The sequence below is a fragment of the Enhydra lutris genome, unplaced genomic scaffold (assembly GCF_002288905.1).
Source record: "Enhydra lutris kenyoni isolate GAN:26980312 unplaced genomic scaffold, ASM228890v2 scaffoldscaffold59, whole genome shotgun sequence".
Taxonomy (NCBI): domain Eukaryota; kingdom Metazoa; phylum Chordata; class Mammalia; order Carnivora; family Mustelidae; genus Enhydra; species Enhydra lutris.
Genome location: NW_019154143.1, coordinates 12,342,901 through 12,484,342, shown reverse-complemented (window position 1 = coordinate 12,484,342; position 141,442 = coordinate 12,342,901). Strand labels below are relative to the sequence as shown.

Genomic DNA, 141,442 nt, shown 5'->3' with positions numbered 1-141,442 from the left:
CAATGTCCATAATAGGCAAACTATGGAAAGAGCCCAGATGTCCGTCAACAGAAGACTGGATAAAGAAGATGTGGTCCATATAGACACACAATGGAATATTACTCAGCCATCAGAAAGGATGACTACTTACCATTTATGTTGATGTGGATGGAACTGGAGGGGATTATGCTGAGAGAAATAAGTCAATCAAAAAAAGACAATTATCATATGGTTTCGTATGTGGAACGTAAGAATGATAAGGATCATAGGGGAAGGGAGGGAAAACTAAATGGCAAGTATTCAGTATCTGATTAGAGAGGGAGAAAAACCATAACTCTAGGAAATGAACTGAGGGTTGTTGGAGAGGAGATGGGTAGGGGGGATGGAGTAATTGGGTGATGGGCATTAAAGAGGGCACACGATGTAATGAGCACTCAGTGTTATACACAACTGATGAATTATTGAACTGTACAAACCAATGATATGTTGGCTAATTGAATTTAAATTTTAAAAAAAGTAGAAATGGCTATTGCCACTTTGCATATGAGAAGAGTCAAGCTGAACAACAGAGAGGGGGTAAGGTATCTGAGGTCTGAGCATGGCCAGCAGCCTTCTTCCTTCTAAGCCCCTGTACCTGCCGTCCAGCCCAGTCCAGGGACTGACATGTGCATGCCTAGATTCTTTATCTGAGGGCATACTGCACACAGAGTCCAGAGTGGGCAAGCCCCAACTGATAAGTCTGGCATGCGTACAGAGGGAAAACCAAGGTGAGCCCTAGGTACCCAGGGTCCAGTCAGAGGGGTAACAGGCCATAACCAAGGAGCAGAGTTGTGGGCCTGGAGCCACAAGTCAGGAAAAAGTGAGAGTAAAGAACAGGCCTCTCCAGGTGGAAGAATCAGGATGGACTAAAAAGAGGCTGGAGTTCCGGTGGTCCACACCTACCCAGGCTTGTCACAGATTCTGGGCAACAGGGACTCCACATAACACAGACCCTGCCAGAAAAGAAGCAGCCCCTTCCTGAGAGCGGAGGCCCACACCTGCCTGCGTACAGTAGGTGGGGCTCTAAGACGTTATGTAAATGACCTGAGGCTGGTTTTTAATGCCCTGGGGAGATTCCCTCTTTACAGTTCCCTAAGAAGAAGAAAAGAGCAGTGTGAGATGCCTCAATAACCAGCCACCCCCGCTACCCCCCTTCCTAAGCCTGTGTCTGGCAGAGCAGGCCTTCCAGAAGTGGGACAGCTGAGCTGAGTCCACCCTGGTTTCTGATGAGCAGCGAACCACTGATTATTGCCCCTGATGGCTGCTGTGGCCTATTTGTAGGGGTCTCTGGGGAAAAAGATCCACAACCTTCTTCACAAACTCATTTCAACTCCTGAAGTTACCTGAGTCTGAGACTTCTCATCTGCCCCCCATCCTACACCCCCACTTCAGGAGAGGGTCGCCATCCCCTGGAGTCCTTCTTTGGGTCGGCAAGCCATTTTTCCTCTGCAATCCTGCTTTTCCTTTTGCCCAGGTTGCCCAGATCCCCCTTCTTTCCCCCCCATATGGAGACCTCTCACTGAAGAGCAAGGCATTGGAGCAAGTGCTGGCCCGAGGCAGACTCCTGGATGTGGGAGTTGGGGGGAGCAGCTCTGCCACTGAGGAGCTGGGTCAGCTTAGTCTGTGGCTTGCCCACTCTGACCCCCAAGTCCCTAATCTGTATGAGATAGATAAGAACAGCACCCACCACTGGGGCTCTCAGGATTAAAGAAAATCAAGCATATCGTAGCTAGCATGAGGTGTCTGTGACTATCACTGTGTAAGCCTCCGTCCCCCTCTACACGCTACAATGATCTCTTCCTTCTGCCTCCCCATGCTAGAATGATCTAGAAGCTGCACGATAGTCGGAGGCTGTGTATGGGGGGGGCTCCACTCAGGTCCCCAGTTTGTACGGTTCTAACCTAGGTCTGGTTGCACTGAAGCTTATAATAACTGTGGTTACTTATCACACCCTATATGTTAATTTCATTATCTCAAACACGTATGATGTATGGCATGTGCTGAAGCCAACACTCATGGTGACCGACAACACCAAGCAAAGGAACAATTCGGGAAGTGAGAATGGAATAGCAGGTGTGGATCCTATCCTGGGGGGCTTCCTGGTTATTTGGCAGAGACACCCAGGGACTCGAACACCCTCCCACTGCCCTGCAACCGGTCAGCCGGAATGCAAGCAGGTTCTCCAGGGACGTCTTTCCTCTCTGGCGCTCGGAGCTGTCCATGGGGTCTATGGACTCTGCCCCCTGTAGATCTACCTGAAAGGTTCCTTCACCAAGAGCAAGAGTTGGGGTGACGAGGGATGGCAGGGGAAGGAACTGATTTCAGTGGGCACTGTCTCTGTTCTAGTTCTGACGTTGTGTGTACACTCCAGACGTTTCATTTAATCCGGGAACACACACAGAGGGCTGTGGTGGATACTGTCCTGTGCTGCCCTCGTCTCCCTTTTGAGACTGAAGGACTTAGCTGCCAGCTGTCAGACCTCTCCAGAACTGCGCTTGGGTGAAAAGAGTCAACTCACCCAAGGTCAAAGCCCACATCTAGTGAGTGGTCAATCTGGGGCTTTAAGGGGGTGGTCAACCTGGGACAACTCTGCAGGGCTATCCCAACTCCAGAGCTCTGCAGGTAATACATCCCAGTTTGGCTTCTGCCTCTGCCCAAACCTGCTTCCTTCCCTTCCTCCACAGGCACTGAGCCCAGAAGCATACCACAATAACCTTTCCACACACTCATCTCTATATGAAGAAATAGAGGCTCAGAGAGGCTAAGTAACTTTCCCCAGGTCACACAGCCTTTAAGTGACAGGAGCGGCCTCAGACCCAACTTAGTATGACCATAAAACGCTACTATTTTCAATACATAAGAAGAACCCCGTCCCTCATCAGTCCTTGAACTCTAAAGCTCCCAGAAAAAAGCAGAATGTCCACTTCAGGCCATGAGAAGCCCAAATGAGATCAGGTCTTCAGGTTTAAAACAGACCATAACTCTTACTCTTTTCCCCCACTGAGAAGTTGTCCCTGACCATCTGTGTAGGAGGTCTCATGTAACTGGCAAGTGCACAAGCGATGGCTCCAAGTGCTGGTACAACCTACCCCGCCCCCGGCCACTTACTCTCTGTGTGACATTGACAAGTTACTCACCACCTTTGGCCCTCGGTTTTCTCAACTATACATTTGAAATAAGAGCCCTGCCCCCAAGATTGTTTTCAAGGCTTAAATAATATGATCAATATATTTACACTATTTGGAACACACAAAATTTTCCAGTTCCGTTGGAACCCAGAACCTTAAAAATGGGATGATAAAAAGGGATTTTTCCCAGAACCCCAGGGCTAATTCAACCTCTTCACAGTTTGTGCAGCCCATCTCAAGACTCCAGGGGTTCAGAAGGGACAGTGATGCTCTCAGGGGACCTCCAGCTGGCGTTCGCCTTCCTTCCTGGGGCAGCGTGGGACGCTGGGACAAGCAGGGGCTTGGGTGTCAGGACACCTGGACGGCAGTCCTGGTTTTCTCAAAACTGAGCTTTATCAATGTGACATGCCCCTTCCACCACAGGGTCCGATCTTCTCTTTTTGGAAGTTAAGATATTGGGCCGAATGCTCCATAGTACAGCTTCCAGCCCAGCCTCATAGACTCTATGATATCTAGTGCTTTCTAGAAGGAGAGCTCTTCCCGCTCCACCCCACCCTCATGACTACCAGCCTGTCTCCCCTACCCTTCCACCCTGCGGGGGGCGGGGGATGATGTCCTCGAGGCCCAAGTCGGGAGCCAGGAATGGCAGGAAAGGGAGGGAGAAGCCTGCCACTAAACCGAGGGTCACAGGCAAGCCATGGGCAACCATGAGCCAGTGCCGGTGGCTCTCTTTGACTGGGTATATGAATGCTACTCCCCTAATGCCAAACCTCTACCCAGCGGTCAGAGCACACACCCATGCTGGCTGGTGAATCACTGACCTCAAACCTCACAACACACCCGATTGTTTTGCCACAGAACATCTCAGGAGCTGCACCTTGATCTTACAATAAGTCAAAGCAAACACAAAGGAAAGAAAACGTACCAGGAAAGAGTTGTGTGAATGCACACCAAAACCCAATAGACCATAGTTGTTCAGAAAGTCAGTTTACAAAGTTAATGACCAGTACATTTCACTCAGGGTATGTGGGGCAACAGGAATGTGGAGCAGCTGTCCTCTTCCTCCTACTTCAGGGGGTGGGGGGCAGCGGGGTATGGCACAGCCTTCTTCTTTTTTTTTTTTAAGATTTTATTTATTTATTTGACAGAGAGAGATCACAAGTAGGCAGAGAGGCAGGCAGAGAGCAGAGAGCCCAATGCGGGCCTCAATCCCAGGACCCCGAGATCATGACCTGAGACGAAGGCACAGCCTTCTTGCAAAACCCCTCCCCGAGAGACATACACTTTCCAGGAAAAAAGGGTGGGCAACTTGCTGGGATGGACAATTTTTCTCTTAAGAGCTCATCACCAGCACGTCCCCTTGACACTGCTTTTCAAAAAATGAAAACCAGTTTTCAGGAAAAAATGCAGAATATTGACAATGTTAACAAAAACTAGAAGGGCTCTAATTTCATTCGTCATTCATTCATGTACTCATTCCCTCAAAAGTGCCTGGTCTAAGTACCCACTACATGCAATTTCCTTGGCTGTCAACCAAAACTGTATGAATGCCTATGTGATTTTGAATGGCTCATGTAGGAAATTAAGTAGAAAAGTGATAATGAGTAACTTTTTATAATCAATTTCTAAAGAGTGGTTTGTTGCTTTACCTTGGTGTGGGTATTGTAACAAGGGGACCATCGGGGATTTTGTGTTAGCTGCCCTGTCCCTGTCCACCAGCAAAGGTGGTATTTATAGATGATTCTCCGCAGTTTCCAGAGGACAGAGGTCCTGTAAGGCAATCAAAGGCATTATCTAGTGTTGGAACTCAGCTTCTAGTCTAGAGAAGGTCAAGAGTTCATCAAATTCGGCAACCCCATTGATAGCAGTACTGGGTTAAGACATATTCTGAGGGGCGCCTGGGTGGCTCAGTGGGTTAAGCCGCTGCCTTCGGCTCAGGTCATGATCTCAGAGTCCTGGGATCGAGCCCCATATCGGGCTTTCTGCTCAGCAGGGAGCCTGCTTCCTCCTCTCTCTCTGCCTGCCTCTCTGCCTGCTTGTGATCTCTCTCTGTCAAATAAATAAATAAAATCTTTAAAAAAAAAAAAAAAAAAAGACATATTCTGAGGTCAGCGTGGACCAGTGGGAAAGACTGCCTTGGGATCCCAGAGAGAGAGGGGTATTTGATACCCTGGCTTTGCCATTTTGAAGGCTGTATCCCAGCATCCTTTGGGTCTACTGATCAGAAGCATTCTCCCGCTGTTCGTGGGCTCCTAAGATTGCATTCATGCTAAGGTCTGGGCTCTTTTTCCAGAGTGCAGGTCTAAGCTGGAGAGATGAACCACACAATCTGAGCAGAGAGCCAAAGCTCGGGAGCCCACACCGTCTGCCACTTCCCTCCCGCTTGAGTGGAGCAAGCCAAGGGAGTGAGCACCTCCCTCCCAGCAGAGAGCAAGGGTCAGGCATGGCGTGAGATGGACCAACCCCATGGAGCCATTCCTCAGGGACTCGAGAAGCCAGTCCCTTCCATTTGGCCAGGAGCCGATTGCAGAAGTTACAGCTTCTTATCAGTTGTCCCTAAAGACAGCTGCGTTCCTCACCTCCCATCTGTATAATTAACCAGCAGTTGTTCCTGCTTTGTGGAACATGGACCAGGCAACCCCTGTGAGGTCCTGTGGGGACGTTCCAAGTCTGATTGGCAGACAGTTGGCAGGCAAGCCGGCTTCTGCAATGCTTGACCGAGGGGACCGAGGACAGCCAAGTGTTCCTTTCCCATCTCAAATCGTCCTTATCATCCACCTCTGCCCCTCTCCCTCCAGACCCTCCCAGTATAACCCTGGCTGGCCCTACTGGACCCTGACCCCGCCATTCATTTGAGGCCCTCCAGCATGGCCCCTGATTTCTCCTCCTAGACCAGAAAGCTGAATGAAATCTTAAAACCACTGAATTCTAGTGCATCTAAGCTGGAAGAAATCATAAATCTTTTGATGACAATCTCACTCTCATGCAGAAGGAGAAACTTGCCCACAGGATGCCCAAGGACACACAGCTGGCCGGGGCAGGGCTGAACCCACTCCCAGAGCTGGTCACGGCCGAATTCCACTCACATTTTCTCCTCCCCAAAACCCTACAAGACATCCAATCCATAGCCATCTGGAGCCTCCTGATATTCCTAGACAAGCCTCACTGTGTTATTTTAACCCTCATTTCTACACATGCATACCAACCTTTTATTTAAATTCCAGGTCTATTTTTTTTCAGATAGCTAAAGCTCCCTCAGAGACAACTTGGGAGAACCCCAGTGCCTCCCTCTTTCCTAAACCCACACTGCCATCTGTGCTCTTGCCTGTAAACATTCAATTCTGGGTGGGTATATGTACTGGGAGGCAAACGGCTACCACCCTCTGGGAAGAAATATGTCTCAGCCAGGTAGTCACAGGGGAATTGCAGTTGAGGCTGCCCCTCAGACACAAAGATGGTCAATCACCAGGATGATTGTCTTCCCGGGATAGGCTTTCTGGGAGCGGACGAGGAAGCTTAGAAGCCAGACATCTCTGTCCCTACCCATTCTCAGCTATCTACATTCAGGGCCTGAAAATCCCTTCCTCTTCAGATGACACAGTCTGTCTTGGGGGATTCATGTTAGAACCTAGCTCTTCCAAAGGGTGAACTGAATCCTACCTCTCTCCAAATTCCACAGCACTAATGACATCGGTGTTATAGCCTGGCTAATGTTTAAACATGGCCCCCAGGCCCCCCAGACCAAACACTTCCAGGTCCCAGTGCTTACAGGACCTAATCCTCAGGCCACCCCAGGAACACACCTCATTTGTACTGGGGGAGGTAGGGGGGGGGGGCACAGGGTGCTCAGAAGGGACCTGGATAGAGTAGAACCCAACTGTCACCACTCATGTCCCAGCAGTGATGACGTTCCTAGCAGCCTGGGCATAGGATCTCTTCCCAATCTCTTAAGAATTGGGGACCCCTCCATCAGGGTATCTCCTTCCTGCCCTCAGTCAGGATGTCCTGCCTTGACTTCCCACAGCCCCAGCAACACTAACTCCAGGATCTTTCTCAAATCCCTCCTCACCTGCCAGGTCTACTCTGGGAGCCTCCATGATGGCTTCCTGTAAACATTCTCTGTGAAATACCGGGGATTGGTAAGGCTCTCCCAGCTGAGTTGAATAATTCTGGTATTCAATTGCCTTCTTGGTTAACTTAATCATAGCTTCTGCTTTCCTCTTCCACCTCAAGGGCATGATCAGGCCTGGTCCAGTGCTATTATTACTTAACAAACATTTGCTCATTAAGTGGGATTGATGCACCATGAGGAAGAGAATGGACTGGGAAAGGTCGGAGTTGCTGGGAATGGGTCGATCATTCAGAAGAAGCAAACAGCAAAGGAAGTCTTTCCCAGGAGAGTGACACAAGTGGGCCCAGGGCAGGTGGGAGAGGACAAGGGGACAGAGAAGAGAAGGGGCAAGTCATCACGCTCAGGCCTCTTGTCTGGGATTCAGGGTTTGGGCTGAGCTAAAAACGAGAAAGATTGGAGGCCATAGGGAATGACAGTCACGAGGCCAGGAGCTTCAAAACTGGGGTTTGCAGCTCACTCACATGCATTTTCTGAGCCTCAGTTCCCCATCTGCAAAACGGGGGACTTAGAGCCAGAGTCTCAAAGTGTGGGTGGAGCGTTAGCAATGCAGAGTCCCAGGCCCAACCCTGGGACTGAGTCAGCCTTTAGCCAGTCCCCGGGTGATGCCATGTGTGCAGAAGTATAAGAAGGCCTCCACAGTTCTCACACGCTGCTGAGCCACAAAATCACCTGGGAAGCCTTTAAAATCTTGAGTCTGCGAGGAACCTTTCTGGGATAACAGGTTATTCTGTATCTCAACTGGGGCGGTGGTTAGAAAGATGTGCATACTGGTCCAAATACAGGAACTGTCCCCTTCCAGTGGGTGCCTTTTAGTATATTCAAATTATATCCCAATAAAGTTGATTAAAAAGAAAACTATCCCTTGCTCTAATCCATGTTTGCTTACTGTAAAGCCATAGTAAAGAACACTGCATTCCAGAATGTCTTCCAACATAGAGAATTTCTCCCCTTAGAAAAAGATTGTACTCTGTCGTAAACATGAGATGACGTGTTCTCTGAGGATACAAATCAGTGTTTCTGTATCTGTATGGTAATCCTCTCCCACCTGTCATGCACACAACCCCCCATAATCCCCTCTAATTAGGTCAGAATCCCTGGGTAGTTTGTACACCTGTCCAGGTAAGGGTAGTGGGCAGCTGAGCCGACCAGCACTTGAGCGCCTTCTGCAAGTATCAGCAATCAATACTCATGGCTTCACCAGGACCCCTGCCACCCCACCCCCACCCCAGTGCCCAGCCCTGCACTGAGGGCCGAAGGGGGAGAGACAGAGGAACAGCATGTGACACATTATATCCCCAAGTAATTTACAATCTGGTTTGGAACACAAGATGGGGGATCACATGAAAAGAAGTACAATTGTAACTGAGGCAGGGCTACTCCCACAGCAGGGGTGGGGGGTAGGGGTGTCCAAACCCTTCCAAACCACCTCCACCCCACCCCCGCAAGAGTAGCAAGGGCAAGGCTACTGTCAGAGGTCACACATACTCACCTCTGAGCTGACTTTCCAGGTCCCTCCTCTTGGCTCCCATCCCACCACTGCTTTCGCGAATGAATGAGCAGAGACTCAGAGAGGTCAAACCTCTTCCCAAAGATCACACAGCTAGCACAGGAGGAGGGAAACCTTGAACCCACAGCCGCATGGGCTCCAGAGCACACACTCTCTACAGCGTACCCCATGCTCCCCATCAGGCCGCGGGCTGTCATCTTTGCTCCCTGATGTATTTGCCAGAACTAATCCATTGCTAAACCATGTGATGTTCTGACTCTGGACTTGGGAGTGGAAAAGAGAACCAGAGCAGGGATTGTGTGTATTGGCTGGGAGGGGTGTCTCTGGATGACAAGTACCCAGCATGCAATCACAGGAAACGCTGCGGATTGGAGCCTACAGGTGCCTGGTGTCTCCTCAGAGAAAGGAACCTCCATGCGCAAGGGGAATAATTCAACTCCAGGAGGCGTGGGCATGGCGAACCCCACTGCCCCTCCTCCTTTGCCAGGGTAACGTAGGATGTCAGACAACACTGTGGCCGCCTCATTATTGGGCTGCTCGGCCATTGTCCCCAGGACAATGGTTTCCGGCCCTGGCTTTGTGTGGGGCTGCCAGCCGAAGTTATTAACCACAGGAGCTGCCTTTGAGGGACATCCAAGGGAGGGGTGAAAGGTCACCCGGGGCAGCAAGGGGAGCGGAAGTGGGAGGGAGAGGCAGCACAAAAGAGAGGGATGAGCCCCTGTCCCCCTCCCCCTCCTCCTGAAGGAACCCCAAACAGAGCTGGGCCCAGAGGGAGGCATTGGGGGTGGGGGTTCAGGAGGAAGTTCCCGCTGTTGTTGCAGAGCAGAGAGGAGCCTGGGATGGCTGACTGTCCTTAGGGGCCTCAGAGGTATGAGCGTAGACATAGGGACACAGGCTGCATGTGGAAAGGACTGAATTGGGGACCGGCAGCAGAAGGGAGTGATATAGGCTGGCGTGGGGCTTCTCCACTCACTCGAAAAATAGTGCTACCCAAGATCTCTGATGGCCATGCCACCTGCCCATCCCCCAACCCTCAGGGAAGTCACCTAGGTGGAGAATGTGCTGCTCCGTCCCCAGCCCTGCGCGGCTCCGCCAGTGGGTCTGGGCGGTAGAGGTGAGGACACCGTGGCTTAGGGCTGGTGGCCGTGGAATTAGGCCACAGATAGAGCTGGAAAGATTTTCTTGGTCATCTGATGACAACCTACTTTTAATCGGAGGGGGAAACTGACACACGGACGGGAGAGGACTCTGGGTGGGGTACAGAGCCAGCGATGGGCAGAGCTGGAACGTGGTGTGTTATCTACGCCCTGCCCTGGGAGAAATGGTTTTTGGCATTTAGCTGAGGCTTCCATCCTCACCCCAGGTTTCCATGGGTTCTCGTGGTGGTCCCCCCTTCCTGGATGATGCCCAAAGGCATGAGAACCCCTAAGAGGCCAGGCCTCAGGGAAGACAGCCTTGTCCTGCCTCTCAAATGAGAAAAAAGCAGAAAACACTCTCCTAGAGCTGCTACAGGCCATAGCAGGCCCATCTCCTGCTCTGCTGGCCCAGCAGAACGTGATGCCCGGACCAGAATCTGCCACCCAGAATAGGACCAGAGGGCCTGGAGCTTCAGGTCATGAGGCTCAAGGAAGCCTGTGGCTTCTCCAAGGTCACAAGGGTCAGAGCCAGAGTGCTGGTCTCCTTCATGACAGCCTCTCCTCCAGCCAGTGCCCAGGGATGGGGCAGGGGGCCATTAGCTGAATAAGAGAGTATCTTCAGTTATCTATAACTGGGTCTGGAAAGGAAAGTATAAATTATGCCACTCAACTTTTATATTTAAGGTGATACATTTTTTCAAACTAGAAATGATGTTTTAGTTCCATGGTAGGGATGGTTGCTTAGAAAAGAGAAGAAGGAAAACTCTATACAGACAAGGAGCATGTTTGGACAGTGTGAGGATTCCACGCAGGGCTGGGAGAGAACGGACAGCAGCCACCTGTTGGGAATGACAGGGGCCGGGGGGGTGTCCCTGGGGGGCCTGCACCCATCCCCATTCCCCACTTCCTCATCCCAGATCTTGTCTCTGTTCCTCTGAAACAGGCTCATCTCCCTCTCCCTGTCTCTGTGCATCTGCCATCACCCCTTCCAGGCCTCCCCCCACCCCCACCAGGGACAGCTTCACCTTCCTCCTCCCCAGCTCCAGCTCTCAGTACACCCCACCCTGATTCCAGACTTTTCCGTGGTGTTCTCCCTCCTCTCGACTCCCTGTCTACCAGGCCACCCAGGCCTGGCAGCTTGCCACCCCACTCCTTTCTCCCACCCACCTCTCCCCAAGGAAGCCCAGCCCAGCCCAGTTCTCCTTACCCTGGGCCCCCTGCCAGAATGCATTTCTGAATACCCTTTGCTTATCCTGTCACCTCTCCTACCCTGCTCTGGGCACCCTCCCTAATGGCCAGCACAGCTCACCTGAGGGTCATAAACAGCCAGGGGAAGGCCTTCATCTTTACAAACCCACAGTGAGCAGACCAGTCCGAGGTAATCGCGGAGTCTCCCTCTCTCCCTCTCTCCTATTCACACAGGCTCATCCGTACACACAATATTCACACGCACATACATCTTACACATCCACACTCGCCCACATGTAGACATTCACAACAGCGGCACCACAACCCCACAGATGTTGTCTATGTTCCTCTGGTCATTCTGGCCATCCTCCTTGTCTCTCTAAAGCCAAGGGCACTAACCCACTGCTCGCTGCCCTAACCTCCCTGTTCTGAAACTTCAAAACACCACCAATTCTGACCCAAAGCACTCAGCTCCCCAAACTGCAGCAGGTTCATTCGTCCTCCACGGGGCCCCTGCTTTTGCCCAACCAACTCCCCAGCCCAAAGTCCCTGGGCACCAATGTTGTTGGGCCAAGTGCAGGTGGGGACAGAGTTCACTCCCACTACAGACCCAGTCCTACTTTGCCCCTCTCCTCACTCGCATCCAAGAAGCCGGAACTTTCCAGAGTTTGGCAACAGCTTAAAATCTGAACCAACAACAACAAGAGGAGGCGGGGGTGCGGGGAGGAGGGGAATGGAAAGCAAATGAAATGTTAAAAAAAAAATTAAGCAATACTTGCATTCTCATTAGTAGGAACATGTGAGATGAAGCACGTTATGTTATTAGGCATTCTCTCGATTCAGTAAACACAAGCTGAATAAATTTATAAATATCAGCATTAAGTGAGATTTAACGGGGAGCTGTTTATCTTCCGCCTGTCAGGCAGGAGGCCACGATTGCCATGTATCACTCGCCAGCCGTGCAGTTCCCACTCGCTTGCCCAGGTGAGCTGGTCGGGGTGGAGGGGCTGGCACGGAGGGAGATCTCAGCTCGAGATGGGCTGCAGAGGGTGGGGGTTGGGGAGACAGTGCTCAGGGAGGCCCTCCTTGGGTCCTCCAGCAGCCAGCACGTAGCTGGGTGACTCGAGGACACTCTGCAGCTTCACTGAACTAAGACTCCTTGATATCAGAGGAGCTAGTGCCCAGCAGGTGTCTGGCATAGAGCAGACTCACTGCTTACTTTATCTCCAGCACAGAGCTAGAGGAAATGGGCCTGATCAGCAGATGGGCACTGCTCTCTGGGATGGGGAAACAGATAGCGGGCTAAGGGGAATGACAAGGCAGCCACTGGGCAGACATGGGCTCAGGGAGTCTTGTGTTTATCTTGCCTCTGCTGTGACTACAGTCCTTCTGGGACTTTGTGTGGCTGACTCCTCACTAAACCTCCATTTCCTTCTGTTGTCTGACCCCAGAGCCTGTGTGACCATTGCCCAGTGAGCCCGTTTGCAGTGGTATCAAGTGTCAGAGAACAGGACACCTAGGCTGAGAAGACTTTGTGTGACATGGGAGACCTGAATGTTAGGGAAATGGGGCTCCCCAGCCCTCCGCAATGTCTGCGGCCTGCCTCCCCCTTGCCTAGACATGACCTGCAGCCTGGAGCCCCTTCATGGGCTCTGTAAACAAACAGCCCAGATTCCAAAGGCCTTCCCAAACCATGCAGTGTCTTCTGGAGCCATCAGCAACCTGGACCTAGCCTGGACCTAGCCTGGACCTCAGGCCATGTCCGGGCTCCCACCACATCCTCACTCCCTACCGCCCCAATGCACACACACTTATGAGTAAAATAAGTTAAATTAAATGTCAGCATAAGATAAAACCTGCATTCCTGTTCTGCCCTATAATGTATAAACTACTACATTAAGACAAGGCACAGTAACAGGCTCTCTCTAATGAGGTATTAAATACATGACTGATACCAGTCCTCGGCTAACCAGCAAGGCTTCCTTTATCGAAAGAGGCTATAAGGTCCCAACAGGTGAAGAATAGAACGTGCACTTGGACTACCTCTGAACACTCCTTCTCTTCTCTCCTCCCTCTGCTGAGCCTTCCAGACCCAAGGATCCACCCACATCAGGACAATATCCCTAAGTTATCCCAAGATGCTCTGCTGCCAGGCAGCATTCCACGGTACTGCGGGTGGATGTCGCTGGGTGAAAACGTGCCAGGGGACTGCCCTCCCACCAACACACTGCAAGCAGGTGGGCTGGGAGAAGACCCCTCGGCCTGCCACTGCCTTATGGAGAGAGTAAATCATGCAGATGGCCTGCAAGGGGACCACACAGGGGGCCCTGGGGAAGTCCCTCAATGTGTCAGGGATAAGCACCAGGCAAGTTCCATTATTCAACCACATTTATGAGAAGCTAGCTATGTGTAAGACTCCCCACCAGCAGCTCTGAAAAAAGGGAGAATTCATGTGAAAGTCATACATTCCAAAACCAACAGCATATGAGTGAGAAGGCGCCCCTGGGCCTGGCTACGTCTGAAACCAGGCCCAGAAGTATCCATATTCCCAAGCCAGCTGCTCCATATACTTGTGCTATTGTTGCCAAGAGCGTCTTAGCCTACAGAATCAGGTACACACAAGACCTCCCCCGGCCTCCACAGCCTGTGTCTAAATCCGGGTCCACAGTAGTGGCAATAAGGCACATCTCACTGGACAGTTCCCGCCCACTTAGGCGGGAGCCTGTCCACATTCAAAATGTCACGGTCTTCCTTGATGTCTCAGAACAATTTCACAAAGACGGACATGGATACCTGAAAACAAAGAATGGGAGGGTGTGGCGGTGTTATGAGCAAAAGGGAAGCCAAGAAGAGAAACAAGTTGTTTCTTTGATCGGGGTGTGTGTGTGTATATGTGTGTGTGTGTGTGTGTGTGTGTGTGTGTGTGTGTGTGTAAAGACAATCTGTTGTGCTTGGGATATATTACCTTTGAGGCCCTTCCATGATTTCCAAGCAGCAATGCTTGCCCTAAGCTCAGGAGACAGTTGGACGAGAGAGATATATTTGTTATCTACTTAGAAGAGAGCACTGAAGCGTGAAGGTTGGGAGTAGGCCAGAGGAGAGAGTGTGTTGAAAGAAGAGAATATGACCAGGGCCCCAACATCAAAATGCATCATGAACAGGAGATGGGGTGAGAAGGAAAAACCAGGGAAGAAGGCGCATGCAAAACAATATGGAAGACAGAAGGAGCCCCAGATGTGCACAACGACCCAGAAGTCAGGTGAGCTGAGGGCTTCAGGGAGGAGGGAAAAGGTAACCGGACAAAAAACCACAAGCCTGTCACAAGGATTGGGACTGAGAAAAGCCATTGAATGTGACACTGGTGACCTTTACCGGAAGGTTTACAAGTAACAAAGTATGGAGAGGAACCCAGTTGTAGAAGCCAAGGAATGTGTTGGTAGTAAGGACCTTCCAGCCGTGTTATGGGTTCAATTGTGTCCCCCCCCACCCCGCACCCAAGAGATAATGAAATCCTGATCCTGGCATCTGTGAATGTGTCCTTATTAAAGAAATAGGGTATTTGTGAAAGTAATTAGGTTGAGGTCGTTAGGACAGGCCTTTATTCCCATATGACTGATGTCCTTACAAGAGAGAGGAGAACACCCTGTGAAGACAAAGAAACACACAGGGCCCCAAGCCCCTGCAGATAAAGGCAGATGTTGGAGTGACTTTGCCACAAGCCAAGGATCGCCTGGAGCTATAGGAACCTGGAAGAGGCAAAGCAGAATCCTCCTCTCCAGGCTTCAGAGGAAGCATAGCCCTGCCAGCACTTTGATTTCAGGCTTCTAGCTTCCAGGACCATTAGAAAGCACCTTTCTATTGCCTTAAGCCCACCCAATTTGTGCTACATTGTTATAGCAGCCCTAGAAAACTAATAAAGGCAGTAAGTACAACTTCATAAGAAATCTGTTCGTGAAGAGATGCAATTAAGCACTTTTAGTAAAGGGAATGTTTATCTTTCATGGAAATACTTGAATACATTTGGAGACTAAGAGAAAGGAATCCATAAAGAGGAAGAAGTAGGAAACTCAAAACAACAGAAAAATGTATATGTTGATTGTATCTCAAAAAAGAAATTGAAGAATGGTTAATGAAGCACAGAGGAGGCAGAAAGAGATTTGAAATGAGAACCCAAGTGAGAGAACTGTCCTGAGAAGGAAGGGGGGCACTGTCTTCTAACGCCAACTATCTCAGCCTCGATCCTATAGAAAGCAGAGCCTGAGGCAAGGATTGAAGATGTGATCCTTTACCTGGCGGAAAGGTGCAAGGCCAGGACAGTGTGGATTAAGAGATGAAAGTAAGGCAGGAGAAGGGGTGAAGCACTGTGCTGAAATGCATGACTGTGTTGCTGGAAACTTGACAACAAACTGGGAAGACACACAGCAGCTCACTCACAAACACATTCACTTAGCATGCTGGTTGCAAGGGTTGCAAGAACTAAACCATACCTTCAGTAGAGTATCCACTGAAAGGAGATGGGAGAATTTATGTGACCATCCTCCTCCAGTGTTTCATTTCCCACCAATCAAGACTTACCCAATAGCAAGCAAATGCCCCTGAACATCTGGATTGTCAACATTCAATCTTCATCCACCAATATGACAAATCTCACAGTGTATTGTAAACAAGTCTTGAAGTAGGAGGATGGAATGTGCTCCAAACAAGAGAAAGGAGGCAGTTGAAGGAATCCAAGAAAGTACACCAAGTTTGTGTCTAATACACCAGAGAAAAGGGGAGAATGGATGAGTGGAGAGATAGAGACACCTTTTAAATAGAGCAGAAAGAAGTTGAGGAAATTGATGTGGAACGGTTATCGATGCTAAAAGAGATAGAGCCAAAGGATCCTGTAAGAAAGAAAGAGATGAAGGGGTGCCTGGGTGGCTCAGTTGGTTAAGGTCGTGATCTCAGGGCCCTGGGATCGAGCCCCAAGTTGGGCTTCACGCTCAGCATGGAGTCTGCTTGAGATTCTCTCCCTCTCCCTCTGCCCCTCCCTCCTCTCTCTTTCTCAAATAAATCAATAAGACTTAAAAAGGAAGGAAGGAAGGAAGGAAGGAAGGAAGGAAGGAAAAAAAGAAGGAAGGGAAGGAGGGAGGGAGGGAGGGAGGAAGGAAGAAAGGAAGAAAGAAAAAGAAAGGAAGGAAGGAAAGATGGAAGGAAGAGAGAGTGGAAGGAAAGAAGGAAGGAAGCGAGGGAGAGAAAGAAAGAGATGGGGAATGGGGGGTGAGATCCCACATTTCTAAAGAGCTAGGAAAAATCAAAGTTAAGTACAATAAACCATCTTGAAATTTGTATTATGGACTCCTAGAATTTCAGAGGGGACTTAGCAACAAAGTCCCGGCAAAGATTAGTGGTAACTAAGTAACTCTCATAAATTTACAACACTTGCTGATGGAGGAGTCCTATCTCAATAATTAATATTTTGGTGTGTGTGTATGTGTGTGTGTTTAGGAACAGTTTTAATCATGATAATTAAACCCTGTTACCTCCTCAGTTACCCACACTCATGGGAAATCATGTGAGTCCAAGGTTGTAATCCAGACACTTCCCCACCTGGTGGCCCCTACCTGATTTACAGGCAGCCTACTCAATGGAAAGAAACCACCAAGGACACTGGCTGGGAATCCCAAAAGGACATGTGAAGTGCTCAGACCTTCACAGATCCAGACCAGCTTCTCATGGACTTGTTTTTCCCTTTGCCTTAGTCCTCAGGGATTTGTCCTGCTTGCTGCCCATCTCCCTCCCCCAGCCTGTTCTGTATCCCACCCCACTCCCCAGAAGGAAATAGGAGCTAAAAGTGAAACAAAACTTGTGAATTTGACCAGTGCTGGTCCCGCCAACCTCTAACCCTTTGCAGACTTCAAAGATGGCAAATGGAAAGAACACCCGTGTACATGCACATGCAGATATGAAATGCAGGGAGAGAGACTCCATGCCTGAGGAGGCCTTCTCTCTCTTTCTCTTTGACTCCGAAAAGTAAGTCTCACCAACCTCAACCACTGTCCACCGCCTCCACCATTTTTCCTGACTTGTCTCTAGAAAAGGCCACGTGACCCCTTTCTCGGCCGGAATGCCTAGCCAAAACAGAATAAAGAATCTACTGGACTCAAAGGAGCATCCCAGATGTCTCCATGCTAGCTGCTGGGAGCATCACCTCTGAGGATTTGATCACAGCTGCTCCTAAAATGCCAAGAATGAATTCATGTGTTAAATCACCAAATCCACATATTAGGGCTAGAGGCAGGTTTAAAGCCCAAAGAAGTCAATTTACAAGAAAGAAGAAGGAGGACTATGGAGGGGGGAAGAGGAGGAGAAGTAGGGAAGGGGAGGAGGAGGAGGGAAGGGGAAGGAGAAGGAGGACAGTAGGACAGAGGAGGGAAGAAGGGGGAGGGGAAAAAGGAGGGGAAAAGGAGGGAGAAGAAATTCTACTTGCTTTGGCAGTGGAAATATTCTCTCTAACTGATCCAAATTAGTTGCCTTTACTTGCAACTAAAGAGTTTAATGGATACATCACCCAGGAAAACCGCAGGTTGGCCCTGCTGATGTTATTAGGTCTTCACTAGGTGGAGACAAGCCTCCCTCCTATAGGAAGAACATTCCTTGAGCTTCTAGACCTGCCCAGACCTTTCCTTTCACCTCCTCAGTGAAGAACTGTCTACGTTCTACCAAGCCAGCACCCAGTCACACAGAACTCACACTCAGGCCAAGCCTAATTGTACAGTCACCATTAAAATCAATGACACTTTCTTAAACCTTTTAGGAAATGTCTCTCTTTTTCATGTGGCCAAGGCACTATGAGAAAAGGAGGGCTTCCAGGCACATTGGCAAGCATACACCCCACCCCACATCCTCTCTCACAAAGATCCAATCTGAAAATAGACTCCATCCTCATTTAATACTTAATACTTCCTCTTTTTAAAAAATAATTTTTATTTATTTATTTATTTGACAGAGAGAGAGAGCACAAGCAGGGGGAGCACCAGGCAGAGGGAGAGGGAGAAGCAGGCTCCCCACCAAGCAAGGAACCCAATGTGGGGCTCAATCCCAGCACCCTGGGATCATGACCCAAGCCAAAGGCAGATGCCCAACTGACTGAGACATCCAGGTGCCCCAATACTTACTACTTCCAATATTTGTTGAGAACCTACATGTACCCAAAGTCATGCAAGGCAATGAGGACACGGAGGGAGCAAGGCAGTCTCGGGATCTGGCCCATGGAGGTCTTTTTTCCAGCCCTCACCTCCCCTCCCTTAATGCTTCAGAGCACAAGCCTCACTGCTCAGACCCTTGTCTTCCTTCCCTCCTCATCTCCAGTCCTCCCACAGCTCTTTCAAGTTGTGGGGCCATCCCCTGAGGCTCATGCTTTCTGCTTTCCAGGTGACAGCAAGCTTATCAAATGACCCAGTGCTTGCTGGCGTCTGTTGGGCCTTACAATTCATACTTCACACTCTTCTCATCACAAATGTTTGTGTTTTAACACATGTTTGCGGTCGCAGTGTCCAAATTAGAGGAGAGACCTCCTGGAGGCCATTTCAATGAAGGTGTTCTTTCAAGTGTCCTGTTCAAGAAGATTCCACTTTCCCGGGAGAGCCTGGAGAGGTGAGGGTCCTTTCCAGGCCCCACTTGCTTTCTAGATGGCTTTTCCCAACCGCTCTAGTCTCTGGTCATATCCTGGCCCCAATACTCAGGAGTTAGGCAACCGTGGATATGGCTCACCCACGAGGCAGATCAACACCAACATCAGCCGTGGCTCACCAGGATGATATGACGTAATGCTTTTGAAAGGTGTTCTGGAGGTATTCACTGCTGCCGTTGCTCACGGCAGTCTTCCCACCTCCCCCAATCTGCCTGAGCACCCACGGCAAAGGAGAAGGGAGAGCCCACCGCTCTTTGGGGTGGAGGGCTGAGAAATGCTAATGGAAGACTTCTGTATCATGTGCTCCCCCAGCTAGTAGGGAAGGGGAATGCCCTCCTGAAAATGCCTTAAAAACACACCTCTAGGGGCCCCTGGGTGGCTCAGTGGGTTAAAGCCTCTGCCTTCGGCTCGGGTCATGGTCCCAGGGTCCTGGGATCGAGCCCCGCGTCGGGCTCTCTGCTCCGCGGGGAGCCTGCTTCCTCCTCTCTCTCTCTCTCTCTGCCTGCCTCTCTGCCTACTTGTGATCTCTGTCTGTCAAATAAATAAATAAAATCTTAAAAAAAAAAAAACACACCTCTAAAGTAAGTCTTGAGCTCACCCTGCCCTCTCCTGGACCTGGAGTACTGTCAGCTGACTGTCTTCTGGGCTGGGCTGGGCTGGGCTGGCTCCAGGAGGCAAAGGGCTCCTTCAGACTCCCAGTTCCAGAGGCTTCCCATGGTCAAGTGAGAGGGAATGCTGCCTACCTTTTCCTGAAGTATTGTAGGAGGGGTCGATGGCACAACAGCCTGGTGTCTATACCCCAGACGACTACGGGGTGGTGGGGAAACAAGCCAGTGAATGAGGGGCTCTAACCACCCCCCACACTGGTCCATGTCTCTTGCCTCCTCTGTCTTGAACACGGAAGGCTGTGTCGGATCCTGAACCCATTCATCCATTCCTTCGTGGTTGTCTGGTCTGTATCAGGCACTCTGCCTGGAGAGAGTCACAGTAACTCCAGGACCCCATGGTGTCTGCCAAGTCCAATGAAAAAGGGAAATGGGATTCCTAAAAAGGAAGATTTATACTAGTTCACAGAATGGGAGAAGGGAGGTCTTCAGAATCAGTGTGAGAAAAGGAGTAAAAACAGAAGCAAAGACAGAGCCGCACTCACTGCACTTCCTCTTATCTCTAAGAATTGCCTGCTACGCAAAAAGGGCTGACTGCTTTTACCTCCCTGGTCTTGAGACATCGGGGGTGCTGGTGATGGAGTGACTCCAGTGAATGGGGCGCTGAACAGACTGGAGAACGTTCTACAGAAAATTCCAAGTCTGCTGAGGAAACCAGAACCATGAGGTAGAGCCCACTATGGGCTCAGAAGCAAAGACCTTGACCTAGAGTTTCCCAGGTCCACAAGCACCTGGAGGGGAAGAAGTCTGGTCACTCCAGGGTGGACGCCTCCTTTCCTTCTGAGTGGGAAAAGATGGGCCCAGGAGGAGGGCTGGCCTGGGCTTAAAACATCTATATCACCTTGGTGAATTTGCCTGATTTTTCTAAGCATCAGAATCCCCTCCTCCTCTTCCTCCTTTCCGCCCTCCCCCTTCTCCTAAAATGTAAGGTGCTGGCAGTAACCAGCAGTTCACTTCCTGCTTTCCTCTGAGCTCCAGTGCCCCTTGAGGTGAAGCCTTCCTACAGTTCCTAACCACCTTCTGCCTTGATATCACCGTTCTTTGCTTAATCTCCAATACAATTTTCTGATCCGCTCTTGGCTCCTTGGGGCGTGAATCATGACTTGCCCTGCAAGTACCCCACGAACCAGTGTCTGGCAAACACAGGTGATTGGAAAACACCCGCCTTCCACACGGATTCAGAGGCGTACAGAGCAGCTCCGAAGGCTGCGGAGACGCAGAGGACCCCGCCCAGGCTGCGAGGACCGAAGGGGACGCGGGCTGTAAGCACGAAGAGGCGGGAGGCCGGGCCATGTCCCGGGCCGGCTCCGGGAAGCCTCGGGCGTCTCCTCTCCCGCCTGCGTCCAGCCAGGCGAGCCAGAGCCGCTGGAAAGCCAGCAGCTCCCCACCCCGCGGCGTGCGGAGTCCCCGGGGGCCGCGGCGGGGACGGGGCGCTCGGCTCAGCCGGCTGTCCCGGGACGCGGCGCGAGGACGCTTCGTTAACCTCCTGGCTCGCTCTGATACCGAGGCTGCATAAAGGGAGGGATCCCATGCAAATGAGGGCCGGTGTCGCGGAAGGCTAAAGACTTTTAATTAAAGGAAGGCACCTAGAGACCCAGCCTGTGGGAGGAGGGAACTAAATAGAGCAAGTCGACCGCCGTGGGGCAGGGAGGGAGTCGGCCTACGAGGGCTCGGCCTCGTCCGGGCCCCCGCCCACCTCCCCGCGCAGAGGAGGGCGCCTGGAGAAGAGGGGCCTTTCCGTCCTTTGGAATAGCTCTGACATTGCGCCGCTGGCCCAGCTCCCTGGGACCAACTCTCAGACCCCAGAATCAAAATTGTCTCGAGGAAATAAATGGCCCCAAAGGACCAGGCAAGTGGGAAATAGAGTTGTACTCCCAGAACTGCCAGCCTCAGGACCTCTCTGTTGCGTAGCCGGAAATTCCAGGTAGCCCTGAGGCCAAGGATAACATCTGGGGGAGCCTTTCAGAGCGCGTGCTATTTTATTATCATCATCACCCCCTAAAAGCTTCAAAGCGCTTAACAAGCCTTGTGTCATGTGCTTTACTTCTCTCATCTCAGTTAATCTTCAACAACCCTCAAAACGCAGGTGTTCTAATTAGCCCCATCTCACAGGGGAGGTAATTGAGGCCAAGTCACTTGTTAAGGCCCTCCACTGATTGGTAAAGCAGAGACTCCAAGCCTATCCAACTCCAAAATTCAAGGTCTCGGGACCCTTTTCTTTTGGAATAAGAGCTCCCAGAATGGCGGACATGGCATACTGGCAGCACCTTGGACAGCGTCTACCACCTTCTTGGTGCTTGCAAAGTAGGTGCTCAATAATTGTAATGCTCTTTCCAGGCTAAAGATTTCCTATATTAAGACCATGCACGTGCTCCCAGACCTAGTTCTTTTTCTACCTCTGGTTTTATAAATGCTGGTGACAAACCGATTCTGATTCATATGATTCATCTTATGTGAGCAAAGTCTGACCCTAGGTTATCTGATCAACCCTGAGAAATGACAACACAGCTAGGGTAATAACTTGAGGATAACCATGACCAGTTTGATGATTACCACTTGCTGTTAAATGAATCGTAAAACTAAAAGTAAGATTTATATGGGAAGGCAAAGAAAACTTGAGTAGTCAAAATAATTTTGTATAAAGAAAAAAGTTGTAGGATTCCCATTACTTGATTTTAAGAATTACTATGAAGCTACAGTAATGAAGACAGTATAGTATTGGTAGATGGAGAGATACATAGAATAGTGGGTCTTGAGAAATAAAAAATGGAGTCATACAAGTATGTCCAGCGGATTTTTGACAAAAGGGCAAAAGTAGTTCAGTGGGGCAAAAGGGAGTCTATTCTTCAAATGATGTGGGAGAATGGACACGCATATGCCAAAAAAATTACCTCTAATAATTGTAATGCTCCTCCTCCCTTGCCCAGACCTTCCTTCATATTTGTGGGGGGGCGGTGAGGAAAGGGGAGTGTTCCTCTGGAGAATGACTCTGGAGAGATAAAATTTGGAATGCAAAAATCACCTGCTGGGCCTCAAGAGCTAGGGTTATGGCCAAGGGCCCCTCAGGCGCCTGGACCCCAGCTCATAGAACAATATCTTCCCACAAAGTAACATGGCAAAGGGTGAGTCCTGTTTATTGTCTTTCCCTCTTTCTTCATAGAAAGGTGTGCTGATAACTGGAGCAAAGCAGAACTGGCACCTCTGAACCCATAGGGAGTACCTCGGACCCATGGTCGTCCTGGTTTACCTCAAGCTCCCTGACTCCAATTCACCTCTTATCCCTTCTCAGACTTTTGGCTAAGATCAAATGCAAATTCACCTCTGTTTTACTCTCTACACACTGGGTGCTCAAGAATCTTGCAGTGTAGTAAGGAAATTCCTTATTCTCCTGTCTGTTAAAAATCAAGGTTTTTGTGTCAACCCAGCTGAAAGCTACCACATCGTGTCATCTCCATTAGGGTCACCTGTAAGGAAAAAAGTAAATGACCCACGCTTGGTGGGACTCTCCTATATTTACTGAATGGCCTGTGGAGTGACACCTACCTGTAAGCTTTGACTGAGTGCGCAGAAGGTGCTAAGCCCTGTCCAACTCCTCACTACTCCAGCGATAGTAACAAACACATTCTTGTGGTACAGGCCAAAATTTTACAGACCTCATTTTGCTTAAGATCATCTACAATCATATATGACAAGCATTATCATCCCCATTTTATAAGTGAGGAACCTAAGTCTCAGGGAGGTTAAGTATCTTGCCTAAGACCATGCAGCTTAAAAGCAGAGAAACTGGGATGTACTCTCTGACAGCTTGGTCTGGCTCTCCAGAAACTTTCCCCACCATATTTTTTAGTCTGGCAGGTTCACCCACAGTTCAATAGCGCCAAATCCTTGTCTTGTGGAGTGCTCAGGTTCTGCGAAAGAAGATCTCCTTCTAAGAGAGGACTTCATGGGACTCCCTGGACCCAGTCATGACAGGAGGAAAACCTTTGGGGATTTCTAAAATATCAAAGTTAGTGATCAGCAGTCTTCACCACCCAAAGCAAATGTTGGGAGACAATGGTTAAAGTCAAAGTGTCGCCAAGAGTCAAACAGTAGTGATGTTGCCAGTGTCTGCCATTCTTCATGGGGTCTAAAACCCAAATGGGCTTACTGCATGCTTCTCACTTAAATACTTCTTCCTGGCTCTCGGACCAGACCAGAGCAAATGGGTCTCCCAGAAGAGACCCTCCTTCCCTAAGACCTTTGAGACAACACCCTCCCCAGTTTGGAGCCCCTGTAAATCAGGGCCCCAGAAAGGCCTGGCAGGGATGGAATGGGGTGTGTCTTGGCAAGGGGACCTGCATGTTTAGCACAATGACCTGATTGTGTGGCTTGTTCCAACTCAGCAGCGCTCTGGTCACATGTCCCGTGGGCAGCAGGTGCTGTGACCTTTGCCCAGAGATTTGGAGCCCTTGGTGTCAGGGCTGAATGCCAAAGAGGAGGAGGTTGGCCTGGCTGTCCCCCTCCTGCCCTTGGAACCTAGGAGAGACAGCTCCCTATACACCTCTCATTGGCCATGGCCAGGACCTGAGCCCAACTTCCACCTAGATTTTCCTCCAAGCATCCTCAGATGCCTGGAACAAAGAAGGATTTGGGCAGGGGCACCTGGGTGGCTCAGTGGATTAAGCCGCTGCCTTCGGCTCAGGTCATGATCTCAGGGTCCTGGGATCGAGTCCCACATCGGGCTCTATGCTCAGCAGGGTGCCTGCTTCCCTCTCTCTCTCTCTCTCTGCCTGCCTCTCCGTCTACTTGTGATCTCTCTCTGTCAAATAAATAAATAAAATCTTTAAAAAAAAATAAAAAAATAAAAAAAAGAAGGATTTGGGCAGACAGGCTTCTCAGGTAAAAAGTGAAGGGCTACGAAGTTTCTGCTTCTACCACCAGCTGCCAGGAACCAATGAGGGGCATTCATAGCTGAGACTTTGGCCCAGTGTTTGTCTTGTTAACTGCTGTGTGTCCAGTGCCTAGCACCACTCGGTTACAATAAAGTCATTGTTATCCTTGCTGTTACCATTCATTTCATCAAACCCTCATGCAAGCCCAAATGTTTACTGAGCTCCTCCTATGCACCAAGCACTCTTCTAGGCATGGAGAACACAAAAGTGAGTGAGACCGACAAGCACTCCCTGCCCTCATGCCACTTATCTGTTACTGATGGGGAGAGGGGGAAGGTGACGAACAAATAAATACATGATCAATATAATATGTCAGTGGCAGAGAGAAATAAAGCAGAGGAACAGGGAGAAAGAGTCAGGGAGAAAGTTGCAATAAGGGGGACTGGAGAGGGGTTCCAAGAGAAGGTGGTTGGGGCCAGGACTTGGAGATGAGGCAAGCATCAGACTCAGCGAGTGAGAACAAGCCTAGCATGTCTGAGGAAGGTCAAGAGGCCAGTGCAGCTGGAGCAGAATAAAAGAGGAGAAGCAAGGAGACGTATGAGGAAAGTGATGGGGTGGCGTGCACTGATGGAGGAGGACTTGGGAGCTTTGTCATTTTTTTCTGAGTGATCAAAGGAGCCGCTGAGTATGCATTGGAACATATTAGAATCTCACGCCAGCATATATACATAATATAGTATATAGACATATATACTATTATTATGTATAGTGACAAATTATAAATATATTTGATATATATTACATGTAGTATTCTCCATTATTATATAGCTGATATACATAATAATACATAGTAATAGACATACGAATGGACAAATATATTAAATGAAATCATGGATACGACAGCATTTATTCACTATAGTGTATCAGGCTACAGTATTATTACTACCAAAGGGTTTTCAAGATGCTTGAACACACAGTGGCTCCCAAGAGCCAACCCAATGAGATTAAAAGCACTTTGTATTGAAAACAAGAGAACTGGGGTGTAGGGACAGTGAGTGTTTTTCGCTCAGGACACAACTCTAGGAAATGCTTCCCTGTGCTATTACTTGGGAGCTGGTACATGTTCCAGCTTCTACATTCTTCTTTACAGAGATGGAGACGTGAAGGCCCAAGAAGCTGTGTGACCTTCCTGAGGTCCTGCTGCTTCAGTCCGAAGCCTGGCACCCACACCTTGTATACCTTTCCACCCCCTCCTTCATCCCATATCATTCAGCCGCAGGGGGGCTACTGGTATCCAAGTCCGGATGGGGTTTGAAATCCAAAACCCTGGGCAACTTGAGGCACATGCCCCCTCCCTATCTCATCTGTCAGCCAGTCTATAACAGTCTGAGTCCTGGACCCACATCTCCATCCTCTCTTGTCTGATCTGTCATCAGACAGAGATTTCCCTTGGCCATTAGGAGGTTCTGAGGTGAGAAGAGCTAGATCTGCCTACAGCAGTTACAATTTTGGGGGACCCAAGATCGGAGCTCTCCAGAGGACGTAGGAAGATAAGCCAGGACTAGCACTTATATTCAGTCTGGTCTTTGTAGGGCTACAACCTGTCACCACCAGACCAAGGATGAAATTGAAAGTCAAGAGCTGACTATGACAGTATTTCCACCACCCCATTTCCAGCATTGCTTCTCTCCAGTCCCAATGTTCCCATCACCGCTCCCCAAGGGGAATCATGGGAACACAGTCTCTTCCAGCCTGCCCCCTGTCGCCTCCAACCCACTGTGAGGAAGAATTTTCTAAAGTTGCAGTGAGAAAGAACTTTCTAAAACATTTAGAATATAATTTAGAATATATTTAATATTCTAAATATATATTAAATAGAATATATTTAATATTCTAAATATGCAATTTAAATACATTTAAATATATTTAAACATTTAGAATATATTTAGAATAATCTAAATTCCTTAACATGCCTACAGGACATTAGTGAGCTAACCCTGCGCAAATTCTCAGTCACATCTCTCAGCCCATACCACACATGCACACACACACACTGTAATTGTATTTTATTTCCCACTACAGTGAGTTCTGTTCCCTAAATGTGCCTGGCACCCCCTGGCCTCTGGACCTTCATATTGTGGATTTCTTTCTGCCCATACAAGAATATTCGACCTCCATTTCCTCCCATTCCTCTATTTGCCTGGTTGAGTGCACCTCTTTCTTCAAATGTCTGCTTAGAGGTCCCTTCTGAACAGCTAAGGCTCTGTGAGGTGCCCTGCTCTGTGCTCCCCACACCTCCCACTCTCCACTCCAGCCCCATCACGGCACCTAGCACACCTCCCTGCAAGAGCCTGCCTCTTTGTTCCGTAAAGATATGATTCTTGTTTGGGTCACTACTGTGTTCCCAGGTCCTAGCAGAGTGCCCAGCACTTAGTAGAGGCTCAATAAACATCTGTGCAACTAAATTCATGGAAAGGAAGGGAAGGAGAGAAGGAAGGAAAGAGAAAGGCTCTCCTGGTGAGGTAACCCTCACATTACACTCATCATCATAACTGCTTCAAATTCATCATTTCTTAACAGTTTACAAACCACTTTCACAGAACCTTACTGACAGGATGTGAATATGATATGCATTTTTTTTTTTTTACTAAGTATGAGGAACCTGAGAATCAGAGTAAGTAAGTGACTTTCCCAAGATCACATAGCTCAGGGCAAGGCTGTTTCACAAACCCAGTCGTCTCTGATTCTGAGCTCACAACTCGTCAGGCTCTGGAATGGAGAGACTGAGTCTCAAGCATGAGGGGCCAGCTCCCTCTTAATTCCTGAAGGAAAGACCATAATAGTGAATTCAGTCACCCAGTCTGATTTGTGAAGGTGGCCTTGGGATCCCGGAGGTTGCAGTGAACCCTCTCTTCATTCCCTAATTAGTTCTGAGCAGTCAGGAATGTTCTCAGGGAGAAGAGCATTTCCCGGTCAGGACGCCCACCCTGACTTCTGTACACCTTTGTCCCTGCCAGGAGGATGACAATGACCCTGGATTAGGAAACCTCACAAGTACCTCTCTTCTTACTCTGCCTACCTGCTTACCTTCCATCTTTAGAGGAATGTTCAAGAGCAATGAAGAGAGAAGCCAAACCAGACTGCTAGGAAGCCAATTAGTCCTGCCTATTTTAAAGGTGCCCAGACTATGCCCCCACGATTCCATTTCTCATCTCCCATCTTGCTGGGAAAATATTCACACACATGCACAAAGAGTTTATTGCAAACCAATTTTGATAAGAAAAAAGGTGGAAGGCAAAAATACATGGAAAGGGGGACAATTAGATTGCTGTCAATCCATATTGTGGACTATGATTGAGAAGTTCAAAGGTAGAGCTATGTACTGACATGTAGAAATGTTCAAGACATGGCTAAGTGAATAAAAGCAACTTGCGGAGCAAAATTCACAGACAGTCGGCTACTCTGTCTGCTGAAACACATGCTCCTAAAACAAAGGTCATAATTTCTACCATAACAGACATAAGGAACGAATAGCGAAGTTCTAGAAGGACAAACATCAAATAGATAACAGGGTTACCGCTGGCTAAGGACTGGAGGATGGGAGCCATTTGTCATTACTGTTTGAATTGTTTTTGATATATTATGCATGGAAGGAAGGAAGGAAGAAAGGAAGGAAGGAAGGAAGGAAGGAAGGAAGGAAACTAGCTAAGACTCTAGCTTTTCAAGAAAGTGGCAGTTAGGTCAGACATCACCCACCATGAAGCTCAGCCTGGAGAGGCAGAGCTCTGGAAGCTACATGCCAGCCCTCCCAGGAATGGTGTCTTCTTCTATTCCAGACTCCACTCTCTGGATCCCCAGGAACACTTTCTGGGAGGAGAGTTCTCAGGCTGAAGAACTTGGCAGGATCCTCAGGCAATGGAGCGGGTTCTGATCCATGAGTGTGGTCCTGGACACTCAGAAGATAGGGGCCAGGATGCTGGGTGAGTGAACATCTGCAGATGGCCGGAAAAAGGAAAGAGCTCACGTATGCCACAGGAGGACCAACTGTCCTAGGACCCAGAATGTTCCATCCTCCTTCTCTGCACTCCCCTCCTTCGATGACCTCCTTTGGTGTTGAGTATCGTGTCTTCTGGTGTTGAGTATCGTGGCAGTGATACCATTCTCAGAAACAGTGGCCTCTATCATCTTCACTGTGGCCAACATTCACAGAGCACCCACTGTGCTCCAAGCACTTTATCTGACTTAATCACTGCAATATAATAAAAGAGAAGGACCATTAATAGTTCCGCTTCTCAGATTCGGAAACTTGGGCTCAGAGAAATTTGATTGGGTGACTGGCACCCATCACACAGCCCCTACAGGAGTGTGCCAAGGTTCAGCTTCGGCTGCCAGACTCCCAGCCCTGCCGTCATGACTCCTACACCATCTGCACTGTGGAGGGCAGCATCAGGATCCAAGTAGGAAAAGATCCCTTCCCTGACTCTGGGCTCTCTGTGTTGGAGTGAGCCCCGGGGGAAGTGATTCTACTTGAAAGACTGAAGTCTCTCCCAGCAGACAAGATTGAAGTCTATAACTGACAGGGAATGGGGAGGAAATAAACAGAAATCAGCAAGACCACAGCACATAATATGTGAGGTTCAAAGGAGAAGAGCTTAAGACAAATAAAAGGAAATGTTACCTTATATGAAGATGATATGCCTAAAAAAGAAAAAAAAAGAAATTTAAAACAGTTTTGAAACTTGCATAGGTTTAAGGTCTGCGGATCTAACGTAAAACATTGAGACTGCCACTGTTAACACTTACTTAGAGAACGCATTGTTAACATTTGCTAAGGGAATAGAATGTAAATGTTCTCACCAAAAGAGATAGGGAAAGAGAGAGAGAGAGAGAGGAACATGAGGGGTGATGGATGTGTTCATTAACTAGATAGTAGGGACCCTTGCACAATATATACATACATTCACCATGATGTTCACCTGAAATGTCCTACAATTTTATTTGTGAATTATACCTCAAGAAAGCTGGAAAAAAAAGAAAGAAAAATGTATAGGTGGATGATTCCCTCGTTCTTGCCACAAATGAGTTCTGTGTCTGTGTTTTGCCAAATGTGTGAGAATTCCTTGAGGGAGAGGTGGAATGCATTGTGACCCCAACCTTTGCTTTGTTTTTTATTCTCCCATTTACCTGGCCTCTCTGAGGGCCAAGGAAGCCTCTGTCTCATCACTGGGGGCCAAGCCCATCGGCCATAGGGGGCCCCTGAATCTGACAAACGAAACTCATTTTCCAGTTTGTTTTCAAGTTTGGTCCAACAGCCTTCTGGAAGCTACATAGCTGTCCACGCCCTTGAAACATCCCATGGGGTGGCGGAGAGAATGCGGGCTCAGGTTTTCAATTCCAATGAGCCTCGGTTCAGATCCTGACTCTGCTGCACAACAATGGGGTGACCCAGAGCAACCTGTATGCCCCAGCTGCCTCAAAACTCAGCTTCACTGGGTGTGTGTAAGGCACTTAATAGCCCCTAGCATTTAATGATACCTTGTAAATAATAGTAGTGGTGGTTGTTATTAGAAAGAAATCCTATGCTTCACATCCCTTCAAGGTGAGAGTGTGTCTATCCTTTTGTGGGGGCCACAGAACAAGGATGGACATATTGCTGGGGCACTGGAGGAGAGATACAAAAATCAGGGTCCAAAGTGGTAAACCCTCAGAGCTCCTCCTCCAAAAGCAAGGAATCCAGGGGCTTACAGCAGAATGCAAGTAGTCTTGAGTCCAGCCAAAGCCCAAAGTGTGGCAAAGCGCCCAGGATTGCTCTGTTCAGAATACAGACAGCCTTCCAGGGGCCAGGCAGTGAAAACTAGGGGCAAAAGGCATCTGAGATCTCCAGAACTTTCTCTATCCCTCAACCTCCCCCAACCCTGACCCTTCTTCCCACCCAGCAAGGTCCCTTGGTCTTTTCATCAGGGCCCCGGGCACTGCCATGGGGTAGGGGAGGCCATACCCTGGTCTGTGGTTTGTATGAACAGCAGGAACCTCTGGCAGTCCAAGGCCACAGAGAACAAAGCCAGCCTGGAGCCTGACGAAGAGCCCTGGGTCTGGGTTTTTTCCTTGGCGCCTCCCCAAAAGCAGCTGTCAGGAAGGCAGCCCACTCCAGTGCCTTGGCATTGGCCTGAGAAGATTCTTGGGCCCTGACTCCTGCTGCTTAGGGCTGGACCAGGAGCCTGGCCAAGGGGAGGGCATTCCTGCTGAGTGAGCTGCTCTCCTCTCTTGTGGCAGGAAAGTTTTCTGGCCATGAGGGTCTGACCTCACTCTGGCCACTCCTTGGGTTCCAGAACCTTCCTTCCCGAGTGGAGGGTGGGTAGGTGCTAGGGAGTGGGAGGAAGTAGGATGGGGTGAGCAGAATTTCCAACACTTAAGGCAGGACCTGGATCGCTAGTGTTTATTTGGTCACTGAGTCATCCACCTACCAGCTGGGTAACCTTGGATATTCTAGTTACCTTCTCTGGGGCTCAGTATTCTCATCTGTAAAATGGGTTGCAAAAGGACCTTGCTAATTATTTGTAGCTTTGAAAAAAAAAAAAAACTATTAAAACTAGAAAAAAGTAGAAGTGTTATCCCTGTATACCTCATTCCTGTCCTTTCCTTCTGTCACCTTCCACTCCGCTTCCCCAGTGATGTTCTTTCCTACACAGGGGTCCTCCAGATACCCCGGGTGCAGTCACCAAAAGGCTGCAAGTAGGCAAAGAACTTGAAAGACACATGCCCAGGACGTATCTCCAACCCAAAACCAACCAGACAAACACACCGTCGGTGGCTTTTTCCAAACTGCCTTGCACACACGGGCCTTTCCTCTCACCTGCCAGGACCTGTATTTCTGTTTCTGTGTTTGGACAGCCTGAGGGGGAGGGGTGGAACAGAGGCTCATTAATGATTGATTCTCTGGCAGGGCCACCAGGAGGCCTCTGGGCAGGCTGTCAGCCATTTCCTGAGGTGTGGGGACAGGGTAGAGATACCACAGGGCTGGAGCCTCAAGGGGCAAGCCTGGGAGGGGGAAAGGCAGAGCACAACCTGCAGGTGCCCTCAACACTTCTGCCCTCTGTGAAGGGGAAGTCGGCGAGTCTGGAGGCTCTGCCCTAGTGCTGGCCCTCCCCTTCTGCCATTGGCTTTGCTCCCCTTTTGGTGGGTCAAACCATGCACTGTTCCCCTCACAGACACCTCCGCCCCCACGGCAGCCCACTTCACACACACAGCACACGGACTCACTGGCCCTTTCCTGTCCCACGGCTCACCTGTCCATTACCCCGTGGTTCACAGGGCTGTTAGAAAAACTCATGTTGCAAACTTTGGGAAGGGGATTAAAGGAATGGGCTTCTCCAGCAAAATTTCAGAGGAGTTATAATTCTACCCTTCTTGAAAGTATTGGCCGGCCTCTGTTGCCTAACAATAATTAACTTCTGTGCAGAGCTGTGGTTTCCAAAGGGCTTCCATGTTCGTAATTCTCTTCATCCCTGCAGCAAATCTATGAGGCCGGTCTCACCCTCCTCACTCCCCACCTGCACCCACATCCCACTGAATAAGCAAGTGAGCCTCAGAGAAAGGAGATGGTCCTGTTTCCCATAGCCAGGGCGGAAATGCCCACCTTCTACGACTCTTAGCAGAGGGCTGCCAGTTTCTTCCCAGGGAATGCGTTTCAGTCCCAGAATTATTTCCCATGCAGGCAAAGGGGGCATTGGCAGGTAAGCAAGGAGCATTTGGGGGGCAGGGATCTTCCCCCAAGGCTGGCCTCTGGGTGGTCTGCACAGAGGAACTTCCAAGGCTTCATGTCAAAATGGGAGAGAGGGGTCCCAGATTCCCTCCTGTCCTGTCATTAAGAAGTAAGGCCCATGGTCCATGCTGGAGTCCAAGGGGCCAAGGAGCCTGAGCCACAAGGTGATAGGATTCCACCTGTGCACTTAAACAGCCACCTCAGTAGCCAGTGTAAACTCTGAGCTGCTTATAGAAACCCCAAACCACCGTCCTTCCTAATGTTGTCAACTATGAGGGCCAACTCCTCCTGGTATGCCTAGGGCAGCTTGGTTTTAGCACCAAGAATCCCACATCTAGGGCATGCTTTCTGTCTCATCTCAGGCAAACCCAACCACCGGCTCTGCCGATGTCGGCTGAATCCTGGGGGAAAAAAAGATCATGTTTTGAAGGCTCAGCGGGTCAACTTAGAATAAAAAAAAAAAAAAAATTCACAGAATACTCCTGGGACTTAGGCAACTATACCTGACATGTATTTCAGACTCTTTGAATATTAAACCTGAAAGAACATTCATTTCCACAAAGAAACACTCAGATCTGTGGCCAGATCTGTCCAATTTTTAAAGGCAAGCCAGAGCTACTCTTTCTTCTCTAATTTCATATCGGCAATTAATCACATTTTCTTGGAAAAACACTGAGTTCAAAAAAATTGTAACTGGGTTTCAACCACAGGTTTCCAGTTGATCATCTCAGCATGAAAACCTTATGGGCCCCAAATCTAAGAAAAGCTGGAGAAGGAGGTGTCGGTTTTAAAAAATATGTTCTAAATGTCCCATTTATCCAGGAGTCTCTCATTTGTGATGCTAGATTATCTTGAAATATTAAGTAACATCAGAAGAAGGCTTAAGATTTTTATGTGTAACTAAAATGTTCATGGATATGAGTTTTTCAAATACGTATTTTTTATTTAAATAGATATAATATAAATATATTTTAATGTATTTAGCTTAAATATTGAAATATATGTATTTCAAACTCTCATTTTGCAGAGAAGGAGAGTGATGTCAAAGAGACTGAGTTGGAGTCCTGATTAATAATTATTTTCTTGGGTTGGGTATCTGCCTTTGGCCCAGATCATGATTCCTGGGTGCTGGGATCCAGCCCCAAGTCAGGCTCCTTGCTCAGTAGGGAGATGGCTTCTCCCTCTCCCTCTACCTGCCACTCCCCCTGCTTGTGCTCTCTTTCTCTCTCTCTCTCTCTCTGTCAAAAAAATAAATAAAAAGCTTTAAAAATAAATTTCTAAAAATTCCATTTTCCAGACCTTGGTGGTGGGAAAATAGGAAGCAGTAAGTTACCCATGCCCAATTTCTGATTGTAATTAAAAAGTACCACGAGGCCTGGGTTTATCTCCTCAGTAGGGCTTACTATATTCTTACTGTTCGCTAGCTCTAGAACTCTGCTAGGTCTCCTCCTGGCCGTCTGCTATCACCTGTAGTCCAGGGAAGGGGTGCTCTCATGACATGTGAATGGGCTTTTTGCATCTTTCGTTTTCATATTTAAATGATTTTTTTTAATGAGCTCACAAATGAGACAGGAATATTTTGACAAGTGGCTGTTTTTGTCCTTTGAGAATAGTTTGCCAGAAAAGGGAGCGGGGGTGGATTTATTTTGTCGAGTGGGAGAAAAGCAAGAATGGATGCGTGAGTTTCCATGGTGATTGGTACCTATCAGTCCCTTGGCTTGGGAAGAACTTCTGAGGTTTGCAGAACTGTTTGGGTCAGAGCTTGGCGGGCTCACATGGGTACTGCCTCCTTGGTGGAAGCGAGCCTGAGTGGACAGTCAGCCTTCATGTCTACTGCCCCAAAGCTACCCTACAGAAGCAGGGTGGGCACCAGAGTGATCAGCTGGCCCATGGCGGTATCCATCAGACCTGCACTGAGGTCCACTTCCATCCCAACGCCCTTTGATCTTCCCTCTCCAGTGGTCTTACCAGAGAAGTACAGGATCTGGACATTTGAAAACCACAGAGCAATTTTAAATAACAATTTTGGGGAAACTTTTCACACAGTAAGGTCCCTATTGTTTTTGTTTAGGGCCATTGTTACAAATGTGGAAGATCCACTTGGGGACACGCATATTCTCTGCTTGCTCTTTCTTTTCACAAAATGATTAATTTCTATGAAATCAAGAAAGCCTAGAAGAGAGGAAGAAGTGGATTAACCTGAAAGATAAAACCTCTTTTTAAAAAATATTTTATTTATTTATTTGGCAGAGGGAGAGGGAATACAAGCAGGCAGAGTGGGAGAGGGAGAAGCAGGCTCCCCGCTGAGCAGGGAGCCTGACGTGGGGCTCGATCCTAGGATCCCGGGACCATGACATGAGCTAAAGGCAGATACTTAATGACTGAGCCACCCAAGTGCCCCAAAACTTTGTTTTTTCATTAAGAAAAACTGTGTGATTTTACACACACAGGCACACACATATGTACACACATGCACATCCTCCTGAATAAGCCATTCCCTCTGCCCCTTCACTCCCCTCTCACTCTGCTATCTCTGGCCTCTGTATCCCGCAGCAGTCCCTTCAGGCCAAGGAGTTGTGCTCCTGAGCTTGGCCATCTGGTCTGAGACTGGGGAGCATCCAAGCCCTGCCCCACCCCCCCACCCCCCCACCCCTTGCCTCCAGCCTGCAAGGTGCTCCAACATATTTGTTCGCACGTACAATCTTCCCTGGACCCAGCCTCCTGGAAAGAAGAGAAAAATCTATGATCAAAGAGAAGGCAGCTCATTCCTACCCAAGACACCCCATCATCTCCCCACCTAGGACTCCCAGCTCCCAAGGCTGCTGATTCCCCCAGACTAGGCCAGAGGTCAGCTCAGTCCTGTCCCCATCTGACACCCTTCCGTGCTAAAGTGAGATCTAGACCCTTAGTGCCCGCCCTCTGAGCTGTTCTTCCAAGTTCAAAACCCACAAAGGACAAGAATGAGGGCAGGTTGGTGACTGCGTGTGTTTGGGAGGAGGAGAAGCCCTGTTGATGAGGTTATGGGACCATTTTCGTTAATCTAATAATGTGAGTTTGTGGCTCTTGTCTGGGTGAGATGGACGCAATGTGTTCTGGGGCTATTCAGGGTTCTGCCTTGGAAGAAGTCCACACCAGTGGTGAGAAGGTGGGACCTTCCTGCCTTCCTGTCTCTAGCCCTATTTGCAGGCTTCTACCTTAAGAAACAGGCTTAAAAACAAAAGTTTCCTCCTATAGAAGAAAAGACTGCTTCCCCAGGGTTGGGGGGGTGTGAGAGAAGGGATGCAAGGTGTCACAGAGAAACTGTGTCTCTCACTCTGGTAGTCAGTGACCCCAGGAGGACCCAGAAACCCTCATCCTCAGGCTCTGAGGCCTCCATCTCCCACTCCTCCAATATATCCAGGCCTGATGAGGTAGGCTCAGCTGCCTCCCTCTCCTCTCTCCGCTGGAAACAGAAGCTCCAGCGAATGTTTCTAACTCCTGAGTCCACTCAGCCATGTCCCCCTTGCAAAATCCTCCCCTTCCCGCACCCCCCTGCACCCAGCCAGCCAATCCGCGGCCTGCGAGTCTCTCCAGACCCATCTCTCAGGGCCCTGGCGGGATAAAACCGGTAGGCGATGCCGGGTGGATGGGAACAAACTTCAGAACGAGGAAAGACGCAGGGCCCAGGGCACCCTCACGGGCTGACCCGGGCAGTGAGGGCCTGCGGCGGCCGGCTGGCCAGGTATGCTGCCCAGGGTTTGGCTGAAAGGTGACTGGGGGACAGCGGTGATTCGAGAAGGGAGAGGGGCTCAGGGAGCCTGGCAGCGTTTCCCCCTCCTAAGTTAAACTGGATAAGGCTGGGGCAACAGAGGAAGAGGGCCCCGGGCTGGAGTTTGGGGCTCCCTCAGAGGACCCCCAATCCCGGATCCTCCCGGCAAACGTGTGTTAGCCAGGCCGAGGTGGGCCACCCTTCACCTAAAAATCCTCTGACTCCAGCCACGTGATGAGAGCCTGAGGGATAGGGCCCAGGGAGAAGGCATAAGACAGGGACATCGAATCTCATGCCCCTTCCCCTGGGTCTGTGCAGGGCAGTGGCGTGGCGGCGGGCGCGGCGGGGACCTGCGTGAGGAAGCCCTGAGCCCTCGGCGGGCTGCGAGCGACTCCCCGGCGATGCCTCACAACTCCATCAGATCCGGTAAGGACGCGGCGCTGCCGGGACCCCAGAGCCCCCGCGTCGCCGTGCGTCCTTGCGTGCGCTCGGGTCGGTGGGGCTGGGGAGCTTACGCTCCGCGCTCGTGGGACCCACCTGCGCCGGGACGCAGTCGGGGGCGCCGCTGGCCTAGCCCTCCGCTGCGGCCGTCTCGCCGTTCTCAGGCCCGGAGGTCCCCCTCTCGGCCCGGCGAGCCGCCCTCCCCAGGCCTTGGTTTCTGCGGTCCACACGGAGCGGTGAGGAGCTCTCCGTGCGGGTCAGAGGGGTGTTCCTCGCGCCGCACCCCCGTCTTGCATGTCCCATGGGGGAGAACATCCTGCGTCTCTCAGGCCCTGGGCCGCCCCCGACCTCTAAGCCCTCGAGCGCGGGTGCGCGCAGCTCTTGATCCTGGCTGCCCTGGTGGGAGGTGAGCCCCGCGCACCCCTCAAGCGGGCGGGAAAGAAGCCCGTGGTCCGGGGCCTGGGGGACCTCTGAGTGCCCTCAGCTGCTCTCGGACTCCTCCTTGCCGTGCTTGGGGCAGGCGGAGAGAGGCGCGCGGGGCGTTCGGCCTGCGAGCACCGGGCTGCCCGCGGAGCCGAAACCCCCTCCCCAGCGGTGACCCGGCCCCGAGCCTCCCAAAGCGCTCGGGGTCCCTCCCTGGCCGTGGCGCCTGCTCTTCCCCGCCTCCTGGCCCAGGCCGGGTTTGTTGGGGGCGGGGAGGGGGGTGGGGAGGTGTTACGGAGACAGAGCCCCAGGGTCTGGGCCGGCGGGCGCGGTGGGCGCGGTGGGCACGGTGGGCGCGGTGGGCACGGCCGCCCCGGCGTGCAGCAAGTGTGGACAGCGGGCAAAGACACGGCCCAGCCCCATGTGATGGATGGAGCCGGGCGGGCCGCGGAGAAAGCGATTTATGGGGCCAGGGCGCAATGCTATCGATTTGGGCCGGCGAAGTGAGAGGAAATCAATATTTCAGATGAATTCTCGGCGAATATGAAGTCCCGCTCGGCAAACGGGACATTTGTTATAATAAGCAGGGTCGCATCGGGCACGGCGCGCGGCTGAGATCTCTATTTAGCCGAGAGCGCCACGAGTCCGAGCTTCGCCGCGCAGCCTCGGGTCCAGGGGCCGAGGCTCCACAACGAGGGGTGCGGGGAACCCCGCGAGGCTCCGGAAGGTTGCTCATTCTGGCTTGCTCTAAGGTGGGAGATGGGAGTCAGCGGTACTCTGCCTCGCCACCTCCGTGCCCCTAGAACAACGTGGCCCGAGCCGTCCCGGCCGCCTCTGCGGGCGCGGTGCCGCTTTCGGCGCGCGGAGTAGAGACCTCTCGGCCCTTCCCGGGAGCCGCGGGGTCGGAGAGCCAGGGAATCGAGCGGACCTCCCTGGCTCCCCTTACCCGCCGCACTCCGGCGCCGCGCACGCTCCTTGACCACTTTCTGAGGCCGGGACCAGGTTTTCGCCCCTCGGTCATTAGCCAAACGGGGGTACAATACCGGACGTCGTCCCTGCCTCGGGATCGGAACGGTCTCCGAGGACGAGCTTAGTGCCCCTGGTTCCGGCCAATTCCTCTGGGTTCCCGATTCCATCTCCCCCAGCCCGCAGCCCGACCTTCCCCTGACCTTTCAGGCGATGGTAGGATTGGGTGTCCTGGGACCTCGAATTTACCGTGCTGCACCAGACCCCTTTCCCTCTGTTCTGCTAGAAATAAGACGAGGTCACGATCTCTTGGGTTGGCTTGATTTTGTTTTCGCTACCTATTTTCATTCTAGAAGCACTCAGAATAAATGGGGATAAAAGAAGAAAGGGGGAGGGGGGAAGACACCATTTATTTTTACTTTATTTTTAATCAGCAACTGGCCCAGAAGATGAGAGGTCATTCCCCACTGGCTCAGATGCAAATTGTCCTTGGGTTTGGGGAGAGAGCCGTCCACTCCCTGCAGGGCCAGGACAGAGGTATTTTTCCGTTTAAGGAAGGCAGAGGGTCTACTTCTAAACCTTCCCCTACAACAAATAAAGAAATAAAACTTCAAGGAGGGAAAATGAGCCTTTCTTCTTTCGTTTAATTTAATGCTAATAAAACAGAAGAAAACTGTAAAACACAGCTCAAACATTTCAAGGCTATCCCATTTCTTTTCTAAATTCTCTTAACGAAAACTTGAGCCAGAGACCTCCCTCTATCTAATCAGTTTTCTTAACACCGTTGCCTATATTTAAAGATAAACTCATAAACTGACTCCCGTTTTTATAAGCCCATTTCTATCAGGTTTTAGCCGCTTCCCTCTTTTCCCCAGGCACTTCCATTGTTGAGTTGTCTTTTGCCAGGAGAGCTTCCATGTAAGTTTCCTCTGGAGCAGAATCCCGGGGTACGCAGGCTAGGCGGTCACGGGGCTTTTCGTGGGACCGAGGCCGCCGAGCGCAGCCACCGTTTCCAAAAACCCAAGAAGCCCGAGAAAAGTTTCCTGCGCGGCCCTGCCCACCCGACCAGCCAAAGCAGCTCACCCTAGTCTGGTTCACTCTCACTGTCCTTTGATCTTGCTTTGAAGAAAGGTCTTATACATATATTTTTCCCTACAAGCTTTATTCTGAAGGGCTGCGGAGAGCACACGGGGAATTATTTTGATTGTGCTGGTCAGCAATGGGCTGAACATTCTGTAAAATCTGCTGGGAATTTTGTAGCATCGGGGAACAAAGATCCTTTAAAGCACAAGTCCACTTTTTTTAATGTTTAAAGATAAATGCCACATAAATATTAAAATGAAAATAATTCTGTATCAGCAAGGGAGAGAGTTTAGTAAAAGCAAGCAGGTTGTCATTAAAAGTTATGTGCCAGAACTTGCCGGCAACCCTCTTCCCCAGCTACTGAAAATAGATTATTCAAGGGGTCAAATGAGACTTAAGATCCAGAAGGAACATGCCTCTAACTTCCTAAATCTGAGATGCAAAGCCCTGTTCCCTCCTCTTGGTCTATGAAAGGAGGAAAGGGGACCAAATGCATTTGGGAGAGATCTATTTTCTTCCCAGTTTTCTTGCCTGGGTTGAAAACAAGGTCTCCGGATGGGAAACAGTCTCAAGGAACATAAAGAGGTATCGGGGCTCCTCAATTCATCTTTGTTTCAAAAGGGTCCATCCTCCCACCCTCCTCAATGCAAGTTAATTAGGAGATAATTTAGCTACCTTGTGAATTAGTTTTAAGATAAGTATCTTTTCAAGCTTTGTCACTTTAATTGCCCCCACTGATTGATAAGAAGTAATTATTTCTAATTGACACTTTTTTGATGTCCACTGGAAGCATTTATTTGGGACTTTCTTGGGGTGAAGGAAAGTTAATTAATTTCATCAGTCTCTACCCAAAAAGACTCTGCCTAATTTTGCTCAAGAGGACAAAGGAAATGGAGAAAAAACAAAACAAAAAATCAGTCTCATGAAATTTTAATTATTGCGATATTTTTATTGAAAGGAGATCATCTGCTAATACAATAATATGTCAAAACTTTCTATTTATGGCTTCAAATCTCTAATTTAAGGGGGTACCTGTTTATTGGGTATATATTTTCGATGGATCTACTCACAACCCCTTCATATGCTGACTTCATTTTGGAGGTTACTACGATTTGTAATTAATTTTTGTGAAAAGTAAAATCGATAGAACTCCATATGCTCAGAATAAATGGCATCATTTTCATAAGAGCTAATTGTAAGAAAGACTTACTAATCATCATCCCTGTTCTGTAATTATTGATAGAGTTGGGTATGAAGGTGAAACTTTACTTCGGTGACATGCCTTTTCATACTTAAACCTCGGAGTAAACAGTTTAATCATTCACACCCTCCAGAATATGTTACTGTGAAAGAGAAAGAAGGGACAGAATAAAGAGCAAAAGAAAGACCCTGAAAGGAGGCAATGGGGGAGGGGGAGGGGAGAGAGAGAGGGAGAAGGTGGCTGGAGAGAATCAAAATGAAAGAACTTATCGTAGAAGCAAAGGTAGCCAGGTGCACAGGACCTTTGTCATTCAATATATTAAAATGGGAATTCTACTTCAAAACACATCCTTTTGAACACAGATCTCTACCACAGCCCTAAGCAACCCCTAAACACCACAGGCAACTTCCCCACTTTTCTATGCATGACAAGCGGCAGGATTTTCAGGATCCAGGTGGTCTGGCTCTTGGGTGTCTAGATATCAAGGTCTTGATTTGGTGGTGTCCCTAAAAAGGAAGCAAGAAAATACGCATTGTGCTCTGGGGACTTGTAAAGAGATTTGAGTGCTGTTTATTTTTATTATTAAAGCCCCTGGGATCTTCATTCCTAGCTATACACCCACAATCTTTCCACAGATGGACTTGCAACTCACTGACAGGAAAACGTTTGCACACAAACCCAGAGTGGAGACACATACTTGCACACACTCATGCACGCCTGAAATGAGAGAAGCACGATCAGACAAGATGCGCTCCTGCCAGGTTAATTTCAGCCAGTGCCTTTCTCATTTATGTATAAAATCTTGTCTGCTTTTAATGATGTTTCTCCCGGATTACGTGGAGCTGCAAGAATGAGGAAACATTCTAAATGAAAAAAGAAATTTAAGACGTACAAACAGCAGATAATATCACATACCAATCTCACTATTAGTGAAACTGAAAAAATATATAAATAATGCAAAAAAAATCAGCAAGGGAGAGTTTAGTAATGGAAAATTCCCCTGCAATTAAATGAAACAGTAATTTAGTAGAGATATGCCTGAATGAATTAGCATTTATTAATTGGTTCTCATAAAAAACAATTTGTGTGTGTGTTTCGGGGAGGGGATATTTAAAGTATTTATTTTTCATAGGAAAAGTGCCTCAAATATTCCTATCAAATTATGGAGTGATCATATTGTGTTTTGTGAAAAATCCCAGTTTTCTCACCGGTGAATTTCACCTGCCCATAAAGAATGCGGGTTGAGGGAGAGGAGTCCTTTTAAATCAGAATGAAGCTGGTCCCCTCTTCTCTTGGGACATTTCCAAGTATGAAACCAATGGGAAACCCATTGGCAGGGTCTGTTATGCTCAGAAACATCCAAGCCTGGTACTGAGCAGACTCCCAGGTGACCTGTCTCCTCTGGGGCACAACCAACTGAGGCAGAGAAGCCTGCTTTGTGGCTCTGCCCGCCCCCCCCCCCCCCCCCCCCCCCACAGCCAGCCCGCTCTAGCATCCTCGCCAGCTCAGGCAGGAACTGCAGTTTGTAATCTCAGCGAGGAGCTTGCTAGGGTTGACTGGTGCATGGATGTGTTTACTTTCTCTCACCACAGTTGGTCTGTCTTCAGTTCTAAGCATTTTAAAGCTGCTCTATTTATCAGTCCAAGAGGGGCCGAGCTCTCAGTTGCGCTCAGAAAGCTTTGAGCTCTGGGGTTCTGAGGACACAAGGAGCCAAAAGATAAAAGAAACAATTTCGTTTAAGGAAAAAAAAAAAAAAAAGATGGTTTTAAAAGGAGAGGACAGGAGAATGCACCCCTATCCAATTGGCTTTTGTTTTAGTTGAAACTTGGGGACCGGCTGAATCACTGGCCCCCACAAGCCCCCGCTCCCTTTGGAGATAGGACACGGGGATATAAAACATCATATAAAAAGAGGAGAATGCACCCCCATACTCAGAGTTCTTTGGGGGAGTGATTCTTTTCTGGGTTCAGAATGGAACACTTTATAGTCCGAGTTCTTCTGGAGAAAGAGCTAGAAGACATTCTTCCTAGGAAGTATGTGCAGGGACTGCACCTGCTTCTTTGGGGGAAGGAAGAGAGAAGAGCCATCCAGGGGTCTCTTGGTTCCTGAAAGCTCTACTATCCGAGGCCAATCCCAGTTCATTCAGTCAGTGATCAGTGACTCCATGATGGAGTCTCTGGGTAGGGTGGATGGGCAGAGGCATCCACTCTTCCTCATTTACCTGTGGTCAGCGCACTTGTAAGTGGACCTTTGAGGGTCATAACTATTTCCTTAAATCCAGAGTTAAGGTTGACAATCCTGTTCGGGTTTTTTGAAAGCCCCTCTAGGTCTCTCCCTCGGCCAGGTGGGGACACGGTGAGCAAATGTCTCTTCCATGGGTCATGGGCCAGAAAAATCTTCCCAGAAAGTTTTCTATTTTAAACCCACAATTCATGTCACTGAGTCTAGGCTTTGTCCTGACTGGGGCTCCTTCCCCAGGAATGGGGCTGGGCAGAAACCAGCATCTCCTTCCTTGAGGCGTGTCCGTGTCGAAGGTCAAGGGCAGGGAGGTTCCGGAGGTCCCCCAGGGAGGGGTGGGTTCTGTTTCTGTGCTCATTCCTCAGGCTCCCTCCCTAGTCCCGAATGCCAAACAAGATGCCAAGTCTTGCTAAGGCTTGGCACAGCCAGCCCCACGCTACACTGGCTTTCCCGATGCCACTTTTAGAGTTAAGAAAGAGCTCAGCACACCTTGGCACTTAGTGAGCCCTCAGTAAATGAAAGCTGGCTTAGTATCTAGGCGGGCTCTTCTTGGGATGGTTTTCCTTGGGAGACGGCACATCAGCTTCTAATTTAATTCCCAGGACTCTAACCAGACAGCTACTGTTTCTGACATTTTTGCAGAAGAGAAGGCAATGGATGCTAAGAGAGGCTGATGTGACTCCAACCCCTCTTTCTTCCACCCCCCCCCTTTCCCAAAGTCCAGCTCATGCAAACTCCCTGTACCACTGGATGGTTCACGCCTGCAACTCTTGCTGGGAATTCGGGCCAGAACCCTCGATGAGAGAGGGTGTGAGGGCCTCTAGGGACAGCAGTCGTGACAGCAACAGGCAGGGCCTTCTGTCTGTCAGCTTGTTCTCCTCATCAGGGTCCCTAACACTCCCACTCCTTAGAATAGACCCCTTTTCAGTGCAGTCCTTGGTCTTCCCGTCTGCATGATGGGAGAAGTAGCACCCATGACAATGTCCCTCCTGGAGGTCACTGTGAGGAAGAAAGAGGTGATCAGCCACTGGGAAAGGCAGAGTTAGGGTACTTTCTTTTAATGCATGCCCCCAAGGCTGCCATGTTTCCACCTGCATCATAAAAGGGGGACAGCTATTCTCCGGTACCTTGATTTGTCATAAGCCAGCAAGGAACTCAGTCCCTTGGCAGCTCCAAACTGCCCTTGGCCTACCTACGTGCGTCCAGTTCAGAGACTAATGAGTTAGTGGGGATGATGGAAGTTTCCGAGTTACTGGGAAGACCCATCCACGACGTCAGGGGCCATCGCCGGTACCCAGTCTCATTTCCCTGAGTTTAGGCTCATTCCTTCTGCTGCTTCCGCAGAGTCCCTCTCACTCAGGGCTTCAAAACCAAATCATCTCCTCCTTCAGAGACACCTCCATGGTCCAACTTGTAACATTAGCTGGTAATGTTTGCTCTCTTTGCTGTGAGAGCAGCTGGCTGCATTTCTCGGATGAAAACCCTTCTGTAGTTTAAGCGGAGAGACTGGGTGAGATAGAGAGAGGAAAAAAAACCCTAAATATTTTATATATTTCTTTTTCTCTCACTTCTTTTAACTGTGGTCTTTCTTCTCCTGTCTTTAGCCACAATGCTCATCAGTTTTTCTTTTGCACTTGTTCTCCTAAGTGGCCTTGGAGTGACCTGAGTAGTTAGTGCTAATTAGTCCCCTGGGACATATTGTCACTGTCAGACCAGCACAGCAGAGAGGTCGGGGAGCTGGTTGGGTGACGCATCTAAGAAACAGCTTAATCTGCTGTCATCGTGTGAACTGCATGTTTGCACACCCAGGGTCCTCTGTGTGCGTTGCATTTTTTATCCCTCAGCCTCTCTAGGAGGACAGCAGAACTATTATTCCTAGAATAAACTCCGGGGCCAGGAGGTGTCAGGAGGCGAGGGATTTTGCAGCCCCTGGGAAGCCAGGGCCATGGGAGCCTCCCCACCCCCACAGGCAGCAGGAGGGGCTTTGCCTTGGAGGCTCTGCCTGTACTGACCTTGCTGTTTTCTCCCTGTGTGACCTAGGGCAAGTCAGTTGTCTCTCTGGGCTTGAATTTCCTCGTGTATGTGTGTGTGTGTGTGTGTGTGTGTGTGTGTGTGTAGAATACGAAAATGTTGCAGGGCTTCTAGAAAGTACTGGAAGTACGACCAGCATCGCCGCCTGGCACATAGCTGCTACTCAAGAGTTTGGGTTTTTTCGTTTCTTGTTTGTTTGTTTGTTTTGTCCTGCTCCATCCACTGGTCACAGGGAGGAGAGTCTCCAAAAATTCTCTAGGGCAGATGCCCTAGAGAAAATTACATTGTCTCAGCATTTCCTGTGAAACTCTGCAGGAGTAACTTACAACCCAGCATCCAAACTTTGTCCCAGTTAAAATTTAGGCGTACTGCCTAGGAGTGTTGGATTAAGTGAAAGCACTCTTGGGAAGGGCTGGCTTGGACCCCCGTGGCCACTATCAGCTGCTATGGCAGCACACTCTGCAAAGTGAGTCCTTATTTCATTTTACCAGAAAACCCAGTCATAGGGGAGACACTAGAATGGGCTATCCATGGGCTTTATGTTGGAATCCAGAACATTCTAGGGCTTTGGTAAAATGTAGTGTCTTAGAGGAGAGGTGTGTGGAAGTGGGTGTAGAGCTCTGCTGGGCATGTAGTAAGACACGTCTTGGTACTTGTTCTTAATTGACACAAAACCATATGGTTATGTTTTTAAAAATTCACTAATCTCTCTCTCCCTCTCCCTCCCTCCACCCTGCCCCTTCTTACATTTTCCTACTTTGCATAATAATAATCCAGCTTTGTCTTGGCCAAAAACCCTGGGTGACATTTAGAATTAGCTGAGCCCCAAATCACTGACCCCAGCTCTGTTTCGGTCTTCTACCTCAACCCTGAGATCGTTTTGTCAAAATGGTCCTTGGACATCTGGCTGTGACTCAGGAGGTGGGAAGTGGGGGCGAGGAATGAGGACGGGAGGGAGAGTGTTAGGACAGGCAAGAGAGGTACTGGAGTCAAGACAGGACCCTGAGAGTCAGCTGTTTACTTCAATGTAACAAGCCTTCATGGTGGGCCACTCACCATGTGCAGGGCGCCATGCCAGCGAGGTGGCACTTGCTGACCCGGTGACAAGGGTGAGCAGCACCTTCTCAGGGCCACTGGAGTCTTGTGATTCCCTGTCAAGGGGACAGACCCCTTGATGAGGAGGGGAAATAATCAGACCAAACAATTCAGTGGCGAGTCAAGGACTGAAAACTAACAACCTGGGTAGTGGGAACACCAAAGGTCATTCATTTATCTCCATCAGTCACCCTGGCCCAACCGTGTCATTGCTGACAACATGTAAAGCTCATCTGGACTTCGTGAGTCTAGTTGGTCCTTGGAGCACTTGTTCTAGAGAGACAGCATTGGAGCCTGTGTGGGTTCAGCCGGCTCCATGGGGGTCTACACCAGGGACCCCGGAGTGGGATGACTGGCCGGCTCATGGCAAGATGTTGCCAATCTGTAGGTACAAATGCCATGGAGATCTGCCCACATCTGCTAAATCAAACCCTAGCCAGACACCTCTGATGCACGTCCCCCCTCTCCCCACCTTCAGGGACGTGCGGACTTCATAAGATTTCCCTTCTAGACCCCCCATCTCCTTGACAGTGTGACAAAGAGCAGGTCCTTCCGGTCCCCATATTCTGTGATGACATGACAGTGCCCCACACCGGGAATATCCTCATGCCCCACGAGCTTCCCCTCTCCTGCTGGCCACAGAGCTGTCTGGACAGCTGCCCCTAACTGTGACAGGTGGGCCCAGACCTCAGGGCTCACCCTTCTGCAGGTGAGACCTACTCTCGAGAATCCTGCTGGCAGTGACATGGTGGCTGTCCTGATGGCTTTCTCACAGCTTCGTCCCTGGCTGGCTGGCTCCTGTTGGCTGGAAGGCATCCATCTCCCTGGGAGATCTGAGGCCAGGAGCGCATCGTGCCGCTGCCCACACTGCTCTCTGCCCCCACCCCCTGGAAGTCACTGTCCGTACCACAGCAAGGACGCAATTGTGCACAGCCTTCTATTGTTTGCAGACAATCTGGAGTGCGTTTGCCAATCCACTCCATGTAGATAGTGCCCTTGTTGAGGCCAGGCGAGCCTCTCTTTCCCCTGGCTGGAGGACAAAAGGGAGTGCCAAAGGGGCTGGCTTCGGGGGTCTTGTAAATTCAATCACTTACACCTGCAGAAAAATAGACACACGGCTCCTGTCTCGGCGTGGCTGTGAGGACTAGATGACCTCAGGCTTGGGGAGAGCTTAGTCGGGTGCTTCCTCCACCCAGCGATCCCCCACCGGCCCAGCTCAGATACAACATTCCCCTAAAGCCTTCCCTCCTCTCCAACTCCCCAGGGCCCCCTAGCATTTTATTTTTATGGCATGTTTTGCAGTCCACTGTGTGAAGGACTATTTCTATCTGTGGCTCTTGCCCTTCTAGATCTGGGCTACCTGAACACCTTTGAGGCTGTGGGCCTCACCCAGGAGCTCCCTAGGGTTATGTGACACCAAATATCTACCTGGACCCAGAGTTGGGTCCAGACCTCACAGGCCTAGTGGCACAGCAGAGGCTCCATGCTTACAACCAGGGCCAGGTCAGGGACACCGGGCTGCCTTCAGAATGTGCTGGGGTAGAGTGAGGGCAGGCTCAAGTCCAGGGAGTGCTGGCTGCGGCCTGTTCTAAGTGAACACTGACCCGGGAAACCGAGGAGGGAGGCCTCCCATACCTGCTGACAGGGACTGCTGAAGCCTAGGGAGAGGCACCAACACACACAGACACACATATCCACAACACGCACACTCCCATACACACAAACGTACAGAACCATACACCTACGCACTCACTGGTACAGCCAGCCAGAGTTGGGACTAGGGCGAGGCACCAGGAGGGCAAGATTTAAGGACGCGCTCACTCTCAGGCTCATGCAAGGGGAAGGCTGGCCCCGAGAGTGAGGGCCTCCTTAAATTCTGTACCCTGGGTGCAGGGTGTCCTGCCCTAGTTCCCTGGACATGATACACATGCTCACATAGCCAGTTACACCCACACTCATATACATGTGGGTGACAAATGCTCACACACATATGGACAATGCTTACCCTGTCTCACTGGGAAGTGTAAACACTAGGAAGAAGCCTTTATGGTGCGGAACACTGTCCTAGGTCTGTGGGTGATTAAAACAAAAAAAAAGAAGGCCAAAGAATCCCCTGCTCTCAGAGACCCCCAGAGATCCAGCCAGGAAAACCCAGGTGCCATTGCAAAGTCCCAATCTAGTCCACATTGCTGAGAAGCACCAGTAACAGACACGGTAGACGAAGAGAGGCCCAAGGTATCCGGGGAATCTGCTGTGTGTTGTGGGTCAATTCGGATCAATGCAAGCATGAGGTCCCTGGCTTGTGACCTCCCCCTTCTTGCAGCCTATGGTTTGAGGTGTGAGCAGAGGACCTTCGGTGTCTAGCCATGCCTTCCTCCCCGGGGATCCCATTTAAGTTCTAGGACAGAGGAATCATGAGGGCCCTGCAGAGACCTGGGTTTCAAATGAGACCAAAAGATGGCCATTCACTTGGGCCACTCATGAGACCAGTGTCAGAATCACTAGCAATACTCTGTCTCTGGGGTTTATACTGGCTCTTCCCAGAAGAGGACACTGTTACCAAGCAGGCAGCAACAGCAGTGGGACCTGCTTATTCTAGAATCTGGCCTCTTGGTGCCCTGAGAATGGCAACACTGAAGGCAGGTGGCTGAGGGTTTTCACCGGTGGGCTCCTTCCTCCACTCAGACCATGAGACTATCCTGTCCGATCTATCATCCCTGCTCAGAATTCCCTGGCAGCTCTCCCCGCGAGCCCCTCTGTCCTCAGCCTGCGGCTATGTGAGCGCACAGGCCCCTGATTATAGAAACATTCAGGGACCATGGGAGTGTGCCCCGCAATCTCATGGAGGCACGAGGGTTCTGCAGCGCCTGCACGGACCGATTATTACCAACAATGCGGTGGCATCATGAATGCTTTGTATGTTGGATCCACAAATATTTGTATCACCTTCATAAATCAGTGATTCTCAAACCACGTGTCCCTGCAGAACAGGCAGAGGTGCTCATTGATAATAATGAAACTGAGCGACAGTGGCAGGAGAAAGTGCATTTGTGGACAAACCACCTTCGAGTTCAAGGTGTAATTTTTTTTCTATTTAATGGCCACTACCTCATATATTCCTTAGGATCTCGGATCAATTGAGCAGCACGTTATACTTTTCGCTATGTGGAGCTTGCTGTTCAGTCGCCTTCTTGGTGGAAGCGTGTGTGGCCTTCCTGAGGAGTGTCATAATAGTGTTGATGTGAGGCTAGGGCTGCCTGATGTCTGCCTGGCGGGCGTAGCACCCCCATTCTGTGAAATGATGAGCTGCGCAGGCCTGCATCAGAAGGTACCACGGAGAATTTGCATTTGCCACCATCCAGGAAGGAGCCCCGTCCCCAAGCCCCCACCTCTCTCACCTTTCCCTTCTCAAAAAGCCCCCTGCTTTCCAGGCAAGTGGTACCTAGCATGCGTGTGTCAGTCATGTAAGGGAACCAGTGATCGTGGCCAAGTAAGGACACTCGCCCACACAGCTTGTGCAGGTTGCTCCCCTGTCTCGCTCTCAGCTGCTCTGGAGCAGACTCAGGGCCAAGACACCTCTCCTGGAGCTTTCCTCCAAAGAGCCTGCACCCCCCACACTCTCTGTCCCAGCCACCTGTCTTATTCAGTTCAGGCTGTTAAAACACAATGCCAGGGGTGCCTGGGGGCTCCATTCATTAAGCCTCTGACTCTTGACTTTGGCTCAGTCATGATCTCAGGGTCATGGGATCGAGCCCTGCAGTGGGCTCTGCACTCAGTGTGGAGTCTGCTTGTCCCCCTCCCCTTTCCCCATCCTACACGCGCTTACTCTCTCTCTCAAATAAAATCTTAAAAAAAAAAAAACCACAATGGCACACAACCAGTGGCTTAAACCACAGATATTTATTCCTCACTGTTCTGGAGGCAGAGTCTGAGATCAGAGTACTGCATGGTCAAGTCTGGTGAGGGTGCCCTTCCTGGCTTGTAGGCGGGGCCTTCACATTGTGTCCTCACGTGGCCTTTCCTTGATGCGGGTGCCTGAGGAGAGAGAACTGGTGTCTCTTCTTATAAGAATAGCATTATTATAAGCTCAAATGATAAGCACTGTCCCCATCATGAGGGCTCATCCTCATGACCTCATCTAACCCTAATTACCTCCCAAAGCCCCCCCGCCATATACCATCATACTGGGTATTAGGGCTTCAACATATGAATTTGGGGGGACACCAGCATCTAGCCCATGACACCAGCCACAGAAATATCATTTCTTTTTCTCCTCAGGTGCACAGACCACTGGGTCCGCTAACCCAGTGGTGCTTCTGTTCCCAGCCCTCTACAGCCCTGAGACGGACCTGTCTCCTCTCTTTCTGACCTATTTCTCTCCTAAATGGGTACCCCACCGGGTCCCTGTGCCTGGACCCCCTGAGGTTTTACTCCAGCTCCTCAAGAAGCATCTGGGGTCCCTCTGCTCTCTGCCTGACTCTCCACATACCCGACTTCACCCCACCCTCACCCATGCTTAGTTACTCTAGGGTCCTAGGACACACTCTCACTCTCTCACCCAATCACACCTCCCCGGGCCACACATGACTTGAGCTCTAACTCCAAATTGTTTCAAAGGACATTCATACTCTAACATTCAGTTTAATAAGTAAACATCTACAGAACCCCTCAGCATGACAGGTGTGGAGCTAGACTCAGATTGCAGAACTCAGGAGACACGCTAACATTCTAGAGAGAATGGAAACAAGTTGGACTTTTAGCCACAAGCGAAGAGAGAAAGGAAAGATTCCTTTCAGAAAGACATAAAATGCAGAGCTGGTGGGAAAGGGAGGGGGACAGGGCTATGATGGGAGGGGCAGGGGTAGGACCCTACCCTAAGGGAGGGGCAGGATTCTAGCAGGGTCTGGAGGAGGGACCAGTGGGAGCAGAAATGTGGGGTCCTAGGACCAGAGTCGGCTCCAGGCAAAGGGTGCAGCAATGGAACGTCAGGTTGGGACTCCCACAAATGACAGGGGTCTTTGACCAGAGAGGCCAGACGAAGGCTTCAATACCAACCCTGCCATCAGGAAGGCTGGGTCAAGTGCACTCAATGTACGTGTTTGGGAGTGTTTCACTCACTGTGCATGAAAACTTCCATCCTCCCCTGGCTTGACTTCGCACTTCCCTTGTTGATCTTCATCTTCCCTTTCGCTCTCTAGCTAGAGCCACATACCTATTTTATCCTCTTTGAGCTTTGTGGTATTTTTATTAAGGAGAACAGCTTGGCAGTAATCCGGGATGGCTAGATGACTCACATTATTCAAATGTTCTGACTTCTCTCCTTTCCCAGCCCTGTTCCAGAGAATCTTAGCCTGGTGATTTTCCAAAATCATCTCAGAGTCCCGTTTGCACTTCCTTTTAGTCCAATCATTAACAGGCATTTGTGGGCAAACCTCTGGTGTACAGTTCGAGAACATTCTATCCCACCTCCCTGACGCTGTTTCCCACCACTTCCATATGCAAACCCGTGTTCCAGCCAACTGGTCTCTGTTTCCAAAACACACTGTGTACAGCCCCACCTCTGCACCTTTGCCCGTGCAATGGCAGCGGCCGGGGCCGTCATCCCTACTCCCACTCTTTTGACAGAGTCCTGCCCATGTTCCACTTTCCTAATCAGGCCCTTTTCGCTCCCCTCAGCTTTTACGACTGTCCCCGTCTGATTCCCCATCTGAATCCTGCTGAGCTAGGCAAGAGGGAGAACTCTTCGTTCTCTCTACCTCCCCAGCACTGAAACATAGAATCCTATACCAGATGAGGGCTCCACAAAGGCCCATGATGGGATTTTTGACATAAATCTCCAATAGCATGTTTTATTGTTTTGCCAGTTGACCTAACTTGTCCATTTGAGTTTTTCAAGTGAGGTCTTCCCCACGTGAAGCCCACTTGGTCCTTTCACACGATATTGCTATAATCACTGTCTGATTTTCTTTATAATAAGGGGGCGCTATGGGACTGAGGAGACCAGGAATTGTAGCTTTTTTGGGAAACCTGATGCGGCCACTGAGGAGGCCTGAGACCTCTGGGTCTCAGGGACCCCCTCCTCAGTCCTAAAGCACCTTGCTGGCCTAAGCCCAGATGTGGGGTGTTGAGTTTGGGCAGCAGAGACCACTGGGATTAGCAAACACTGGCAGGCTGGGCAAGACTGACCCAACAGTGTCCTTCCTCATGGATGCTGGGCATCGGCTGGGCAGGGTGGGTGGCCAGATTCAGGGCTATCTGTGAGGACCAGTGCTTCCAAGATCTGAATTCCCCAAACTCATCTGGCACATCGTAGATATAAGCTAGATGCTTAATAAATATTTGCTAAATGAAATCACCACTTTGAAATTTGCTTTATACAAGTGTTTCTCAAGTGTAGGCTTTGTTCCAGCTTCAGAAGCTTCCAGGGCTCTGCGAACAGATGTAAGGCCCTGGAGCCTGTCCCCATCACAAGTGCCCAGTGATTCTGCTGTGGATTAGCATTTGAGAACCCCAGATCTAGGGTCTGCCAATCAAAGCCCCGCCAGGGGTCTCTCACACGTGGAGACTCGCACGCCACACTTGCTGGGGAGACAGCCTTTCTTTCTGTATGGAACCCCCGCCTCTCAGAGATTTCCCCTCTGGCTGTGGGCGAGAGTGGATCTCACTCTCATGCAGTCTCAAGTCTTCTCTTAACTGGTTGTGCACAAGTCAGTTAACCTTCCTAGTCGGTGTCTTCATCTAGAAAATGGGCTCGACATGCCAGCCCCACCTCTCATAGAATTATGAAAACCCGTCCCTGGTACAATCAAGGTCCCATTGATATTTGTTGAATTTATTTAAATGCAAGAATCACTTACCTGCCAGCACTTTAAAAGGGCTCTGCAAATGTTAAGTGAGTCCATAACCAACCTTTAGGAAAATCTAGAAAGTTCTTGAAAGGAGGAGAAGCCTGGAACTCCTGGTTAACTTGGGGGGAACCCCGCCTGGCCGGGCAAGAGTGATTGGCACCTACACAAGGCTTTGCTATACTGCTGTGTGTGTTGACATTCTTGCATTAAAGAAGAATTTGCCACGTGTTAGAAGGATCAGGAAAGGAGACCAAGATGGGAATGACAGCGATGTCAAGAGAGCAGGTGCACGTAGAGAGGGTCAGATGTTAGAAAGCGCTCTCTGCTTGACTGAGCCTGCCTTAGACTGAAAAGTACTTGGAGGGACAGCCGAATATCCCAGAAGAGTAGCCCCCAGGGGCCTCCCAAGTCTGGATCCAGTTCAGAGCTAGAACCCTATGGATCTGTGCATTAACTTGCTGGGGCTGCCCTACCAAAGCACCACGAACTGGGCAGGGGTACAGGAGGCTGAAATAACAGAAAGTTACTGTCTCACAGCTCTGGAGGCTGGAAGTCTGAGATTAAGGTGTTGGCAGGATTGGTTCTTTCTGAGGGCTCTGAGGGGAAATCTGTTTCCCATGCCCCTCCTCCAACTTCTGGTGGTTTGCTGGCCATCTTTGATGTTCCTTGGCTTGTGGCAACATAACTCCAATCTTTGCATCACATTCTCCCTGTGTCATCCCTCTGTGTCCACATTTCCCTTTTCTTAAGGACGCAGTCACGTTGGATTAGGGCCCACCCTAATGACCTCATCTTGATCATTTATGAAGACCCTATTTCCAAATAAGGTCACATTCTGAGGTCCTGTGGGTTGGGACTCAACGTCCGAGTTTTGAGGGGACACGATGCAATGCATAACAATCTGAGCATTGCGGGTGGTAAGTCTGGGTCAGTCCCCCACCCAGCTCTGAATGGACCTTTAGCTGCTTTAGGTCCAAATGGCACCAAGTGTAGAAACCTCTGTTGGGACTGACAGAAGAGGAGGAGAAGCCAATCTGGGTTCTGTAGAGCCTTTCTTGTTTGCCCACCCCAGTGTTCCCACACAGGAAAGGAATCTGCTTCCCAAGGCCAGAACCCACAGAACAGAGCATCCTGTCTGGGTTCATGGTATAAGTAAATAAGAATGACAAGCAGAAAAAAAAAAAAAAAAAAAAAAAAAAGAATGACAAGCAAACAAGCTGGTAAGGGGAGCAGAAATCTCTTTAGGGTGTGCCTTGGTTCAAAACACATTCTGCCCAATCCCTACAATTTTCTTCCTCCCGTGTCCGCTAAGATGGCGCTAGCCATCAGGTCCCAAAGGGTCTCCTGGAATGTGGAATGAACAGGGATTAGGTCAGAAAATGTGAGAAAATTATGTGAGAAAATGTGAGCCTTGGTGAGGTCATGAAGTGAGTTGGTGACACTAGGCAGGTCGCCTCCCCCTTCCTGGCCAAGGACACTCTAGAAGGGCCCACCACTCTGTCGCTGAACAGGATACAGCACATGGCCCCCTCCATACTCACTTAGCCAGTGTCTCACTCTGCCATCATGCAGGTCACATGGTGGCCCAGGGGGCCACTTTCCTTCATTCCTACAAATGGCCTCAGGGCCACCCCCTGGTAGGTCTCCTGTGTGGAAAAGTTGCCCAAGGTCCCCCCACAGAGCTCTCTCTGCACCCGAAGGCCTGAGGGCAGTCCTGGAGTTGTGGCGATTCGACCGGGAGGACAGTAAATATCATCGGTCCTTTCAGACCAGATGAGGATGCTGAGGCACAAACAGGCAAGGTCACAGAGTGGGTGGAACCCGGGTCTCAGCACCCCCGTTCCCACCCCTGAAACCATAACCTGCGGGCTGAGTCTATCCCCATCTGTGCCTTGCTGGTGGTTCCTTATGCAGCAGCGAGTGCAGCTTCTAGAGTATGTAATCCACTCAGCCACGGTGCCGGGTTCCGGGGAACCAGCCATCGTCAGGTGTGGAAACCACAGACATGCCATTTTGTCACAGATTTGGCTCGGTGTGTCAGGCTCAAAAAAGCGGATCCTCTTCGTTTGTTCATACCTGTTTCGCTCCTCAGGAAGGCCAGACCTCCTTTCTTCCCCTCCCACCCCAGCCCCGAGGGTTCTGCCCCCCCCCACCCACGCACACATACACACAGACACACACACACACGCACACACATACACATAGACACAAAACCTTTCTAAGTTCAGGCCAAAGTTCACCTTCAAGTTCAGGCCAAAGCTCACCCTTTCCAGCTACCTCCGTGCTGAGCTAGTCAGTCACTTCTTATCTCAGTTAAGATCCAGAAGCACAGAATCCCAATTAGAGAGAATCTCAGAGCAGAGGTCATTGAGTTCAGCCTTCTAGGTGAGGCAAGATTTCCCTCTTCTCTTCATCACATGATTTCACGTCTCTTCAGGATGCCTAGTGCCTGTGGCCTCTCAGGGATGGCAGACTGCTGCTTCCTTCCCTCTCCCCCTCCCTGTTCTCCCTTCCCCTCCAGGGGCCCTTCCAGCTACCTCCCCACTCTCTCCCCTCCCCATCTCTGGGTGACTTTTAAATCAACGTCCACAAAACCCACATTTATAATATTATAACTTTCAGCTATAGAACCTGGCAGAACGTTCCATAACATACGACATCAGGACGCAAATTCTGATGACTCACTCTCATTCCCCAACACACACACACACACACACACACACACACCACCCCCCCATCACCATAAGTATTCCACAGGCTCATCGAAAGAACTGAAGGAGACAGCGCATGGGAATGGATTTTAAAATTTTAAGGTTCTATAATGTGTCAGGGATTATTAACTTGTAAGTTTCTCAAGGGCAAGAACTGTGTCTTCTGCTCAGAAACCATCTCCCCACACACACCCAGCCTGGAATATTATTAGACATAGAGGGGGTACTCATGGAATTGAAATCTAACGAACTGAAAATTGCTTTAATATAGACCCATATTTTAAAAAACAGCATTAATATCTGCAAGGCCTCTGACCTCAGGGAGGGTGCTGGAAGGTGTAGCACAGTGATTTGTGGGGCTTCTGGGATTCTAAGTATGTGTCCAGGGGCTGCTGGCCTTGCCGCCACCTCGCACACCTCTCTCCTCTGAGAGATAGAGGCTCAAGCCTTTTCTGCCACATCACCCCCCTCACGTCCCCCATGGTGTGTGGTGTTGGGAGTCTAGAGGTCTCTGAGCTCAGTGGGAAGGAGCCGAGAAGAATGACCTCTGGGAAACCTCCAACCAGCCCTGGAAACATCCACCAAAGCCTCTGACCAGAAGTTTATTTTTAATCAATTAATTAATGCTTTCAATAAATATCTATTGACCATCTACTGAGTGGATATAAACTCTGGGCAACTGCAGAGGAACTGTTAAAAAATACAGATTCAGGGACACCTTGCCAAGAAACTCTGGTTGAACTGACTAGAGGTAGAAAGTTCCAAAGGCCGCAGGCGATCCCAGCACGCAGTCAGGGCAGGAGCACGGCTGTCCCCCTGCAAAGCAAGCTTATGTGGCCAGGTAGGATGCCTTCCAGGAGCTAGGCAGCTAGGGGGCAGGCAAAGCATGGACCCTGAGAAAGGCCTTAATAATGAGCCTCAGGTGGAGGGCTAGGACAGGGCAATAGGGGAGGGGATAGTAAATGTCTCTGAGAGCTGGCCCAGGGGGGCTTCTATTTTGGGGAACACGAAGACCAGAGTGTGAGGTACAGATTAGCCACTCCAAGGCTGTGCCCCTTCAGGGAGAAGAGGCAGCGTGTCTTGAGTCAGAGAATGAAGGAAGGAAGGGAAACGCTGCCCAAACTTAATCACAGGAAGAAAGTGGCCCATCCAACTGTTTGGCTTACCGATATCATTTATAGACCTGAGGAAGCTTGCAGAGGCCTCCAGAAGTCTCTGAGACAGCCCCAGAGGGGAACCTAGCCATGGAACCCTTGCGCTTGCCGGCCCTCCAGGACTCAGAAGAGCCCATGTTCTCCCCCTCGCCTCCAGCTCACCAGCCCCTGGTCTCTCCAGGTGTCCAGACTGGCTTCAGGACAGGGCTGCGCCTCACATCCGGTAGGACATTTCCCAGGAAGCTTGGAGGTTTTTTGCCATTTACAGCAGCTCCATCCCTGGAAATCCACGCACTGGGGCCCTTCCTGGGAAGGAGGTGACAGGGTTAATCTAAGGGCTGGGGGAGGCGGAGAAAGGCCTTGAAACACACAGGGAAGCCAACCAGATTAATAGAGGAAGAGAGAGGGGGGTAGACCATTAGGAAGACAAAGAGAAAATCATGCTGGAGCAATAGAAAGGGAAATCTAATATCAACTAGGGAAAAATAAATGGAGATTAGGGCAAACAAATTAGCTTTAATGGGTTCAATGCTAATACAAGAATAACAGCCGAGCTGCGAATGCCTTTGAGGGGAAGATGGGATAAAGAACCTGAGCAGTCATGCAGGCAATAAAGATGGTGTGGAGAGGGGGGCGGCCAAAGGTGCGGGGAGGCAGAGAGGAGAGAATGCTGGGGGTGAAGGTAGGCGAGAGGTGGGCCAGATGGGCGGGCTCTGCCATCTTGGACAGGACCCAGGGACTGGGGCAGGGAAGGGGCTGGGAGGACTGAGAACAGGGAGACTCAGGAGCCCTGAGTGAAGGCTGGAAATAGAGACAAGGGAGGCAATCAGAAAGGGGAGGGACAAGGGACAGGAGGGCAGAGGAATGAAACCCGGATTGGAGACAGACTGGGCACAAAGGAGGGTTGGAGGCGACAGAGGGGAATAGGATGCAGGAGAATGAACCAATATTCAGGGGAAGAAGGTATAAGAGAACCGAATTCAGTGAGTCCTCTGAAGAAAACCATAGAAAAGGCAAGATTAGGCCTCAAGAAAAGGAAAATCTGGGGAGGACCCCTAAGTGGCTTTGGTAGGTGACAGAAAGGCACAGTTGCTCCAAGAGAAGGAGCCGACTATCCTGCTGCCAGGAGCCGTGCCTGGTGAGGACATGGGCCCGAGCAGTACCTTGAAAGCCCTAAGCCCACCTCTCACGTCTGCCCCTTTATAATGGTGTGGCCTTGGGCGAGTTACATATGGCCTCTGCTCCTCATCTGTAAAATGGGGACAACAGGGTACCTACCTCAGAGGGCTGTCAGGAGGACTAACGAAAGGATGCTTTTAGAGTGTTCATCCTGGCTCAGGAACCAGTACCTCCTGCCATGCTGGCTTTCGATGGTATCCCTAAGCATTGACTCATGGGGGAAGGAGGCTGAATCCTGAAAATAGCCTTTGCTCCTTGCCTCCTTCCCCTCTTTCCTCTTCTTTAAGTACATTGGCAAATGACCCGCCAAATGTGGTTCTCTCCCAGCTAAAGACTAATCCAGAGGAAATCTCTTTATCCACACTTTGTCGCCCTCTGCCTCTCCCAGCCCTCTCCCTGTTGAGGAGCAAAGAGGAAGGCAGAGCTTCCAAGGGAGCCGAACTTCTTATCCTATTGTTCCAGGGGCCTCCAGGGACCCTCGGATTTGCCAGAACTCCAGGTAAGAGAGGTTGGGAGCTGAGCCTGACCTCATGGCCTCAACCTAGAGACCCCTCAGGCTGCGTTAAAGTGTAGGGAGGCCCCACAAGAGGAACAGAACCCAACAGACCAGGAGGAAAAACCAAGAAGAACAAGGCCAGGAATCAACAAAGAACCACCTAGATAGGGGCTCCAGGGCATTCCAGAACCTTACAAGAGCAAGACAATGAACAGGCAGGAATGGGCCTCTTCCTTTTGCTCCCCACTAGGACCAGTAGCTTCTTCCTGCAGTCTCCACCTCAGGATACCTCAGGGTACCTCAGGGTACCCTGCTCAGGATACCTCAGGGTACCTCAGGGCTCCTTTGTGCTCTTACAGCCTTCTAGCACCCAGAGAAACAAGTTTCTACACCAAAGCCTCCTGCTGAAGTGCCTAGAACAGGCTTCTTGTTTCTGACTGGACTCCGACAGACATGCCACTTAATGTCAGAGGAGGTCTGAGGAAACAGGACTCTAGGACTGGCTTGGTTATGCCCTCGGCCTTGAACACAGAGCACAATGCTGAGCTTCTTGGCAGCGAGACCTGGGAAACCAGTTTCATTTTGACCAGCTGGATCCTGTTAGACATAAAAGGGCAGCCCTGCCCCACAGCCCCAAGTCAGAAACTTCTCCTCAAGGGAGCCCCTGGCCCTGGGATGTCCAAGTCCCTGGAAGGGCAGCTTTTGACACTACACCGTGGTCATCCCTAATTCAAGCTGTCTCTTGTGGTTCTTTCCCTTGATACACACTTAAGTCTCCCCCAAAGAGCCATAAACCCCAGGGGTGGGGTTAAAATTGTGTAGGTCACCCCTCATCTTTCTCCATAAGACCCTCTCAGGCCAGGATTAGAAGGAAAAGGCTTCTCACCTCAGAATCTGCAGACCCACCTTGGTGACAGTTTCCTCACGCCGGTGACATGGCACAGTAGCTCTTTTCCCACAGAGAGCTCCTGCAGAACCAAACAGGCCGTAAGTTCATGACAAGCGCTCAGACATCTCATGCTGATGACAAAGGCTGGATGTAAAGGAAGGCCTCCGCCTTCATCCCATGGCTCCTGGAGGAGGACAAACTTCTCTTTTCCCAGACCCTTTTTTAAAAAGCTCATGTCTAAGAGAATGTGACTTTGGAAGACACAATTCTGCATAGGGCAAAGAATGTGTGGGCTTCACTAGGCTTGTTTTAAGCCTGTTTACTTTCTTTCCTCCCTCTCTCTCTCTGTCCCTCCCTTCCCTCCCTCCCTTCCATCTCTCCTTCCTTCCTTTCTTCCAATAATTACCCAACATTTATTGGATACCTACTATGCACCAAGCATTATACTAGATATCAAGGCTTTTAAGAGATTTAAAAAAAAAAAAAAGCCCCATCAATCCTCAAGGGGCCTATAGTCGATGCCATGGGACACAGCCAGTATAAACAGACACGTTCTCTAATACATGTAGTGGCAGACACTGTGTCCTGGCATGTTTCAAAGAAAGGACCAGAAACAGCAGGCAGGAAGGGCAGGGAAGACTTCCGGTAGGAGGCAGCTTCCCAAAGTGACTCAAGGTATGAGTACAAATTTACCCAGAGCTGGTTAAGAAAGGTCACTGCGGGCATGGAGGGCAGCAGAAACAAGGCTACAGGTGAGAATTCAGATACTGTGAAAGGCCAACAAACAATTCTGATTTGCTCGGTCATCAGAAATAAGGCTCGGACAGGTAGGGATGGAGGCTGGAGAAGTAAGACTGGCTCAGCTCGTGGGGATCCTGTCCTCCAGGTTTAGTAGCTTTGACCTCACCAGGCAGGAGATGGGGCTGTGCCCCAGCAGTCTCCTTCAATAGGGACACGGCCATACTTGGGTTTTAGATGTGTGGCTCCGCAGGAAAAAGTCACTTGTGCACGCTGAGTGCGGGGATGGGTGAGTCCATGTGACTCGTTAATTCCTACACACCTTTGTCCCAGATTATATATCACTTAGGGAGATTTTCTTGGGTCACCTGGAACTAATTCTATCTCTCACCCTCCCCCCATTATGCTTTAGTACTGTACCCTTCTGTGTCCTTAGCACCATCCAAGCAGGACTCACACATTATTTGTGTATTCACTTTGTAAATATCTAACCATTTCTAGACTGGAGGCTCCCTGAGGTCAGGCGTCTGTCTCTGTGATCAGTTCCAGTAAAGTGCTTCGCACGTGGTGGGTACTCAGCACATGTACACTGAATGGATCCATAAATACACAGATGCGTGAATACAGGGATGGCTAGGAAGGTACCAGTTAGGTAAACATTTAGGGGGTAAAAATGCCGCAGTTTGGTGAGTCCTCCATCTGGGGAGAATGGAAGAAGCTAAAGGCGCTCAGTTAATTCACGGGGCATATATTAATTGAATACCTAATCCAATTTAATAACGAACAAAACATACATGGTCCTGTCCCCTTCATGGAGCTTTCAACCTGGTGAGCAAAGACAGTCGCTACTCGGGTGTATATTCATGCCAATGAGTATAAAATTAAAATTTGAATGAATGCCAGGCAGGAAAGGAAAGGTAAGCTACTCCTTGGTAGTTGGTGGAGAACATCTAAACATAGGCCCTAACCTTCTCTGTAGGAGACAGCAAAGCCACCCGGCCCAAGTGGCTTTGCACTAAACTGTAAGGGACAGGTCCGAGTTAATGAGATAAGAGGGGAAGACAATGAAATAAGTCAATCAGAGAAAGAAAATTATCATACGATCACGCTGATATGTGGAATTTGAGAAACAAGGCAGAAGATCATGGTGGGAAGAGAGGAAAAATGGAACGGGACAAAACCGGAGAGGGAGACAAACCCTAAGAGACCTTAATCTCAGGAAACAAACTGAGGGTTGCGGGAGTGGAGAGGGTTGGGAGGAATGGGGTGGCTGGGCGATGGACACTGGGGAGGGCATGTGCTACGGTGAGTGCTGTGAATTGTGTAAGACTGATGAATCACACACCTGTACCCCTGAAACAAATAATACATTATACGTTAATTTAAAAAAAATTCTGTGTAATGGGGGAAAAAAAAAGAGGTGAAGACAAGAGTTCAGGCAGAGGGAACAGCACATGCAAAAGCCTCAAGGGAGAAGGACGCACTGCTGGCTCTGGGGTCATGCAGAAGGCCCACGAGGGTGCAGGGCGGAGTGGCGAAGGGGGCACGAGGTGATGCCAAAGGGCAGGTCCTCTGCTTGCACCGTAGCTCCTTTGCTCCCAACCAAGATGACACGAGTGAGAAGCCTCTTTGTGACCCAACATGAGATGTCCAACAGGAAACTGAATGTAGAAGAAGGGGGGAAGCTCTGGAGGTCCCGGGGAAGCCCTCAGGACCACCAGGGCATGGGTAGTAGGTAAAACGGCGGGAGCGGGGATGATCACCAAGGATGACCGTCTAGAGTGGGCAGAGCCCTGGGGTTTGAGAAAAGCCTGAAAAATACACACATATAGGGGCTCCTGGGTGGCTCAGTGGGTTAAAGCCTCTGCCTTCAGCTCAGGTCGTTGTCCCGGGGTCCTGGGATCAAGCCCTGTGTCGGGCTCTCTGCTCCGCAGGGAGCCTGCTTCCTCCTCCTCTCTCTCTCTCTCTCTGCCTGCCTCTCTGCCTACTTGTGATCTCTGTTTGTCAAATAAATAAATAAATAAAAATCTTTTTAAAAAAATACCCCTATAATAGAACAAAGGAGGAAGGAGAACCCCAGTAGGGAGAAACAATAGCAGGTCTGAAGGTCTGAGGAACCAGGAGACAGCACATCACAGAACTACCCTCAAGGAGGAGAACGTAGTACTAGCACCACCCCCCTTCCATCCAGTACTGAGTGTCTGAGTACCCACTCAGCCTGACGCCCACGGCAGGGTAAGCAACAGAGCAGCCAGGAGGGAAAGGAAAGAAATAGGAACAGCAAGTAGGACTACTTCCTGAGAGATCTGGTCAAAAACAATACTAAGAAAAAAGTTTATGGTCAGGAGGAGAATATTGGGGAGAGGAGGTCGGGGTGAGGAAGCAGCATAGATGAATTTCCTTGTAGGTCCAGGGGAAAGACTGCGTAGAAAGGAAGACGTAAACAACATAAAAGAAATAGGATCATTTATGGAGTCGCATTCCAGAACAGTAGAAGGGTGAGGGGGTTAAATGAAATGAAGTATAAGCCACAGCTTTAGCCAGCTCCTGACTCTGCCACTCCAGTTAGTTAGCCTGGGGGGCGGGGGGGGGGGCGGGGGTAAAGTGCGAGGCACAGATGCCAAGGCCATGCAGCAGGCTGAAGCCCGATGCGGAAACCTGCTTCTCCGCGCGCCCGCGTATTTTGTGTTAGAGCGAGATGCACGGATGCTGGATGCCGGCACCATCCGCGGTGCGCACTTGCGATGGTAGATGGGCCGAGAGGTTGGAACGCGAGGTTTTCCGTGGTCCTGGAACATCTTCTCTAGGAGCGGGAGTGAGGCACAGGCCCTGGCCTTTATTCCAGAAAGGCGCCGGGCCAAGGGGAGCCGCTGGAAGGTTGCCGTGGGATACCACGGGCCTGCAAGCGAGGGAGCTGGGGAACGGCCTGCTCTGCATCAGCAAGGCCATTCCCTTGTGGAAGGCGAGCAGGCACCTCGGGGTCTAAAGGACATCCCCAAACAGCCACCGCCTGCCCCCTTGACTCCCTTTGGAACTAAAGCAAAACCCCCAGGTAGTTAAGGGGAAATTTCCCCCAAAACAACCCATTGAATCAGTGTCACTCTGGAACTGGGCAGAGGCGTGAGGAACCGGACAGAAAGAAAGGGGATGGTTGTAGAGTCCACCATTTAGGGATCCTACGGCAGGGAGTCTGCGCAGTAACCATCACAATGGCCGCCCACCCGCCCCTCACATTGGAAAAGCATTTTTCTGTTGCATGTGCACAGGGAAGCATTAATTAGACTTTTGTGGCAGGTGCCGGGTGGACAAAGACAGGGCCTCTGCCCTTGAGGAGAAGAAACAAAGAGACTGATCACTGTAATCGGTGCCAGGATGATGACTTGTACAGAGGACTATGGGGAGCCCAGGAAAGTTCTGTGTGGTCCTTTAAGGATGTGGGATTGGTGCCTGTAATAGGAGTTTTGCATGATGAGCCGCTCTCTTTTCCTTCCACCGTTCCTGCTCCTCAGAGCTCTATAAGGGGTAAAGAAATGACCAAAGAAAGTCCTAATGCTTCCCTAAATGGTCACTTCTCCAAAGTATACCTTGCTGGACAGTGGGTTTTGCAGGCTTCCAGACCCCTCACTATAGAACCGTCCTCTCTGGTCCTGGGAAAGTCGGCATCCCTTTATCTGAGGGCCTTCACACTTAGAACCTGCTCGTGTCCAGCCAGACAGGCTTGTCTTCCTCTTCCTTACCCACCCCTCCCCACCCACGATGCTCCAGACCACGCAAAGGACATTTGCTTAGGAAGCTTCAAACCTCTTTCTGGTTCACACCTTCCCCCCAGCCCAACCAGGGGCTCCCACTCATTCCTGGCTTCCGGCCTCAAAGCCCACCCCGTCCACAGCGTCATGGAAAGGTGGTCAGCACAGTGGGTGGCCCAGCCCTTCCCAGGGCAGGAAGGAAGTCTGCACCCACCTCTGGGCAGTTGGTGGTGACTCACCCAAAGGAGCCCACTCCCCCACACCGGACACAGGAGGGACAAAAGTCCTTCCATTACAAAGACTCAGCTCAAAACCTCAAACCATAGTGGCCATCTCCATCTTCCGCCAGCAGGCTCTTTCCAGACTCCACCTGTCCTACACCACAGTAAAGGTCTTCCAATGTCTTGAGAGCACCAACACCTTGTGCAGGGATTTATTTTCCTGTGGAAACTTCTTTACCTGGTTATCTCCTAGTCATCCCTCCCAGCAACCTCCAACTGACCACTTATGGCCTCCCCTAGTACCTGAACTTAACCTCTCTCCAGAAACTTCTCCCTTAGCACAGTGATTCCCAATATATGTGATTGCGTCTCCCAAAGATTGTAAGTTCCTTGAGGGCCAATTTCTTGACCTTTTCAAGATAGTTTCCACCTTCATGGTAGGCACCTCGTACATGAAGAAGTGAAAACTATGATATACAAACAGTATGAATTATTATTCTTTTGAAGCTGGTGGGGACAAGGTGGTAGCTGTACAAGTATTTAGTTCCTCTCTTGATTTTCTTTACCAGCCATTGCCCAGCCTAAACCAGTGGTTTGCAACGTGTGGCCCCAGACAAGCAGTGTCTGGGAACTTCTTAGAAACAAATACTTGGTTCCATCCCAGAACTGCTAATTCAGACACTCAGGGCATTGGGTTCATCAGCCTGTGATTTAACGAGCCCCCCCAAGTGATTCTGATGCATGCTCAGATTTGAGAACCACTGTTCCAGCCCTAAGGCTGAGCTTGGGGTCATAACATTCAACCATGTAAATATTAAAAATTAGAAAAATTTTGCACAAAATCAAGATTTTCAGCAAACCAAACACTCCTACATCCTCGTTTCCCCGTCTTCTAATAACTGTTGTTATAGGTCAACAGCAGACACAGCACGAAGTCCCATTCAATGGATGAGAACAGTAAGGCTGGGAAAAAAGAAATCTACTTTCTCAAATGATAAAATTAAAACAGGCAGAGTCCGTGCAGGAATCTGGCCCAGTGCTCTTTGTACAGCAACACAAAGTCATTCAAAAGCCAGTAAAATAAGAGAAAGCACTTGAGAATTTATAATTTAAGGACCAGAAGTATGAGAACAACTTCCTCTTCACACTGATGTTGGATGATCTAATAAATAAGCTTTCAAGGAGAGCTCCTGAGGGCTTGGGTCTCTAAGGATCCTGATAAGTCCTTCAGGAAGATTTAGGACAATAGTCCACATAGCTTCTTCAATAGAGAGACAGACAGGGGTTTTTTGTTTGGTTTGGTTTTTTTGGTTTGTTGTTTTGTTTTTTTTTTTAAAGTCACAATACCCAATTTAGGTATTGGGTATTGTGCCTTAAAAATGGCAATTGGTTTTTTAAACTTGTTACCTTTCTACTGGTGAAGAACTCCACGTGTAGGAAACCTTGCTTCCAGACAGAGCAGTCCTAGGACAAACACCTGAGCCTTGGTGGATGAGGTAGAAGCCTAAGTTCTGGAAAATGGGGACAAAGCTGGACTGTCTCAAGGTCTTGTGTGCGTTTGGGTGGCTGTCTGGCGCCCCCTTGTGTTCAGTGTCTGCACCCAAAGAGCCAAAAGACCACAGGGATGGAGGGTGGGGCAAAGCACTAAGCCATTGTCCAAGGACGGCCTGTGGCCATGAAAAGTCAGTGGAAGGGGTTCAGAAGTGGGCCATCTGGGATGTTCTCCCAGCCCTGGTGGAAAAACACTCTCTGGGACAAGCTGCCTAGTATGGGTACAGTGGAAAATTGTGTCCAAGCTCACCCAATTGCCTCTACCGGGGAAATGGATCGCTGTGTCCCTCCTGCTGGGTATTTGGCCAGCAGGCCTGTTCCTCCTGACTTAGCGCCCAGGCCAGAGACTTATAGCCTCTTTTTTTTTTTTTTCATTTAAGAGAAATTGACTGTTCTGCTGAAGCCAGCTTGGGCCCCTGAGGAGACATTGCAAGGCAGTTCTGAATGTGCTAAGTCAGTGGGTGGTAATGGGCACTGTGTGCCCAGTGGAGGCACTTCCCACCCTTCCCCATAAATAGTCCTTAACGGGCTCCCACAGAAGGCTTGGGGTGGGCTCTTCCTCTTCGCCTGCCTGCTCCCCCTGACTCCTACCCCTGGAGCTCTACCATCCCAGCCAGATCACCAAGTCATCCCCTGGCGTGAAATGATGTCCTATATGCCCAGATCATGAAACCTTCAGCACAGACTGCATGACCAATGCCAAGCTGCCAGGGTTGGTTCTGGCCATAGGACAGGGCTCAACCCAAGAACTGAGGGGAGCCTTAATCCTTGGCTAGAGCCTGGGTGCTCCTCATATACGCTGAATCACATAAGTCATGGAAAGCAGGTCACTCACACTCTCCAAGCCCCAGTCTTCATCAGCAAAAGGGTAATCTCAGCCCCAAAATGAGCCCAGTGTGGGTCTTGGCATTTTCAAGAGTTGAGAAGTTTGGTAAATCTAACAGACAAGCACCTTCTTGGCTCTAAGCCTTTGCACATGCTATTCGCACTTCCTGGAACAGTTTTCTCCCTCTCTCCTTCCCTTGACGAATACCTCTTTACCTTCAGTTATAGTGTAGACTTCTCCAGGAACCCTTCTAGAGTCCCCTAAGCCTGGGCTTGGTTCCCTCCAGTAGTTCCCATAACCCCCTGCCTGGTCCTGGTCCCAGCAGTGGTCACGTGGTCTGGTGATTGGCTGTTTGTTGGTCTGGGCCCTCACTTTAGTAAACGCCATGAAACAAGAGCAGAGATCGCATCTGCTTACTCACCTAGGCACCTGCAGGGCCTGGTACAGTGCCCAGAACATGGTAGGCACTCAATACATATGTGCTTGACTAGGTAGATGGGCTCAGAATGAAACACAGGCTGGGGCCAGAGGGCCGAGGGCAAGTTAGCAAGACAGCCAAGGAAACACGCACACACACCCACATTCTGCATCATGGCCTGCAGCCCGGCATGTCATGACCCTGGAGCCCCCACAAACACGTGCTGTGGAGATCTCTGCCCAGCCTTGTAGCTCTCTGGCCCATTAGAGGGAGAAGAAGCCATGGGATCACTAGGGCCAGGAGCCCACAGATGAGGCCTGGGCCGCTCTGCCCCAGCTCGACCACAGAATCTCTGCTTTTGTTCATTCCTGTTTCTTGATGCACTTGTGCTGATAAAATCTGGCTCTGTGTTAAAAAGAAAAAAGACAAAGACAAACGTAAAGACCACTGATTTAGTCTATGCCCTCATTGTACAGATAAAGAAAGGGGAGCCAGAGAGGAGAGGGAACATTCTCCAGCATCACACAGCTCAGCATCAGAGTAGGAAGACCCGGCATCTCCAATCTGTAGATACTTGTCAGAAGGAGGGAAGGGGGGTGGTGTTATTCAGAGTGAAGGGCTGAGGGTCTGAGAGGAGACTGAGTAGGCCCAATAGGTCCCCAGATGGCGTGTGTCCCTCCTGCATCATACACCACCCTCCCCAATGGGAACTAGCCTCCCCCTGCAACGGGAAAGAGGAGGCATCTGCGGGAGCACTGGAGGGCATGATGGTGGGAGTTTGCACGTGCACACAGCACCCACACTCAAGGGCTAATTCCCACCGCCCTGCCCTGCCTGGCCTTGACAGCTGTTCCTGCGACTACTGTCTTCTTAGGCCACGGAGGGCTGAACCAGCTGGGAGGGGCCTTTGTGAACGGCCGACCCCTGCCGGAAGTGGTGCGTCAACGCATCGTGGACCTGGCCCACCAGGGCGTGCGGCCCTGTGACATCTCCCGCCAGCTCCGAGTCAGCCATGGCTGTGTCAGCAAGATCCTCGGCAGGTAAGCACGAAATTCACCATAAGCACGAAATTCACCACAAGCCACCTTTGGCGCAGGGTTTGCATTGGAAGGCCCACCTCACGGCCACGCCCCTTCCTCTGGGGGCACTAGGTCAGCTCCCACGTCCAGCTTCCCTCCCGGTGGTGCCTCCCCACCGACTGCTCTTCTGTAATTTTCTTGTCCTTGCTTCTTTCTTTGTCCATTTCTCCTTCCTTTCATTTCTCCCTCCCCCTTTGCTCCTTTGCCCCATCTCTCATTTTTAGGGACTTCCCCACTCCTAAAGCTGGAGACTTTTCCCCAAAGCACCCCAACCCCACCCTGGCTGAGACCAAGGGAAATGGAGCAGCCAGGAAGGGGACACACAGGAGGAGAGGTGGCTCCTGCGGTCTCACTCCCTGCATGAGGGATATTTGAGTGTGCTTCTCAAACTCTTAAGTCCCAGAGCATCTGCAAAGGAGCACCAGGGTTCCTTGATGAGCTGCACAGCCCTAAGCCTGTTCCACACCGACTTATAAAGTACAGCATCTTCTCCAGGAGCCAGGCCTGGGTGTTGTGATTTTTAGGGGATGACCAGGGACCAGTTAGGAACACTCATGCCAGAGCAGTGTTTCATTGCCAGGGCTGCACGATGGAGTCACCTGGGGAAACCTAATTAAAAAATAGGTATGTGTGTCTAGGCCCCAGCCCACACTCGTTATTAAAGCAAAACTTTAGGAGAACAGGCCCAAATGTTTGTATAGTGTTAAGGCTCCTTCAAGGGATTCCAGTTTTCGATAGCCAGAGTTGAGGACCACTGGCCCAAAATTTCAGGAGGGACCAGGAGCAGCAAAGCCCTGCTTCTGGGCTGACACAGCATAGCCTGGAGAGCCACTCCCAAAATGCCCCTGCCCTGGGGGACTTGAGGCTTTGCATCAGCTTGGTGTACCTGCCTCCCTCACCCAGCTCATAGGTGGATTCAGCAACAGTCCTGGTTTAAAGAGCCAAAGGGACCTGACTGTAGTTGAACTGTGGAGAGGTCTGGCTTCCTGAATGAAGTTGCCAAGGACAAGGGCACTGCCCCACCCCCTCCGGCTCAGGTCAGGAGAGGGGCTCCTAGGATGGACTGCAGTGTCCTCAAGAGATGAGTCTGGAATGGCTATGGTGGACAAGCTTAAAGAACCAAGCTGTATTCTCTGACAGAAGAGTCCAGAGAGTTTCCAGCACAAAGAGGGGAAAGTTATCCTGATCTAAGTCACAGATCTACCAAAGCAGCTGACTGGGGGCTCGAAGGAGAGGAAAAGTGGACAGCCTGGGAGAGCAGGCTTGGCTTGAGGGGCTGGACGTGGTTGGAGATCCAGGCCAGGCCGGCATTCCAGAGTCCGGGAAGAACAGCTTCCACCTGAACTATGTAATCTGGTAGAAAGCCAGTGGCCAACCAGGGTGGTGGTGGGGGCGGGGGGAGAAGGTAGGGGAGCAAAGGTAAACCAGTAAGACAGAGCCGAGGGCCCAATGATCCAAACTGGCCTCCTGGGGAGGCATAAAGCCAGGATGGCCAAGAATGGTCAGTCAAGCTTTAACCCCAGAAAGCTGCGTAGAGAAACCCACTACTGTGAACTTTTATGGACGCACAGACATACACAGCAAAACTTCCTTTCTCAGAAGGGAGATTGTTTGTATGCCATAGGAGGCTCTTGTGGGAGCTCAGATGCGGGATACTGGCAGGAGGGAAAAAGGGAGAAGCCAGGTGTCCAGGGCGAAGTCTTGAGCTGGGGACTCTGGTTTGGCAGCAGCATAAACCTACTCATGCAAGGGAAACAGACAGTGCCAGGAACATTAAGTGTCTGAGCCCAGCCCTGGGGGTACATCTTACCCCCAGAAGCCTTGGGGAGGAACAAGAGTCTCTGGCTAAGTCCCAGCCCGGAGACCCCACCTGCTTATTGGGTAATTCTTTGGGGTTCTCTATTGGAGTAGGTACTACGAGACTGGCAGCATCCGGCCTGGAGTGATAGGGGGCTCCAAGCCCAAGGTGGCCACCCCCAAGGTGGTGGAGAAGATTGGAGACTACAAGCGGCAGAACCCCACCATGTTTGCCTGGGAGATCCGAGACCGGCTCCTGGCGGAGGGTGTCTGTGACAATGACACTGTGCCCAGTGTCAGCTCCATCAATAGGTGAGAGGGACACAGCCGCCGGGTTGAGGGGAGGGGAGGAGTCAGGGCACCTGGGCTTTGGGGGAACCATGATAGAGACCCAAAGGAGGGCTGGCTTGGGTGGAAGAGAGCCTAGGAAGGGCCCTCCTGCTGAAAAACTAAGCAGGAAGCACCCCAGGTGCTACAGGGCAGGATCCACACCTCTCCACTGCTCTGTGACACTCCTGTCCCCACCCCACCCCACCCCTAGTTGTACTTTGCCAGTTTCCTTCCTCACACGCTATATCCTCTTTCATTCGATAAAAGAATCCTGAAGTGACCCTTTCCTGGGCCACACGACCCCTAACCTGGCCCTCATTCAAGCATTCACTCAATTGTTTGGTCATCCAATTATTCACTCACAGCCTCAATCAATCATTTACTCACTCATTCATTCCCATATACGTAATTCACTTATTATGTGCTAGGCCCCCGGGAACACACAATCCTTGTCCTTGTGGAGCTTATAGTCTAGTGAGAAGACAGATACTATCAAGTACTGAGTGCCCCCACACACAATTGTAAAAATGCAACTCTCAGTCCTCCTAGGGAGAGGAACATGAGGTACGTGAGGTAGCATGGGGTGCTTGGTTTAGGAAGGAAAGAAAAGATGTCCCTGAGAAAGAAACAATGAGTAAGAGTTAACTAGGTAAAAAGGGAAGCCAAAGATGCTCTGAGACAACACACGCAAAGGCCCTGTGGTTCACAGATCTTAGACAAGAAGCTGAAGGAAAGCCAGCAGACAGAAGGGGAGCACAAGGTAGGCTGAGGTGGAAATATCAGCAAAGACTGCCTTTTAGAGGCTGGTGGCCATGTCACATATTCTTGCCTGTGATCCATAAGAAATGGGACAGCCTGTCAGCAGGAGGCTGAGTTGCATTTCAAAATGTCCACTCTGGGTACAATAGGGAGAACAGATCAGAAAAAGTCAAGAGCAGGTAGGGATGAGCCAGTGAGGGATCCCTGAGGGAAAGGGCTGGTGGTGGCCTGAATTCAGTTGCTGATAGTGACATGCAGAGAGGAGTCAAAGCTGGAGAGGTTTAGAGGGTCAAACCCAAGAACTTCATGATGCTTTGATAGAGGAGGGAGGGAGGCAGAGGTGAAGCCCCACCAGTATTTCTATCTTGAGTGCCCCGTGGAACTGATCATGAAACAGGAACACTGGGAAGGACCAGGTGTGAGGAGTGAGGTCAGGGGGTTGGTTTTAGACATGCTGTCCTTGAGGCATCTCTAAGATACCCAAGAAAACTCAGAAAGGCACGGGATCCCAGGCCTTGGGAGTCCTGTTTCCTCCTCTTCTCTCTAATGGCCTTTCTGGTCTTCCTTACAGAATCATCCGGACCAAAGTGCAGCAACCGTTCAACCTCCCCATGGACAGCTGCGTGGCCACCAAGTCCCTGAGCCCAGGACATACGCTGAGTGAGTGCTGATGTGCTGGCACGCTCAACCTTGCACACACACACCCATGTGCAAACACATAGTCACACACATGCCCACACAGACACACCCACTGGCGTGGACTGAGCCCTTCTGCAAGGACAAAGCTTTGCTGGGTCCCGGGAAAGATGCACTGACACACTTAGGGGCGGCAACATTTCAGGCAGCCTCCATTCCAAGAACCCCTCCTACAGGGGACTCTGAGGGGTGTCCCCCCTCCATGTGCTAACCCTCTCCCTCTCATCCCACTGCAGTCCCCAGCTCGGCTGTAACCCCCCCAGAGTCACCCCAGTCAGACTCTCTGGGCTCCACCTACTCCATCAACGGGCTCCTGGGGATCGCTCAGCCAGGCAGCGACAGCAAGAGGAAAATGGACGACAGTGAGTGTCAGGGAACCAGAGGGCAGCTTGGGGTGAAGGAGGGTGGTCTGCTCAGGCTCCAAGGGGACTGGTAGCTCGAGACTTTGCAGAGGCCGGTGACTCCCGCCTACAGCACATGGCCTGTCCCTAAGCAGGCCACAGTCCCCCGGCCTGGAGCCGGGTCCTCCCCATCCCTCTGCAGCCCAGAGTCTGCCCCTCCAGTCCCACCTGGGGCATGGGTAGGTGGGTCCCCTGAGTGCTTTCTCCCTGCCTGGGGATGCCAGGTGACCAGGACAGCTGCCGGCTGAGCATTGACTCCCAGAGCAGCAGCAGCGGGCCCCGAAAGCACCTGCGCACGGACGCCTTCAGCCAGCACCACCTGGAGCCTCTCGAGTGCCCCTTCGAGCGGCAGCACTACCCAGAGGCCTATGCCTCCCCCAGCCACACCAAAGGCGAGCAGGTGAGCAGCCAGGTGAGTGGTGGTGCAGTGGCAGGCAGGGGCCGCCCCCCAGCACGGTCTCGGGGAGACTCCAAGTCTGCTTGCTGCTTGCCACCAGATCAACCAGAAGTTGCACCAGTGGGCCCAGGGCGCGTGCTTCCTGCGGCTCCTTGCTGAGTCAGCCTTTATTTTACCAGATGCTGGTACCTTCCTCCTTCTGCCCCCAGCCCCCTCGCCTTCCCTCACTCTTAGCCTCCGAGCTCTGCCCTTTCCCAAAGAGAGACACACCCAGGCTTCGCCTTCCCTCTGTCCTCTGCGGCTTTCCCAGAGCGCAGGGTCAGGTCCCACAGCTCGGAAGCGGCAGCTAAAAGCCCTACACCATGACCTTGACCAGCACCGCCAGCCTACCCCCGGCCACTCACACCTGCACACCATAAGATCTGCTTTACTCATGCTCCCGAGCATGTCCTTCCCGTTCACACCTCTCTGCCCTGGCACACAGCATGCCCACCCCGCGGAGCGCCTTGCCTTCCACCTTCCCGCCTGGAAAAGTACTGCTTGGCTGTCATCACGAGCCAGCTCAAGCACCCCTTACCCACGATTCGAGCCCTGCCCCACAGCCATGCTCCATGTCTCCCTGGTCCATGCTTCTGTCCATCCAGCACGCCACCCTAGTAACTTCTCACAGCCTACTCTAATTGCCCAGGGGGCAGAGGTGTAGACAGCGGGTTTCCTAAGGCAGGGCAGCATCTGGAAGCATTTTTTTTTTTTTTAATCTCCAGCTCCAATGTGGTGCCCCTCTTAGAAGAGACACTCAGTAAAGCGGTATTAGTGAGTGAGCTGAGAAATCCAGAACAATGAATTGCAGGTTGCAGGGGAGTTTTGATGTCTAGTGCTCAGGACAGGTAAAATGGTTTACAGTGGGTCCACTTCTGGGAAAAGCTAACAGAGATGTCCCTGGTCTCCCCGCTGACGCCAGCAGAGACTCCACAGCTCCAACAGAACTTCTAGGACCACTGGTCCCTCCATTCACGTGTATCTGTCCACAGTAGCAGTGGCTCCCATCCCTACCCCCATACCCCCTCCCCAGGTCAGCCAGCTGAGGAATTCCCTTAGGGTGGGTCTGCTCACCCCACTTTGCTCATGCTGTCATTTGATCCGGGAGTGAGGCAAGCCTTACGCCTTGAAAGCCTGAGCAGGACAATGTGGACGAGGCCAATAAGGGGCTGAACCACGGCCAGTGACCGTCTGGGCTGCTGGGCCCATGCCAGCACCGCAGCTGGCTAGGCAATCTGCGTCAGCGATTTTTATCAGCCTGGGCTGTGGCCACCACGAGGGGGTGCAGAGAAAGTTGGCCGTCAGCAGACCTGGGGAGAGGGCCCGAGTGCTCATCTGAGAGTCAGCACACGGCTCCCCGAGGGACAAGGAGCTGCAGCTCTGGGCTCCCTCACAGGGAGCCCGCTCTGAGTGCAAGCACCAGTTTTCCTGCAGAAATCCTGCTGCCTAGACACTGGGCACCTGCTGGGTCCCAGAGCCACCTCCTGGCTCCACAGCTGAGCCCCCAGAGGGCCCCGCCTGATGATGACAGGGAGACTGAGACCAGCAACAAGCTGGCCCATGCACGTAGGGAATCAGGGTCTTAGAGAGTCCTGGAGCCACAGGGACCTTGGGGACCACGGAGCCCAGTCTTTCCATTTGTGTGGCGATAACCCAGGGCTGGGGAGGGTAGACAGAGCCTGGGGGAGTGAACAGTTGTGGAGCTCAGGTCTGCCGGCCCTGGTTTCCTTCTGACTGGCCTGCCGGCTCACTGTTTTAGATACAATGCTTCCACATCAGTTCTCACTCGAAGGCTAGAGAAAGAGTTTGAAAACCATGGAACTGCTCCAACCTCTTGTCCTATAGATAAGGAAGTGGGAGGCTCGGCAGTGTCCATCCACGATTCATTCCTCCCTCAGCCAATCTGCTCGCTCATTCATTCACCCGGCTGGGTGGTAAGGGGCAGGGAGCGCCCAGCCTGTGCCGAGGGCTCCCTGTGTCTGAGCCCCTGCCTCTCCTGCCCTTGGTGACTCGGACTATGTCATCCAAGGACACTGTGCGCTCTCACCTGGCCCCAGGAAGGCCCTCTGGCCTGGGGAGCTGAGAGAGAGAAGCACAGGTCCTCACACCCGACCTCAGGATGGGGGGAAGGCACGGCCATCTTCCCTATCAGATCAACAAGGGGAAAAGCATTCAGCGGAAACGCCACGTGGCCTCACTCCTGGTTCTGGTTGCTGTTTCACCACTAGGCACAGCCAGGAGTCACAGTGAGGAACGGTTCTTTGTCCTCTCTTTTATGAGTGCAACAAGAACACATCAGCCGAATGTGAATATTATGACAGCGACCGAGAACTTTGCAGCTTATGAGTCTGCACAGAATTCAGAAATAATAATACCTTTTAGAGCAATGTCCTGGGCATTCTGTGCTAAGCATTTAATGTATGTATAAAAAAATCTCATATAGTCCTTACATCCGCCTGGTGACGCAGATTCAATTTTCCCTGTTAAAGGGATGAGTGGCTGATCACGGCAGACCCAGGCCTCAAGCTGGCCCACGTGCTAGAGCATTATGTCCCTGTGCACCCGGATTCAAGTTCAATCCCAGGAAGAAATCCGGCCATCACTGGGATGACTGAGGACTTTGGGGGGAACTGGGGGACATTTTATTTCCCCACTGAACTATCTGGATTTGGGAAAGCTAGGGATTTTGAGTTTGTATTTGTTATCAAATCAACACAACCATAAGGCATTTTAAACTTTTCTTACAGTCTCTAGAAATTAGGTATTTTGCTCAATTTCATTAAGCCTGGCTCTAAGCAGCTTCCCCCTACCTCGAAGCAGGCCCCCCTCAGAAAACCATGGAACCAGAGAACCATTCAGTCAGTAATCACAGCCACATGACAATGGTGCCCTGGTGGCCTCTAGAATTGCCTGCAACTTCCAGAAGTGCCTGGCAGGCAACCCGAAAGCGCCGTGGCCCTTTGGAGAACCCAGCTCCACAGAAATCATTGGAAGTGGACCCATTATGTAACCACAGAGCGTTCCTTGCTTTTACCGTTGCACGCAGAGTGTGTTTGTGATGTGTGTGACCCACACACGGAGGACAGGTGTGTGCTTGTGGGTGCTGTCCTGTCCCCCCCTTGTAGTGCACGCTTGCCTGTAACTGAACAAGGGAGAAAGAAAACCCCACAGGTACTTAACAAAGAGGTTTTTTGTTTGTTTTATTTTGTTTAAACAAAATTAACCCCAAGGATCACCTTCCAGCGGAAGCAGCAAATTAAATTGACTTGGATATAGAGGAGAGGAAGAAGACAGCCACCTGTTGGGGGGGGGTGGCCGGCGGGGTTGGTGGGGGGGATATTATATCTGCCGCTTCCCTGAAGGGAAGAGCACCTGCGGCAGCTTAGCACCTGTGTCACTCTTGCCTGGGGACTTGCCTCTCCGGGCTTCAGGCTCTCCACTTATAAAACAGACACATTATTGCCTGCCCACGTCACAGGGCTGTGGGGGTCAGCGGACAGGATAACGTGGGCAAAGCTCTAATGCGCGCCCTTGGCAAACGGCTGTGGTTATGACGTCATCCAGTTGAGCGCAAGGTTGGGGAGCATGGACGGGAGAGCCGGACCCCTAGGTTTCCATCCTGCCTCTGCCCCATAGGGGAACCTGCCGGGTTTCGTGGCCTCCACGGCTGTGTTTCCCATCTGAAGAGGCATAAACCAATAAATGGGTGAAGCACTCTGAACCCCGCCATGGAGAGACGGCTCCTGCCCTGCAGCCTGTTCTCTGAGGGTCCAGGCCCTGTGGGGTCAGCCAAGCCGTTGAGCCATCAGGCGGCTTTGAATCCCGGGGCTGCACGAGCAGAAGCTGGGAGCCGGGGATTGGGAGAACAGTGGGGCCGCGAGTCCAGTGGGAAAATAAGAAACCCAAGAACCCATTGAACAGGCTAAGTGGAGTCCAGCTGGAGTGCAAAGAAGGAAGAAAGGAAAGGAGCCTTTCTGCGCAGATCAGGTCTCAGGGTCCCCTAGTGAAGACTGACGCCAGGGGACCCCCACACGCTGACTTCTCTTTGTTCCCCAGGGCCTGTACCCGCTGCCCTTGCTCAACAGCGCCGCCCTGGATGATGGCAAGGCCACCCTGACCCCTTCCAACACACCCTTGGGGCGCAACCTCTCAACTCACCAGACCTACCCGGTGGTGGCAGGTACGATGCCTGGAATGTCCTGGGCCCAGCTGCGCAGAGGGGCTGGAAGGCAGAGCGTGGACGGCCCTGAGGCGGAGGGGGCTAGGGCCCTGGGCCTGCCGAGGAGAGGTGGGCTGTGCCGGCTGGGCCTCCGTGGGTACAGAGGGTCCGGCCTCCCGGTGGCCACCGCTTCCTCCGTGCTCCCCCACCGCAGTGGGGGAGGGGAGGTGGGCGCACACAGTCCTTCCGCACCTCAGAGGCACAGCAATGGAGGCAGAGCTTCTGTCTCCCCAGCCCCCACTCACCCCGAGGAACACGCGTAGCCCCTCCCGTCACCCCCAGACTCAGAGAGGAGCCGCCTGCCCCAGCGCCCCGCCCTTTCTGCCCAACCCCACATCTCATGGCTGGGTTTGTGCATGTGCCCACCCCATCATCTCACACCCCTCTCTCCTTGTTGTCTCCCTCCCTCCGGCAGATCCTCATTCACCCTTCGCCATAAAGCAGGAAACCCCCGAGGTGTCCAGTTCTAGCTCCACCCCTTCCTCTTTATCTAGCTCCGCCTTTTTGGATCTGCAGCAAGTCGGCTCCGGGGTCCCAGCCGGTGCCTCGGTCCCGCCCTTCAATGCCTTTCCCCATGCTGCCTCCGTGTACGGGCAGTTCACGGGCCAGGCCCTCCTCTCAGGTACGACAGGGAGGTCCCGGGCAGCTCTCGCGGGGGGTGGGAGCGGGGGGATCTCAGGGCCGGCCACCAGTCCCCTGCTTTGGGGTCCAGCCCCCTCTCTGGCCCTCAGTTCTGTCCGCCATCACTCTATTCCCTAAATCTTCCCACAACTTTTGGACATGCCCATATGTGGTGCTCTGTGCTGGCAACATCAGGAGGCGGGAGGGGCAGTCGATGCCAGGAAGAGGGGTGCCTGGCTGATTTCTAGAAACTTGCTCCAAAGCCCCATGGACAAGCAGGGACGTTAAGGTCAGAAGCTGGGCAGTATAAAGCAGTGAACGCTTGGTTAGGGTGAGAAATAAAAAAGAAGAAAAAAAGAACTTTGGAGGGGAAAAAGTCATTGGCTTTTGTAGCCAATGAATGGACCAAATTTCTAAAGACAACAGGGTCTGTCCCCAATGGGTCTCCATAGTGTATCTCTTCTTATACCCAGCTTAGCAGTGTCACCCTTGGAGAATACTGAAGCAGAGTTACTCACCAGCTTGAGAGATGGGAGAACAGGGGGACCTCCCATCAGGAACTTCACTGGCTCAAAACATTTAAAGCTGGAAGCACTTAGGGGCATCTACAACAAATCTCTCCTTACACTGATGGGAAACAGACCCAGGAAGGAGAAGGGCCTGGTTAAGGTCCCTGAATAGGCATGTGGTGTCTGGCAGAGTGAGGGCTCAACCTGCATTCACCCCAAGTTATAAATCAAACTGGGTCTCCCCGGCAGAAGGACATCAGCCCATCCACCCAGGGCCTGGGCAGTAGCTGAAAGAGTTGGGGTGTCTGGCTTGGGCAGGAGGCCTGGAGTGGAATAAGCAAAGGGAGCAGAGACCCATTATCATCTCCAGATATTGGATGGGCTTCCCCAGCAATGGGACTATTTGAGATATGGGCCCAAGGCATTGAACTAGAACCCATGGAGGAAGCCAGAAGTGAAGCAGCCCTTCTGGGCCAGTGGTTTTCAACTTTCTGGGCCTCAAAACACTCGCTCGAAGTGACAGCTTTTACAGAAGCCAGGTATCCAAACCAGACAAATGAAGAGCTACTCTGTTTGAAGCAGGGACTCTGCCCCTGAAAGCCCTTGGACCACCAAACTAGAAAACCAAGACCTCTGCCTGCCCAGCGGGACCACAAGGTCGTCTTATTCACGTTCACAGACCCTGCCGGATAGCTGCCTCTATATTCTGTCTGGCAGGCACCCGGGATTTTTATTCTCTGTGCATGCCCACGTCTGATGTGGGAGGTCCTCTTGGAAGTAGTGGGCACAGAGGTAAAGGGTTAACAAAGGAAGTCCAGTGTGTGGGCTGAGAGACAGTGTTTCGGGGTATGGAGCAAGGAAGCGAATGTTGACTCAGAGTTCAAAATTTCAAAAGCGGGTGAAGTCAGCGGAGATGGGTCATTTGTTTTGACCAAAGTGATTAAAGGAGAAAAATCCGTGAGCTGAGTGGGATGATGTCAGCCAGATAAAATGGGATAGGGAGGGTGGGAGGCAAGCCAGGGAGTAAAGGGACTCACATCCCCTGCAGGGTGGAGAGGCCCGATCGATCGTGGGTGAGGCTGCCCGCTTCCTGTGAATGGCAGGCCCAGAGCAGGAGGGCTGCGGTAAGGCAGCAAGGGGTGAGGTGTGGGTGAAGCGTGTGATGCTGGGGAATAGGACTTTGGTTACTGTGTGAGTCGCGCAGAGACTTGGCAGGCCCTGTTGAGTGGAGAGGGAAGGGCAGGTGGCCGCGGGAAGAGGTCTTGGATAGTCGTATGAAGTATAGTTGGAACAGCCCGGGGCAAAGTGCTCCCCCCACAGACACCCCCCCCCACTTTCTCCCCTCCCCGTCACCCTGTGAGGGCTTCAAGCACCCCCTGTCGACATGCAGTCAAACCAGGTGCCGCTTCCACTCTTTGCCAGTTCTTAGACTAGTGGCCATGCCCACTCTCCAGACTGACTGCAGGAATGGAAGGTTATCCACCTCATGGGGTAAGGAAGATGCCAGGGTGCCGAGCGTGGCCACTGCGAGAGCCAGTGGGGGGCTGCAAGGCCCAGAAGACGTGGCACCAGAGGCAGGGGCTCAGAAAAGCAAGAGGTGCCCAGATTTGGAGGGACTGGGTCCAGGCAGGTTGCTAAGAGCAGGAAGCAAGTCAGGGCTGCGGTTCACAGAGTTGGGCCAGCTCTGTAGCTAGGGATCAGCGTGTTCATGCAGAGCCCAGGGTGTTGACCCTCAGCTTCTTGAAGACCATCCACCTGCGGCCTCTGGTCAAGAATGGGCCTAAATGCCTACCCTGTGGCTGAGCCGTGGTGATCGGTCTGTGAGGAGATCCAGGGAGAAGGAAGGCTAGGAGGAACGATCTCAAGAGTCCAGGGGCCTAGAAATTGACCCAAGGGAGGAAGAGGTGAACTTGAAAGGAAGGGAAGGTAGCCCAGACTGAATTATTCTGAGGTAGTGCTGCAGACCGGAGGAAGGGGCAGGACCAGCTGAGTTTTCCTTCCAGATTCAGCGTGGCCCGCCAGGCTCCCCTCCTCTGAGTGGCTTCCTAAGGATCCTCCCAGCTGCATCTCCATCTCCCCCTGGGTTCACCTCCTCTCCTCGCTCAGTGGCTCTGATTGTGTGATTTCCAGGGTGACTGTCCTTCTGGGTCTCAGCTTCTCCCTAATTAGCCAAAAAAGTAGCATCAGGGTTTGGGGAACAATAGGATTGCCCCTAATATTCCTGTTGTTTCCCTTCAGATGCCACAGTCTGGGTCCCAACACACTTGAAGGAGTGATATCAAGGCCATCCCTGTCCCGCCTGTCCTGGGGCTGATTCCAGCTCAGCTGATCAGAAAGCTCTGAGTTTGGTTTTATCATCAAAGAGTCCATTACCCGCCTCCATTCTTTTGTGCGAAATTATATTTAGTCCTGCCAAAGAGATTTCTGGATTGCTATAAATTTTCTTTGCTATCAGAACAAGATAAGGAATTGAAAAGGGGTCATGTAGAGGGCAGACATCAAAGTGGACAAATAATATTGTCTGCAATCACCTCTACCCTCTGAATTCCTCGGAGGAATGCTACCAATATTTAGAACTTTTACCAGTATTTCTGGGGCGCTAGTGTTTTCTTATAGAACCCTACTTCATAGCCAGCTGACATGGGCCTGTGTCTACATCACCTTCTGAAAAACAGGGCAGTGTTGGAAGTATATTTGAGTGCTGATTTACAGATCAAAAAAACTCATGAGGAAGAGCCTTAAAAATAAGTAAGTCAGTTAAAGCTCATGGTTAGGCCACGTTGGAACTCATGTACTCATGGTTTCTGTGGTTTCATTTCTGAGACGTTTGCAAGGTTCGCGGCTTTTTGGAAGAAAGCACTTATGTAAGGAGCGGAAGCAGAGTTTTGAGGGATTGACAAGGAAGTTAAAGGGGCCACAGCCTGGGTCAGAGCCATCCTATAGAAAGTCTTGCTAGGCTTTCGAGGAGGGCCAAGTTTCCTGGAAGCCTTTGGGATGTGCTCTGGCATTTGATTCAGAAACTTCTGTCCCACCGGGAGAAAACTTGGGGACTGAGAAGAGGTGAAGATGAAATCTCAGAATTTAAGGGAGTGAGGCTGATGAATGTATTTCTAAGAGCAGTCTAAGGGCTGGTTTCATGGGATGGGGTCCCACAGGGCAACTGCGGCTAAATTAAATTGTGGCTTCAGGGGAGCCCGTGCCCCAGGGCTAGGTCCACGGAGCTGCAAAGCTCAAGAAGCAGTAGGATCAAGTGATGGGACAGGATGGATGAGGGTGGGGAAAAGGGGAATGTGGGACCACAAGAGGCCTGGAGAGTACCTAGGCCAGCACCAGCAAAGAGGTGGCCTAAGAGCCAAGACTGACCTCCTCACCTCCAGCCACGGTGTTGGTAGACACAGAAATAGCCTCAGAATCCTGCTCAACACAGTGTACCAGGGAGCCCCTACCAAAGAATTTAGGGGTAAGCTGAACCTAATTTGCAATCTCTTATTTAACCTAGCTCTTCACGAGACAGACAGGAAGATGTAATTCAGAGCAATTAAGGGGTTTGTCGCTCAGCCACAGTCTGGCTTGGATCTAGAAGCAGGAGGAGGAAAGAGAGAAGGCATCAGGCTTGAATTAGCCACTACCCTTTTCCATCACTCTCCTTTGCATGCACCTGTCTACCCTCTGTACCCCTGCCACCCCCACAGGCTTCTTGTCACCCCTTTCTCTCATAGGCTCCAGTACCTGGCCAGGTGCTTCATCTGAGGGCTGAAGGGGCTGAGTCTGATAGCTGATTGTATTGCACTCTTCTTGGAAGAGAGATCAGATTTTACCTTGGTATATCTCCTGCGTATTTCTCCCTCTACTTCTGAATATACTGAAATTTCCTTGCCTCACCTGGGTTTCCAGTCCCTCATCTGTCTGGACCCTGGGTCAAGTGAACTGAACCCACCTGTAGAATTTGAGTAGAGTCTTCCCTGTTTGGTCCAGCATCAACCACAGCAGGACATTGTACTAAAGTCAAACAAATTAGGAGGTGGTGTATGAAAACAGTCACATAGCTTTAAATAATAAACACTGATGGCTCATTCAAATAAGATTTGTTCTGTAATGGTTCCCATGACATGTAGCAATTTATAGAATGTGTCCATTGCCCTGCTCAGTGTCCACCTGTAGCATGGAACGCTGGCTCTGAGCTATGCTGGTCATACTGTAGCAGTAGTAATAAGGTGCATAAGGCTACTCTTCCTGTTTTCCTCCCACTTTGCACACAAAGACACAAGCTTGGGCACATAGGTGGCTCGTCTAAGGGCACTTGGAAAATTAGCTGTAGCAGCAGACTAAGGACTGAGGTCCTCTGATTCCTACACCGTTCCCTCCAGAGAAAGGGCAGAAGCCCAGAAGGCCGGGTCTTGTCTGCTGACCCCCAGGCTTACCTCCACACACCCATCCGATCTTGTGCCCCATCTTGAGTTAATGGCGGCCCTGCTAATTTACCATTCTTATTCACTGCTATATCCCCAGTACTCAGAAAAGTGCCTAAGACATCATACTTACTCAAAAAATCTTTACTGAATGCACAAACGGTCTTCAGGAAATCCCTAGAAATCAAGGTAAGAGTTAGTCCCTCTGGTATCAACGACTCATAAGGTTCCATGGGACGTACCTTCCCTCTCATCATTCCTGGCCACCCGTTGAAGAGTTTGAAGCATGCAGGACCTGGGGTGAGGGGGGAACCTTGGGGGGAAGAAAAGTTGGACAAGCAGGGATATAGAGAGAATGACCTTGGCAAGTTGGTTGACAGACTCACAGGGAGTCCATGCAAGTCCTAGGAGAAGAAGCAGCCCCTTTGCGGAAGAGGCAGAGGCATTTGGGGGAAATGGTCATAATCGAACATAGTGGTTCTCAACCCAGGACGATTTTGCCCCCTGGGGACATAGGGCAATATTTAGAGATATTTAGGGTTGTCACACTGCAGGGGTGGGGGAGGGGGCGGGGCTGCTACCGACACCTTCTGAGTAGATACCACGGGTGCTGCTGAACGTCCCGCAATGTAAGGAACAGCCCCCACACAAAGATGGCACCAAATGTCAAGAGTGCTGGAGTTGAGGAAATCCTGTAACCATCACCAAGAACTGGGTTGACCAAATAATCCATCACTCACACTGGGCATTTAAGAGTGAAATGGGCATTATTAATACATATGCTGGCATGGGGGTCCTAACCTGGGCAGAAGTGGGCAAGCCAGGATGTGCTACCAAGAATCCCTGGGTGAAGGAAGAGTTCGATCCAGGCCTGTGGGACATGGTGGCTGCGGAAGAAACACAGCCAGTCAGATGGGGGCCTCCAAAATGGGAAGGCTTGACTTCTGGGTATAAGGAAGAAGTAAAGCCAGGGCAATCAGACAGGTCTCCAGTGCCACTGAGGCAAGGGCATTATAAACAGAGGGGGGTGTCTGTTTTACTGAAAATGTGGGGTTTTCCCTCCCTCAGAAATGGGGTTACCAGTTGTCTAGTTCATGTTCACATGTAAACACTAAGTATTTCCCAGCCCATATCTCCTTTCTAGGTCAGGGATCACCAGTAGGTTTTGTGTCCCTCACAGCTCTGACAAGAAGACCCTCTCTGGCCCCCTGGAAAACAGTACAACAATTGATTAGCAGTGTCTGCCTCGGGTCCAGAAAAAGGGTGGTGGAAGGTAGTCGCCCAAAGGCCACACATGTGCCATCCCTTGCTCCTGAGCCTCAGAGCTGGGGCTGGGAGACCATGAGTCTGAGTCCAGTGGCCTCTAACCTATTACTTACGGCTGCACCCACTGCTGTTCTCGATGCTGGCAGGATAACAAGGACCCAGAAGACATAGCCTCCAGCCTCCCTCCAACACCATGAGATTTTTGTGGGTGAATTAAGATTCACACAAGTGAAATCACTGGATAATACAGGACTGCACTAGGCCGGTGCTCCCTGCACAGTGCGGCCTGTGCCCTGAGGCCTGGGCAAATGGGGAAAGCCTGAACTCGGAGAAGGGAGGAGGAGGAAGCAGGTTTGGAGAGTGGCTTTAGAGAGAGCTGGCCTTGGCACTAGGAAAGACTTGCTGAGCCTCAGGGAAGCAAGACAGGAAGTGCTGGAGCCCACAGTAGCTAAGCTAAATTCCTCGCTGTATTTTTCCAGGGAGAGAGATGGTGGGACCCACACTGCCCGGATACCCACCCCACATCCCCACCAGTGGACAGGGCAGCTATGCCTCTTCTGCCATCGCGGGCATGGTGGCAGGTAAGGAGGCAGGGGGCTGGGCAGGAGGGGAGTTCTACAAACAGGAGGTGTGGGCCAGAGGTGGAGCACAAGGGGACAGGAGGGAGGGTGTGTCTCATGCACAGACTTCCCAAAGGGCATGGAAGGACCCACCAAAGGGCACATGTTGTAAATGCCTCCAGGCAAGATGTTAGTTCTGGCTCCTTAACTCTCCCCTGCTCAACCACCTCCTTCCCACATGCTCCCAGACTCCCCATGATGAAATGGGCAGGGCAGAGACAGACCAGTGTTCAAATCCAAGCTCTGCCACTCCCTCCATTGACTCAGTGAGCCTTGACGGAGAGCCTTGATGGAGAGTGCTCTAGGGGTCCACAGAGCGATGTGAGCTGAACACCAGCCTGGCCCTTGAACCATCCATGGTCTTGCAGGCATTTCCCTCCGGTGAATCTATATGCCCTTTCTGCAGTCTGAGTGTGAATGGTGTTGGTGATGATGATGATGGTTGACATATACCTTCCTTTACACCCCACCCCCACTCAACCCTGTATGGGTGGGACCTATGTTCTAGGGACTCCCAAGGTACGCCAGGAGAGTACCTCCCTTGCTGGGAGGATTTCTCCACCATCATTTGGACCATCCTGGATTCCTGTCTGCCAGTCCTTTGGGTTTCTTTATCTACCAGCATGATCATTGCCCAAAAGTGACCCGGGGTGTCAGGGTCTAGGTGAGGGAGGAAGACAAGGAGTGAGTTGCACTCCCTCTGTTAGGGAGTTATGGGAAGTTATGGGAGGGACCCAAGGGTGATTAGGGCAGAATCAAGCCATTTCTACTGCCTCAAGAGGCCCTAGGACCTGGAGCTTCTGGAACAGGCTGTGAATCAGGGCATCTGTGACCCCCATGCCAGCCTCTGTGGCTCTGACCCCAGACCCTTAGCAGATACACCCAGGCCTGCTTCCCTCCCTCCCTGGCAGGGACTGTTCTTTGCCAGCCACCCACTCTGGGTGCCCATTGCTGAGGCAGGTGGGCTGGGATCTCCTGGGCCGAGGGCGGGGAGGGAGACTGGAGGGAGGGAAGGAGGCTCCAAGCTCCCTGGGAACCTGCTGAGCTGGCACTTGTTGCCGGCCTGGTTACCGTGGCGATGTGCTTAATGCAGCGTTGAAAATACAGAATACTGACTCCTCTCTCCCTCCTGGCCCTGGACTCCCTCCCTCCCTCCCTTCCTCTTCTGGAGCGTGAAATGAGATTGGTCAAGATAAAAAAGGAAAAGATTCGGTTATTTTTTTAAGAGTGTGGATAATGGGGCCTCTCAATCAAAATCCCAGGCTCCAGTCGGCTCCCCCATCCCCCTCCCAACCTCTCCACCTTCCAGGCCGCCTGCTTAGAGGAGGAGGAGGGAACAGAAAGCACAGGGCTTTTCTCTTAATTATGAATCATTCCCCAGGGCCAGGCCCAGGGTAAGGGGGTCCAGGAGCCTGGAGTCTGACCTGGGAGGTAGCTGGAAGGTTTGGGCCTCTCATCAAAGGCCCCCAGGTGTTTCGAGAAAGATCTCATCCTGAGTGAGTGTGGTGGGAAAAAAGAAAAAAGAAAAAAAAAAACACACAATACAGTTGATGAACTGCCATTGAATTGCAAAAGGGTGGGCCTTGCCTTGAACGGTGCACGGGCTCCCCAATCAGTTGTGTGTAAATAAGTTTCCAGAAAATGGAATATTATTTAATGCATCATCTGGGTACTAGGAATGCCACGGTACAAATGAAGTCTTTTTTTTTTTTTTTAATTTATTTGATCGAGAAGGAGAGAGCACAAGCAGGGGGAGCAGTAGAGGGAGAGGGAGAAGCAGGCTCCCTGCTGAGCAGGGAGCCCAATGTGGGGCTCCATCCCAGAACCCTGGAATCATGACCTGAGCGGAAGGCAGATGCTCAATGGACTGAGCCACCCAGGCTCCCTGTACAAATGAATTCTTAAGGAAGGTTGTGTTTTTTTTCCCCATAAAATATTATTTGTCCATCTCTTACCAGTAGCCACAATCTTCCAATAGGCTGAATGGTGATGCTTTCCATTAAAATTAATAAACCTTCACTGATCCTCCTCTCTCTCTCTCTCTCTCTGCCTGCCTCTCTGCCTACTTGCGATCTCTGTCTGTCAAATAAATAAATAAAATCTTAAAAAAAATAAAAAATAAAAAATAAACCTTCACTAAGCATCTACTGTGTGCTAGGTGCAGAACATGTGCTTAATGCAAGGCATGCCAGTGACATTCTTCAATCACTTGTGGAAGGAAGGTGAAGATCATTTATTATGCACTTCTGTGTGCCTGGTCATTCATAGATACAACTTTCTTGCTTAATCCTCACCGTAGGACTAGGAGGCTGGTATTATTCTAGTTTAATATAGATAAGGAAACAAGCTTAGTATGCTCAGGGTCTCCATGAACCGCACTACGTGGTTGAGTTGTTCAAACACAGGTCTTCTGATTTCAAATCTAGGGTTCTTCCTACTATATGGCACTGCCTCCTACAATACCAGAAATAACAACACAAATTCTAAGAAAGCAACACAAGAACAGGACCAGGACAGACTTCTCTTATCCATTCATCTTCTGTTTTGCCTTCTCATGGTTGTTGTTGTTCCTGCCCCATTAACAGAGTTGATGACCCTCACACCAGCTCTAGAGCTGACTGGCAACTCCAGACAGATGGATCCATTCATCCATCCACTCAGTTTTCCACTGTGTGTCTTTGTACACATTTTCCACCTATCCGTGCTTCTTCTTATCCATTCATCCATCCTTCCATCCTCCGTCTTTCCATTCATCTTTCCTTCCATCCATTGTTCCTTCTATGCACTCATCTATCCATCCTTTCTTACATTCATCCTTTCAGTGAGCCATCCATCCTTCTATCCACCCATCCATCCATCCATCCATCCATATATCCTTCCATACATCCATCCCTTCATCTATCCATCTTCCTATCATCCATCCTTCATTACCCAGCCTTTCAACCATTCTTGCATCCTTCCATTCATTCACCACCTTTTCACCTAACAAATGCTGGTTGAATCTCTATGGCATAGGATGCTGGGGGATTATAGCAGTGAACAAGGCAGGTCCCTCTATTCATGGAGCTTAGGACCTAATAGTGGAGGGAAAAGTACAGTAAACAAGTCAATGAATGAATAAAGAAGATAATTTCAGATAGTGATAAGTGCCGTGAAGATAATAAAGTAAAATGATGTCACAAAGAGCCACAGGGAGAGGAGATAACTACTTTAGATTGGGTGAACAGGGGAGACCTCTCTGAGAAGGTGTTCAAAGTGGTCAGCCAAGTGATGAACTGGAGCAGGCCATCCCCAGCCCAAAAGAACAGCAAGTGCAAAGGCCCCGAGGCAAGAACCAGTTTAGCGTGATCACACATGAAAAGGGGGTGAGTATATCTAAGAACAGCAAGTGAATGGGAAAAGCATTACAAAAGGAGGGGATTTGGGGAGTGGCTGGGTCAAATTTTAAGACTACTCGGACTGCTGGGAAAACAGTAGCTAGTCAAAAGCAGAAACACAGAGACCAGTTAGGGGAGGGACAATTGCAATAGTTCACTCAAGACATGACGGTAGGCACCTGGGTGGCTCAGTCAATTAAGCATCTGCCTTCGGTTCAGGTCATGATCCCAGGGTTCTGGGATCAAGTCTCGCATGGGGCACCCTGCTCAGCGGGGAGTGGCTTCTCCCTCTCCCTCTGCCCCTGTTCATGCTTTCTCTCTCTCTCTCTCTCTCAAATAAATAAAATCTTAAAAAAAAAAAAAAGACAGATGGGGCTTGGGCTGGGGAGGTAGCAATGAAGGAGGAGAAAAGAGACACTGAGGCTATGTTAGTGGTACAGCCAACAATACTTACTGGTGATTTGGCTGTAGGGGTTCCCAAACAGAGGCTACAAGGATGACTCCTAGGCTTGGGGCTTGGGAAAATGCATGACTGGTGGTGGTGGCAAGTAAAAATGTGGGAGACCAGGAGAGAAGGAGGTAGAGCGTGTGGCACGTGGAAATCAAGAGTTCTATTGGCCCCAAGAGGATTGAGACACCTCCAAATACCCAGTTTAATAAGGTAGTAGCACATGATATATGTCTCAAGTCAGGAAAGAATTCTGGCTAGGGCATAAATTTCAGCCATCGTACTGAGCTGTTATTTAATGCCAAGGGATTAGACAAGATCACTAGAAAGAGAATGTGGATGGAAAACCACAGAAGGCTCACAAACCAGGCCTTCAGCATTTAGAGCTCGAGGAGAGAAGAAACCAGCAAAGAGAGTGAGTGGGGGAGGACAGTGGATCCGGCAGCAGAGGCATCACAAAACCCAAAGGCGTTAGAAGGAGCGATGACCTGAATCACGTCAGCTAGGAGGTTGGGGGAGGGGATTGGGAGTGGACAGGGAAGTGACCATTGCAATGATCGGGGTGGAAGTTGTGGGATTTTTCGGGGATCAGCACTCCCGACGGGAATGAGAGGTAAGGGCAGAAACCAGGAAGGAAGCACAGAAAGGGGCTGGTAGCCGATGTTGGGGCAGAAAAAAATGATGCAGAAGATGGCAGAGCGTGTTTGCTGGCTGGAGGAAGTGGTAATTAGGAAGGAGAGATTGATAGAGCAGAAAAGAAGGGATAGATTGTAGGGTCAAGACCTTGGAAGGGTGAGTGGGGTGGGATGCAGAGCAAAGGGGACAGGTGGGCCTTTCGTGGGTGTAGTGGCATTTCATCCATGTGGCTGGGGCAGGTGGACGGATCTGGTGGCGGGGAGAAGCTGCTCCCAGGCGTGTACCCCCTCCTGAGCCCCCAGCCCTACACCAGCTTCCGTGTAACCGAAGCACATAGGTACTTGGTGAACACGTATTCAGTAAGCGTGTGAGTGAGTGAAACGCATGGGTAAGTGACAAAATGAGAGAGGAAGCAATGTATTTTCCACCAATGTCTTCCTCGTGCTTCGGAGCCAGCAGTGTTTGGCACCAGGTGGAAGAAAAGGCACTGGGCTCCTGGCTTCCCCCTAGGGTGCTCTGATACCAGGCCATTCCGGGGTCCACCAGCAGTAAATGGGTAACAGCATTGTGGGACACAAGGAAGACCCCTGGAGTAGGAGCGAGGGGCCGGGATTCTAGTGCAGGCTCTAACTGAACACGGGACCTGGGGTAAATGTCTCTCCCTCTCTGGGGAGCGGTTTCTTCATTCGTGATCCTCTGTTGAGCTTTATTCTAGCACCTGCTTAATGGGAAAATAATCAAAGTTAGCATGTCTTGAGTGCTTTTTATATAGCAAGTGTGGGGCTCACCATTTAATGGATATTATCTAATTTAATCGTCCCTAAACCCCATGAGATAGGGACAGTAATTCACCCCATGTTACAGATGAGGAAATCAAGGCCTCATCTGTGACTGGCCCAGGGTACGCAGCTGAGGAGTGGGGAGCAGAGGTTTGACTCCAGGCAGGCCAGCTCCGGATCTGGTGGTGGGGAGCTGGAGCTGGAAAGCTTGCACATTCAAGCTTCCCTTGCAGAGTCTGTGAAAGAGACGGGAAGCCACAGAAGGTCCTCAGATCCCAACAGCAGATGAGGTTTTGAAAGGCTGTGTGGACTGACGGGGGATGGCGGGGTTGGCGGGGTTGGCAGGAACCTGGCGTTGCATCGGCTCAGAAGCACATAAAGGGATTATCTGGAATTCAGAGTTAGAGCCCTAAAGTCAAGTTCTGCTCTGCCATTTGCCAACGTGGGATTTGAGGCAAACTGCTTAATCCTGGGGCACTCCAACGTCTTCCCCTATAACTTGGCGGTATTAACGGGTGCTTCAGAGCTAGCTGGTGAGGATAAAGGGGACAAGTGAGTGGGAAAGCGTTTTGCAGTCTTTAAGCTCCCTGCGGAGTATGGATGGTATTGGAGAGGGCTGCTTGGGTCTGTTGCTATTGTCTAAGGGAATCCTTCTGCGATTTCTCTGGTCAGTCAGTCCTTTGGTAAAGCCAAGAATCCACTCACCGAAGGAGGTGATCTGATTAACTTTGTTTCAATTCATGCACTGAGTTTGCTTCAAGGGACAGACTTGGAATGGGACAGGGAGGTCCTCAGAGCAAGTCCCAGGACAGATTTCCCTACAGGGCTCCTCCCTCTGCTCTTTCCTCTAATCCTCACTCCGGACCCCCCTCCCTTCCCCGCCACCGCCTCACCCCGGCCCCTAACAAACTCAGACCTAGGGAGGCTAACAAGTGTACCTGCGGATTCTTTCTGTGGCTGTTTCTGACCCCTCTCACTCCCTTCAGCCCCTCCTGGAATGGCCTTCTGGCGGAGGTCCACGCAGCAGAAAAATCAGCTACAACCTGGGCCCTAGAGTCCCAGCACAGCTTCCAAACACCACTAAGCCCTTCAGCCGCGTGTGCTTCTGCAGATCTCCAAGCCTCAGCTTTTTTACCTGAAAAATGGGCCTTAAAATATCACCTCCCTCCTGGGGTAGCCGGGAGGACTGAGCTTGTCAGGGCAGTGCCTCTGGTACCTGGCAATAAAGGGCTCTGTCCAAAATGATGCAGACTAGGGGCCCCAAAGGTGGGTCCTCTGAGCTCACCTTGTCCTGCTCCGCTCCCCCTGTGCCCCAGGGCTCACCCAATGGCAGCCCTGCAGACCCTTCTCCCCACCCCCAAGCCTACGTTGGTGTGTCCACCTCACAGGCCTCTCACCTGTGTGCCTCCAACAGGAAGTGAATACTCTGGCAATGCCTACAGCCACACCCCGTACTCCTCCTACGGCGAGGCCTGGCGCTTCCCCAACTCCAGCTTGCTGAGTAAGTCCGCTGGGGGCCACCCAGGCCCTCTGCTGCATGGGGTAGGGTCGGGGTACAAGGCTGGGCCAAAAATCCGTCTGAAAGGCAGCCGGGAGGCCCAGATGAGATGTAGGGTCTGGGGAGACAGGTGTTCTTGGCAGGCCAAGCAGGTGGAGGGAAGCCAGAGCCCCTGGTTGTCTGGAGGGAAAGCACAGAAGAGGGAGACTTTTTTCTCCCTGTCATGCTCCCTCCTGCCGCCTGAGGCCATGTGTCGGGTGTAAGATTCGGGGCTCAGGCCTTGGGAGGGCAAGGGTGGACTCAAGAAAAGTCTCAGAGTGGACTTCCCGTCTTCAGGGGCTCAGAGTGCAGCCGCGTCCAGCCACGGTGACACTGAGACACGGGCGCCCAGCAGGATGCCAGCTGCCCTCTGGCCCCTGGGAGAGCACTGTTGGCAAACGAGGCCATCCCGCTGTACACATAAACCATCTCCGTGTCGCACGGCGGCTCACGACTCCAGACCACAACCCTTACACGGGATCCTTTGTTCACATTCCCAGTATTGGGCTTGACGTGCAGATGCCCCCTTCTGTGGAAGGTCCAGAGAGTGGTCCGTGGGTCCCCTTCACCCCTCTCTTGCCCCGGGGCCGTGGGCTGGATACAGAAGCTTTTTAGGAAACCAGGCCCCATAAATGGAATCTCAAGGAATTCTGCTAGAGTCTCCCCGAGCGATGACCTTGAGGGTCTCCGAGCAAACCTGAGCCCAGGAAAAGCGATGAGGCCAGTGTGGCCCACCCCATGGGCACCGTCACAGGCCTGGCAGGACCATCCATCTCCAAGGCCCCCTCTCCTGCCGTGACCTCCTGGCATTCCAGAAGCGACCGGAAGGATGGCTCACCTGGGCTCTGTTTGCCAGATGGGTTCAACTCTAAGCCACCTTTCTGTTCGATTTTACCAGAAAGGATGAGGCTGCTGAGCTGAGCCAGGGGGCAGGGCACCTCCCTGCCAGCCCCACCTGGGCTGCCCATCCTGCAGGTGGACAAGAGTCTTCCCAGGGAGGCCCTCAAAGGCACATTTCCCCTGGGCACTCAGGATTCTAGTCCTTCTGGGCCCTAGGAGGAAGATTCTCTGACCTCTCACTGTTTGGGCAAGGTTTGGGACGGCCTCAGGAATCCCCCAGTGTGCTTGGTTCTTCGGGGTTCCAGATGTAACTGCTCCCAATTGCCCTTTCCCTGAAACGAGGGTGTTGAAGGTCAAGGTGATCCTGGGAGGAGGGGCAAGAAGCTGCGGTTCTCATTCTGGCCAGAAACCCGAAGGTGAGGCCAGAGGAGGAGGAAATAGGGCTGGAGAGGAGTTAATCTTTGATGATCAGATAGGCCTGAGGAGTAGATGATTAACTTGTGTTGTCTTCAAGGTTAGCAGATGCAGGAGAGGCTGTGTGGTGCAATTTCCCCTCTGACCAGTGGTGTGGCTGTTGTTTTTTTTTGTTTTTTGTTTTTTTTTTTAACATGTCCAGGTTCCCCGTATTATTACAGTTCCACATCAAGGCCAAGTGCACCACCCACCACCGCCACGGCCTTTGACCATCTGTAGTTGCTATGGGGACAGTGGGAGCAACTGAGCACCAGGAGGACTTGGCCTGGGACAGGCCTCAGAGAGTCACACAAAGGAATCTTTATTTATTACACGAAAAATAACCGCAAGTCCAGCACGGCGGCGCACACCCTGTGTGGTTGTTTTAATGAACCATGAAAGACAGGATGACTTTGGAGAAGGCCACACTGTCCTCTAAGACTCCATAAGAAGGGGCAGGAGTCCCAGGGAAAGAAAGAACTGTTCCGTTCCAAAAGAGACACTATTGGAGGAGAAATGTGGAGAGAAGAAGGAACAGTCGAGGAGCTCAAGGTGGACGGCACAGGGGCCCCCTGGCTCCTCCATCAACAGGCTCTCGGAGGCGCGGCCCACACCCCGCAGCCAGGCACAGCCAGGCTCCCGTCACGGCCCCTCGGAGAGCTGCCTCCCGCCTGCCCCACAGCTGAGGCTCCAGCTGTCCACCTTCTCCACTCAGCTTGCTTGGCATTTCCGCACCTCCCTCCTGGCCGGGGCTGAGGGCTGGGTCAAAGCCGGAAGCTCCTTCCTGTCGCCTGCTGCTGAGAACCTGTGAGCACGCCCCAGTTCTCCAGTGGATCACCCCCTCGCAGCCAGATCAGCCCACTCCAGCTGGAGACAACCATTCCCAAAGGCACCCCACCCCCAACCCTGGCTCCTGGGGAGTAACCTGCAGCCCTGGGGTAGAGCGAGGCCCAATTGCTGGGGACCCGCTTCCCTCCCCCGACAACCCCTGCCCCGCCAGGTGCGCCCCCTGCAGCCACAGCCCACAGCAACTCAAGAGTCCCCGTGGCGACCCCCCCAAGCCAGCATGGAGGTGCCCTCTCCGGGCCCCCCCCACCGCAGCCCTTGCCCCCGCCAAAGCCTGACTGTAAATACTATAAATGAAGCTCTGTTTGGGTCAAGCTTCCATCTTTCCACCCCCATACTTTGGCCTCTCAGTGAATTGTCTCCCTGCCATGTTGGGCTTCTCTCCTTGATGCTTCTTTTCTTTTTCCCTTTTTTTTTTTTTAAAGACAACCCATCATTACCACATAACTCAATAAACCATTCCTCTTCGTCTCAGGCTTTGGGGTTGGCTGGGGAAGGAAGCAGCCTGGGTCTGGGCTTTCTACAGAGAACCTCAGAGCCCCCATGGACCATGAGCTCACTGTGGGGTGGGGGGGGGTGGGAATTTGAAGGACCGTGGGCTGCCTAGAAGCCCTGACTTCGCATTCCCCCTCTCCCTCTGTTGCTAGACGTTGAACTCCGGGTAGCCACTCCTCCTCAGCTTTGATTTCCACTGTGAGTGAACGCCAGGAAAAAATGAGCACACGGCATGGTGCCCGGGGCCAGTCGTAGACTTCCCACAAGTAGTCGCTCTTGTTATTCACAGGAAGCCAGAGAAGCTGCAGGGAGGACTGGAGAAGGTTCTGGAAACACAATAACCTGGGGCCTACATAACAGCTCCTGCACCTCCTGGAGCGGGAGAGGAGGAGGGGAGAAGACGTCTCCTGGGCAGTGCTGTGTGCCAGACTCGGCGCGAAGGGCGTCCAGTAGATAAGTTGGGATTAGCCCCATTTTACATTTGAGGAAACTGAAGCTCAGACAAAATGAAATAACTTGCTCAAGGTGGGAAATGGTGGGTTCAATCAAGTCCTCTTGTAAGGACTGGGTGATGGGAGGCCCTGGGTGTGCAGGGCCATGAAGGGCCGAGGGAGCCTGTGGGGACTTCAGACAATCCCTGTCTGAGAAATGCAGGAGAACACGGGTCAATATAAAATGGTGGCTGTGAGGGCTCTGCCCCCACCAGGACGCTTGGCCTGCGGGCACCTTCTCCATGTGGGGTGCAGCGGGAACGAGGGGCAACGCGCCCTGTTGAATGCTGACAGCAGGGCAGACAACTCAGGTTGAGTCAGATGAAGAGAGAACTCCTCACCCACCACGGAATCCAAGACTAGGAGGGCTGAGGAAGAGACATAGGGTTCTTACTGCCCTCCCCCACTCCAGTCTTCCCTAAAGAGAAGCCGGGGATGCTCACCAAGGATGGCATGAGAGTAGAGCTGTGGGACCATCCCACAGAGAAAACCAGCCTCGTCTCTGAGAGGACCCAAATTGAGGCTCATTTTCCAGTAACAGCCCTTCCCTCTACAACAAGCTTAGCGACAGGACTGAATCCCATCCTACGTGAGGCTCCTCATCATCTCAAACCTCTGAGTCCCTGAGTGCCCTAAGGCAGCCCCCCACCTGGTTCTGAGGAGCAACGGACCACCCGCTCCCATCCAAGATCACTTTGAGATACGTGGTGTCCGAAGGAGCCCGCAGAGCAATTTTACATTTGCAGCCAAAACACTCTCTGGGAACACTTGGTGCCCCTGGCAAGCCTCCTCCAAACCCCAAACAGCAAAGGGACTTGAGCTGTGCTTTTGCTAGGGAGTGACCATGGTTCAGAACTCCCCTTCCTTTCTCTGAGGTGGGCTGAGCATCCCTGGGCACTGTGCCTCAAGCAAGTGTTGGTGTGTGGTGTGTGTTGTGGGCCAAGGGCAGCATGGCTGGCCGGTACCTACCCAGACATTTGATCTGTGGTCAAACCATGGTCCCCCTTTGGAAAATGCAGTCATCTATGCATTCTGGGAAAGCGACCATTTGAGGTGCCCCGGCATTGGGGGCACTGTTGAGAGACATCTGGGCCGCACTGGCAGGGCTTGGTAAAGGACTATGAGGAGGATGAGGGGACATAGGGGTTGGGTTACCACGTAGCAAGGTTTCTGTGAAGGGTTGCGGGAGTAGAGTATGTGGGGAGGATAATGGGGGATGGGGCCTGGGCCTGAGCATTCCCAAGGCACCAAGGGCCCAGCCTCACCTACCCTGCATAGCAGCTAGAACAATCCCAGTCACAGCCCGTGTGAGGAGGCCTCCTCAGCTTTCCTGGCAGCTCTCCCTACTGCTCCCTCATCTTCACTCTTCCCCTTCAGTGACCTCTACCCCCTGCCCCTCCTAGCATGGCCAGGCCTGCCCAGTGTCAGGAGCTCACAGAGGTCTGAGCGGGCCAGGCAGCCCCTGCAGGTGGCCGTAAGAGTTCCTGCTAGGAGACAGAGCAGCTCAGACCACTTGGGCCACAAGGTGGAGTAGAGCCCATCTTTCCAAGGTGGGCTGGAGCTGGTGTGATCCTCAGGCCTCTAGGAGTGCGGACAGGGGCAGCTGGGAGTCCTGCCTCCAAGGCCAGCCCCAGGCTGGTTCACGTCCCTGCCTTCTCCAAAATTCTTGCCATGAGTTGTTACCAAAGAGAGTCTGTTTTCCATGGGGGCACACACTCCATCCTGGCAACAAGTTCAGGCAAGAGGAGTTGGCGGCCAGTCTACTGATAGGAAATAGGGGACCCGCAAGATTGAGGGGTTCGCTAGGGTTGCCCCTCTCCTGCCTTCCCTCCTCATCCTCCTGCTTCCTTCCCCAAAAGCACGTACCTTTTCAGGTGTGTACCTATCTGGGTCCTCATCAGGTGATTCCTGATGCCCTTGTCCTTCAGGGGTGCCGGAGGAGAGGCCCAGAGTCCTCAAGGCCCCTAGTCGGTGGGACTGAGCTTCAGGGGCAGAGGGAAGCCGGTGGGGATTGGGGCTCCTTGCCCGCCCCCTTCAATCCCTACTTCACTCCCACCTTCATCTTCCCTCATCCTCAGTAAGAGTACTAACCCTTCACAAAGGCTTAGTTTCTGCTTATAAAAAAGCTCATTCGCGTCAATTTGTGTCCCTGGTTCTGAACATTGGCTCCATTTTGCACTTGGAGAAACTGAGAACTAAAGATGTCTTGACTTTTTCAACATCATTCAGAGGAGGAGGGACCACCGCCCAACCCATCGACCAAGGCCAACTCTGGGTCGTAATCCAAGGCTTGGATACCCAGACGTGGCCAGGCCTCTGCAGAGACCTCAGGCAGCTGTGACTTTGTGCGGAGGGTCAGAAGGTCTGTGACCGCCTAGGGCACTGCCTTGCACTCCTGACGGGGCCAGCAGTCCCGGATAGAAAGCCTGGACGTCAGGCTACAGGTAGAGGAGCGCAGGGCCAGGTTGATCCTGGTTCCCTTCTATCCCTGGCCCAGAGTTTCTCCTCAGGCCATCCCTTGGCTGCTGTTCTCCTGCCTTTAGGGTCACAAAGCATTTGCATCGGTAGGGGATTTCCCTGTTCCTCTGCCGCAGCTTCTGAGTCACCCTCCAGAGGGAGTGAGCCAACGGAGTGACCACCGCGGTGAATCTTGGGACGAGTCCTGTCCCTCCACCTCTCTCACCTCCTTGTCCTGACACTTTCTTCTCTTAGTTTTTGTTCCAGTCCCTTCTCCTCTGGGTCTGATGAAATTATTCCTTTGATGCCCCCGAGCCTCCCCAACTTTGTGGGCGTCTGCAGGGGTGTGGACCTGTGAGAGAGTGGGCGAATGCTCAGGAAGGGCTTAGAGGTCCTGCATCCTGCTCCACAAATGCTACCAACTCTCCTCTCTCCATCTCCTCATCGTTCGGCTCCTTGTTCTTCTCATTACCTTCTTCCGTTCCTCTTGCTCTTTGGGGACTCGGGGACACAGGCATAGAGGCTCGCTCTCCCGGCAGGTGCACAGGCCCACAGCTGTCCACTCCCTCACGCACCCCACCACCTTCCGCCCCACCTGCAATGTCACAGGCCCTGGGACAGAACCCACAGCCAGGCCTTCGAAGAAGCTGGAGAAAGGGGCAAGACGGGCCCTCCTGGCCAGCATCCTCTCCCCTCCCCCGAAGGCACCCCTTCTATTCTTGCGAAGGGCCGCGCGGGTATTCGGGAATTCGGGGCCAGGACTAGGGGCTCCCCGGCGGCAGCGGCGGTGGGAAGCGGGGCTCTCTGGGTGAGGGGGAGGGGAGCGGGAGCGGGGAGGTCGGGCCCAGCTCCTCCGCATCTGTGCCTGGTGGCAGCCGGCCAGGTTGTGGAGTGGAGCGCTGCCTGCGGCTCTCCCAGGGAAATGTGATTTCCCCTTGAGTGAAGCGGACTGTGCAGTGTGGAAATTGGCTCTTTTCTGAGAGAGCGGCGGCTGTTCTGGAGTCGGGGCGGGCTTGGGCCCGCGGGAGGCCGCGCTGGCCCCTGGAGTGAGCCGGGAGCAGCCATGTGCTGAGAACTCATTAGGGATAAATCAAACTAGTACCAGCATGAAGCCAACACCCTCCCCCTCCACCGCGCCTCCGGTCCCCACCTCCTCCGAGACCCCCTACTTCCACCTCCTCCTCCTTCTCTGCAGCCCAGGCCCCCTCCCCCACGTCAGGGAGCCGAGCCCACTGCACACAGACAATCACACAGGCCCGCAGCCTGTGGCCCACTCCAGGAGCCCGTCTCCAACGGGAGCCCAGTTGGCTGGCAAATAAATCTTTGTTGTTTGGTTTTTGCTTGTTTACTTTGGGGACAGGGGATTGGTAGCAAGCTGTAACTTCCAGCCCCCAGGCATACAGCACCCCTCCCCACCTCAGCCTCACCCTGAGTGTGGATGGGGAACTCACATTCAAACCCTCTCACCTTCCTGTCTTCTTTCCAGGCCTGCCCCTGCCTCCCCACATGGGTTCCCCCCACATATATCCCCCTGGGGAGATGAGAGCTGAAGGTTCCCTGGGCCCAATCTTATCTATCTACCACAGGCCTCCCAGGGGACTTCACCGAAGCAGGACACACAAATCCTCCATAAAAGGGTGAGCTTGGTCTGAATGGATTGAATGTGAAACTCACTCTCCCACCCCCTCCCCGCCCCAAAGGAAGAAGAGAAAGAGAAAAGCTTAAGAAGGAGAGGGAGGAGGCTGGTGAAACTAGCTGTTGGTGCCAGGGAAAGGGGGCTGCTCTGCCTACCTTCCTAGGGACTGAATTTGAGGGGTACCAGAACCTGCTGGTTCTTGTCATCAGAACAACGTCCTGGTCATCACCTTTGTTTCTCCCACCCCTCCCCGAGAGAGAGGGGCCAGTGATGGAGGGAAGGAGCCCAGGGGGGTGGGCCTTGGACCCCTCCCCGTCACCTCCCCACTGGAGACCCCAGGGGACTCCAGTTTCCTCAGCTGTGAAATACATGGCGTGGGCCATGATGTCCAGCCCTAACACTGTGATTCAATAGTTGCTGGGTCAGTGAAAGGCATTCCCAGCCTCATCTGACTGGTTCAGGTATGAAGCCTCTTTTTCCCAAATTCCCCAGGTAACTTTCCATTGAACACCACAGGAAACGCCATATTTCCATATTTGGAATCAGGTCTCTGTTGGGGTGGAGTGGGGTGGCTTCTGGTGCCCACTCACGCAGGGCACTGGGGCCCTGCTTTGGCTGGAGGAGAGAAGCCAGGCTTCCAAAGGATTCCAGGACAGGGGCAGAAACCAGAGTGAGGCTAAGGCATCACAGTTAATGGTGGGGGTGCGGGGGAAGTCTGTGAGCTCTCATGCTGACTGCCATGTTCATCTGGGGTTCGCTCGTGAACCATCTACTATGTCCCAGACTCGGTGACAGGCACGGAGCTGAGAACAAGATGAATCCGATTGGATTCCACCACCCACTGCCCCCCCACCCTCAAATCCCTCTGACCAGAGAAATGAGACTTCTACGAAAGTCACTACAGAACAAAGTGGAAAAGTGATGAAGGCCGTGAGTGCTCTCAGGTTTCAGACAATATTTGCAAAATCCTTCCTGTCCCTCCCAGGCCTTTCTCTGGCATCCCTGCCTTCTCGAAGATGAAGAAGCAGCCGTAAGGAACACCAACCACAAACCCTAAACGCCCCCCGCCCCGCCAGGGCCTTAAAAGCCAGACCTGACCTCAATCCCCAGAAAAGGGCTGTTCTCCTGTGCTTGTGTTCCCAGGAGGGAGAAGGAGGGTGCTAGGTGAGGGAAACGCAAAATGTAAGCAAGATCCTTCTCAAACACCGACTCACCCCACTCCAGCTCAAATGCCACTAGCCGAGAGCCTGGGACCTGAAGCCCTGGGTTTTTCTCTGAGCTGCTTCTTTGTTCCTGCTATGTGGTGCCAGGCCAGGACGGGGAAGAGGGGTCTCAGCGTCTAAACCAGCTGGGCAGCTGCCCCTCCCTGTGTGGGCTTCACTGGTTCCCCCCCTTTGTCCCATCTCAATACCTGTCCCTCCCCAGCTCAGCAGGCTGCCCCCCCCTTCTCCAACCACAGCTTGTAGGAGCAGAAGGGAAAGGAGGAGGGAGAGGTGTGGAAGGTAGGAAATGAGACATAGGAGAGCAGGGAGGGGATACATGGGGACGGAGACTCCAGCTGGCTGTGAGTTCTAGGTCCTTGGGTGGTTCTTTCCCATGAGCTTCTGCTAAGTGTTCGTGACAGAGACAGCAGTCTTGGGGGACAGGCCTCCCCTCCCCGATCCCTTCCCCCACAAGCGCATTGCAGCCAAGCCCCACTTGGAGGGTGTAGGGAGAGGCCCATAGGGGCTGTAGCACAATGATGGGGGGGGCGTCCTAGAAGGGGGAGCAGGTGCCTTCTTTCAGCAGCAGGCCCGGGGTGGGAGTTGGGTGGGGGTGGGCTGAGACCCAGGCCAAGGCTCAGGGCCCATCTGAGCATGTCGCCTGCTAAGGAGGAGCGGAGGCGGGGGAGGGGAGGGCGGGGAGGTGAATAAATAATAGGAAATAAAACTTCATGAAGCAGAAAATAAAAGGCAGATTATACAGATGTGGCAATTTGAAGGATCATTGCCTCTGTCCTCTTTTTAACTGCTGCATCTGGAGTTTTGAAGCGGCTTACCCTCTCCCTCCCTCAGCCATGTCCCCGCCTGGCTGGAGGCCCCCATGGGGCCAAGGCACGAGTGGGGACAGCACCTCTAACCTCTCTGCCGGTGACGGTCCCTAGCACCATGCGCTGCTGCCCGGCCTCCACTGAGCCTGTGGGTGGAGGGTGAAGGGGGGGTGCTGGGTGTTTCGGGGCGAAGCCCTGGGTGAGGTGCGACTGGGGCTGGGTTTGTGTGAGGAAGGGGAACAGCTGCAAGACAGCAGGGTCTGGGTGAGGACAGGGCTGGTCATGAGGAAGGTCACAGGGCAGGAATGACAGGAGGGAACGTGGATGGTCAGGAACGGAGTGAGGAAGGGCGCTCCTTGCCAAAGGGACTTTGGCTGGGGGGTAGCTGGAGGGTGAAGTTTAAATCTCCGTATCTTCCTGCACGCAGCTTCTTTCTCCCTCTTCATCAAAATTCATTTGTTAAGCTTCAATTTGACACTGTGCCAGGTGCCATATAAACAGACATGGTCCCTGCCCTTAAGGAATTTCCAGCCTAAGACACACACACACACACACACACACACACACACACACACACTAACATTTTGTTTATTTTATTTTAAATATTAATGTATTCCCCCACCTTGTTCCAGAGAGGATTTGAGACAGCTCACAGGAAATGCATGCAATAAATTAGGAAAATACAAATAAGAACTAAAGTATTGGGACCCCAGAAAATGCAGAGTGAGCAGCCCTGAGCAGCCCCCATTGAGCTGGAGATCGGCCTTGAGTCTCGTGGCAGTGGCCAAGTGGAAGGGTTTCACGGTTGCTTACCTGACTGAGAGAGTCGTCGCTTTTCTGTCCATGTACCTCCTCCAGACCCTGTCTGTGTCACACCAGACGGAGACAAAGACGTCAGAAAACCAGAAGCTTCCGCCTGACACCAAAGGTGAGGCAAAGGTCCATTTGGCTCAAATATCCTCAGAATCCTGGTGTGTCACCTCTCAAGTCACAGAACTGTCACAGAATCATTAATAGAAACAGGGGAGTCAGAAGGGGACAGGTTTAGGGGGACGACACTAAATCCAGTCTTATGTGTAATAAGTAACATCTGTATGGAAACTTATCCTCTCCGGGAAGAATATTGAGGGCTGAGTCCTGCCCAGTTAGAACTCCGGGGCGAAAGCCAGGGCAGAGATCAGAGCTGAAGGTTTATTTACATCAGGAGGCTTTCTGAGAAGCTATCCTGAAGGCCTCCGAAAGCTGTACCTTGGGGGAAGACTGAGTTCAGGGGTAGGAGGAAAAAGCAGAGGAAAGACAGAGAAAGAACGTGGAAGAAGGGAGAAGAACCAGGAGAACATGGAGGCCAGAAGCCCAGGGGGATACAGCTTTGAGAGTTACACTTTCGGACTGCAGGTGTTGGTTCCTGAGCAAAGGGAACCAGCTTGCCCAGCTCCTCCCCTTGGGAAGCGTCTGTTCCACTGGGAGCAGAGACAGAAAGAAGAGGGAAGGGAATGGGGGGATAGCAGGGGAAGGGAGGGATGTAGAAAGTTACAGACTTAACTGGGGAGCAGAGATCAAGGAAGGCTTCCTGGAGGAGATGACATCCAGATACAGTTGGTTTCCTCCCCGTCCTGGTACCAGTGGTACTCAGAATTTCTCCACAGCTGGTCCCAGTCTCCATCCTTTGTGTGATACGGCCTCACCACCACCCCATCTCAGAAGGCGGACTCTGCCTATCCTAAGCCCCTTACCCTGGTGATTGGCTCAGAGATGGGCACATGGCTCAAAGTGGGCAGCTCAGAGACACTCTGTTGCTGGACTTGAGTTTGAACTTCCCAAGAAGCAGATGGTCTCTCTGTGTTAGACTGGCACCAAGAAGAGGGCCACTTGGTAGCTTCTGGGGCCATCTTGGGACCACGAGGGCTCCTCCTGCTTCCTAGCCTGGGAGATGGAGCCCAGAAGAACAGAGCAGGGCCAGGCTCAGTGCAGAGCCCTCGCTCAAGCCTCACCTGACCTGGATATAGAGCGACTCATTATGGGAGGGATGAAATGTCCTCTCTTTTTTTGGCTAAAGTCCATTTGAGTTCAGATTTGTTACTTGCAACTTCCAGGCAGAAGAAAAACCAAGGCCTTGCATTTGGAGAGCAGAACCCAAGCGGGGCCCCCAGGAGGGGAGGGTGCATGGGGTAAGGCCAGTAAGGCCGTGAGCTAATAGCTAACTTGCTAGGCTTTCCTTCAGTGCCAGGCATTGTTCTGAGATGTTGACGTGCATAATTCTACTTATTCCTCACAAGGACTCTGTGAGGTAAATAGTGTTATTATCCCTGTTTGATAAAGAAGCAATCCGGAGTATAAGAGGGTAGGTAACTGACCCATGGTCAGATGGCTAGAAAACAGACCACGGGGGCAGTCCAACTCCAGGTTCTAGCTGCTGAGACCAGATCATGCTGGGCCTTGTGCAGGGCTAGGCAGGTCTCTGGGTCAAAGGTCACTGAGAGGTGAGGGGCATGAAGGCTGAGAAGACACTGGATTTGATGATTAAGGGTCACAAGTGGCCCTTCTGGTATGTCCCCATTTCAGAGATGAGTACCACAGAAACCAGTTTGCAAGGTGTGAATGGGAGCCAGGTGTGAACAGGAGCCAGGTGTGAATAGGACCCAGGCAAGGGAGAGAAACAGCAGGCGAAGACCACACATCTGTGGGTCTCAGCTACAAGAAGCAAGGAGTCAAATGCCCGCTTTTCTTTTTCTTTTTCCTTGCGTGGGCGATATACTGGAAGTTGTTTGCAAGGGATAAGAAGGGGGTAAAAGTAGGCCCAAAGACCCAGATGGAAGCCCTGAGGGAGAAAGGTCACGGCAGGCAGGAGAAGCAGAGGTGGTGTGTGGTCTCAGGGAGGAGGTCGGTCCCAAGAACGCAGTGAGCACCTCTTCTGCTAGAGAAGGGAAGAGGAAAGGACAGGTAAAGGTGTAAGCCACAGTGAGATGGCAAGGGGGCAGAGACATCCAGAAGAGTTGATGGAGAGACGGAGGGGAGGAGCCATCGTGGAGAGTGTGGCATTCAGGAAAGCCATAAGTACGTGTGAGTATGTGCAGGCATGCGCCTGGGGGCAGGGGGCAGGGAGGGAGAAGGGCCTGATGGCGGATTGCCAGGTTGTCCTAATTTCCAGGCCACTGGTTTTTCACCCCCTTTTCATTTTTTATTTTAGACTTAAAAGAAGTTGCGCAGGTAGTACAGAGGGTCTCCAGGCCCCATTCCGACTCTCCCTATTGGCCCTATTCACTCAAGTCATTTCATTTTCTTAAAGCAGGACTCCCAGGCTGGCTGGCTGGCTGTCAAGCCACGAGTCTGGGCCTCTCCTGCTGGAAAAGCACACCCTTGGGCTGCAGGCAAGGTCCCATGTGACCAGGCCCCACCCCCCCACTGCTGTGTTTCCCTTGCCCACCCTCACCCCAGTCCTGCAGCCCTGCTTCTTCCATTATAGCCCATCTGTTGTCACCATCGGACTCTGACCCCCCCAAAAGGAAAGGACCCAAGCCTTGGGCCTCAGCGGTCTTTTGCTCTTTTCTGGTACCCATCAAACAACCAGCAAATAAATGTTATCAGCAGAAAGCCACACAAAACAGAGATGCTGGGAGACCAGGAAGAGATTACATCTGGGGTATCACCTGGGTCACGGCAGGCCCAGGGTCCCAGAGGCTGAGTCCCCCTAGAAGGGAAAGGAGGAGCCAGAGACAAACCAGCCAGCCTTACAGAGCCTGAGCTAGTCACCAAGAACCTGTGCCCGTCCCATTGTCTGCAAAGAGATGCACCAACCCACTTCCCAGGTGGGAAAGGAAGCGAGGGTGGACACAAGGTCAGACATACGCCTGTGGGCCACATCTGCCCCACACCTCAGGAGTGGGACTGGGAGCTCACTCAGTGTTCACTTTTGTGGGGACAATTCTTTGCGGGAACTCTAGGCTGCCCCCATATGGCTCCAGAAACTCTTTTTCTTCTCCATCTGCAGAAAGATGTCAGAGTTGCAACCCTTCCCATGGCTGACTTCTCCAGAAGTTGGGGGGCCTGGCTTGGACCACTGTGGGTTTAGGGAAGTGGAAGGTCCTGGTTCTGGTGATTCCTGGGGACAAACAGACTAACTTCCTTTTCTTCAGGGAGCAGAGCTCTGCCCCTGGACACCTGAGCACACAAGCTTGAAAGATGCAAGCCCGCCTCCCAGTGGTCGCATGTCAGAACTGCAGCCTAGCCTCGCCCTCCCTTCCTCCCCAGGCCTCTGGTCCAAGCCGCGCCTAGCTGCATTGGCCAGGTGGGGTCCCACGGCCCCCATCTGTCTCTGAAGGCTTCAGGTGCCCAGGTGAAAGACAGGTGCCAGTCCCACATGAGCAAAGAAGCATCAAACTGCCACATACATGCAAAAATGCAGACAAACCTCTGCCTTTTATTCTGGTTTTAGAAAGAAGGATACACGTTCAGTGAGGTCAAATAACCCACTCAAGGCCAAGCTTGTATCAGTCCTGGGGCAAGTCACCTCGATCTGATACTAGGTTTTCACCTATTAGCTGCACATCAGTGACCCAAGCTGCTTTAAAAATATTTATCCGTGCCTCTGACCCCAACCTACTGAATCCGAATCCCTGAGCAGAGTGGGAATGTGTCTTCTGCATGCCTCTCCAGCAAGACGAAGTGTGCCTCTGCCCTAACAGCAAGGAACCAGAGGACAGGCTGTTACCTCCTGGAGGCCAGAGGCAGGTTCCATAAAAAGTGATCAATATCAGTTGTGAAATGAATGAATGAACGAATGAGTGAGTGGGTGAACAAATGATTCCGAGGTCCCGAGGCTCTGACAGCCTGCACACAGTGTTCCACACCCGCACACGGACACGGACACACACATTCAGACGCGCACAGGTGCCCGGGCAAAGGGAGACCCAGCCTGGGATCCTGCAGGGGGTCCCAGCTGCGCCAATCCCCCTGACCCTCGGTTTTTCGCACACACATGCACACCTCCTTCTTCACTGGCCTGCAGTTACTGTACACTGACTGAGTACCCGGCCCTGCCCTGAGCTGAGCCCTGTCCAGACAACCCCTGTGGTCTCTGAAGGGCCAGCCCCACTTGGTGGCCTTCCAGGCCCCAGGGCTGGTTTCTAGCATGGATGGGAGGAGAGGGGCCCCAGCAGGAAGGCTGGAGAGGCCGTGCGTCAGCCAGCAGGCGGCAGCCGGGCAGCAGAGGCCCCTCTTGGCAGGCAGCCTGCTCGCACACTTGGCTGAACAGAGACAATGGTGGCTGCTTCTCCATCCCAGCCTCCTTCCCACAGGCAGAGCCCGAGGTCCATCAGTGTCCGGAACCTCCCCCAGAGCCCAGCTGGGAGGCAGCCAGAGGGCAGCACAGGGGGACTTCCCAGGAAGGGCAGCAAAGCCCCCTGAGAGCTGGCAGGGGGGTGAGGGATTCTGGAAGGGTCCCTGGTGCCCCTCCTTGGGAATGCAACTTCGTGGGATGGGCTGCGTGGGAGGCAGCCAGGCTTCCACCCGGCCCTCACAGCTCCCAGACCAGCTCCTTCCAAGAGGGCCCCCAGGGGATATATCATGGCCTCTTGCCCCTCAGCCTCTCCCAGGTCTGAACCTGAGGGACCTCCTTCCCTGCTCTGAGGAAACAAAGGCCCCTTGTTCCCAGGGCTCTCCACAGAGCTCTGGAGGCCCCATGCCCTCTGGCCTTCACTGACCACCAATGGTTCTGCTCTGATGATTAGCAATTGGGTGTGTGGGGTGTGGCCTCTCCCATCTGCCCCAGGTGCACGGGTGATTGTGGGGGAAAGCATACAAAGGCCTGGGGCCCCAGAGTCAGCATCACTGAGTTTGTCCTCGAAGCCCCAGGAGCCCTACCTCTCAGGGGGCAGGGCCGAGCCACCCTGCTCTCTCAGTCACCTGAGGCTGCCTGGGGTCTCCCAGGACCTCTCACCCCAGGCCACCTGACTCCCAGAGCAAGACTGTCCTCAGGGCTGTGGCTCCCCTGGCTTGATTGCCCAGAGGCTTCTGCTGCCCCAGCCTCCCTTCTGGAAGCTCAGGGCCCGCGGGTTCTTGGATTCTCAAATGAGTGCTGAGCTGCCCCCAGGCCCAAGCAATGTGGCCACTTTAGACTGTGGAACAGAGAAGGGTGACATGGGAGTGCAGCCCACCCCTTGACCTCTGTCCTCCCTTGGGAGTGAGCAGGGACGAGGGCAGCTGCGGGTTGCCGTGGGGGTGGGCACAGCAGTAGCGGGAAAGCTGCAGGGAGGACTGCAGAGGAGCAGGGGCTGTCCTTCAGCAGGAAAGGGAGGGCCTCCTCCCCAGTGCGGACCCACTAAAGCAAGTCTCCTCCATGGGGTCTCATCTCAGGTCCCTTCCCCCACTTCTACACCCCAGAACTCGGGGTCTGAGTCTGTGAAGCCATCCCAGCTTCAGAGCTGATTGCGGTTCCTCTTGGGTATGATCTTCCGGTAAGTTCTGCGCTCTGAGATGTTGCGTTTCACCTTGGCCGTGGTGGGGGCCTCCTCCTGGTGCAGGGATGGGCTGGAGTGGGACTTCTTCAGGCTGGGCTTGGGCTCCTGAGCGCCTCCGGCTTCCCTCCCCAGCTGCTCTTCCCACAGGTCCAGGTCATCCGAGGGGCAGTGCAGACGGGCCACCAGCAGCTGCACGTAGGTCTCATAGCGGGTTTTCTGCAATACACGGCCCTGCCCCCTTAACACCAGCCGGGCTTCTGCACAGGAGGAGGCCAGAAACATGCAGGGCAGACCTCTCCCACGTGTACAAAGCTCTTGACAGTAAAGATTTCTGCAGAAAGAGGGCTGGACCCACAGCCAGTGTCTGCACTGAGCTTGAGAAAGCCAACTTTGCAGAACACGGCAGCCACATCGCCAAATCCTGCAATTACCTGGACAGGATTCTAACAGCACCCACCAGCCCAGCCCTGTTCTAACAGCCTCCACCTTGTAGCACTGTAACTAATGTCTCCAGAACGTGTTTCATCCCCAAGACACTAAAAGATCCATAACCCGCTAGGCCTGATCTGTGCGGCATTGCACACAAACAGCTCACATCTGTACTGAAGCCTAATTGAGTCTGAATCGCATTTTAACAATTGGCATCTGGAGAGCGGGATGCTAACTACCTTCATCTGTTTAACACTCGGAAGGCCTCTGTAACTAGCAGCCTTCGGATAGGGTCCCAGTGTAGTAAGTGCCTGCTCACCCTGGGTGGCTGGGTGGCCCAGGAGTCCTTGTCTCCACTTGATCAAGAGGGCAATGAGGTCTAGGGAGGGCCTGGGTTTGCTACAGGTTGCAGCTGGTCATAGGTAGGGAGAGGCTAGAATTCTGCAGGCAGAGCTGGGTCCTGTCCCCCCAGGACCTCTGGGAAGCAGTGCACCTACCAAGCCAAAGGCTGGGCCACAAAGGCAGGGAGGGGACAGCACAAAGCCCAGCACACACAGCCAGAAATGACACAGATGCTCCCTTCTCTGGTCTCTGCCTCTGGGTGGCTCTGACCCTCTCTGTTCTCATACTGCCCCTCACCTTGCCCCTCCTGTTTCAGGTCCCAGAATGTGCACACTGACCAGAGGCATAAGGTGTAAGGGGGGATGGGGAGATACAATGGGGGGTCAGGGGATAAAACAGTGCAGCATCAATCAGAGGGGTGAAAAGGTCCTTGGTGAAGGCTATAAATGAGGTACAGCCCTGACTGGAGTAGGATGTGAATTCATGGGGTTTGGACACGTTGTTTCATTCCTCCTTGCCTGTGTCCTCCCCTGTAAAGTGAAGATCATGGTCCCTACGGCAGTTGTTAGACAACTAAACAAGGTAATACAGGCAGTATGACAAACGCCATAAATACTGCCTATTAGGACTAGGCAGGTATTAGGGGAAATAATTAAACTAAAATCACAGTTTTTCTTTCAATTTAAGTGAAGCCAAGTACACTACACTCTTAGGTGAAAGAAACTGATCAAACGTCTCCTGTGAGTGTTTCCAGAAAAGCAGCTTCTATGAGCCCCCAGGACAAGAAGTAAAGGGGTCTGAGTGCACACGGACGCACACACTTTGCGCACAGCCCTACACGTGAATTCGCACACGGGGCCTCCCCCAGCCCTGAGCAACCCTGGGGAACGAAGGCTGCAAGGCCAGATGCGGCCACGAGAGGGCAGCAGAGGGCCCAGCCGAGGGCGTGGGAAAGCCCAGCGATGGCGGAGACTCCGCAGCCTGACCTCATACTCCAGGTACTCCTTCCTCAAGCGGTACTCCTCCAGCTCGCGGCTGCGGCCCCGCCGCTCCGGTAAGTTCCTCTGCAGATCCAGCAGGTCGTCGGAGGCGGCGTCCAGGCAGTTCTCGTGGGATCGATGCTGCTCCTCCTGGGACCGGGAGGCGGAGAGGGAAGCTGTCCCACCGCACCCCTATCCGTTCCCAGCCCGAGGTGCGCAGCCCACCGCAAATCCCTCAACGTTCTGGACCCAGGCGCGCAGCCCGCCCACCCTCCCTTGGTTCCCGGGCCCAGTGTGCAGCCCACCCCTCTCCGGGTTCCTAAGCCAGGCGCGCAGCCCCGCCCTCCCATCTCCCACTTCTTCCCCGGGGCTAGAAGCCCCCTTTCCCGCCGCACCCACCCTTTCCGGAGCCCGCGTACCAGGGAGCTTTGGGCGGGACCTATAGGCAGGATGGGCCTGACGAATCGGCGCTGGGAGCCCACCGCGGCGGGGAAGGGTGGCGCCGAGTGCGTGGCCGCGGCCAGGTTGATGCGCGCGATCCAGGAACTCATCTCCTTCGCGGTGCTGAGGGCAGAGGAGACCGTCAGACCCCAAGGTGACAGAGTCGGCCCTGCCCCTCTCCCCCCACTCCCACCCCAACCTCCTATGGTCTGCACAGCCTTCCAGACTCGGGATTCAGCGCTTCAAAAAGCCAGAAGCCCGCCCACCAGTCGAGGTAGTTGACCTGTGCTGGTGGCTTTTATCATCCGTCAAAAAGGAAAATCTAGGAAGGCGGTAGATTTTTAGATCAAATGGGGGGAAAAATCGATCACTAGAGGCTTCCTGGAATCCTGGGTTCAGAAGTAGGAGGCTCGACCAGGCGCTGGACCAGGGAAGAGGCCCGGTCGGAGGCAAAGTGGGCGGGGTCGGGGGAGCAGGTGCGGCCCAAGGACCTCTGCCACCAGCATTCTCCCGCTTCCACCATGGCCCCGGCCAGCAGCCATCAGAGGGTGATGAGTGAGGAACCCGGGAGAGGCAAGCCGGGGCCTTGCTGCTGGTCCATCCCCCCCACCCCCCCACCCCCGGGGACTTACGGAGCCTGGAAGAGGTAGATGCGCCAGTCGGCAGTCCGCAACTGGAAGACATGCGGCTTCTTGGTGTAATGGGTGGCCGGTGTGGCCAGCGAGTGGTGCACCCCCACAGGCTCGTCCACCATCTGTCCCACCAAACTCTCCCCTGCCGGGGGGCAGTGCTCCTCTCCCTGCCGGGTGGGGGGTGCGGCACAGGAGCTCAGAAAAGAGGTAATCATCAGTTGCCCACCCTCCGAACCATTCTGGGCCCTTCCCTGCCCTGCCTGTCAGGGCCATGCACCCCCTTCCTACCTTCAGGAAGTAAAGGACCATCCCTCGAAGCAACGTGTGGAACATCTTCCAGCCGCGCTTGCCCCACGGCGCTGCCCCAGGAGCAGAACACAACCAGACTCAGACACACACGACCCCCTCTCCCTGCCAACTTCATCCCTCCCCAGGTGCACATAAACATGCAGCAACATGCCAGCACCATAAGACACAGTCACAAAGAAGCAGGTGCCACACCTCACACCCTGGCAGTTGCACTCAAGCCCCACCAACAACAAAAGCAGATGTCCACACCGACTGTCCCCTCTCTCGACACTCCCACCCACAAGCACACTGCCACCAGATGTCTTTCTGGTCCCATCCTGAGAGGCACAGGGGCTCAGCTCCTCGTGCAGAAGAAGGCAGGCTTCTCCGGAGTCACCTCTCCACCTTGCTCAGGCCCTGTGGCTTCTTGAAGCCAAATGCTAGTTCCCCGGCCGGCTACCTCACCCTGTCCGATCCATCCAGGACCCCATTACTGTTCTGGTCCTGTCGCTGCCCTGCTATAAAGCCTGCACCTGTCCGCAGTGAGGCCAGATGTACCTCCTGCCGTTTTGTTCCCAGCAGACTATGCCTGCTGCTTTGTCTGGGGGGGATGCCCTCTGGCCTCTTCCACCAAGGTTCGGCTCAGATACCATCATTTCCCAGAAGCCTCACCCATCTCTGTCCCCACACCTCACCCCCAAGTCTAATCAAAGCCTGCCCCTCCTCCACACCCCCATACTTGATCTCCCCCTCCCTACACCCCTCAGCCATTTCCACCTTTTATCCCAGTCACTGATGTGCTCACCTAACCTCCCCCTTACCACGGGGGCCTGGGGAGCAGGGAGTACCTAGGTATGTCTTGTCTCTGAACCCCTGTCCCTGGCATCTTACCCGGTGCCCAGCACATGATCCCCATCAAGGAAGCAACAAAGGCTGCCTGTCCCTGACCCTGACCGTGCCATCCCTCTGCACCCCAGCCCCCCGGTCACCTGCGCCAAGCCGCTCCGCACTCCCGCAGGCACGCACACATTTGGGTTTGGTGGCAGACACGAGCCCTCCATGCCACAGGGCAGCAGACACTCACTCTTCTTGCCGTCCGCATCGTGATGCATCTTCCGGGCCAGGATGCCCTGCTTGTAGGTGGGCGCCGTGGGGTTCTGGGCCAGCTGCAGGAAAGGGTTGCTCAGCTTGCCAGTTGGGGGAGACACCTGCGCCTTCTCTGGTCGGCCTGCGTCTTCTTCATCCCTGGACATCAGAGAATCAGGTTGGGGGTACTGACAGGCAGAGGCCACCAGGAGGTGCCCATGTACCTGTACCCCAGGATCCCCAAAAATGAGTTCTTCAAAGCCAGCCCATCCATTCCTGTCATCCCCACCCCCCCCCCACGGCCCCTGACTTCTCCAGGTGTTACCTGGGCTCCTTCACCCCTTGGAGATTCGCCCAGGGCCTGGCCTCTGGCTTGACCCCGCTCAGAGGGGAACACTGTCCAGCACCTCTCCCAGGCTCATGCAACTCTCAGGTAGGCAGGTGGAGGGAGGACAGGCCCAGGGACAGGGGAGAGGGGCAGGGGGTGGAGGGAAGAGGAACTGTCACTTACATAGCCCATTCAAGCTTCTCACTTCGGATAGACCAGTAGAGGGCCTAGAACAGAAGCACACAGTGGGCAGGGAGCCTCGGCCCATGGGGCCCAAACTCTGGCTGGCCCAGGTCAGACAGGGCCAAGCTACAGTCTGCCTCTTCTACCCCCAGCACAGCTGCCTTCCTCCTTGAGCAGGAAGCAGCTCCCACATGCATCCAGCTACCCACGTGTGCAAGCATGCAGCCACTGACGGAGCGGCCATGTGCCAGGCACCGTGGCAGACGCTCCAGACAGGATGAGCAAAGCAATCGTAGTCCCTCCCTGAGCTTAGGGAGGCCTGAACTAGTTCTCTGGGAAAGGAAATGAATCATCCAGTACCATCCTGCCCTGAGGGATGGGACAGAGCAGGAACAGCCCACCAAGGTGGGGGGGGGGGGCAGGCAACAAATGGATGGTGAAGTAATGAGTCAACGAGGCATTGGGACTTGGAAATGATCTAACAGAGTATTCATGTCCATGCAGTCTTGCTTGCCTTTTTAGCCCCGGCAATGTCTAGCAGGGCACCAAGCACACAGCAAGCGTTCTAGAAACATCCACCACACAGACAAAAGAACCAGCGCATCGCTGCGTATGAAAAGCCAGCCGTGTGCCCCGCGCGCTGTGCTAGGCCCCTGATGACCCTTATTTCATTGTGAGCACCACATCGTAATGTAGTCGCTACCCCAGGAGGAACTCGAGCAGGCCAGGGGGTAAGCTGCCCAAGACTAGAGTTCAAACCCTAGAACATCTGGCTTCTAAGTCTTAGACTTACTGGCACTTGAAACTCTCTTCTTTGCTCATTCCGAGAACCAAAGACCCAGTGCATCTCAAGACTCCCCATGCTCAGAATCACCTGGAAACTCCAGAGAACATCTTAGGGGTCCCAGCCCCAGGGATTCTAATTCAGTAGGTCCAAGGCAGGGGAGCCTACGAGTTTGCACAAGCCGACAAACTCTAAGGTGTGGCCGCTGGCAGCTGGGACGCACACTCTAGTACCTTCCGTACACCGGCCGTGGCCTCCCGAGGACACTGCAGCAGAGCCAGGCCCAGGCTGAGCATCGCCCCCACCTTCGGCGGGGATAAAGAGCTACAGGGGGAGCCCCGGTATCACGAGCCCAGGGAATAGCCCCGTGTGCCTTACCTTCAGCAGCTCCTTCGGGAAGTTCCCGCCGTCTCGCAGGCCGTTCAGGTTGGTGATAAATTCCTGGCAGCTCATGCTCTTCCCAATGTTCTGTGGCCATTGAGGGAAGTGAGGCAGCAGGAACACACTCCCCACCCCCACAGAAGACCTCCCCCCACCACCGTTGGCCACTCTGGAACCTTCTCCAGTTCTCCAGACCTACCTCCCCCAGAGCCCTTCCATGACCCCACCCCAGGCCTCTGGCCTCAAGCTCCCCCGTGCCCTCACCTGTCCGTGCAGGTCCGTGTTGAGGAGCATGATGGCACAGGTCAAGGTGTGAACGGAATCTGTCCCAGAGGGAGGCAAGTGGAGAGAAAGCTCCTTAGAACCAGGACTCCTGCCTTTCCGCTGCCCAGGCTGGGTGGGGTGACCGCAGATGCTTTTGGGTCTCCGTAGCCCCCCAAACACACGCCCATGAGCTGGTACCCAGTAAATGCCTGAGCAGACCCAGGGGACACTTCCATGCCATCCCCCAAGGCAGCCCAGCATGCCCTGCCTTCAGGGCCCGCCCCCTCCCTACCTGCAGAGGAGAAGGCCCCCGGATTGCAGTAATGGAAGCGTTTGGAGAACTGGTAGAGGATTCGCTCCCGCTCCTGAGTCTCCCCGCTGAGCACCAGGGCCTGGAGGAAGCCCCTGGAAGGAGGACCAGAGTCCAGGACAGGGCCCAGGCTGGGGCAGCCAGCAGGCTCCAGAGCTGGGGGCCAATCAGATTCTGGCCTCACCGGGGCTACCACCTCCCAGTCATCCCTCCTCCCCAGAGAGGGCCTGGAGGCCTTACCGGAGGGCTCGGTCCAAGCTCTGGCCTCCAAACTGGAAGAAGGACAAGTACTCCTCAGCCACAGCCCTACTGAAGTCATTGCTGTGAGAGGAAATAGGAATGAAGCCCACAGTGGGGGGTAGGGGGGCTGTCTGGGCTGGGACCGCAGATGCCAAGGGGCCCCAGGACCCGTGCACATCCCCAGAGGGTGAGAGGGCGAGGGAGCAGCCAGGGTCTGGTCTGCTGTGGGCACCCGTCTACTGCTGAGTGAGGAGCACACGTGGAGTTGGGTCAGGGGCCAAGGTGGCCAGGCCCAATGGCTCTAGGCAGGGCTCAAGAGTGTGGAGAAGGGGTGACAAGTGGGACTAAGAGGAAGAGGCAGGCACTGCCCGGGGACGGATTAGGACAGGAATGAGGGGATGAAGGTCAGCAGTGGGGCGGCCGGTGGACAGAGTCTGCTGACCGTGCCTCCCTCTCCCGACACAACCTCCAGCCTTGCCCAGGGTCAAATCCCCTTACTTCTTCTGCAGGTAGGAGGCCACTTCAGACTTCCGGAAGCCTTCCAGGTGATAGAGGCGAGAGGCCAAGTTCCAGGCCACCTTGTTGCTGCTGACACCATTAGCCAGCTTGTCTCTAGTCTGTGGCCTCTGGCCTTCCTCCGGGCACTGCGCCTGGGGCATGGGGCTCTCGGGAAGCCTGCGAATGTCCAATAGTGTCCTCAGACTTCCACGAGGGATGGACAGGTGGGGGTACTGGGTCAAGTGTCCCTCCAGGTCAGTCATGGAAGGGGTGATCAGCAGGGGAGCTGGAGTGGTGGAGGGAGCAGCTGGACCAGGGCCTCACTGGGGAAACTCATGCCTGGCCTTGCCTGGCCAGGCCCGGGCACTGGGACGATCCAGAGACCTGGCGTACCTGGCAGGCTGGCAAGGGCGGGAGCCAAGCTTGCACACGGTGCCTTCTCAGGTCAACCACAAGGACGCTCTGAGCCTAACTCACCTCAGGCAGCAGGTACAGCCCTTTGAAGATGCCAGTGATACTGAACCCATCCCCAGGAGGGACGGCACTGGTGTCCCCGACCCCCACCGGCCACTTGTCTCCCTCACCTGTCCTGCCCTGCTCATGATGCCCCCTTGCCCTCCTCCCCTTCCCTGCCCCAGCCCCAGGTTTTCCTCCTAGAGCTGGAGCCAAGGAAGGTGCAAGGGTGAGGGGAGATCAGGCTTCAAGCACGGTGACAGCCGGCGGCGGGGGTGGAGGGCAGTCAGAGGTTGCTTCCTCTGACACACTCGGGGGACACTCAGCATCTGACACTCAGAACTTTCGAGGCAGCCAAGCCCAGTCTCTGCCGGACTCTTCCATTTCCCCGGCAACCCGACTACCGGGGCTGGGGGATCCTCCTTATGGGGTGTTGGGATATTCCATAGCCCAGTGACCAGAGTTAGGGAGCCGGACAGGAGCAGCATCAGCAGCACCTGCAAATGTTCCCGGGTAAACCGACGCTTATAACACGAGGCCACACCCGACAGTCCCTCTGCCCGAACACAAACGTCCATCTCTGCCCCCGCCTGGGCCGTGTCTTCACAGCTCACTCCTCTCTGAGGCTCCTGGGGGTGTAACAGCACCCCGCTGCAAAGGGACAGACACATCTCGCCCCCCCAAAACACAGGGCTTCCTGAAGTCTGTGTTAGTGAGGCCAGAAGATTCTAGGAGTCGCAGGAAAAGCCACTGACAGACAAGGAACCGGAGGCATTAGTCCGGTGGGCCGTCGGAGAGCAGAAAAATGACAACACACTGGTCACAACTGAAGAGCGCTGTTCGATAATCCGCTGAGCGAGCCCAGAAATGACCTCGTGGATTAGTGTTGTTACAAAAATAGTATCTAGATGGGGAGTTGCTTTTGAGGAAAAAAATAATGCAAATATAAACTGTCATGGGATTGGGTACTTTAAATGGGTGCACTGTACGGTCTGTGAATTATTTCTCAATAAAGCTATGATTAAATTCATTAACGGAGGTTTGGGGTCTGCTTGGGATTCTCTCTCTTCCCCTTTCTCTTGGCCCCTCCCCCTCCAAAAAATAAAAATTAAAAATCAAATTAATTGATTGGGATGAAATAAAACAATAAAGTATGATAAAAATAGCCTCTGTGACCTCACTGTGACAGTCAAGCACAAAGGAGAGCTCCCATGGGACCAGCACACTCGGGCCAGGAAAATTAGCCCAATATTGTGCTGAAAATAAGACTGAACTTCTTTGTGTAATAATATTTAGCATCCTAGCAAGAAAAGTCCTAATTGATCCTTTTTCATTACTTACTATGAATATATGGTTCTCATTTCAGGTGGATCTACTTACTTTTCTCTTGGGCTGAACTTGACTTTAGTTTTGGTATGATGAGCCCTCTCTTCTCAGATCCAGAAAGACTCCCCACTGATTCCCAAGCCTCCCAGCACCTCCAGAGACTGAATGGTTTTCCAGATGCATGAGAGAGATGCTTTCGTTTTGACTGCCTGAGGTTCTGTCCCCATCACCCCGTGGCACGGAGATGGGGGGGGGGGCGACCCTCCAGTTAGTGCAACCCGAACAATCACGGTTCCCCCTTGCCTCTTCAGGAGGTCCCCTCCTTTCCCAGGTGGAGGCCCCAGGTGCTGGCAGCCCCCTGCAGCCTCTGGAGGGAGGCAGACATCTAGCTTGGTTTCCCCATGGTCCCCTTGGTTTCCTGCGTCTGGCCACAGATTTGGGGTCATTCGATCCCGCTGTGGGGTCCCGAGATCCACTTCCTTGGTTCCAGTCACACCTGCCCTTGGTGTTCTGGCCTTCCCCCAAGATCTGAGCCATACCCTCAGCCTAAGGTTCACCGATGGGTTTCTCCCAGACACCTCCTTCAAGTTCAAAGCAGTGTGTCATCCCCCCCAATGACAAACTCTGACCTTCCCACTCCCTACCCTGCTTAGCATGACACCCATCTTTTCTGGGTACAGAGCCCCCATCAGGGCCCTCAAACACCTCCCCCCCTTCTCTCCTGGTGTCCAGGCTCTTGGGGCATTGCCTTGCCAAGCGCAAATCCTGCCCCGTGTGTAAAACTGTCTGCTTTTTGGTTTCTCATGCTTTCCAACCCTCCAGTGTTGCTCAAAGCTGCAGGCACCCATCATACAATCCTGGCTTAATCGATGTTAGTATATTAAATCCCAGCAGGCATTTCTCATGCTCCATCCAGGCCAGGGAATTCTTAAATGTATCCACAATTAGAAGCCAGAGAGTGGGGTCGTCGGACACTTACCCTGCCACAGCGGTCAAGCACACGCCAGGCTGGACGGCTCCAGCCTTAGCAGTCCCGGCTGGGCCTTCACTCTTCACTTCCTCGCCTGGCTGTGGGGGCTCTCCTGCCTCCTCTTTCTCCGGAAAGCTTGGCTCTGCCCCATCTGTCTCCAAAAGTGAAGGGCATGAAGCTTCTAGCGTCTGCTCGGGAAGACTGCTGCACCAGTTGGGGCCCTGGGGCAATGGGCTGCCTTCCCGTGAGGACACAGGGCTGGGCCTGGGGCCAGGGCCTCTGCTCTCAGACTCGGGGCTGCTGGGCTCCGGCGATGAGGCTGGGCTCCCCCAGGGGCCAGGAGCCAAGGTGCGCAGAGCAGACTCCTGGGGACACTCAGCATCACTGTCACCTGAGGAAGAACATGGAGGAAAGATGACATGGGGTGAGAGGCAGGCTGAGGCCAAGGGGCCCCACAGAGCCAGGAAAACAGCCTGGAGGACCACCTCCGCAAGCTCCCTCCCTGCAGCTCCACCCCCTGGAACTGGGCAGCACGTTCTGTCCCTCCTCCGGCTGGGGACCTCCCACATGTGGAGGCAGCGGGCAGAAGGCTCCCAGGACTCCAGACCCCAGGCAACCCCCAGGGTTCAGGGCTTTCTAAACCACTAGGACCCAGGCATCAGAAATGCTGGGTCTTTGGCACATTTCTTCATGAATTCTACGAAATGAGCATTTTCAAACCCTTTGCATGAATGAAGTCATAAGAGAAGCAGGATTTCACCCCTGGTCTGCCTTCCACACGATACAACGGGACTTCTCAATGCTGTCTGCAGATCCAAGGACAATCTTTGTCCCCCCACCCAGATCCAAAGCCTCCCGCACCCAATTTCCCAGAGCCCATAAGAGGTCTCACCTTCGTCCTGGGAAATCAGAGGCACCCCAGGCCAGGAAGGACCCTCTTCCATCTGCCAGCCTTCTGGGCTGGGCAGGGCCTGTTGAGAGAGGCACAGGATCTCCGTGAGCCCTCGAGGCACTGAGAACGGGGATAGGGGAGAATGACTTTGAATATCCAGGGCCCTCCCTCCCTGTTCTCTTCCCACCCTGGCAACAGGGCCCCAGTCTCATCCGGAGCCCTCAGATCAGAAGAGGAACCCCGGAGAGAAGACCTGCATCCTATGGGTACTGGTGCCCACCCTGAGAATCGAGAATCACCGGGGCTCACATTCCTCCATACAGATGGGGAAGGGGAGGCCGAGAGAGGGGAAGTGACTTGCCCAAGGTTGCACAGGATGCCTGGCAGAGCTGGAGTCAGATCCAACTTGTCCTGTTTCCGAGGTCAATACTTTGTCCACACTGGATGCTGCAGATGGGGCGGGGCCAAGACTGTCCCCCAGAGAAGTCTTAGAGAGAAAGAGAGGCAAGAGGTTTGACCCAAGGGAAACTGTTCTTAGGGCTTTTAATGTACCCCGCTAGGCCTCAGGAGCCCCTCCTTCATGCTCACAGATTTCCAGTCTTCTCTGTCCCCATCTTCCTCCCTCCGTGGTCTGTAGTACCAGCCCAAGGACCGGCTGTATTATAGGGAGGGTGACAGCGCCCAGGCACTGGGGCAGAGCAATAGCCACTTGCTGTGAGGATGGGGCTCCCAGGCATCTCCCTGAGGACCCCAAGGACCCTAGAGCAACAAGATCACAAGAACGCACTCTCACGGGACAGAGCCACAACACTGCAGCCTTGGGGTTGGGGGACACTGACAGTATCTAGCAGCTCCTGTTATCTTAGGGTCAGGTAGGAGATCCACTCTGGGTAATGACTCTTCTGCATTTTCTCTGGGACCAGAGAGATTAGAAAGTAATAGTCCCACTCTGCCATCTTGAGTTTCCTTATCTCTTGAGCAGAATGTTCCCTGGGAAAACTGTGCTCCCTACCATCTCATGTCATTTGTCCCCAGAGCTCAGCCCAGTTGCTATTGAGGATATCTGCCATTGTCATGAGGGCCCAATCTATCCACCCTGGGGAGTAGGGTGGAGGGGTGGGAATGAAAGATGGTGAACTCAAAGTAACCAAATGCCGAAATCTCTCAAGAAAAGGCCAGACTCTTAAAACAGATATCTCCTGCCTGGGGCAGAGGTCATCTGGCCTGTTATGGTTGGGAAAGTCCTGGAGGTGGGAGGGGTCAAGTCTAAGAATGGCCTGGAACACACTGCCTTGGAGGAGCTGTTTGTTCTCCAAATGTGTCCAGACACAGTCCCTGGAGCTGCTGAGATGGAGACATTTGTGGACTTAATTGCCAGCACGTTCCGTTGACATCATGGCATTTGTACAATGTCCTGTAATTCTGAAGGCCACACTGGGCCTGCTTTTCTGCTATATTGCTTCAGGATTCCAAAAGGCCCTAGCATCGAAAAGGAGTGTTCTGGGCCCAGTGACCACAGAGAATAGCCCTTCCTTCCCTGTCCTTACGCACAGTCTTGGGTGGGTCCCCAGGGCTCGGCTTACCTCAGTCTCCCCACAGTCAGGAGGTGCTTCAGGGGTCCCCTTGGTGGCCTCATTCACTACAGGCCACGAGAAAGAGTGAGGTTTGTAGGTGGGTACAGGGAACGGAGGCGTGGTGTGCCCGCTAGAATCAGCTGTGCCAGCCCCCAAATCCAGCTCGCTGTCCAATTCCCATAGGACTCCCCCTCCTGGGAGAGGAGGCTCTAGGATGTGGGGACACTCGGGCTTGGGTCCCACATCCATGCAGGAGTCTGAGAGCCCCCAGGACAAGCGAGCTCCAGAAGCACTGTCCGAGCAAGGGCTCTCCAAAAAGAGGGGATTGTCAAAGAACAGGCTCTCCTCCTCAGCACCCCACTCCGGGGAGGAGTCTGTCTTTCCCTCCCTGGGCCACAGGGAGTGCTGGTTCTCCCCCTCAGTGCCACTGCTGTCTCCTCCTGGGGCCTCATCCACTGGTGAGTCATCCACAGGTGAGCTGGGGAGGAGGCCTGAGCCCTGGGGGCCTGCGGGGCTGGAGGGGAAAGCGGGGAGCTCCACAGGGGCAGCGGGGAGGCAGCACCTCAGCTCAGCCCTGAGCCCCTCTGTCTTCTCCAGCTCCTCTTCCAGGTCCAGGACACACATCTGGGCCTGCAGGATGCCTGCCCAGAACACCACCTGCGTGGACGTGCTCTGGCTCTGCCTCGGGCTCCCCAGGGGATGGCTGTTCCCTGGTGACCCGGGGGGCGCTGCTTTGTGCCTGGGCTCCTCCTGGGAGGAGCTACTCCCCAAATGCAGGGGCTCCATGCTGGAGCCCCCAGGGGGAGCATCTGGCCTCGTAGAATCGGGAGGCTCCAAGGCCCAGGTCTGTTCTCCATGAGGTTCGGGAGGGTCGGGAAGGCTGCACGTGTCCCTCAGGTGCGCCCCTGGGCCAGGCTGCAGGTTGTCTCCCAAATAGAGGTTGAGAAATTCCATGGGCTTGGGGTGTTCTGAGAGTCTGTCGTCTCCCATCATCCAGCGTGCAAGCTGCTCTGGCGCCCCCAGAAGTGTCTGCCTTCACAGTCCCATGGTGTGGGTCTGGGGCAGCGCTGGTGGCGGATGGGAGGGGCAGCGGGATGGATCCACACGCCTACCCTGGAAGTGCCGAAAGCAAATACGTGTTAGCGAAGTGTGCTCAGCCCCTGGAGGCCCACGTCTTGTGTATCAGACAGGTTTCCGGGGGTTGCCCCCTTGGCCGAGGGGCGTGTGCCCTCCACAGCCTTGCCTGGTGTGAGGGGGGCACCAGAGACGCTGTCCACCCCCAGTCGCCCCACCTCTACTGCTCGCACCACGGCGGCCCTGCTCCGGAGACACCTGCCTGCTCCTGAAGGTGGCCAAGTGGCCTCCCTGAAAAAAATAAATGGGACATCTTCTTGGGCATTAGGGGCAGAGAACTTAGACACTGAAGTGGCTGGTGGCAGGAATGGCAGGTGGACGTCCCTCAGAACAGCATGAAAGCCGTGGTAAACTGAAAACACACGTCAGCCAAGAGCGTGGGAGCCACGCAGACACAGACTCCAGGCCAGGAGCCCTGAGGGAGGCACAGGCACCCAAGAGAGGAAGGCACAGGCTGCCTTATTTCTACTTCCCAGGCCTCCTATCCTGCCTCATCTCAGCTGGGGGCCCCTCGCAGGAGGACCCCCCAGTCCTGGGGGCCCAGCCACCAGCTGTGAGGGGAGGGGAGGCCATGGCGGAGCCCGTGGGGGCTGTACCACACCAGCTCAGACCCGCCCCATGCATTGGCCACACTAGCACCACGTGCATGCAGCCGAGGAATCTTGAAGGGTATTTTCCAGGAGCACGTGTCTCCCTCCTCTGCAGGTAGACAAGTCACATGGCTCTCTGGGTGGCCCTGCTTCTTCAAAACAATGGCTTGTTTTGGTCCCATGGACACCCATTTCCCACTGGGCAGAGGATCCCAGGCAGCTCAGGGTTAAGGCTATGGCCCTTCCAGCACAGTATGGTCCCCAGCAAAGAACGCACCCCTGACTCCACACATCTTCTCTGGTCTTCCCTTTGGCCACTTCCTTCACTCAGCATCTGCACCCTGAAGTCTTACATGCACTTGTGTGCTGTATTAAACTATTTGGGGGAACAAGGTATAAAAAAACACACACCTAGGGGCGCCTGGGTGGCTTAGTGGGTTAAAGCCTCTGCCTTCGGCTCAGGTCATGATCCCAGGGTCCTGGGATCATACCTGGCATTGGGCTATCTGCTCAGCAGGGGGCCTGCTTCCTCCTCTCTCTCTGCCTGCCTCTCTGCCTACTTGTGATCTCTGTCTGTCAAATAAATAAATAAAATCTTAAAAAAAAAAAGAAAGAAAGAAACACACACCCGCTCCCAACTTGTAAACCACTACCCCTACCCCTGCAGCTGCCTACCTATGGGCCCACCATCAGACATCAGACTCAATAAATAGGAATCCCCAGGGCTGGAAAACCAGGGTCAGATGAGGGGCCTACTATCCAAACCTATTTCCTGAGGTCACCTAGGAAACATGGCTTGGCACTGCGCCCTCTTTCAGGAGGGTGCCCGACAGAAATGACACAGGACCACCATGAATTTCAGTTTCTTGTTCCTCCTGAGAGCCTCTGCCTAAAAGTCCCTCAGAAATAGAACCCCTTTCTGGACTTTTCCCTCTCTGTCCCAACCCCCCACCCCCACCCCAGTCCTACCTCGGAGCAAGAATATGTCATTGCTGAACTCGGTCTCATGATCCTGAACTTGCAGTCCCTGGGGAAAGCCAACCTTCAGGGCCACCAGGTTCTGGCAGTGACTGTGAAAATTGTGCTTTCTCCAAAGCTGGGGCTGTTGCTTATTTTTAATCTTGGATACGATGTTCTGAATCAAATCAGTGTGCACTGGTCTTGCCCTGGGCTCTTCTTGCATGGGTCTCCTAGCTTAGCCTTGGCTCCTGCTCAGTTCTTTGTCTCCACCCCTAGCCCTGCCCCCATTTATAGGCTGAGGATGCATAGGCTTTGCTCCCTAAGTATTCAGCTGGCTCCTCAGAGGGCCAATCCCAGAATACCTCCCTCCCCCTAAGCAGCCGTCCATTTTCTACTCTCCGTCCTCTCTGTGTAAGAGAGCTGCCATGGTCCTCTATCCAAGGGGGAGGGAGGAGTTGAGTCTCACAACCCACTGTCTATACTCTGGCAGCCCTTCCAAATCCATGCATCCCTCCCCAGGCCAGTGGGAGAGAGGAGGTGAGATCCCCCCACCGCAGCCTTCTGGAGCAAGCGGCCCACACGGTACTGGGAACACTGGGAAGGCAGCTCCATTTAGGAGCCAGAGGACAGAGGTGAAGGGAAGCACCTTATTTATAGCTCTCTTCCCTCCCTCCCTGCCAAGACCTAGTCTATTTGTGCTTGGCTGGCCCTCCTCCCCACACCCCTGCTCTGGTTCTCATTGCTCCACACATCCACACATGGTATGTGACTGCGTGTCAGCCTCAGGAGCATGGCCCTGCGCCCACGAGAGCATTTTGCCTGGATGACAGCACTCCCCCTACTCTCATTAGTGAACTCACTTAATGGGAAAAGTTCAAACGCCCATAACTGGAATGAGAAGAGCCAGCAGCGGCCCATGGAGAGGACATCCTGCCATTTGTATGAGACAAGAGTCCCACGTGTTCCTCTTTGCGAATACATACATCTAAATAAATCTGTGCATGAATTAAGGAGCCATAAGGGTGGGTGTTCACAACTCTGCGAGGCATCAAAGGTCACTGGATCTGCCCTCCCAGGTGATCCTCAATGCGCTCCATTGGAAAAAAATCAGAGAAGCTGTCACAGCTTTCCAGAGACCAAAAAGGAGGGAGCAGATTTCTGGGGCCCAAGGAGTCTAAAGGGCCTGAGGGAGGTAGGGATTGGGACTGGGGAATGAAGGGAAGCAGACAGACAGATGGAGCACTGGGTAGGGAAAGAGGTGTACGGTTTGGTTGGGCCACGACTCCTCGGAATCAATTAAACTCACCCTGGCTCCACCCCAGCCCTCAATCCCCGTCTCAGAGCATTTAGCGCAGGGTGTGACCCCCAGTGCTTTCCGGCACGCTCGTCTGCATCCCCTTCCCAGAATGTGAGCACCAGGAAGACAGACTCCTTGTGCTTCTGTTCACCTGTCTCAGCACAGAAGTACTGAAGGACTGAATCTGTTGCGTGCATGTGTTATGCCCACACCCGCCTCCAAAGTTCTGGGTATTCCTTATACTTCAGTACAAGTACATTTGGAAGTACATTTGGAAGTTAAAAGTCACCTCGAGAAGTTCCGGATCACCCGTGGGACACCTGGGGGGTGGTGACAGAGCCCACTGGGCAGTGTTCCTGGCTCTAGGCTGGCCATTCCAAAGGGGCAGCACATAGCTCCACGGTATAGAGCAAATACACATACAGGATGCCTAATCTTTGGGACATGCTTATACTAAAAATTTCCTCTGTTTAACTGAAATTCAAACTTAATGGGCATTCTGTATTTTACCTGGCAACCCCACGTGCAACTCACGGGGGAGGGGAAAAGAACGTACCAAGCCCTTGCAATGCACCTGTCATGCAGCTCGGTGCTTTACAGCCGTGAGCTCATCTGCAGGTCTGGACAGCCACCCCACACATGAGACAAGTGGTAACATTTCCTTCCTACTAAAAAGGAGCAAAGACTCAGAGACTGAGAGAAATGGACCCAGGGAGCTCAGCTAGTAAGTAGGGGAGCTGGGGTCTGCATCCAGGCCTGTGGCTCTCTTAAGCATCACTGTCTCTCCCCCATACATACATCAATTCCCTTGGGCCTTTGTGAATTGAATGAAGCATAAATTATTTTGAAGCAGAGAGTCTCTTGAATTCATCAGTTTTACCACTGATCAGTGCAGTGCCTACTTGACTCAGAAGTGGTACTCTGAGTTTGTGGAATTCTGTGGTACAGAATTGTGGTCCTCTGAGTTTGTGGAATGGAGAAGATGGATGGATGGATGAATGGATGCAAGGGAGGGACAGAGGGTAGAAGGGAAGAATAGATAGATGGATAGACGGATGGATCGATGGTTGGCTGGAAGGGAGGGATGGATGGAAGGATGGGGGGAAGGACGACGGATGGATGGATGGATGGATGGATGGATGGATGGATGGATGGATAGGAAGGATGATGGATGGATGAATGGATGGATGGATAGATGATGAATGGATGGGTGGATGGATGGATGGATAAAAGGGAAGGATGGAGGGATGGGTGGATGGATGATGGATGGATGAGTGGATGGGAAGGATGGATCCTCAGAAAGCCCCTCCTCAAAGATCTTACTAGAGGACTAGGAAGACTGAGGCTTAGAGGAGATTAAGCATCATTTTGACCTCACGATTTCCTCCCAAGGGCAGTCTGCCATCTTCCTCCCAGGAAGCCCAGTGCCCTTGAGGCAGAGCTTTCCCAGAGGTGAGGTCCTGCCAGGCCAGGAACCAAAATGTTCGTATGGGTCCTGGCTCCCACACAGCAGCTGGATAGAGAGGAGGAGACGTGAGGAAGACCCACCCACTCAATCACCTTGTTTGGGCTCTCTGCCTGTGCAAGGCCACTGTCACTGAGGATTTAAGAAGTGTCTCTCCTCCCCTGCCCCCTTTCTTCTTCTCATTCTTTCTCTTTCTCTTCCCCGTCTCCTCTCTCTTTCTCACCTCCTTTTTAAATTGCTCTTCCCTGAATGAAGCGATAGGATGAACTGGGGGGTAAGGTCACTTCCTATGGCCATCAAGGCAGCCCCACCACTCACCTGAGTGGGGGCAGGCTGACACGGCCAGGGTCAAGGGTGGGGCAAGGGTTTCTATTTCCTGGAGGGAGGGTGGCACCTTTTAGGCAGAGGTGGGCCAGGAACTGGGGACCAGAAGCTCAGGTCTCCAGCGCCTAGAATTTTCTTGGTTTACTTTCTTTTCTCAGCCCCGGTGTTCAGTGAAATCTCTGTTGAAATGGCTTGTCTCAGGTATCCTAACCAGAACAAAGGAGGAAAAAGGTCTGCCACATGCCTCATAAGGTGGGTTTTGTTCACCTAAAAAAATAAAGTGGCCCTTTGATGGTTTGTGGAATGGAAGGATAAGTTCCAGGAGAAGTGGAATGACTCTGGAATCCAACAAAATGCTCTGAGCTCTTCAGACAGTGAGCGGAAGGAATGGGAAGGAGCTGAGGCTGGCGGAGAGGGAGGAGGTGGGGGGGACACCCCCTCTCTACCTTAGTGGAGAAAACTGCTGGGGCCAAGCAGCGCCTGGCTGATGGGAGTACAGGACTCAGAATCTGACTGCTGGGGGATCAAGGGGGCGTAAGTCCCTCCACCCCTACCTGACCTTGCCCTGTCTTCAGTGCAACACTGTCTTGATCTTGGGGGCGAGGAGACCCATTGGCTCCTGGATTGTAATTTGGAGAGTGGATTTGCTTTTCACCACCCCCGCCCCCAGCTTTCTGCTTGGGCACACAGCCTGTACCCTCTAGTACACGGAGACCACAGGAGGCTGGAGGAGACCCTGCCCCGAGGGGGGAGATGGTGCCTTGAATGTCTGCAGCCCCCTCTGCCTGGAGGCTCACGGACGAGACTCACTCAAGTCCTGCCTACAACTGACAGCTCTGTGACTCTGGTCAAAAACTTTGCCTGGTTCCTTATCTATAAAATAAGGAAATAAGATGGAGTCAAGCTATTCTATAGATCTGTGATAAAGCAGAACGCGTCTGGGAGCTGCTGCTGCTGGCCCGGCCCCCTGGTAGGTGCTCAGAAACAGCACGTCCTATTCAGTTCAACTTTGCTCCTTTGCTGGTCATTCAAGAAGCCAAAACAAACAAGCACACAGACAACCCTCCCAGTGGGCTCCCTGGGCACTGAGCCTCCTCCTGGAGCCTCCCATCTCTGTCCCTCACTCCGTTTAAGCTTCCAGACTCAGCAGACACTCCTTCCTTTTGCCATGGCAATTTTTCCTTCCAATGGAAAAAGCAAAGGCTCCTCGCCCACCCAGGGATTTAGGAGGCAGCCTGTGCCCACACAGCCCTCAGGAGAAGCCAGGTGAGGGATGTCATCCTGGAAGGCAGAGGAATAGAGAAGGTTCTTATCTGGAGTTACAAGACAGATGCTCCTGCCTGAACCTGGGCCAGGGCGCCATGAGAGACAGCACTAGGGGCAGCCCCACATCCTGCCCACACGGAAGAAGACTTCATGCAAGTGTGCACCGGGGTTGGGGGGGGGGGGGGGGGGGGGGGGGCGGGGGGGCAAGGGCCCCGGGGGGGGTGGGTGTCAGCTGGGGCTCAGGCAGAGAGAGAGAACAGAGAGGGTGCAGAGAGGATGGGATATAGAGAAGATGGGGGCAGAGAGGGTGGGGGAAGAGATAATGGAAGACAGAAAAGATGGAGGGCAGAGAGGATGGGACAGAGATGCTGGGGTATAGAGAGAATGGGGGCAGAGCACCGATGCGTCTCTAGAGCAGCTGCCTCCTGGGAAGGACAAGGACCCCGAGGAGGGCTCAAGGCCAGGCTGGACCACTCTCACCCCTTCTTGGGTCCCCCCCCTCCTTCCCCAAAGAGCCCACCGCCCAGGTTCTAAGCCCTATGCTGGGTGGTTCCTCATCTGTAGAAAGCAGCAGTTCTGGGATGTTCTGAAGCTCCAGAAGGCTGGGGAGATAGGACCCTCTGAGGCACATTACTTTCAACCTGGCTAAGGTTCAACAGGCCTGAGGGGTATTACTATCAGCTGACAGGTCACTCTCCCCTGCCTTTTCAGCAGAGGAGTGACACCAACCATACGATCTTAGGCCCTAGGAGGACCTTCCCTCTGGCAGACTCCCGTCTACCATGAGGTTGACAGCTACAAGCAGAAGGCCTCAATGTCCCGAACAGGGAGGCGTCTGTGAGTAAAATGATGGCCGTCGCACCTAAGGTCAATGGGTCGAAACATCGGCTGCCCTGGCAAGCCGGCTACTGGCGTCCCTAGCACCAACCCAGCCTCTCGGAGTACGGCGGAAGGCGAGGTAGAACCAGGAGCCCCCTCATGGTGGATTCTGTGTCTGATCTCCCACAGTGACTGCACCCAGAGCTGCCCCCCCACCCAAAGCCCAGGCCTGCCTGGCTTCCTTCTCTTCAGCCTCTCCAAGGCTCACTGGAGGCCTCTGGCCACAGAACCCCTCACTGGGTACCGCCTCACAGTCATCACCAGGGACCCAGGGAGGCCCACAAGAGGTTCAGGAAGGAGCCCCTCCCCCCCATAACGGCAGATTACCCCCCCTCAGCGGCTCTGGAGAGGCCAGGGTAAGTGGGGGCCAGATTGGGAGGGGTAGGTTGAGGAAGGAGGGGGACAGCGAGAAGGAAGACAAGGGTGACCGCTCCAGCCCTGCCAGGCCCACAGAAGGTACGGACACAGTGGGCCCACAGAGTCCTCCTTCCTGTCCACCTGCCCCAGCAGCTACCACAAGGGCCCACACGGGACTCTCCGCATCCCCTGCTCCCCCCAGCTCCCTCCCGGCCGCCACCCCCCGCAGGCCCACCTTGCTCACCTCCAAAGGCCCTGGGAGAGGGCAAGCAGACCTTCCCGATACAAGGGCCGTCCACCAGTGAATGGAGAATGTGGCTGCCGGTGCTTCCGACTTCCGCTCCCCTCACCACCGCACGCTCAGCCCTCCCACCCAGCGGCCTCCCCAGGGCTCCTGAGCTGCTTGCCACCTCACACTTCCTGCCCACAAGACAAGCGCCTCCATTCCCAGGCCCACTGCCTCTGGCCCCCTTCCCCAGGCCGCCCACTGCCTGGAGGCCCCTACCCTGCACCAGGCCCAGAGAGAAGCGCCAACGCCCTTCTCCCCAGTCAAGGGCCCCAGTCAAGGGCCCAGGGAGAGAAAGGGGAAGGTGCTGCGCCTTCGGCTGTGGACAGACCCCACCCCCTTCCTCCCTGTGGTTGTCCCCAGGTTCTCATCTCTGCCCCAGCTGGCAGTCCCTGGGGGACAGAGGAGGGCCCTGGGCCTGGCAGCTTTTCTTTTCTTTTTTTTTTTTTTTTTTTTTTTTTTGCATAAATGATATTGGGAACTCTGCGTGGCTTCCTCTCCCGTAGGTAACAGAGGAGCCGAATGCCGTTGTCTTGCTTTACAAAGCGTCCTCCGGTAGCACCTCAGCCACCCCTCTCAGCTACTTTATGAAGCATTGCTATGTCCATTACAGACAGGAGGCAGGCTCAGAGAGGTTATGCTGCTGCCTACAGTCACACAGGCTGAAGTTAGAACTCAGAGTGTCTGACCAAGAGAACCAACTGCCATCCATTCCCTATTGCTGAATTCCCAATGGGTGTCTGCAGGACACAGGTCCCAGGTGTCCACGAGTGAGAGACAGAGGCTGGTGGGGAGCCACGCTCATGCACCAGTCTCTTCTCCCTCTGAACAACCACCACCAACATCCCTGCTGAGGCTCTAAAGCCCCTGTCTCCCGCCCCTCAAGCTCCGGGCCGCATAATTCTGAGTGCCCCAGAGACCCTGCCACTTGGGAGTCCCAGAAGCAGAGCGCCTTCTGACCCAGGCCACCCCAGACCGTAGTTTATAGGCCCTAGCTCCAGCTCTACCCCTCCTCCAGCTGTGTCCCTCCCCTACAAAGCCATGTCTACCAGCCCCTTCCCCACCACACTCAGAGCACCCAGGAGCCTGGAATTCTTTGCTTGGGGGGCAGTGGGGGGTGGGCACGTGCCATCTGCCTGCCATGAGGCATTGCTTCACTTCTCTGTGCACCACCCTCTCTGAGACGGGGAGGGGTGTGGACCGCACTTGCACCTGTAGGCAGGTGGCCCTCCCCATGCATTGTGGTACAGGGTAGAGAAGGGAGAGGGGAGGCGGGGAACGGCAGGGGTTGGAGGCTGGAAATGGGCCCAGCTGCATGCAGTAGCCACATTTGCAGGAGGCCGAGAAGCTCAATTCAAACCTGGACCTTCAGGTCACTATTAAGATGGGAGGCAGGGGACGCCTGGGTGGCTCAGTTGGTTGAACAACTGCTTTCGGCTCAGGTCATGATCCCGGAGTCCCTGGATTGAGTCCCGCATCGGGCTCCCAGCTCCACGGGGAGTCTGCTTCTCCTTCTGACCTTCTCCTCACTCATGCTCTCTCTCACTGCCTCTCTCTCTCACTCAAATAAATAAATAAAATCTTTAAAAAAAAAAAAAAGATGGGAGGCAGGAGGATAGGACACTTTACAAAACACTTTGTCAGCTGCGGTTGTAATTTTTACATATTCGAACACATCCGATGGGGCCCTCCACTGTTCATTCTCTGGGCCTGCCCAACGGGAGGGCAGGCTTATCTCGCAAGTGCCTCAGACTTAGTGCAATGTTAACCTGGTTCGTCACCACCCCAGGCAGCCCCTCCTTCTGTATTCGGGATTTTATAGAACTGTGCCCAGGTGTGTATACCAGAAACCCAAAGTCACCTCACCCTAAATGCAAACCCTCCACCAAGGCCTCGGACTTCCCAGGGCCCCCACGCTGGCAGGGCACCCACTCCTCCTGCAGTCCCTATGTGAGAAGCTGCTGACCCCTCAGGAATAAAACACAGGACATATGTCCCCAGGGAGTGTCCAATCTAGTGACGGGGGCAGAAAATAGACAAACAGCCTAAGTCTTCAATATCTGATTGTAAACTGTGACAGACGCTGAAGTAGAACAGAGCGGGGAGCATGGAGGGCCAGCAGCAGGGACAGAGGCAGGAGATCAGCCTTGCTCGTGGGGGCCTGTATACCCTGGTAAAGGGGGGCCAACATGTCTAATTCCTTGCCTGAGACTGGAAAGTTCTCCATGAGTTAAGGGGACAGAAAGCAAGCCAGTGTGGCTGGTCAGCCAGCTCAGGGGATAGTAGGAGAAGAGGAGGCAGGAGAGGCAGGACCGGATGCCAGGGGGTCCCCAGTGGGCAGCCAGCATGCAGGCTAAGCAGGGAAGGGACAGGTCAGGGAGCACTGCTTTGTCGGTTTGTAAGATCATCTGTTGCTGTGTAGACAAGAGCCAGCCAAGGGCTCACCGAGAGCAGGGAGACCAGCGGAAGCTCCATATTCCTGGGGAGGCAGGCTTGGAGCAGGGCAGAAAGGGCAGAGCAGGGTAGCCAGAGGACTTGGGATACACACTGGGCTAAGTGGGCAGGCCAGCTGCCATCGGGGGGTGGGGGCAAGCTCTGGATTCCTGGCTACAGCGACCAGATGGGACAAATGGCATTCGCAGAAATAGCAGGATGGGGGAGATGAGGCTTAGGGGAGAAAATCCCGAGTTTGCTTTTCAAAGTATCAGGTTTGAGATACCTGCAAAACTCAAGCAGGCTCCTGAAACCAGGCCTGCAGGGGATGGGAGGGCCGGGCTGCCAAGGTGAACGCATGTGAGCAGCACGAAGGGGCTAAACAGCGGCCAGTGGAGACTATGAGGGACAAGCCTGCAGAGGGGAGTGAGGAGGGGCTGCCAAGGAGAAGAGAGAAACATGGAGAGGGTGTCATCACCGAAGACAAGAGGAGGCGATAACTAGAAGGAGGAAGTGGTCAGCTATGTCAAATACTACTAGGAAAGCTAAGAAGATAAGGTGCAAAGTGGTCATCGAATGTGGCCGCACGGAGGTCATGTACAGGTAGGGTTGGGGGAGCAGGAGGCACGAGGGGCGCCAAAGCCAGTGGCCATGAGGTGGGGACTGAAGAGGAGGTGAGGACCTGGGGTCACCTCCCAGACCCCAACTCCGGGCTGCCCCCTGCAGTCCAGCCTGGACGCAACCGCAGGGATGCTGGCACGAGCGGGTCCCGTGACTGCCTGTTCCTCGTGTTTGTGAGCCCATATGCTCCCTACCATGTGACCTTCTCAAGGGCAAGGCCCGGCCGCTCAGCTGTGGAGCACCGAGGCTGTGCAGCAGAGGCCTAGCTCCTAAGTGCCCACAGCCACTTGATGAATGAATGAGGGAAAGCAACTCGTCGTCTTCTCCTTGATCGTTTGGGGACAATGCCACGGGAGAGGGAATGTGCCCCCTCTTTCCTCCCAGGCTGTGAGGCTAGTCTGCAGGCATACAGGACATGTGTTTGGCGGTGTGGGGCTTTCCTGCAATCTCCAAAAACAGATGCCCTAACCTGAGCAGCCACCAGCTCCCTTCCATCTCCTAAAGCTCTCATCTCCTTCCCAAGGTCGCCAGGACTAAAACTCTGGAGGCGGGGCTCCCTGGACACAGGCAAGGAGGGCACCAGCTCAGTGGCTGTGGGGCTTGGATGAGGGCAGGATTCTGATGGCTTGAGCCTTGATCTACCTCCCCTCCCTGTGCTCAGCCCACCATCCCCTCCCCAACGCCTGGAGGACACCCAGCCTCCTGACCAGGCCACAGCCCTGGGCCACGCAGCATTGCCAGGCAGCCCCTTCCTGCCTCCCTCAAGGGAAGGGACTTCCTGTTTGCCCGCAGAGGAAGCGGCTCAGCACAGGTAGGGAGGTGGCAGCCGACAAGCTGAGCACAGAAGAGGGAATGGGGCCCACCTCCCAGAAAAGGGGCTCTGGGGATTCCAGCACCCAGTCTGCCCTCCTGAGAGATGCAGGTATGAGAGGAGGGGGGCGGCGGGGACGGGAGCAGCACCTGACTTACACCTGCCCGTCCCCGAGGGCCCCCGTGCACTGACATTCACCAGGCCCTTTAGAAGCAACATCTCTAGGGCCCATGAGGCCGGAGCAGGAACGGGGTGCTATTATCCCCACTCTGCAGAACAGGTGAGGAGAAGGGGGGTCTGAGCGGTTGATCTGGCTGCATTTGAACCCCGGACTGCCAAACCGAAGTGAGTCTACTTTCTGCTCTACCCTGTTGCCACCTGCATACCACTGATGGGAAGGAGGAGGCCTTCTCTCCAAGCGAGCAGCACTACTGACAGCACAGCCTGAACCACCTCTCCCAGTTCGAAGCTTCTAGAAACTCCTGGGTGGATGCAGCTCACTACCGGCATTCCAAGGGCACCAGCTACTGGACAGTGTGAGAGCTGAAGCCAGAAGCACCTCAGTGGGCTCTTGTGTGCCCAAAGGACAAACTTCTGTCCTTCAGGGAGGCCTGAGGAGAAAAGGCCCTATTCCCTCCCAGCTCTCCAGCCTCCACAAGCCTGAGGCCTCAGGCTGGACAGACAGGAGGACACGTGCCTCCCTAATCATTCCTCTGCAGGGTTAGATGGTTACAGGTGCACTGGCCCATGTGACTCTGAGCCCTCTGGGAATCTGAGCCCAGAGCTAGGGGCTGGGAGGAGCTGGGGGTTGGAGGGCTTGTGAGAGTTTCCCTGCCTGATGCCTATAGTCCTGGAATGGGAGGGAAAAATCTCTCAGAGGCAGGGCCAGAAGGAAAAGGAGCCCAGTCCGGCAGTAACACCACCACCAACCACCCAACACCTCTGTGGGCCCCAGTGCAGCCCCTGGTTTCCTGGAAGGGGGGCCAGGAAGTGATGATGATGACAGTGAATGAGAAACTTCTACCTCTTGGACTTGGTTGTCCAATTCCGTGGCAGGCACAGTAACTTTGGAAAATTGTTCCTACCCCACAGGTCCAGATGCCCAGGCCACAGCTTCCCAGACCCCAGACTCTGTCTCCCAAGGCTCCCCTTCTCCACTCCCTCCCAGCTCCGAGTATCATAGACTGGCACCCTCCCCGAGACCTCTCATCCTGGGTCTGCCCTCCTTAGGGAAGCCATGGGTGGGATTCCAGGCATTCACCTCGGTCTCCAAGCCCCCTTGGCCCCCAACAGATGCTCACCAGCATCTGCTGAAGTGGGGGGCATGCAGTTCTTCCAGCGGCAAAAATGCCTACAACCTTAGCACCCACAACTGGGAACCGGATAATAGATTACGGTAGAGCCCCTAGCCATATGGTGAGCCCCAGACACCTTTAACTATCTCAGTTCTAGACAGTATTTAATGCAGGGGAAAGATGCTCACCGCATATTATTAAGAAAACCAATTATATATTCAGTATGCCCTCAATTTTTAAAACCTCGTTTGTGTATTTAGGCAGCAAAATACCAAAGCATCGGTTATTAGTGGCTGTGTGTGGCAACAGGATATGTGATTCAAAGTTCTTTATGCTCTTTTTGGTATGTATCTAATTTAAAAAAATAACTATGTATTATGTTTGTCGTTGGCAAAAATAATAAAAGTATTAGGAAATTAAATATGTTGAATTAAATAATAATTGACTATTTCTGCTCACTTTAAGGACTGGGATGTTCTTTGCCAACCCCGTCCCTCCTCTCCGGTGGAGGCAGGGAGCTAGCAAGCCACCGGGAGGGCCTGCAATGGTGTTCACCATTTTCGACCCCTCTCTGTCACCCATCCTCAAGTGGAGGCCAGGGTGACCTCCCTGCTGGTGGTGTGGGGACATGTCTGGAATCCCAGAGTGGCCATGAAGATTATTTTAAGGTAAAGACTTCTGAGGGGGCACCTGGGTGGCTCAGTGGGTTAAGCCTCTGCCTTTAGCTCAGGTCATGATCTCAGGGTCCTGGGATCGAGACCCACATCGGGCTCTCTGCTCAGCGGGGAGCCTGCTTCCCCCTCTCTCTCTGCCTGCCTCTCTGCCTACTTGTGATCTCTCCCCCTGACAAATATATAAATAAAATTAAAAAAAAAAAAAAGACTTCTGAGATTTGACAGGTGCAAAAAGAAGTCCTCTGAGAGTTTCCCACATGAATAACACAGCAACTTCTGGAAAATATGGGAGCCATAAATTCCTTCTTCAGGGCAGAGCCACTACCAGAAGACAAAATAAAAACTATCCCAAATCCCTTCTCTAGGAAAGATGAGGGACACTCAAAGGCCACCCATACCATAGAGACAAACATTATCACAAACTTTGTCATTTCTCGTTTGTTCTAAAAACCCATTTGTCTTTCCTAAAGAAACCTATCGGTTCTTCCCATACAAGCCCTTTTCTCTCTGCCCCCAATTCCCCTATGAAGTTAGGTATATACCCTTTTAACCATTTCACAAGCCAGCTACTTCTCTGCTTGGCTTTCAGGTGCATGCCAATGAAACCTCTTTCTACTGTTACTCTTTCATCAGTTTAATTTGCCTGTCTCAGTAACTGAATCTAAGAGGGTAGACAAAGAGTCTTTTCCCCTCTCCTACCTGGCAAAGATGACCTCCTTCAGGACTCCATGAATCTAAGGCTATGTCTGCCTAAGTAGGTACATGGTACACATAATGAACATTTTCAATAGTTGAGTGTTTATTTGAATATGCATTGAAAAAAATATAACTGATACAACAAACCTGTGCTCTCATAGATGTTATTCTTAGGACCACGTGGAAGGATACAGTGGCTTCTTTATTTTCAAACTGTGTGTCGTCAAGGAAAACTATGAAATAAAATTGTGTAGGTGGAAAACTCTTCTGTCAAAAATCATGACAAGAAAAATAAATGAGTAGACACCACATACAGCCGACTCTAATCTTTGAGCATTTACTTTAAAGAAAGAACTGGGAGTTACATATAATATGATAATGCTAACTGACCTTGACCAGCCGTTAACTGCTGAAAAGAAATTCAGGCTTACAATGAGCAGGAATGCGAGGCTGAGGTTCCCATATTACATAAAACAGAACAGGTATGCTCTGAGCTAGGGAAGGAGGAAGACAACACTTAGAGCAAGGCACTTCCTGGGGTCTCCTGAAAGGCCCCGGACTTCCCTGCGGGTGCCCAGGCTTACCCTGCCCATGGCAGCAAAGCCCTGGGCTTCTCATGCCCTCTCTGTGCCAGCAGGAGTTGATCTGTCCTCTCTCTGCAGTCGCCTGCAGGGACAAGGGGCAGCCTGGGGTGGCAGCTTCTGGGGCCTCACAGCTCATTCCCGGGAAGAGAGCCCGCATACCTACACCACCTGAACAACTCTTGCTCTTGTCTGGCCTCCTCTGAGGCAGCACCAGCAGACACCAGGAAGGCAGAGCCCCCAAACCCCACGCCTGCCCTGGCTCCCATGCTGACACAAGGCCTCCCTGAGGTCATGGAGCCAGCAAAGGCAGAGTTCCAGAGTGCACCCAGCCTCCCTGGCCCGCTCAGCCTGTCTATCTGCTTCTCCTACCTTGCCTGCCTCAGGCTCTGCCCTGCCCAGGCGCTCTAGACCTATACTCTCTCCCGGGGTGACCTCCCTCACCCCACAGGTTCCTGTCCCATGTGCTCACTGACACCCAGGGTCCTAACTGCTGGCAGGAATCCTCTAGCTGGATGAGCAGGACTTAAATTTAGCAGCATGCCCTGCTGGATGTCCGCATGCCCATGAACACGCCTTCCCATCCCCGTGCCCGGACCCACCCCTCCTGCGTCCTGTCTGCCGTGTCACAACCGCCCCGTCTCCCAGGTTAACAGCCCCAATGCTAGCCCAGGCTCTTCCTGACCCCAGTGCCCCATCCTGTGGTGGCTCCCTCCCCAGCAGGTAACACTTCTCCCCCCCTCACCCAGATATCCCCCCCATCACCAGGAGAGTGGCAGGGACCTCCTGCCCCTCGGGTTCATGCAGGCAGAAGGCCCCAGTTCTCCAGGGGATCCCTCCTGCCCCCTGAAAATACTTCCCGCTGACTCCCACCCTCTGCCTTACCCATGCTACCATCAGGGAAGGCCCAACACTGGCATGGGAGCCCCCCAGCCTCTCCCAGGACCACGCATCCATACCCTGGAGCACAACCCTGAAGTCTAGGAGAGTCTCAGGGCCTCAGAGTTCCTGGTACTTTGGTGCTCTGGGTCATCTCTGCTCCTTTCCCCACTCTCCAATGCATCTTTCAAATCCTCCTCGCTCTCCAAGGCTGTCCCCATAAAGCCATTTCTCCAAACAGTCTTTGTAGACCAAGCCACTAAGGATCAACTGTTACAGGAATTCCACAATCCCAGCTAGGGAACGCGGGGCAGACTTGGGAGCGACAAACCACGGGCTGAACACGGCAGTCAGATCCCTCTTTTTAAAAGACAGCATCAGGTTTAAAAAGTAAGAAGAGAAGGAGTTGCATAAACAACACAGTTTATGTAAGTCTACCATACACGCATACAGAAATCAACACCATCACTTTCTCTAGAATACGTCCCGATCCCAGGATAAACCTACCAGAAATACACCAGAAGGAAGGCTGCTCACAGGCAGGGTAGGGGGAGATGGGAAGGGGGCGGTCGACGGGACTAGATTTGAGGAGTGGAGAAGAAATCCTAATAAGACCTCGGATAATTCAATCACAACAAACCACAAGACGAAAATCCAATGTAAACTCCAGGCCAAGGACATGACAAGTCCACAGAAGGAGAAAGACAAAGAGCTAAAACCATGTATGAGGCTCCTAACAGTGCTCACTGTAAATTCATAGGAAAACCACAACGTGGTGTCCGCTGTTTTCATCTGTCACATTGGCAAGAGCAGAAGGTTGAGAACCCACCGAGCTCGGGGAGCGGCGGGGAAACTCAGAAGCTCTAAGTCACACTGAGGCTCTAGAAGGCTGGCCGGCAGCAGCCCCCGACCCCTAAAATCCTCATTGAAGTCCGTCATTCTGGGTTCAGGAATTTCTCCTGCTGAAATGGTCACAGAAGTGAGCGGGTACGTGAGCCCACGAATGCTTAACTGGTCACTGTCCGTCATAGCAAGCACACACACAACAAGGCAGAGAACCACCTCGAAGCCCATAGAGGCCTGGCTAGGTAAACATCCCACTCAGGGAGCCATCACACATTTATTTGAAAAAGGATCAAGTGTTTCTGTATATCCTGAATCAGAATAAATATCTTAGGTAAAACGATAATCATAATCATAATAAGCACAGAACTGAGTACCATCACTATTTGTGTAGAAAAAGAAAGTTATACGCACTTACATGCTCCTTTACTAGCAGAACCTATCTCTTTGGAAATATTCTCTAGAAATCGGCTCTAAAGAGGGGAATTGAGAGCACAGAAGCAGGGGTGGGGGGGTGGATTTTTCACTGTGCACCTTAAGAGCTGTTTCAATTAACATTTATAAAAAGATTTTAACACAACCAGTAGTACCTTTAAAAATACTTTCTGAAGAATTTTTAACCCATGCAGATATTATCTTCAAAAGAACAAAAGAAGTGGAATGTGCTCCTAACCCCTACTGTCTTCTCTAACCACCCCCTGCTGTTAGGTGCTTGGATCCCTTTTCCACTGGATTCCTCTCCTTTTCCGACAAACATCCCTTCAGCCAAAACCTGCCCTGCCCTGTCTCTGAGCCCTTGACTGTACCACTCCATTGTAATTCCCAATTATTCACCTACTAGCTGTGTGAAAGTGGGCAACTTTCCTACTCCCTACTCTTATTTTTCTCATCTGTGAAATAGGACAGTACCACACCTCACAGACTTACTGTGAGGATTTGTGGGGGGGGTTTTGTTTTTTGGTTTTTTTTTAAGATTTTATTTATTTATTTGACAGACAGAGATCACAAGTAGGCAGAGAGGCAGGCAGAGAGAGAGAGGAGGAAACAGGCTCCCTGCCGAGCAGAGAGCCTGACGCAGGGCTCGATCCCAAGACCCTGGGATCATGAACGGAGCCGAAGGCAGAGGCTTTAACCCACTGAGCCACCCAGGCGCCCCAAGGATTTGTGTTTGCACATAAGATGCTCAAAGGACAACCTGACATATAGTACATCTTCAATATATGTCAATTATTATATACTCTTCTGTTTTCCTTTTCGGTCTACTGAGATCACCTAAATAAAGAATGGAAAATGAAGGGTGCCTTGGTGGGTTAGTCGTTAAGTGTCTGCCTTCGGCTCAGGTCATGATCCTGGGATCCTGGGAGCTGGGATCAAGCCTGGCATCCCAGGAAGGAAAGCAGGAAGCCTGCTTTCTCCCTCTCCCACTCCCCCTGCTTGTGTTCCCTGACTATGTCTCTCTCTGTCAAATAAATAAATAAAATCTTTTTAAAAAAATGAATGAAAGATGATAAGAATCTTTCTAGAAGGCTAGTTTTTCTGCCCCATATCCAAACCCTGGGTTTGTCAGGGAGGCTACGAGTCTTCCTGCCACAGCAGTGGGGAGAATCATCTACTCTCCCGGGATGCCTCTGGTCCTCAGGCTGAGGCCCCATCCAAGGAGAGCCTCTGAAATGCCTGCTCGCCTCCCAGAGTCACACCGGTCTCTTTCCTGTTCCTCCAGCATGTCCAGCATGCCCAGCATGCTCAAGCCTTATTTATGCCTCAGGGCCTTTGCACTTGCTATTCCCACTGCCTGGCATGTCCTTCCCTCAGAGCGTTGCATGCCTATATCTTATCTACATTCAGGTCTCCACTCAAATTTCATCTCCTCAGCACAACCTGTCCTGACCACTCTATTAAACATAATAGCCCATCACCTTCTAACCCCTTAAGCTACTTTCTGTCTCTTCATAGCATTTATCATTATGACCTTAAAGTCGCTGTTATTGTTGTTTATTGTCCATTTCTCCCCACCAGAAAATAAGCTCCATGAGGGGAAAGACTGTATTGTTCACTGATCACATCCTCAACACCTACAATACTGCCTGGAACACCCTGGCCCTCAGTAAGCATTTGTTGAATGAACAACCGAGCAAGTGAACCCAAGAGCCTGTCTTCTGGGGAAGCTTAGGTTCCACCTTGATGGAAGGCCCCCAACAGGTGTACCCCAAGGACTCCAGAGAGGAGCTACTCACCGCCCACCCACTGCTCACTGACCCCCTCCGGGGCAGCTCAGTAGTTCCCCCTCATGGAAACAGGGGACATCCTATTCTCAGCCCCCAGAGTTTTGGGGCCTGAAAATCATACTACCCTCCTCCCTCATTCAGAAAGCTCGTACCTTGTCTAAGGGCCAGTTTCTCCTGTCTCGCCACCCTGCCCTTCACCAGCCGGTTTCTTTTGTTTTTACAGCATTTATCACTCTCTGAAATAATGCGATTCACCTGCTTACTTGCTTATTTTCTCTCTGATACAATTCATATGTAAATAAGCAGTTGTATTTCCCATGCCTACCTGCCTGATTGGTAGTTAGCACTCAGTAAACACCTGAGTTGAATGAATGAATGAATGAATGAATGGCTCTTCTTCACAGGCCCCACGAAGAGAAAATACAGTGTCTGAAAGAAAAGAATGAATCACTCAGTACTCTCTGCTCTCTAACCTTGACCTTGGTGTATTTCTTATGCAGAGGGGCTCACAGATATCCAATTAGTTGCTAATTACATTCAATCAGCACTAGGCTGGGGAAAGGACTGGGCTAATGAGGTTCAAGGGCAGGTGGAGCTCCAAGTTTCTCGGGGCCCTCACTTTGATGCTGGCCTCCTGACCTAGCATGCATGCCACTGACACAGGGGTCTGGGTGACAGCACTGACCAGAGCAGCAAAATCCATCTTGCAGCATGGAAAAAAACAGCAAAGAAGGCACACCCCTGGCTCCCCCGTCCTACGGAAAGGACAAGCTAGATACCATTCTAGGACCAGAATGGGACCCTAGAGGGGATGTGAGTTTGTTAGCTGAGCAGACACTGTTCACTCTGTTCACTTCTCAGGAATCTCTGGTGTCTTCTGCCCAGACACACCCAGGGGGGCCAAGGAGAGGGGCCAACATCCAAGTGGGCAGGGAGGATGCCAGGGGCCACTGCGGGACATAGAGACAGTGGCAGCGAACCCTTCGCTGTCACTCAGTTCTAATACTGCAGCCCAGATCCAGCCGGGCCAGCTGGAAAAACCTGTGGAGCCACGGCAGCCCAGGCCCTGGCGAACTCTCCCAGTGGGGCACCAGTTGCCACCGTGTGCCGTCCCTCTCACCAGATTAGGTTGCAAACCAAGGGCCCGAGCTCGCTCTCCACCCTCCTGCGGCCTCTTCCCGCTCTCCCCGTCCGCAGGCGCCCTCAACTTCAACGCAAGGCCCCGCAGCCCCGCGCAGGTGCTCCCCGGCTCGGCACGCCCCGCGCCCGCACACAGTCACTATCGAGGGCGGCGGGGGCGCCCCGGCCCGGCCTTCCCGCGTGCCCTTACCCACTTCCCGCCGGGCTCCTGCTCCGGCCTCCCGCCGGCCCGGCTGCCCCATGGCCCGGCGCCCGGGCGCTGGCCGGGAGCGCAGGGCTGCGGGCGGCGGCTGCGCGGGGCCGGGAGCGTCCTGCTGGGGCGCCGGCGGGAGGGACTGGGTTTCCGGGAGGGAGGGCTGGCGGCGGCGCGGCCGGGGAGGGGCGGGCTGGGGGCGAAGCCGTCCGACTGGTCTGACGGCGGCGGCGCGGGCTGGGCGGTCCACCTGCGTTCTCCCGGGCCGAGCCGTCCACAGCCGGCCGGGCCCTCTGCTTCGTCTCTCGGCCCAGAAACCGGAAACTGAGGCCAGACCTAGATGTGTGTGCACGCCTGGAGCGGGGCGCTGCTCCGGGTCCCTGCAAACCCATTGCTTGTATTTCGTGGGCGCGAGAACAACTGCGTTCTTGGAGTCCAGAATTTCAGCTGTCTGTGACTGTCGGCTTACGGGGCTAGCTAGATGCTTGGCTGCTTTGGGGATTGATGGCATGATAGCAAATAGTTGCGTTTTTTTGAAACGAGCATAGTTGAGCAAACATATCCGCAGACATTGGTTGACATGGGCAAGAAGCTTTTATTTTTCAGGAACCCACCTGATGGCACTATCTGGTCTCTATTTCTGTAGCTATGTAAGGCTCCGTGTGTGAAAATCCAAGTTAAGTGATTCGTATTTCCAACATAGCCAGTGATCTGTAGCTCTCCTAGAGACTGCAACCTGGAGAAACCCATCTCTTTATCTGATGTTGCCTAAAATGGAGCTGACTAGGCTCTTTATGAGGAAGAGAGAGGACAGCTAATGGTTATTCTGTTAACCAGGTGCCAGCCAATAGTTCCCTACCTGTCTTAACGCATGGAATCCTCACAACTACCCAACGAGGTAGGAAGCTTTTCATGTAATAAAGAAACAGACACAGAGAGGTAAGTAGCCTGACCAAGGTCACACAGGCAGAAGGACCTGGAGTTCATGATCTACATTACCATGCAGGTCTAATGCTTTGTCGTTTTTAGAGGGGGCTGTGATGCTACATCAGCAATCCTATAACTTATTAATTTATCAATTCGCTCTACAAACATTCCTTGTGAACCAGCAGCACATACATTGGGCATTGACTAGGCGCTACGGGATAAAGGACGAAGACTGACCGTACAGATTGTTGAACAACCCCTGAATTTCAGTGGGTCCACTCATGGACATGGTATCTTCTCCATCTCAATGGAATTAAACTACAAATCAACAACAGTGTTTTATCTGGAAAATGCCAAATCAAGTAAGATACCTCTAGACAACCCATGGGTCAAAAAAGACATCACAAGGAAACAGGAAGCACTTCAAACCAAAATGGCATAAAGACAGAGAAGCAGATCAATGCAGCAGAATCAGACTGTTCAAACACAGATCCACACACATCTGAGCAATTGGCACCTTTTCACAAAAGCGTCAAGGTGCTCCAGTGGAGAAAGAAAAGTCTTTCCACAGATTGTCCTGGAACATCTAGAAATCCACATGGTAAAGTGTGAACCTTGGGACTTGTATCTAGAGTAAAGAAAGAAATCTTTCAATTCAATAACAAAAAGACAAATAGCCCAACTAAAAGATGGGCAAAGGATCTGAATAAACATTTCTCCAAAAAAAGATACACAAATGGCTAACAAGCACAAAAAAAGATGTTCAACATCATTAGCCATCAGAGAAATGCAAATCAAAACCACCATGAGATACGCTTTCACACACTGGGCTGACTACAACAAAAAAGACAGTTAATCTTTCTGTTGAGAAAGTGGAACCCTCATGTACTGTTGGTGGGATTATAAAATTATAAAATGATCTTGCAGCTTTTGGGAAACAGTTTGACAGTCCCTCAATGTTTAAACATGGAAGTACCATATGACCTAGCAATTCCACTTTCTGGTATATACCCAAGAGAAATGAAAATATATCCCCACACAAAAATTTGTCCAGGAATATTTATAGCAGCGTTATTCATAGTAGCCAAGAGTAGGGCAACCCAAATGTCAATCAGCTGATGAATGAATTAAGAAAATTTAGCTTACGCATACAGTGGAATATTATTTGTCCTATCTGATCCATGATACAATATGGTTTTAATTTCTTTTCTTTTTTCTTTTACAGATTTCATGTATTTGATTTCTTTTCTTTTTTCTTTTACAGATTTCATGTATTTAAGAGAGAGAGAGAGAGAACACAAGTTGGGTGAGGAAGAGGGCAGCGGGAGAGGGAGAAGCAGGCTCCCCACGGAGCAGGCAGCCCAATGCAGGCCTCGATATTAGGACCCCAGGATCATGACCTGAGCTGAAGGCAGCCGCTTAACAACTGAGCCACCCAGGTGCCCCGGATTTAATTTCAAAA

At 52.5% G+C, this 141,442-nt stretch overlaps 2 protein-coding genes across 3 annotated transcripts; one reads left to right on the top strand and one right to left on the bottom strand.

Moving 5' to 3' along the window:
- The first annotated feature begins 36,172 nt into the window (after window positions 1–36,172).
- LOC111158488 (paired box 8) lies at window positions 36,173–92,316 on the top strand. Of its 2 annotated transcripts, none has more exons than XM_022520537.1 (11): window positions 36,173–36,253; window positions 66,957–67,122; window positions 69,073–69,270; window positions 70,619–70,707; window positions 70,980–71,105; window positions 71,369–71,544; window positions 75,637–75,760; window positions 76,215–76,421; window positions 83,084–83,185; window positions 89,879–89,965; window positions 91,458–92,316. In XM_022520537.1, exons 1-11 carry the CDS (start codon window positions 36,229–36,231, stop codon window positions 91,532–91,534), a joined length of 1,377 nt encoding a protein of 458 aa, XP_022376245.1. In that variant the 5' UTR covers window positions 36,173–36,228; the 3' UTR covers window positions 91,535–92,316. The 2 variants fall into 2 exon arrangements, with proteins under 2 accessions (XP_022376245.1, XP_022376244.1); XM_022520536.1 differs by lacking the exon at window positions 36,173–36,253 and adding an exon at window positions 55,690–56,241 and having other exon boundaries at window positions 69,070–69,270; window positions 71,369–71,556.
- An 11,317-nt stretch (window positions 92,317–103,633) lies between these two features.
- Window positions 103,634–126,873, bottom strand: LOC111158393 (pleckstrin and Sec7 domain containing 4). Its single transcript, XM_022520395.1, has 18 exons — window positions 126,621–126,873; window positions 118,114–119,217; window positions 116,892–117,017; window positions 116,531–116,609; window positions 115,648–116,029; window positions 113,283–113,290; window positions 112,890–113,196; window positions 112,392–112,472; window positions 112,134–112,246; window positions 111,842–111,900; window positions 111,575–111,664; window positions 110,413–110,456; window positions 109,900–110,060; window positions 108,816–108,886; window positions 108,528–108,694; window positions 107,874–108,018; window positions 107,461–107,604; window positions 103,634–105,919 (listed from the first exon to the last, which is right to left on the bottom strand). Exons 2-18 carry the CDS (start codon window positions 119,095–119,097, stop codon window positions 105,662–105,664), a joined length of 3,219 nt encoding a protein of 1,072 aa, XP_022376103.1. The 5' UTR covers window positions 119,098–119,217; window positions 126,621–126,873; the 3' UTR covers window positions 103,634–105,661.
- Between the last annotated feature and the right edge of the window lie 14,569 nt (window positions 126,874–141,442).

Bases quoted from the DNA above. Each gene is read 5' to 3' on its own strand.
- LOC111158488 (XM_022520536.1), top strand. From the start codon at position 56,109: ATGGAACCCTTGCGCTTGCCGGCCCTCCAGGACTCAGAAGAGCCCATG. The intron at 69,271-70,618 runs GTGAGAGGGACA...TCTTCCTTACAG, and splicing joins AGTGTCAGCTCCATCAATAG to AATCATCCGGACCAAAGTGC. The intron at 71,106-71,368 runs GTGAGTGTCAGG...TGGGGATGCCAG, and splicing joins CAAGAGGAAAATGGACGACA to GTGACCAGGACAGCTGCCGG.
- LOC111158393 (XM_022520395.1), bottom strand. From the start codon at position 119,097: ATGATGGGAGACGACAGACTCTCAGAACACCCCAAGCCCATGGAATTT. The intron at 110,061-110,412 runs GTAAGTGACAGT...TCTGATGTCCAG, and splicing joins GAGAAGCTTGAATGGGCTAT to GGATGAAGAAGACGCAGGCC. The intron at 107,605-107,873 runs GTACGCGGGCTC...TCCCGGTCCCAG, and splicing joins GTCCCGCCCAAAGCTCCCTG to GAGGAGCAGCATCGATCCCA.